At 40.2% G+C, this 134,484-nt stretch overlaps 2 protein-coding genes and 1 long non-coding RNA gene across 5 annotated transcripts in view; 1 reads left to right on the top strand and 2 right to left on the bottom strand.

Moving 5' to 3' along the window:
• Positions 1 to 13,835: 13,835 nt before the first annotated feature.
• APIP (APAF1 interacting protein) lies at positions 13,836 to 38,477 on the bottom strand. The gene is made up of 7 exons (XM_040495468.1): positions 38,194 to 38,477; positions 27,625 to 27,725; positions 21,831 to 21,879; positions 20,630 to 20,747; positions 19,000 to 19,135; positions 15,240 to 15,407; positions 13,836 to 14,155 (listed from the first exon to the last, which is right to left on the bottom strand). Exons 1-7 carry the CDS (start codon positions 38,248 to 38,250, stop codon positions 14,056 to 14,058), a joined length of 729 nt encoding a protein of 242 aa, XP_040351402.1. The 5' UTR covers positions 38,251 to 38,477; the 3' UTR covers positions 13,836 to 14,055.
• Positions 38,478 to 38,547: 70 nt separating this feature from the next.
• On the top strand, positions 38,548 to 112,275 carry PDHX (pyruvate dehydrogenase complex component X). 2 transcript variants are annotated; one of them, XM_040495466.1, is made up of 12 exons: positions 38,548 to 38,788; positions 55,832 to 55,912; positions 68,432 to 68,532; positions 75,447 to 75,646; positions 79,030 to 79,128; positions 87,568 to 87,742; positions 89,781 to 89,928; positions 97,774 to 97,832; positions 101,191 to 101,349; positions 105,649 to 105,713; positions 108,879 to 109,085; positions 110,297 to 112,275. In XM_040495466.1, exons 1-12 carry the CDS (start codon positions 38,629 to 38,631, stop codon positions 110,439 to 110,441), a joined length of 1,599 nt encoding a protein of 532 aa, XP_040351400.1. In that variant the 5' UTR covers positions 38,548 to 38,628; the 3' UTR covers positions 110,442 to 112,275. The 2 variants fall into 2 exon arrangements, with proteins under 2 accessions (XP_040351400.1, XP_040351401.1); XM_040495467.1 differs by lacking the exon at positions 110,297 to 112,275 and having other exon boundaries at positions 38,551 to 38,788; positions 108,879 to 110,012.
• Positions 112,276 to 125,718: 13,443 nt separating this feature from the next.
• Positions 125,719 to 134,484, bottom strand: part of LOC121043553 (uncharacterized) — a 24,777-nt gene continuing 16,011 nt past the window's right edge. For both annotated transcript variants that reach the window (XR_005796902.1, XR_005796903.1), the window contains 2 exons: positions 134,329 to 134,408; positions 125,719 to 126,155 (listed from right to left, as the gene is read on the bottom strand). This is a non-coding gene — a long non-coding RNA (uncharacterized LOC121043553). The remainder of the gene's footprint in view (positions 126,156 to 134,328; positions 134,409 to 134,484) is intronic.

Genomic DNA, 134,484 nt, shown 5'->3' with positions numbered 1-134,484 from the left:
ACACACATACATATATGTGTGTATATACACATACGTATATACACAACATATATGTATGTGTGTGTATATATATATTTTATATATATAATATATATATATATATATATATGGCATATGGGGTCAACAGGGCTGAGGCAGACCACTAAACATGTTAGCATGTTTATGAGACCAGGCAGCAGAATACAAATAAAAACAATAACATCACTAATAAAAAGGCTAGCAGTTAACTCTTTTCCAGTGTTTGCACTGAGCAACACCGTTAATCATGTATTTCCTTAGAATTCCATGGGGTTGCTCTTCCTCTTTTAAGATGTAGTTCTTACAAGGCATTCGCTTCTAAAAGACTCTATTTTCATCAAATTGAAAATCTGATCCAGTCTGAAACCTTCCCCATTAATCCATTATGTTACGTCAGGGGAAATTTCTTCTTTGCGTCTTCATCCACACCTGCCCTGGCTAGCTTAACAGAGTGAAAATACCGATGGCCCGCGAAACAATTCCATTAGCCCCCCCTTTATCCACCCCCTCCCCTCTTCCCTCTGCTTTAAAGAATGAACTTTTGCAGCTTTTTACCCAAGGTTTTCATGCATTTCTAAGACGTTCTCCTTCATTGTGAGAGCTTCCCCTGGCTGCTTGAAAACAACGCGCAGAGAAAACTTGTGCGTGAACCGACACACCTTCCGAGCCACGCCGGTGCACGGGCCTCATTTCTCTTTTTGCCACTTTCTGTATGAAGGAATGTGCCTAGAAGCCTGTAACTCATCGACGTTCGTGTGAGTTAGCCTTTTATCTCACATGGTTGCGTAGCCTCTCCTCTTAGACACGGGATCAGTTAAAATTTTGTTATGAAAGAATACATCTCCAAATAACTGAAGTTTTAAAAAAAGCAAACTTGTTCATCCCTTCTGACTCAAAAGGCTGAAAGTAAAGCCAAAGGCACTGCTGAATCCAGGTACTGAAACTCACTATTTCAGTAGATAGTTCTCTATTAGAACTCCATTTTTTTTTTAATGTTTATTTATTTGTTTTGAGAAAAAGAGAGAGAGAGGGAGACAGAGAATCCCAAGCAGGCTGTGTGCTCTCAGCACAGAGCCCCACACTGGGCTCAGTCTCACAAAGCAGGAGATCATGCCCTGAGCCAGAATCAAAAGTCGGACGCTTGATCGATTGATCCATTCGGGCACCCCAGCACTCTATTTTCATATCTGCTTTTTATGCTGCTCTTTGTGTTGGTTTCGTGCTCTTCAACCAGAGACAGATTTCCTCCGTGTGGCCGGAAAGATGAGACCCAGCAGCTCTCCTTGAGTCAGGAACCTCAAACTTGGAGCGATCCCTGTGGGCAGGGGAGTGGTGTGCCATGACTGGCCAGGCCTGGGTTATGTACTCACGCCTGCGCCCAGAGGGCAGGCAGGACTTGGTGACTGACCGTCGTTCCAGAATATCATGGGGTAGCAGGCAGGGTGGAAGTGAGGAGAATGGGGCAGATTCGAACAACAGCTTACCACTACCTGCAAACCAATACCTGAGTACCGAGGAAGTACTGAGTATGAAAAGAAGGAATAGTTGAGGGGCGCCTGGGTGGCTCAGTCGGTTGGGTGTCCAACTTCAGCTCAGGTCATAATCTCACGGTTCGTGGGTTCGAGCCCCGCGTCAGGCTCTGTGCTGACAGCTTGGAGCCTGGAGCCTGCTTCGGATTCTGTGTCTGCCTCTCTCTCTGTCCCTCCCCCATTCACACTCTGTCTCTCTCTCTCTCTCTTTCTCTCTCTCTCTCTCTCTCTCAGAAATAAAGATTTATTCTTTTTTTAATTTTTTTTTTAACGTTTATTTATTTTTGAGACAGAGAGAGGGCATGAACGGGGCAGGGGCAGAGAGATAGAGGGGGACACAGAATCAGAAGCAGGCTCCAGGCTCTGAGCCATCAGCCCAGAGCCGGATGCGGGGCTCGAACTCACGGACCGCGAGATCGTGACCTGAGCTGAAGTCGAACGCTTAACCGACTGAGCCGCCCAGGCGCCCCAGAAATAAATAAAGATTAAAAAAAACCCACTACGTGTAAAAAGAATAGTTGAAGTTAGTTAAAAGAGCCTTAGGCGATGTCAGCCAAACAGTGGACGCAAGTGCTTCTGCTCAAGGTCAGTGTAAAATATTAAAAGTACTAGCTGCTGAGAGATAAAAATGTCAGGAGAGAAAGTAGTCCAGAGAGAAGCTTAAAGGAATAAAACAAAAATAAAAATACATGTTTAATGAGTAAAAAGGAAGCGAAACAGGAAAAAGCACCCCCCAAAAGGAGGGGGGGATAGAATAAAGCAACACACAAAATCTCCTTTATTAACAATGGGTGGGCAGAAGACATTAAAGAGAAGGAGACCAAGTGGGAAAACCTCATTCTCAGGACGTGAAAGCATTTCGAAAGATTAGAAGTGATAATGCGTACTTTAGTGTATTGTGGATTTGGTTTAAGGGTAAAGTTTTGATTTCACATCGGGACTACAGGCGGTGATTTGTTTCTTAAGTAAATGGGAAAAATGCCTGATGCATATGTGAATGGCATTGAATGATTGAAGATTAACAGCTAGAAGCAGTTAAGGCCTGGGTTAAAAAAAAATCACACTCATGTGTAAGCTTGGTGAGTCAGAATCATTGTAAATGCTACGAGGTAATTCTTGGGAAGTCACCCTGGCCGAAGTAATATCCTTCACAGCAGCGAGCTTTCCCAACAGAGCGAGGTTTTTTAACAGTCACTCTTGGCTGGGAAGGGAAATCAGCAAATGTGATGTAAGAGTTCCGTTTTGCTTCCCAGATAAAAAGAGGCAAAGGGGAAATGACAGCAGGTTCTGGAATGTAGGAGGCTGGAGGAAAGAAGTCTTTTTCAGAGAATTTCTGTAAAAGGCGCACAAGGGTTTGCTGCTGTGACATTGCTGAGTAGGGGCTGGAATGAGTTACTTCATTCCGTTGTGTGATGAAATCGCCGGTCAGAGATGCCATGCGATTAAATGAACTGAGATAATTGTTGAAAATAAGAGCATTTAAAGGGCAGAATTCGACCTGACATGCTGTCAAACGAATGGCTTTGAAAGTGCCATTGGAAAGGGTCACTTAGGTGCAGGGCCCTTAGAAGTTTGAATTTCGAGCAGAATCAACACGTTTCTAAGTTACACGGGACAGAGGTTATCAGGATCTCCGCATCTGCGAAAAACTACTGGAACAGAGGAGAAAGGGCAGAAATGTGCAGACCTACCGGTTAGCGTAAGTTCATTGTTAGCAATTGTAGAGAAAGGAAAATAATTGTTTCTTTAAGAATACCCTAATATTCTAGGGGCGCCTGGGTGGCGCAGTCGGTTAAGCGTCCGACTTCAGCCAGGTCGCGATCTCGCGGTCCGCGAGTTCGAGCCCCGCGTCGGGCTCTGGGCTGATGGCTCGGAGCCTGGAGCCTGTTTCCGATTCTGTGTCTCCCTCTCTCTCTGCCCCTCCCCCGTTCATGCTCTGTCTCTCTCTGTCCCAAAAATAAATAAACGCTGGAAAAAAAAAATTAAAAAAAAAAAAAAGAATACCCTAATATTCTAATACTGTGATGTTAATCACTTCTATGAATATTGTTAAAATATGTATGCAGTTTTACTAAACTGTCAGAGAGAATACACCTGAAATTTAAATAAGGAATAAAAACTTAGCTGTCAACCTAAAAATGTCCCTACCTGAAATTTATATAATAAAAACAGCTGTCGACCTAAAAAAGGTCCCTATGTGCATTTTAAGTCTTGGACAATTTATATAATTAAAAAAAAACCCATTTATTTATTTTTGAGAGAGAGAGGAGGAGGAGGGTCAAAGAGAGGGAGAGAGAGGATCCTAAGCAGGCTCTGCACTGTCAGCACAGAGCCCCAGGTGGGGCTCAACCTCATGGACCACAAGGTCATGATGTGAGCCAACATCAAGAGTTGGACGCTTAACCCACTGAGCCACTCAGGCTCCCCAAGTCTTGAATAATTTAAAAATGTCTAAATCAGGGCACCTGGGTGGCTCAGTCGGTTCAGCGTCCGACTTCGGCTCAGGGCATGATCTCGCAGTCCGTGGGTTCAAGCCCCGCGTCGGGCTCTGTGCTGACAGCTCAGAGCCTGGAGCCTGTTTCAGATTCTGTGTCTCCCTCTTTCTCTGACCCTCCCCTGTTCATGCTCTCTCTCTGTCTCAAAAATAAATAAATGTTAAAAAAAAATGTCTAACTCAAATGCATCTATCTGTATTTACCGAGAGAAATTTGTTCATCCAGGTTGGACAAATGCCACGGAATGTAGAGTGAAAGGCTTAGGACATATTCTTACCGCTGCTACTCATGAGTATTGGGCAAGTTAATCTTTCGAAACCCATGTTTTCATCTGTAATATCAAGGTTTACATTCAAAAAACAAGGATTGCCTGCTACGTGTGGGCACAGCGCTATAGAAATCAGTAGGACAGGGTGCTAGTTCCCTGGAAGCTTCTATGAGTGGGTGGATGGTGGTAACGCTACAATCACAGAGCTGTTGAGAAGCTGACTAGGAGAGTAGAAGTGTTTGCTAAACTACAAGATTTTATGCAATTATTATTATTAAATAAAGTTAATGAACAAAGTGATTCATAGTTTGCTAATGGGAGGACTCAAATTTAAAGACATTTCAATAAGGAGATATTAGATAAGCTTCACTGACTCAAGATTTTATAATCCTAGTCTTTCTAATCCCCGCTTTTGCGATGCAATATATGACTGATTTGTGTGTTTATAACTCCCCCTCCCAATGCTGTCTCAACCAGGGATTTAAGACTTCTCCAGTCCTACTCCATTAACTACCGTGACCAATTATGTCCATAATATAAAAGCTAATAGGGCATTCATCCTTCCTAGACTCATTTCTCTCCCGGTGGAATTGGGAGAAGGAGGTGAGGCAGACATTTCACGTTACTCCTAATTCCCATCTGCTTTAATGTTTATGGGGGAGACGGGGCAAGTGTCATTCATTCAACATCTGTTGACATCTACTTACCATCCTTGGTTTGTAGCCATATCATTTGAAGGGTCAAGATTTCCCACCCAGTGTTGGGCAGGAACATTCAGTACCCTGGGGATGTCTATCTATTTCATTCCTTTGACTGCTGTATCAATCTTGTGGTGTCTTTTAGTTGATGTATGTCAAACTGATAGGCTTACAGATGACCACCAGTATTTCAAGTGAGAAAGCCATGCATTGAGCACCAACAGAACTGCCTGCTTCCAGAGAGAACTTATTACACTAACATACTGGATTTCCTTGGGATAGGCTATTTTGCTTTTTACCCAGTTTTTATAAAATAATAGAAGCGAAAATGAGCAGAAGATTACACATGCACATACACACATTTCACACACACATGCACGCACAATCGCTTTATATTTATAGCATGGGAAAGAAAAGCTTATTAATTGAATAGTTCATCCATACTTGAGGAAAGGGAAGAAATCTTAGCCAGCTAGTAAGTTCCAATTACAGCGGTATTGAATCACGTTCAAATTAACTTAAAGGGCTTGTATACCAGGACAGTATCTCTTTTTTCTTATATTAAAAGTGATGTATGCGATGAAACCTAACACCAATAATGAAGATTTGTGAAACCAATGGAAAAAATTTTTGAGTGACTTTAAAACACATTGTTCAAATAGCAGATAAATGGTTGGTGATAGGCTTGGTCAATATCCTTAAGATGGGAAATAAGTGTGATGAGGGCCATATATAAATACTTACTATTGAAAGAATGAGAAAAAAAAACTAGGCTAAATTCACAAATCACATACATAGTACTATACTTGATGGGTGATTTAAAGAATTTAAAAAAAAAATTTTTTTTAACGTTTATTTATTTTTGAGACAGAGAGAGACAGAGCATGAACGGGGGAGGGGCAGAGAGAGAGGGAGATACAGAATCGGAAGCATGCTCCAGGCTCAGAGCCATCAATCAGCCCAGAGCCCGACGCGGGGCTGGAACTCATGGACCGCAAGATCGTGACCTGAGTCGAAGTTGGACGTTTAACCGACTGAGCCACCCAGGTGTCCCTTAAAGAATTTTTTAAGGTAATTTTGACTACTGGAGATTTTCACTTTATTCATTAACTTTCTTTTTAAAAGTTTTTTAATGTTTGTTTTTGAGAGAGAGAGAAAGAGAGAGAGAGAGAGAGAGTGAGGGAGGGGCAGAGAGAGACACACACACAGAATCTGAAGCAGGCTCTGGGCTCTGAACTGTCAGCACAGAGCCCAACGTGGGGCTCAAACCCATGAACTGTGAGACCATGACCTGAGCCAAAGTCAGATGCTTAACCGACTGAGCCACCCAGGCACCCCTAACTTTCAAACCTAAGATGTAGCTCTACTATATATTGAGAAATGATTCCTTGGTTTTCTTTGCAAAAATGTGGCCCTTATTGCGATAAAATAATATTAAGTAGGAAAGTAAAAGGTATTTAGTAAAAGTATAAGTAAACTAATAGAAGGAATAGAATATGATATTTATATTCAAAAGGATAAAAATTAATCATATAGTTGAATAGTAAGAAACTCAATGCATGATCAATAAATGATCCCCAAAGAAATTTTGGGAAGTATTAAGTCAGTAAAGCTAAAGATGCTTCTTTGCAAACATACGAAAATTCTTAGACTCCTAAGTCCCTAATGCCTATCTCAGAAGCCACATATACTTTAAGAGGCAAACTCCCTTTATACCCAAGGAGCAGTTGGTATTACATTGATGACATAAGGTTAATTAATGGAGGAAAGCGCAGAGGGCTTACTGAGTGATCTTGGTAAATTTTTTATTTGGGTAATTTAACTTCTAAATTTCATTTTCTTCATCTGTAAAATGAGGGGTAATAATACTTTCAAGGGCTATTATAAAAATTGGATATAATGCATTTAAAGGTCCTTACCATATGTACTGCTTAGGCTCCTAAAAAATACAAACTGCTATGATTACTACAATTGTACCTGGCCTTTCTAATTACATGAATAAATTCATTTTATCCTTATAACCTTTACTTGTAAATGGGAAAGTTTCAAGAACAATCATATAGGAGATTAATACAATATTTATAAGAATTGCCTTGCTTATTCTCTGGCTTTTAAAAGTCCAGTAATGAGGGGCGCCCGAGTGATTCAGTCGGTTAAGCGTCCAACTTCAGCTCAGGTCATGATCTCGCGATTCACGAGTTCGAGCCCCGCGTCAGGCTCTGTGCTGACAACTCAGAGCCTGCAACCTGCTTCAGATTCTGTGTCTCCCTCTCTCTGCCCCTCCCTCGCTTGCACTCTGCCTCTCTCTCTCTCAAAAATAAACATTAAAAATTTTTTTTAAGTCCAATAATGAAAAACTTGTAGAATTTTAAACAAGGAGACAGTATTAAAATGAAATCCACAGGCCCCAAATGGTGTCACTTAGGCCAAATCATCAAACTGGGCTTAATACCCAACCTAACTTCAGTTTCAATGGCCCCAGAAATGTAGTCTGAACTATTCAGCCAGGAATGTTCTGATCAGCACGGATGAGGCAATCTGTCACATGGGCCTCCCCATTCCTGGACCTGATAAGACCCCCCCCCCAGCCCCCCCCCCACCCTTCCCCTGAAGGAAAGGTGATCTGGCCTGTAACAATCCTTTATTTTCTTTCATCAATAGCTTCTTGCCTTTTCTTCTCCCTATATAAATCTGCTTTTTTTTTTTTTAACAACTCCTTACAGCTCCCCTCTACTTGCTAGATGGAATGCTGCCCAATTCATAAATCAATTAATAAAGCCAGTTGGATCTTTAAAATTTACTTAGGTGAATTTTTGTAATTTAACAGCAGTAAACGGAGGAAAACTGCATCTATTTTTATTTTAAGTCGTTTATTTTAATTTTCAGAAAATGTACTTTCCAACGACAGAATTACCCAGTTAGGACTGTGACAGAGCCAGGGATGAACATTGTTTATAACGCATAACCACACAAGAGGAACATTTTTTTTTCTGTGATTATCGTCCGAAATGTGTTGATTCGATGATTATTGATGACAGATCAATGACTTAAAAACCAAATTCTCTTTCTCTCGGAGTCCTGTTTTAAAGAATCTTGGAGGGAGAATTTCAATTGCGTCTCGAGATGTGCTCCCAATAGTGAGCCCCACATCTGACCCCCTTGACCAGAACTGCTGATGAGATAAACATTGTCTTCATCACAGGGGAAGTATCGGAACAAACTGAAATACAAGATGAAACTCTGTTTTAGGTTAGGACTTCACCTATGACTTTTTCTGGGGAACTATATCATTTTGAGGTACTTCTCACAAAAGAGAGCTGGGTGGGACAAAACAGCTCTGAAATCAGTTGAGAAAGAATGACATCCTCTTGACTAAAATACTTTAATCCCTCATTCAATCGGAGAGTGAATGGAATGTCCCGCACTTAACGAAATTAACAAATGAACGTGTTTGATCTGGATCTCTTGCCAGTTGAATCATCTCTTGCCAGTTCATTCATAACTGACCTTTCCCCCTCCTTATTTGAAGAAGGAGGAATCATGGAGAGAACAGGTCACAAGGACGTTAGAAGGATGCTTGTTGCCTCCCTGCACAAATACTCTCAGGGCTGTGTCTGTATTCACCTTTGAACCTCGGCTTCTAGCGTAGCGATCCACATCGATCCACATCGTAGGGATCTTAGAAAAACCAACTAGGTGACACAAACTCCCACCAGCTGTTTCTCCACCGCTCAGTCAGGTTTTGCAAATCCTTTCTGCACTTCCGGTGGGAAGAAACATACAATTCGAGAGATGTGCTGCAGTGTCACAGGCTTTCACGGACTTACCTGCATCACAATTACCTGGAGGCTAGCTAAGTGACAGGTGTTTAGGAGAGAAATTTTACAGCATGCTTGGGTGCATTGACAGTTTGAGGCACTGCGGTAAGATGTTTACCTACTTTTTCATAAATTGTACATATTTATTATTCCTATCTGAGTTGCAATTGCCTCATCCTAAAAAAAAAAAAAAGAATGGAACAATAATACCTCCCTCAAAACACTCTCATGAGAATTAAATGGGACTTCTAGAAAGGAGGGTAATTAATATTTATTGAATTATTGAATACCTACTAAAGGTAGGTTTATTTCTTCACATGCTTTATCTCATTCATTAGCTTCATTTTATTTTTAAACATTTTTTAAATTTATTTTTGAGAGAGAGAGAGAGAGAAGGAGACTGAGTGGGGGAGGGGCAGGGGGCGGGGGAGAGAGAGAGAGAGAGAGAGAGAGAGAGAGAATTCCAAGCAGGCTCCCCACTGTCAGCATACAGCCTGACATCAGGCTCAGTCTCTCAAATCATGAGATCATGACCTGAGCCAAAATCAAGAGTTGGACGCATAATCGACTGAGTCACCCAGGTGCCCCCTGCTTCATTTTAAAAATGAGGAAAATGGGGGAGCCTAGGTGGCTCAGATGGTCAAGCGTCAGACTTCAGCTTAGGTCATGATCTCGCGGTTGGTGGGTTCAAACCCCATGTTGGGCTCTGTGCTGACAGCTCAGAGCCTGGAGCCTGCTTCAGATTCTGTGTCTCCCTCTCTGTCTCTGTCTCTCTCTCAAAAATAAATAAGAACATTAAATTTAAAAAAAATTTTTAATGTTTATTTATTTCTCCAGGAGAGAGAGAGAGAGGGAATGGGAGAGAGGCAGAGAGAGAGGGAGACACAGAATCCGAAGCAGGCTCCAGGCTCTGAGCTGTCAGCACAGGGCCCCATGTGGGGCTCAAACTCACAAACCGTGAGATCATGACCTGAGCCAAAGTTGGACGCTCAATGGACTGAGCCACCCAGGCACCCCTAAAAAAAATTTTTTTTTAATGAGGAAATTAAGCTGAAGTAACCAAAGCTAGAACCTAGCACCCAGAAAATAAATACTTAGTGGGTGCTTATAATGTGTCAGGCACTTTTCTTGGTTGTAGTAAATCTCTGTTTCAGAGAGATCTTTAGCATAAGTATCCAGAAAATGTTTGGGGATGAGGGGAGGGTGATGGCTTATAGGGAAGAAAAATCTATAGCACTGTTTTGGGCCATGCTGGGTTTCAGATGCCTGTTAGACATCCAAGGATGAAGAGTAGGAGGTGGAGAGACAAGTCTGGAGTGTAAAGGAGAGGTGGGGGCTGGAGATAGAACACTGAGTCATCACCATATACATAATACTCAACGCTGCCCCACTGACTGGCTTTGCCCGGGGGCCCGCCCAGTAAAGATGGGGCACAGGGTTAAGGGCAGATAGCCCTGAGGCCCTCCAACACTGTGGTATGATAGAGGAGAAATAGTCGAGAAAAGAACCACGGACATGGCCAAAGAGGTGAGTGGAAAATCTCAGGAGTTTGAGGTCATGGAAACCTAGAGAAAAACGGAGGGAATAATCCCTAGTAAAGCTACGATAAAGTCATGTAAAATACAGAGAACTGATCACTAGTTTTGGCAAAAAGTTGGTGTTAACCTTAAAAGTAAGACCTGCCTGTTATTTTACCTGCGAAAGAGTTGATTTGGGAGTAAAAGAGGATTTGCAATCTGGGACAAACTAGCTGTAGCAAAACCCTAGGCAAGTGGGGAGCGGGGGACAAAGGAGAGGCATGCTCAAGGAGAAAAGGGGTAATTTGGCAAGGCTATTGCGGACTAAAAGTCCCCTGGAGTAAACTGGAAGTTCTGAAGCGCGGTGGCTTCTCATTGGCTGAGCTGTTGAGGGAGGGGCGGGGTTAAGGAAAGCCGGTCCTCCTCCAGCAGGCCGCGTAGAGGAGTATCTTGGGCAGGGTCAAGTCAGTCGCTTCCTGTTGGGCCTGCAATTGACTACTGAGTGGTAAGGTGTCAATGCTCCCCCCTGTGGAAACCTCCCGACTTTATTTTAGGGAGGTTCCCCCTTACTAATTTTCACAATAGCATGCTGATTGGTGATAAGCACTTTGCAGAAAACTAAAGCAGGGAGGAAGCGTTCAGGATGAGGTGGGTAGGGCTGGGTGGTGATTAAAATGGGGTGAGCAGGGAGAACCACACAGGTGACTTTTGAAGACCTGAATGAGCAGAGGGCATGAATGAGCTATGCAGGGCCCTGGAGGAAGAGCCCTTAAAGGGGGAGAACACCTGCCAAAGAAATTGCCTGGAAAGTACAAAGACTCACCAGGATACTGGCCTGGCTGGAGCAGAGTAAGTGAGGAAGAGGGTAATCGAGGGGGGGCAAAAGGGGGCATGGGGGAGGCTGTGGGGAGCCTTCACTGTGAGACAGGAAGCCAGGGATTTGAGCAGAGGAGGGACACCGGCTGAGTTCCTTGTTAACAGGCTCATGCAGACTGCTGTGTTGGGAATAGACTCTTGGGGACGGGAGTGGGGTGCTAAGCAAAGGCTGAAGTAGGGAAGTTGGTTAAGAGGCAACTGCAATAGGTTAGGTGAGAAATGGTGTCCCCTGGGCCAGGTGGTCAAAGTGAACCCAGTGAGAAGTTGAGAGACTCTGGATACACCTTGGATCTAAAGCAGATTGGATTTGCTGATCAGCTGGGTGTGTGTGTCTGTAGCATGTGAAAGAAACCACCTAGCGTAACATCGAGATGATGGGCCTGAGCAGTTGGCAGGATGGAGTCGAGGAGGACTTCAGGAAATTCGAGATTCTGTTGTGGATATTGTCCTAAACATGAGAGTGGATAGTGTCCTTAAACATGAGAGGGGGGCGGAGATCTGCTTCAGTGAAGGGGCCAGCCTCCGTGGGGGCGTGGACAGCTCCTCAGCAAAATACAAGCAGAAAGGTGCAACCCCATACAAACTCTTTTTTCCAATTAATTTTTTTTTTAAAAATTGAAGTATAGTTGACATACAATGTTACATGAGCTTCGGCTGTGCAATATAGTGATTCAGCGATTGGACAACTCTATACATTATGCTATGCTCTCTCTGGACGGCTTCTATTTTTTCAATGAAAGAGCGCTCGGGGGTCATCCGTCAGAGTGAATATGCAGGGAGGAAGTGTTGGAAGTTTGAGGAGACAGTTGTTGAGGAGAGTGGGGGAATGAATGGAGGAAGGCAGTAAAATTGGGGGGGGGGGCGGCCGGAAACAGCTCTAAAGGCCCACTTGACCTTAAGGTGGTGATGTGTTTTCCTTCAGGCACCTTAAGGCACACAGGTACAGGTGTGGAGTCAGAAGAGCTGGAATTAGCTGTGGCTGAAGGTTTGCTGAGTACCGTGGAATGAGAGCAGGGGAAAAATATTCAGTGTTCAAGGAATTCACTCACTCCATGCCTAGGGGTACGAGGAAGTGAGAATAACCACCACTTGAGAGCCTCAGGGAAAACTGTGTCTTGGGGGAGAAAAGGGTTTAATTCAAGACAAAGAAGGAAAGAAAGCATTCAAAGAGGCTGAGGAGGTGGGGGGTTTTGTTGCTCTTGGTACATCTCTTTCAGTGGAGTGGTGTGGCCTGCCTGGAGGGAGTCAGGAACAAGTGAGAATAGTTGACAGAAAAGTGGACAATTCTTTCAAAAATTTTTGCTCTAAAGGTGCTGGATGAACTGAAGGCTGGTGTGTGTGTGTGTGTGTGTGTGTGTGTGTGTGTGACTTAAGATAGATGATATTTCAGCATGTTTTTATTCCAACAAAAAAGAGCCAGTTAAGAGAGCAAAAAATTGCCAGTACAAAAGAGAAAAGGGACTGATGTGGGGATCCTTGCGGAAGCAAACTCCTTGAGAAGGCTAGAGGGCATTGGATCCAAGGCCTAAGTGGAAGAATTGGCCTTAGAACCAACTTTGTACAAGAAAAGTGGCAAAGAAGGCTGTAGGCAGGAAGGTTGGTGGAAACGTTAACCGGAAAGATTAGTTCTCTTTGGAATGGATCTATTTTATCTCTGTAAGTATGAGAGGTTGTCATCTGGGGTGTGTGTGTGTGTGTGTGTGTGTGTGTGTGTGTTGGGGAGGGGGGTGAATATTGGAAATTTGATGAAAGGGCCAGGAGAGACAGTCCTGAGGTTGGGAGAATGAATTTACTACGGAATCATAGAAAGTTTGCTTGGCAGTATTGAGGGTCCACCTGACGTGTGTGGTCCTAGATCTGAAGCGGGATCAGTCAACAGAGTTGTGTAATTTTTCCCCACCGGGCCATCCCCATCCCAGGGCGTTGGGATGTTTGCAATGAAATGCTGCAGATATGGGGCCGCCATCTGGGCTTCAAAAGGAGGGAAGCAAGGGCACGAAGGGGGTCCTGGATAACGACAAAGGGTCTGGTCGAGGGCCTGGAGTGAGAGGACTAGGGTCAATGTACTTGAAGGGGAGAGGGCAGTAAACAGAGAGGGGGGTAGATGAGCTTCAGATTGTGCAGATGGGGCCTTATTGATTTTCTCCTCCAACTGAAAAAAGCACTAACCAAGTGAAACCTTTATGATCAAGGTGATGTTGCTTTTGGCTTCCTGAAGGAAAACGCTTTCTGATTATATCACTGGTTTGGTTAGGGTTGGTTTGGCTAGTAGAGTTGGAGTCAGTGGGAATTTCACAGTTGATTCCGGTATGAAATGAGTGCCTTTATGCTTTGTTACAAGGAAGCACTACAGCAAACAGGGGAAACCTGTAAATTGTTTTGACACCAATATGGAGAGATACATTTGGCTTTAACTTTTCACATACGTTTCATGATGCCAATATTAAAATAAGAAAATGCTCATTTCATAATGAATGGAAATTTTCTCACGAATTTGGTATCCTCAGCAACTTTAGAGAATAAAAGGGTTTCTCTGGGAGTGTACGTAAAAAAGGAATTAATTTAAGCGAGGATATTTTGCTGTTAAGGATTTAAAAGTAAGCATAAAAAAAACCCTTCATTATAAAATTTTTTATTCCACCGCCTTGCCATTTAAAATTCCAAGAATATAAGCAAATATCGTCCAACGTCAGAAGTAGATTCAGGGTGACCATCTTCAGTGTTTAGTGACTTAATAGTATCATGGGAAGGTTCAATTCATTAAAAAGAATAATCAAGTTTCATTTGCATAATAATCAAGATAGGCTTGGTGTACAGAATTACATTTTCACTTGGCTTATACAATTCCATTTTCTCCAACCGGAAGCTGTGTAGGATCCAGGCCCACTTTCTTCATGGACACGGCCACGTCAAACAAATAGTCGTAACACTCACACCTAGAAAAGAGAAAGCAAAGAACGGAAGCTCTTAGCTCAAAGAACTTAGAGAGTTCTCCAGCCCTCCCACATGTCTCCTCTCCATCAGGCTAAGCCGGCTCCTAGTGCATTGTTTTTTTCTCAATTCCAGGCCAGATTTTTCTCATTTTGCCCCCAGCATTATTAAAACATGGAAAGGAATCATTTTGAATCATGCAACCATATTACATGCATCTCAGGAAATAAAAGGGAGTTTAAAATATACTACTTACATAAATTTAAATTTTTTACTCCGTGTCACTTTTTGAAATAAATGTAGCAAATCATTATTAACTTGGGTTAGCCTTATTCTCCCTTCTAGCCTTACACTTGGGAGAAAAAGAGCTGTTTCCTTCTCCTTTGTATCAAGTGCACAGTGTCTCGCCAAATAACAGCTTGTCCAATAAATATTTTGTAATAAATGAATACATAATGCAAATCAAGTATCTAGAAATAACAGACTTAAATTTAAAATTTTTTTAATGTTTTTATTCATTTAAAAAAAAAATTTTTTTTTAACGTTTATTTATTTTTGAGACAGAGAGAGACAGAGCATGAACAGGGGAGGGGCAGAGAGAGAGGGAGACACAGAATCTGAAACAGGCTCCAGGCTCTGAGCGGTCAGTACAGAGCCTGACGCGGGGCTCGAACTCACGGACCGTGAGATCATGACCTGAGCTGAAGTCGGACGCTTAACTGACCAAGCCACCCAGGCACCCCTGTTTTTATTCATTTTTGAGACAGAGAGAGAGACAGAGCATGAGCAGGAGAGGGGCAGGGCAAGAGGGAGACAAAGAATCCAAAGCAGGCTCCAGGCTCCGAGCTGTCAGCACAGAGCCCGGCACGGGGCTTGAACTCACGAACCGTGAGATCATGACCTGAGCCGAAGTTGGACGCTTAACCGACTGAGCCACCCAGGCGCCCCCAGATGACTTAAATTTAAACCACTTTGACCAATAACACACAAAAAAGTCGTACTTCCTTTCAAATCATAAAACACACTTCATTCCCTCTTCACATCTGGAGTATAGTGACTTGTCCCAAATGCCCTTTGATGGATATTTACATGGTTTTGGCCTTCTCCCAGGTTTCTCCCCAGACGTACACTCCATGACGCCTGACCAGGACCGCGCAGGAGTCTGGGTATTCATTTATCGCGCGAGCCATTCGTTCTTTGAGGTCTTTCTCCTCAGGTGTATTCTCAATAATGGGTACCACTAACATATCATCATACCTATGGGACAAAACAAGCCATTTTTCACGCTAAAGCAAATAAAGGTATTCATATGTAAAATTTACAATTTTTTTCACAGACCAACTAGACATTCTCTTTGTATCTGAAAGCCACTCCACGTTATGAACAAGATTTTGCATGCTATTCTGTATATCTTGCATAGAGAGCTGTATCAAAAGACGCCTTGGGAATTTGGCAGGTATTATTCTAAGTGGCAGAAATTTGTATAGGATACCAAAACCTAACAAAGAAGTTATCAAGATCATACAAGTATTTCCTTGAGGCAGAGACAATCATAGTATTTTTAGTAGGAGATGAGAAATGATAGATCCGAGAACCAGAAACATAGAAAGGATTAACAATTGAACTACATATTAAGTATGGATTTTCCAAAGATACAAAATCATTTTATTTTATCTCTGCAAGACCTCAAAGTGTCTCAGGCAAATAAATATATACGGGTGTGGTTTATAGTATTGGGTTAGCAAGAGCCTTCTGGAAATAACTATTAAAGGTGTGATAGTCCTTTCAGAACATTCTCAAGTCTGTGGCATTAGAACTTCTTTTACTTCCACCTGTTTTCAGTAAATACATGTGATAAAATCAGAATATGCATTTCCTTTCTGTTCATGTAATAATATTTACGCAAATAACTTAGATACTGGTAAAATTAAGTCTGTCTCTGAGGTCATTTATATCCAGTCAAACTCGGACATGTTTTCCCTTTTACATAAATTTCTCTTCCCTTGTTAAAGGAACATCTCCTTTTTCACTACCTCTATAATGGCCAAACTTAACAACAACAAAAGAAGTTCTAAGTAAAGTTTTACCAAAAATTGCTACTTTAGGGCAGGTATAGGCTAAAGAGCTGTCATGTGATAAACAGCCTGGCCAACCACTACCAGCAGCATTATGGAGATGTTTATTATTTCACTTAAGTGAAATAGAGGTAATTGAAGGATATTCTTTTTTTTTTTTTTTTAATTTTTTTTTTCAACGTTTATTTATTTTTGGGACAGAGAGAGAGAGACAGAGCATGAACGGGCGAGGGGCAGAGAGAGAGGGAGACACAGAATCGGAAACAGGCTCCAGGCTCCGAGCCATCAGCCCAGAGCCCGACGCGGGGCTCGAACTCACGGACCGCGAGATCGTGACCTGGCTGAAGTCGGACACTTAACCGACTGCGCCAGCCAGGCGCCCCTAATTGAAGGATATTCTTAAAATATGGAAAGAATGAATTGCTAGCCCCAAATCTTTCTTTCTTTCTTTCTTTTTTTAATCTTTACTTATTTTTGAGAGAGAGAGACAGAGTGCAAGCAGGGGAGGGGCAGGGAGAGAGGGAGACAGAATCCGAAGCAGGGTCCAGGTTCTGAGCCCCTGACGTGGGGCTCGAACTCACAAAATGCGAGTTGATGGCCTGAGCCGAAGTCAGACGTTTAACGGACTGAGCCAGCCAGACGCCCCCCAGATCTTTCCTAATGTTGGCCAAGAGAATCACAAACATATATTTTCCTCTAGCATACACTGAAAAGTCAGACATCTTTTCCTGAGTCAAATAATATCACAGCAAAATGAGACCTGAAATTCAACCCAAGCCACCCACTTTACAGACTGAACACTATTCCTTCTGAGTCAAATGAGGAACAGAGCGAAGGTGGTCCTCTGACCTCTAAACAGTGTGCTTTTCACTCTGCCACAGGCCACCCGTGTTGCTGCCAGAAGGAAGGACAACCACACTTACATACATACGGTAACCTCCCCTGAGGAGAATTAGGTGTGTATTTGACAGTTTTTGTTTTTCAAGCTGGACTTAAAAAATACAGAGCATCAAAACCCTCCTTTGTTCCTTCGTCCAGCCTTCACTGCCCCTTCTTTTGAAAACTGGACTCTTAGGATTCTCCCCAAATTCTGAAGAGAGATCACTGCCTCCTGAGCTGTGATAATGACCCTGTTACTGACTTCCCAGCCAGGATCAAATAGAATGGCAAAAGACATTTCAAAAAGGTTTGTATTCTTTAAAATCAGAAACGTTTAAAGTGATCTATGAAGCATATATGTTACGATGCATAAAAAGTGGCATGTCTTGATTCGGGCCATTCTTTTTCTCACAGAATTCCAGAAGGCTCTCTGCTGTCCCTCTACCCGCCCTTTCACGCCTCCTTCTCACCTGCTTTTATTTCTTCACCAAAGCAACCAAACGCTGCTGAAATTAATAGCACACACAATGCCTCTCCTTGGAGACCCAGAAGGGAAAGGCAATGTGGGGCTATCCTTTCCTTAGTATGTACACTTTCATAATTTAAACATTTCACTTTTGTAAATAGATACTCTGCAGTGCTGAGTAATGCTGTAGGCATACAATAAATAGTAACTAAAATCAAGTCATATTAAGTTCCCAGCACACTAGTTTAAACATGTACTTGGATTCTACTACGTGGATTAACAATAAGATACTGCTGTTAAGAACACTTTAGAAAAACTGGCACCCGTTTCCTCTAAGCAAGGTAAGGTAGGATCAGGCCCTTTGGCAAATTAAGCAGCTCAGGAATAAGAATGCCAGTACATTCAAATGAAATGCTTAGCTTGTACCTGAACACTGAGAACGCATTTCTTCCCATCCCTGTATTCTAGATTGGCGAACATTTTGGTGGGCTGGCGGATTTGGTTGATTTTATCTAGAAGGCCTCCATTCTATACCATCTATGCCACTTTCCATACTGAAAAATTATAAAAATACATAGATCTACTTAACTGAAATAATCATAAATATGAGAATATTCTAGAAATACTAAATTTGAAAAAATTAAAAATGTTTTAGTTTATTATTTTTTTTTTTATTTTTGAGAGCACGAGAGAGAGACAGAGCATGAGCAGGGGAGAGGCAGAGAGAGAGGGAGACACATGTCCAAAGCAGGCTCCAGGCTCTGAGCTGTCGGCACAGAGCCCGATGTGGGGCTTGAACTCATTTATTTAATGTTAAATAAATTTTAACATTTATTTATTTTTGAGAGAGAGAGAGACAGAGTGCGAGCAGGGGAGGGGCAGAGAGAGAGGGAGACATAGACTCTGAAGCAGGCTCCAGGCTCTGGGCTGACAGCCCAGAGCCCGACACGGGTCTTGAACTCACGAATTGCAAGATCATGACCTGAGCTCAAGTCAGATGTTTAACCGACACAGGCTCCCCTAGACATACTAAATTAAATCAAGATGAAGCTTCAGTCAGGGCTGAAGCTTCCTGGAGACAAAATGAAGGTGAGGGGACCACGCTCTCAGGGTGCTTCCATACAGGAACATAATCTTTCCATCTCTATAGAAAGCTCAGCCAAGGGTTTCCCACTTAACTCTGACAAACGGTTTCATTATTCATGTTGCTAATAATTTACCAAGGCTGGGGTGGTGGTGGGGAGGAGGAAGGGTGGCGTCTGATTTGTGTCACTGAGAACAGATCTGGAAGTGTAATATTAAGTGGGGTATTACTTAACATAGATCCCACAACATCTCATTAAAGGCATAAAAAAGATCAGTAGCCTCTTTATCAAAAGACAGAAAAAATACTTTGGAAATTACTTAAGCAAAAATAGAAAAAAAATACCTGTAATACCCTCCCGAAGTACATTTCCTTATTCCTTTTATCATCTCTTGATGTGTAATTTTAAACTCTCGTCCTGGAAAGAGAAGGGTGGCCATGACAGCTGCTTTTGAGTGGGTATGAATCACTGCACCTGCTCCTGGAGGAGGGAGAAGAAAGTCACATACTCAGGGAACACAAAATGATACCTTTAAAAATATATATATGATATGTGACATATAGTATATACATAACATATATATTATATGTCACATATCATATATATATTATATATCACATACACTTATTTGTATATGATGATGACCTTGTTTTTCTTGGCATGGAATAATAAGTTGGCAGTAGACAGGAGGGGAGGGATGGAGGTAGGAAGAGAGAAATACTAACAGAAGCTGCAAAGCTGCAAAAAGCATTTAAACTTTATCAGCATCAGGGCAATGCACAATACACATGCTTAAGAAATAGCTTTTAGATGGTCTGAAGTGTAACTAGAATAATCATGGAGATCATAGTCCAATATTCCCATTTAATTAGGAGTTCCTCTGTGCCAGGCACTGGGCAAATCCCCATTATGTGTGATCTCTTGATCTTGAGTCCCCCACAACCACAGAGATGTCAATTCTATCTCCCTGACTTAATGGTCAAGGAAACGGGGGTTCAGAGATGTTAAATCACTTGTCTGCGGTTCGCAGATAGCAGTGGTGGCACTTGGGTTTAAACCGCGGTCATGGTGACCCTTAATCATGGAGTTAGGCTTCAGAGTGCGGGCCATGTCTCGGTGGCATCGGGGTTGCAGGGTTTTAAGGTACAGTGTAACGGATTTACCTAAAAAAGGATTTGTATGCTATAAAATTCAGTAATGGCTATTTTTGCAATTGGAAGTTTATTTCGCTTTATGCTGGGAGAGATGTTTCATGCTGTTAGCATCTGTTCCTGAGATTTTACGCTGTCGGGAGCAGCTGACAGTGTCCGGGAACAGAACACAGCATGAGACCATGCTCAGAACAGATTTCATTCAGGGGCTATAAAAAGCATGGCTGTAATGACTTTATTGCTCTGGTGTTTCAGGTATAATTTTCTATTTTCACACCGTCCTCTAGGCTCAACCTTTCCAGACTGGTTTGCTATCACAAATTCTGGGAATTGAAATAAGACTCCTACTTTTATCATATGGTACACTAAAAAAAAAGAGAGAGAGAGAGAGAGAGAGAAAGAGACAGCACTATTCCCCCTAAAAGTAAAGGCCACAATTTTCCCTCACTTGTAATCTTACTTACCTTCTACAAGTTCCCAGAGGTAGACCTCTACCCTAGAAGTAGGCATGTGATTGTAAATATAGTGTTGTCAGTCAACCTGACAATCTAGTGGAGTCATACTAGGTTGGAATTGTGGCCCCAGTACTCACTAGCTATTTATTTCAGGAAAATCTCCCAGAGCCTCTGTCCTGTCGTGTATAAAATGGAGTCACAGTGGACCTTCCACGTGGGCTGATGTGAGCACTGAAAGTGTTAACATAATTAAAGTTCTTGCACACAGCAGGTGTTCGAGAAATGTTAACTACAACAATACTTACAATTATTTAGAAAACCTACTCTGTAGCAAATAGCTCTTTATGGTGAATACATTTTCTGCCCACCTCTCATTGTGTAAGCATTCATGAAAAGAGGAGTGCACTGGCTTTTTTTAAGATTCTTATGCGGCAGAGGTCCACTTATGTCCTGTTCATTGATGTCACAAACAAACATGTCTTCAGGCTGTTTGTAGAGGGGGGCAGAGAAGAAAAAAAAGGCTTATACGATATCAATTAGAAGTGTCCCCTTTCTGGTGTGTGTGTGCTAAGATGTATGTATGCATATTTAACCCATCTTTTAAATATTCATATAATTGTTTCTCTTCCAAAATGTTTTAGCCATTTTGAGAAATAAAAACTGTTTTCTACTGATAAAAATATTCTCAAGAGAGCTGCAATTCTTCCTTTAGAATTTGAAGAAACAATTGATATGGAAAATTTCATATGCATGTAATGATACTTCATCAACTTAGCTTCTTGGCTTTCCCCTGTCATTTCACAACTATATTTCAGAGAAACTCTACAGAGATATCATCATTCTAAGATGGGGGTTACAGTTTTTTCTTCATATGTCATCATAGGAGGAAAAATATAGAGTAGAATTTTCTTATCTCCTGAGAAAGGGAACTCGTACTCAGACATGTTAATCTCAGTAAGGTATATTATTCTTAAAGTTGAAGTAATTAAGCAGATCCACAGATTTTTCCTAGTAGTGCATGCATACTTCCGACTTGTGACTTTCATTTGCCAGGGTTTATTATAAACTACAATATAAATGTCTTATTAATGAAGGATTATGCCTTAGGAGTTAAGTGTTATGTTTAAATTTTCAGCACTCCAGCATTAATATGGAATGAGACTTCTCAAAAATCTGAAATAAAGTTTTATAACTTAGATTGGAATAGCTTTGCTATTGTTTAATATGAGCCAGTTTGGTCCACCATCAACGTGATCACCCTACCAGCCTGATAAAGACAGTGTTACAATGCTGCAAAATTATAATCACTTTGTAGTAGGACTTAAGATTGTGCCATTCACTTGTGCCCTCTAGAGGATGAATGACAATTCAAAAATATTAGTTGCATGGAGGTTCACCTTAAAAAAAAATTTAATAGTTACTTAAGAAATGTTTATTGATTATTCATTTAAATTATCAATATAACCCCCCCCTCAAAACGTCTTTTAAAATTAATTCCATTTCACAAAACAATAATAGTCAAGTAGAGAAGAAAAGAGCTTTGGGGTCAAGAAGGAACCTTTAACATACCTGAATCCGTTCCTTTTGCACTCCTGAAGGAGCAATGTAGATCTCATCGCTGGTAACACAAAATGTAGAAATTGGTATGTATTTAACTCTACTGTTCTGCTTTTGAACAAAGGCAAGTGTATTCTTACAGTCCAATCATCAATATTCTTTATAAATCAAATCACACAGAAAGCTGCTTGAATTAATTAATGATGTGTGCTGTATAGAAAGAATAACAAATTACTAATGCACTGTAATTACATTACAAACGTAATGCTGGTGATGCAGTAAAATGTTGGCAGTTTTCATATATATTTCTTTATTTCTGTTTACAGTGCAAAATCAATGGTAACCAGATTTTTATCTGGTTATGGGAAATAAAACAAGTCTTTGGCATCTTTAAGCATGAGATTGCAGTTTATCTCATTAAATGTAGAACAGTTATTACAAAATCCAATCAGGGGAAGATATGCTCATGAGCAGATGATCTCTGTCTCGCAAGGGATCAAGTTTAATTTTGGTGCTTGAAATGCTCTGCTTATAAAACATGAAGTTCAGGGACCCCTGCTGGACACCTTATTAAATTACAGCATTAACACTAAGCTACTTTTTGGGTGGAATATATGCTTCCTATTTGAAAAGCACATCTTTCTTGTGAAACTATTTGGTAATAAAGCTGAAACAACTGTGGAAAGTTAAAAATACGGATAAAAGGCACGGTTCCATCTGGAGATGTGTCTGTTACAGAATGTTGTGCTAGGGGAGATGCTATAATGTACCATTTGTCACAAAGTACTCTCAAATTTGATTGGGAAATTAATTTCAAAATCTTCTCTAAATTCTCTCCAGCCTCAACAAAGGTCCTTTGTCTCCTTTGTCAGTTTCAGTGGCTCCCAGAAGGTAGTAAAGAGCTGCCACATACATGCGATTGAAAGAAATACCAGCACCTGAATGCTCCAGCTTCTGCCGCTGAGACATGGATGTAGGGACACTGGTTCCTGGTGAAAAATGAGGATGATGGCCTATATTGAGTCAGGCCATCAATCCAGTTATTAATAAACCCATAGACTTGTAACTGACAAAAATGAAAGTTCCTTTAAGGGTCCACTGGTAAACTAAGATCTGGAAAAGAAACGTCTGGTAATGGGAGTGAAATCCAAACCACAGTAAGCTACATTCAGTTGTTTTCATGAAATAGCTCGCTTTAGAGCTTTGTTGCATAAAAAAACCCACGACATAAGAAAACAGAGTGGCACTCCTCTGGAACCAGTGGAATCAGAGGGATCATACAGTTAGAAAGAGTTCTTTGCAAATACCGGGGATCCAAATCTCCTTTCCTTATGTAACATGGAAGAAATTCTAGACTCATGTGTGATATATAGTCAGTGGACTTGTAGGGTAAGTCTTCTTGTGTGGGGAGAAATGTATGCAGTCCTGGGAACAGACCCAAATAAAGTCTAAAAGAGCCTGTTAGTAAATACACTCCATCTACAAAGTGGGAAAATCCAGGGTATTGTTTATTCAAGTGATTTCGTAATCTGAATCTGTTTTTATTGCTCCCTTTGTGAAAACAAAACTGATCAACTTTGGGTAATTAAAAGATTAGCTAAATATGTTTTAGAACAAATATATATTTACATCTACAAAGAAGGAGGTACCTGGATAAAAATGTAAAGATGATAGAAACTCTATTTTATTTTTGAGAGAGAGCGTGGGGGAGGGGGAGAGGGAGAGAGAACCTTAAGCAGGTTCCATGCCCAGCACAGAGCCTGATCTCAGGACCCTGAGGTCATGACCTGAGCCAAAATCCAGAGTTGGACACTTAACTGATGAGCCGTCCAGGCGCCCCGAGAGCCTTTATTTTAGGAGGGAAATGTGCCAAAGACTAAAAGGGAAGTATTTACTTGGTGCCGTAAGCCACAAACAAAAAGCATTTTGCATCTGAAGTATTAAGTTTTGAAATTTATTTCTCGGTACTGCCTGCTCTTTCACTATTCCATAAGGAGGGAAACAAAATTCAAGAGTTCAAAATACATCTATGTTCAGTTGTGTCTATTTTTATTTACTGCCTAGCTATTTAAAAAAATTTAAATCTAGGGGCACCTGGGCGGATCAGTTGCACGTCCAACTTTGGCTCAGGTCATGATCTCGTGGTTCCTGAGTTCAAGCCTCCCATTGGGCTCACTGCTGCAGCTCAGAGCCTGTAGCTCAGATCCCTCAGGGGATCCTCTGTCCCCCTCTGTCTGCCCCTCCTGTTTGTGGTCTCTCAAAAAAATTTGTTTTTAAAAATTTAAATCATAATATACCTCACATATCTTGTCTACACTACAGGTTTATCAAATTTAATTTTAATAGCATGAATAGGACTGGTGTCTCTGACACGTTTCAGTATCACACCATGAAAACAGGAAATGCGGGGCACCTGGGTGGCTCAGTCGGTTGAGCGTCCAACTCCAGCTCAGGTCATGATCTCACACTCTGTGAGTTCGAGCCCCGCGTCGGGCTCTGTGCTGTCAGCTCAGAGCCTGGAGCCTGCTTCAGATTCTGTGTCTCCCTCTCTCTCTGTCCCTCCCTTACTCATGCTCTGTCTCTCTCTGTCTCAAAAATAAATTAATAAAAACATTAAAAAAAATTAAAAAACAAAAAACAAAAAACAGGAAATGCTAAATGTGAATGGTGGTGCCCCAACCTAAATACAATGGCTGTTGAGTGTCTTGGAATTGCTTCGATTACTGTCATTTTCTTGCTCTTCTATTTCCTCCTTCTGATTTAACTCTCGTATGTATCTTAAGCTGTCTTTTATACACATCTTTTGGTACCACACACAAGTAGTATAATCTAAAATGGTATCAGCCAAACCTTGGAATCAGTAAATAATTTTGTATCTCCAAACATAATCTATTGGGTTTGTCCTTCATTCCAAATTTATTTGCTTTAAGCATCAAAGAAAACCTAACTTTCACCTATAACATGAGAATAACATAGCAGATAGTTAATGATGTGGGTTTATGAAGTCATTTAAATCCTAGGAAAAAAATTCAACATTTTACTACAAATTACCCATCTTATTTTGCAAAGCACACGTTTAATAACATTCCAAACAATGCCATAAAATTGGGGCTGTTTCCACCCGTGACCTCCAGGAGGAGCTCCTCACCCATTAAGAACCTAACCAAGGACCAAACATTTTCACTTATGACGCAATGTCCCCATAAATTGATTGTAGTGCTGTAAAAACCATTTAATTTTAAAAGGTGCCCCGTGAGTGTTTTAGGGTGACCACACACATTTTCAGTGCATGGGTTAGTAAACTTCTTCTAGAAAGAACATAGTCTTTTACGTCTTTATGATAAATAAATTTACTTTTGAGATTTGCATTCCATTTTCACTTTGCCATTTTTTTTAATGTTTCTTTGTTTTGAGACAAAGAGTGAGGGAGAGAGAGCAAGCCAGCAGGGGAGGGGCAGAGGGAGAGGGGGAAAGGGAATCCCAAGCAGGCTCCACACTGACAGCATGGATCTCACGAACCATGAGATCATGACCTGAGCCAAAATTCGAGAGTCAAATACAACTGACAGAGCCACCCAGGTGCCCCATCACTGCCATTTATTTAAAGAGCCACTTCAAAAATGGTTATTTGAACTCAGTTTGATAGAAGTATTTTGTACATATTTGTACATACATAAATTTCTGCATATGCAAATAAAAAGCAGTTAACTAAAGGCAATGTTTAGAATAGGATTTATTATAAATATAGCTGAGAAACCAAATTATTGGGAACTCAACTAAATGGATAAATGAAACAACAGTGACAAATGTCATCATCTTAGTGACAAATGTCATTATCTTAGGCCTTTGCTCTGAACAGTCAACTTGAAAGCTTTGGCAAAATAATCTGAAAACCTGCCAAATGCTGAATTGGATTGATGGAGCACTGGGTTGACAGTCAGAGAGGAGGCACGGATGGATGTGCGATGCACCATGAGGCACATGACCTTTCCAGACTGCGTGCATCCCTATACATGGAACTGTGACAGCTGGGTCCCTACTGACGTTGCCCACAGTTCAATTACTATTCCATGAGTTACTCGGTAATTTGAAGTAGATGAAATTTCACTGGCATCATCCTGTAGTATACCGAAAAAATCTCTTTTGTTCTAAGCATACTGATTAAATTTTCCATTCCATTCCTTTCTACGAAATGCAGCCCCCTTGGCGGTATTACTATATAGGTTCGATATTATATAAATGTTATATTAATTCAATTTTGTTAAAGAAAGTGAATTAGGATAAAGAAAGAAATCAAGTTATTCAGTTTAACATTCAGCCTCCAGATAGTACTATTCCTAAAACAGTTCAGGAGAAAAAAAACATTCATCCTATTCCAGAAACACTTGAAAGAATGAGTTTCTACAACTTGTATTTTCATTACTAATAGTCACTTGTTTCTTTAACTTCTTGGAGGAAAGACACTGAACATACCTAATGAACAAGTAAAATTCTTTCTGTTTCAACCAGTGTTTCTTGTTTTATTGTCTGAGCAACAAAGACCAGCAGGTGCTATCCATGAATGATGATACATGATGCACTTGGAAAGGCATAATGTCGTCTTTTGACTTAATAAAATGTAATTTTTAGTACTTTTGATGGTTCGTAATCTGTGTTTAAGTGACTTTAAAATATGTATCTGAACCCTTGAAACAAATCCTGCTTACCTAGAAAGGACCCTTTTTTTTAAAATTTTATTTAAAATTTTTTTTAAATTTACATCCAAATTAGTATATATATAGTGCAACAATGATTTCAGGAGTAGATTCCTTAGTTCCCCTTACCCATTACCCCATCCCCCCTCCCACAATCCCTCCAGTAACCCTCTGTTTGTTCTCCATATTTATGAGTCTCTTATGTTTTGTCCTCCTCCCTGTTTTTATATTATTTTTGTTTCCCTTCCCTTATGTTCATCTGTTTTGTCTCTTAAAGTCCTCCTATGAGTGAAGTCATATGATATATGTCTTTCTCGGACTGACTAATTTCACTTAGCATAATACCCTCCAGTTCCATCCACGTAGTTGCAAATGGCAAGATTTCATTCTTTTTGATTGCTGAGTAATACTCTATTTTGTGTATATGTGTGTGTATGTATATATATATATATATACATATATATATACATATATATATACATACACACACATATACACACACAAAATATATATATATATATACACACACACAATATATATATATATATACACACACCACATTTTCTTTATCCATTCATCCATCGATGGACATTTGGGCTCTTTCCATACTTTGGCTATTGTTGATAGTGCTGCTATAAACTTGGGGGTGCATGTGTCCCTTCGAAACACCACACCTGTATCCCTTGGATAAATGCCTCGTAGTGCAATTCCTGGGTCGTAGGGTAGTTCTAGTTTTAGTTTTTTGAGGAACCTCCATACTGTTTTCCAGAGTGGCTGCACCAGCTTGCATTCCCAAGAAGGGACCATTTCTAATTCCAGACATAGAAACATACTGGCAGTGTGCAATTTAACTTTGGGACTCCAAAGACCAAGTCCCAAATTATTCTGTTTAGAAATTGTGATTCTTAAATCCTTAGGTATTTATTGTATGTACAACTTCTACACACTTGTCATTCAGTTACGCAAATACTCATTTCTCCACTTAGAAACTAGATACTTTCACTATCACATAAAACTGAGTACCAGTTCTTCTTTGTACATAACACATATTAGGCTCTTCATGGGCTACTTACGTGGAGAATTCACAGAAATGACATCAGGCAGAAACTTACCCATGTTTCAGGCTAATTCCTCCTCCAGTCCCAGTGACCCAGCCCAAGTGGTAAAACTGTTTGCAAAGCTCTGGGATCAGGTATCTTGGATGTTCCTTGTCCTTAAAAAGAAGATAAGGATTTTTCAAACAGACATTATATTATTGGGTGACTTTTCTAGCTGACATCTTTGCTAAGAAGCCAAGAAAATCTACTATAGAGAGGGTACCACGAGGGAGAAAACTATTACAAAACATACTTTGTTTTTTAAAGTTTTTATAAAACTTTTTTTTTAATGTTTATTTTTGAAGGAGAGAGAGAGACAGAGTGTGAGCTGGGGAGGGGCAGAAGAGAGGGAGACACAGAATCCAAAGCAGGCTCCATGCTCTGAGCTGTCAGCACGGAGCCCGATGTGGGGCTCGAACCCACGAGTTATGAGGTCATGACGTGAGCTGAAGTCAGACACTTAACTGACTGAGCCACTCAGGTGCCCCCATAATTTGTTTTTGATGTTTAGAAAGTGGATCTATGTTATTTGGCAACCTGGAATTATTCAGGATAGGGCCATATAGTCCAACACTATGGAATAGGCCATAAGAACAAGGTGGGGAAATGCCCAGTATATAATGCAAAGCATCTACTGCAATGGCTGAAATAAAATAGAATTTAGTGCTGAAAGGAACATGTTTTGGTCTGTCCAGCAAATTTCATTACACAAAACATCTTATTCAGTTAAGTCATGATATACATATATATGACAGCTATTTGTTCATATTCTGTGTTGGTCTGATTTTATTTTTATTCTAAAATGTCTTTTCTCCATAGTGATTACATTGTTTTTGCTTTTTACAAAATCAATATATATTCACTATGGAATATAAAGTCAAGAAAAAACCATAGAAAGGACTCACTCAGAAGCAATCACAAGTAATACTTTCTGGGCCCATTTGTATGAAGATATGTTTGTATAGGAACAAATGTATATATGCTGGGATGAACATAGAGCTTTTATTCATGTATTTTTATTGAAGTATAATTGACATACAACATTATATTAGTTTCAAGTGGATAACATAAAGAGTAGGTATCTGTATATATTGTAAGTGATCAGCACAATAAATCTAGTTAAAGTAAGAGCTTATTTTTATTAAGTCTAATGATTACTTCTTTAGGAATAAAAAAAAATACGATGTTTCCCCATTTTTTAAAGTTAAAGTTAATAAAACCCAAAACAATAATGAAATGCAATGAATTCCATTTCTGGCAGTATGAAATCTAACTTTTACCTTGAAAACAACAGAAAATGTTGAGTAATTTTTTTTTCCTGAATAAAGTTTAAAACAAAATTTCAAATTAAATTGCTGAGCTAGCAAAAAAGTAAAGAAGGCTTCACAGTGGCCATAAAAGAAACCAGGGTGGGGGCTCCTGGGTGGCTCAGTCAGTTAAGCATCCAACTCTTGATTTCGGCTCAGGTCACGATCTCATGATTCGTGAAATTGAGCCCAACATTCGGCTGTGTACTGCCAGCGGGGAGCCTGCCTGGGATTCTCTCTCCCCTCTCTGCCCCTCTCCTGCTTGTGCAAGCTCACTCTCTCTCTCAAAATAAATAAACATCAAAAAAAAAAAAAATAGTTGTTAAAAAAAAAAGAAACCAGAGTGAGTCTACCCCGGAGGGAAGCTCTGAAGCCATTTCCCTGAAGGTATTTGCGGATCTCTGGTGAGCTTGACCTTCAATTTTGATAGCTATGCAAGCTGTCAGAAACACGAAATAAACCCTAGGGTGTGCTCAGAATGGGGTACCTAATAGAAAATCCCTCCATAGGCTTGAAACCAGATAAGAGGTTATACCCCCCAGGTAAGGGTAAACAAGAAATAGACCCTCTGTGCACAAAAGCACAGCTGGGAAGCTTGCCTGTACAAATCTTGGCACTGGATAAAGGGGAGAAATACCTTTGGGTCCAGAGAGGGCTGACTCTTGAGCACACCAAATTTTTAGCTACTTCACTGGCTTTCTGAAATTATAGTGTTTTCCCCGATTCACTGTTAATATTTTACATACACTTTGTATTTTATCATAAATAATAGTTTGATGGAGTAGACTTCAAAATGTAAAATTAAGAACACGGGAATGTTAAAATTTTTTAAAGTTCTGACTCAACACAGGCTTAGGAGTTAACGGACATAAAGTCAAACCTTCGTTACACTATTTATTGCTTATGTGACTATGGGTTTCGGTTTACTAATCTACAAAATGAGAATATTATGAGGAGTAAAAAGAGATACAGTGCTACAGGCTTCCAGGTAAAGAGTGAATAAGTTTTTTTAAAAATGAGAAAAAATGGAGATAAAGCATCCAGGACAATGTGTGACAATGTTAGTTTCCCTCCCATTTTTTTCGATGTTATGTTAGTTTTTTCAATGTACAATAAACTCTGACAATTCCACATATTAGGCAATGCTCGCCACAGTAAATGCAGTTACCATCTGTCACCATACAGTGTTATTACATTATTGACTATATTCCCTATGCTGTACTTTTCATCCCTATGACTTATTTATTTTATAATTGGAAGTTTTACCTCCCTCCCATTTAAAGTGCTAAAAATTCTGGAATTGAAACTAAGAATAAAGCTGTGTTGGTTTTCCTTATATCTGTCCCTACAAAATCTAGCCAGAATTATCCATGCCTTGTATAATTTGCCATTTTATTTTTTAGTGATACAAATGATATTTTAATTATATATTAAAGAACAGATAAGGAGAAAACTCCTACAGTTTTCCAATCCTTAAAACCATCCATTTGCACAGAAAGTTGCAAACATTATAGAAAATAGTCTGTTATGGGTCTCCCCCTTCCCTTTTGTCTTCCAGTCCTGAGTTATTGTAGCAACTAGCCAGCTTCATACTACAGTGATAACCATGATAAGGCCGTTCCTGTTAATAAAGTTTCATTCATTTGTTCATACCCACAAAATTTCAATTTTAGGAAATTGTAGCAGTGGGAACTAACATATATTTGGTAAAAATGCAATCATCTAAATTGTTCAGGATGGTAAGAAAGTAAGTATCAGAATGTATATTTCACTAAGAATTGACAAGAAGCTTAGTTAATATTTACTTCTCCCCTGAATGTCAATAATATTACTTATCTGTTACTATTATGTCTGGGTTTGTAAGAATTTTGAAACACATAACTGAAGATAGATTGCAATCAACTTCTGACAGTAGAGGTCCTATAGTGTGAGGGAGAAACATTTAACGGTATTTTGTATATAGCAAAAACATTAAAGCCTAAAAAGTTTTTGAAGCAAGACTTAATTTTTCCGATTTTTCAGTCCCGTTATTTTATGGAAATCAGTTTCACTGTCACTGAAATACTTGCTCACAGCCAACAAGGATTCTACTCCCCTCCCCCACCTTTTCTTTCAATTGAAGCATAAGAGAGGTACTGCTTGGACAGAGGTTTGCCTGGGGGACTCTCAAAACAAATATAAAATAAACACGTGTCAAATATATTATTTAACCCATCAGCTAGTGAGGGAACCAGAAACATGAGACTGCTGTGTCCAAAGAGAAGGCAAAACATCACCCATATAAGTAATTAGGAATTCTGGATTTATAAATGAGGAAAAACTGGACAGTGTCCACCAGGCAGCAACGAACTGAATGTGCAGAATGCAGCCTGCATTTCTAGGGTCAGTAATCATCTGCATTACTGTCAGATTCTACAATTACAGAGTTGCACAATAGCTCAAAGATAGCCCGTGACACCTAGTGATCTTTTCTGCTCATTTCAGTCTTTCAGAATTCTTGACACTGGCCCAAGGGAGGGACTGGATTCAGACACGGCCAAGTTGTCGGCATTTTTTCAGTCTCTGGGCTTTGTTTCTCTCTGCACATCTCCTTCTCCTCTCCGTGCGTACTGGCTTTCTTTGCAACTTTACCTCCACTGACCCTATTTCTCCCTTCCACTTTCACCACACTTACAAACTCTTTTTCACGCCAGTTAGGCACTGACTGGAAGAAATGAGAAGGCGTGGAGGCTTGCTTCAGCTTTGACCCCCAACTAGCTGAATGCCCTAAGGCAAGTCCGTAACCCTTTCTGGGTATCAGTTTCCTTATGCTAATAATCTGGATCAGTGATTTCCAGACTTCTGATTTTCTTTTTTTTTTTTTTTTTTTCCAACGTTTATTTATTTTTGGGACAGAGAGAGACAGAGCATGAACGGGCGAGGGGCAGAGAGAGAGGGAGACACAGAATCGGAAACAGGCTCCAGGCTCTGAGCCATCAGCCCAGAGCCTGACGCGGGGCTGGAACTCGGGGACCGCGAGATGGTGACCTGGCTGAAGTCGGACGCTTAACCGACTGCGCCACCCAGGCGCCCCTGACTTCTGATTTTCAAAACCAGAGTCTGTAGGGGCGCCTGGGTGGCTCAGTTGGTTGAGAGTCCGACTTCGGCTCCGGTCACGATCTCACCGTTTGTGGGTTAGAGCCTCACATCAGGCTCTGTGCTGACAGCTCAGAGCCTGGAGCCCGATTTGGATTGTGTCTCCCTTTCTCTCTGTCACTCCCTGACTCACGCCCTGTCTTCCTCTGTCTCTCAAAAATAAATAAACATTAAAAAAACATTTTTTTTAAACCAGGGTTTGTTGTTGCTGTTGTAGTTTAAATTTTAGGGACTGACATGAGGTTGCTAAGTTATAAAGGTAATTACATTTAACCATCTACTATCACCTTTTTCAAAAAAGAAAGTACATTTTAAATTTTTATTTAATTTTTTTTTAAGTTTATTTATTTTGAGAGAGACAGAGAGTGTGAGTGGAGGAGGGGGAGAGAGAGAATCCCAAGCAGGCTCCGCAATGCCAGCACAGAGCCCGACGCAGTGCTTGAACTCACGAAACCAAGAGATCATAACCTGAGCCGAAACCAAGAGTTGGACACTTAACCAACTGGGCCCCCCAGGCGACGCCCAAAAAGTACATTTTTAACATAAAGAAAAGAGTAGGAAGGTTCATCTCAAAATAAAAGGCTGTCCTTTAAACCGAATGTGTTAATTTTGTGAAATTCACTTTTTGATTGTCCTTATTTTCTTATTTTGCAACAGTTGAGTAAAAACTCTTTCAAGGACTCATTTGCGGAGGAATAAGGTTATCTGTCCCTATTTGGTCTCCTTGCCTACAATTTCTCCTTTCTCTCCCTCTTCTCTAGCTTACCCTCCTCTCTCCCACGAGCACTAAAAGAATATACTGCTTTGATCACTGCACGCCATCCCTCCAATCACTTAATGCTCAGGTGCACCTCCTTGGTCTGTTATTTAAGTCCTTCTGCTTTCTTGCCCCAATTTTACTTTTCGCCCATTTTCTTTCAGTCCATTTTGATACAAATCTCTCCGTTCTATTCAACTTAATTGTAGTCAGCTTCCAGGATGGCTCTTTGTGATCTCTGCCTCCTGGTATTCACACCCCCGCGGTGTAGGCCCTTCTCACATTGTACTAGGGCTGCGTGGCCAACGGACTACAGTAGTACAGGGGAAGTGACAGCGTGTCACTTCTGAGATTAGGATATAAGACACAACGGCTTCGGTCTTGGTTGCTCTCTGGGGGAGCAAGCCAGCGGCTACATGGAGAGGGTACTCAGCCTACACAGAAGGCCGTGTGGTGAAGAATTGGAGGTGTATGGACAATAATCAGTGAGAAATGGAGGCCCGCCAACGATACTGTGGCATGCCTGCAGCTCCAGATGCCATCAGGCCTCGAGATGACAGTAGCTCCAGGGGACAGTTTGTCTGCCACCTTAGGAGAGACCCTGAGCCAGAACCTTGAGCCAAACTCCCCTAGACTCCTAATCCTCAAACTCTGCGAGACAGTCAGTGTTTGGGTTTTAAGCCCAAGTTTTGAGGTACTTGCTATGGAGAGCACTAGTTAACTAAGACATATTTTCTTTATAACCAAGTGCATCTTTTTTTTTTGCACTGTTATTGCTCGTGGTGGATTTTCAATTATTGCGACTCTGTCAGGCTCCTGCTTATCAGCGTTAACACCAGGCCCCCTATCGCTTCCCCTGTGATTCCTTCTGCCATCATCCCAGCAGGAAGCGATTGCTCCTTCCTCTAATCCCATGCCACAGCATTTGCTCTGTGTACCTGTCCTTTCTTTTTTTATTATAGAGCCTTCTCATTCATTCATTTGGCAAACTTCTGCAGGCCCTGAAGAAATGAATAGGAGGAAGATAAAACCCTTGCCCTCAAGAAGCTTACAATCTAGTATAGAAGTTATAAAAGGACAAAGCAATACATAATACAGGGCAGTCCAAGGAAGCCACTTACCGGTGGGAGGAAGAAGCTAGCAGTGGGAGGGAGCAGGAGTCGGGCAAAGCTTCACAGAGGAGAGAAGGGTGAGTCAGGTCTCAGTGAAGGATGGTGGGAGTATGCCAAGCATTTCCTGGCAATTCAGCCACTAACACTTGACAAAGTCCCTGCCCTAAAGAAATTTACATTCTGGGGGTAGTTTTAAAAGAGCAAAGAGAGGAATAAATTATAATAAGTAGGAAGAAGGAGGGGCGCCTGGGTGGCTCAGTCTTGTTGAGCGTCCAACTTTGGCTCAGGTCGGGATCCCCACTCTGAGTTCAAGCCCCGCGTCGGGCTCTGTGCTGACAGCTCAGAGCCTGGAGCCTGCTTCAGATTCTAGGTCTCTCTCTCTCTGCCCCTCCCCCGCTCATGCTCTCTGTCAAAAATATATAAACATTAAAAAAAAATTTTTTTTTAAATAAGTAGGAAGAAGGAAACAAGGAACTTAAGAGAAACATAGCAGAGATTGATTTTGAATAAGGTGGTTAAGGAAAGCCTCTCTGAGCACTTGACAATCTAAAGGCCACAGAATGTGAAAAACAAACCAACAAACCAGTGTGTAATAAATGAATGTGCTTGCACACACAAGGTTTGTCTGAGGTGCGGCAAGCACTCCAGGCAGAGAAGACAGCAGATGTAAAGGCCCTGGAGTGAGACAGTGCTTAACACATTTGATGGAAAGAAGGCCAGGTGGCCGGAGCAGAGTGCTGACAAGGAAAGTGCCGAGAGAGGCAGATGAACTTGTAGGGGCCAGGTCACGCAGGGCCTTGGAAGCCATGCTGATGAGAACAGTCTGGCCGAGAGGGGGCTGATTCACAGTAAGAGAGGCAGGGAGAGGGACAGGAACAACTTCTGAATGTGAGAGGGGAGGCAGATCCTGTGCACAAGAGGAGAGATTGGGCTTCCGCCATCTTGAAAAATGAGAAGATGGGTTCCCGTTTCAGCAGGTCGCTAGGTTTTGTGGTAGGAAGGCAAGTTAAGTTCGTATCCGGTGTCTTCTACTTTCTTACGTATAAACAAAGCCATCAGCTGAGGAACGATGTGGGGACGGGGTATGAGAGGCTTGAAAAGATAATAGAAGGTATAAACTAGTCCTCTCAGGGAGTGGGACAGTAAAGTACCGGGGAAACATGAGATGGTTGTTGGGCAGTGTTAAGGGTCAATTTGGGGTTGAAATCTTGAATATGAAGTGAGGCCGCTCAGTGCAGTTATGTAAGTTTCTCTAGGAATGCAGCTCGGCGCGATCACAAAAACGATGGGTTCACTTTGGGTTTTTGCTAGGCCAACTATCTTTGTAAATTAGGTCAACCTTAAGTACGAATTGTTTTAATAGGTTGGGTGTGGAAGCCAGATCTTAGTGGGTTAAGAAGTGAATACAACTTAGAGGCAGAGAATTCTGAAGACTCTTTCAATAGTGTGGCTCTGAAGGGCCAGATAGGGAAACCAAAGGGAGAACTGGTTAATAACAGAGTTTTAGCATGTAAAGGAAACTCTGAAATAACCAGTTTTCCTTTCATGCTAAAAGGTAAAATTAGGGAAGGGGGAGAGATTAGCACCACAGGAAAGCAAAAGCCTAATAGGTCAATCTTTGTGGAGACAGAGCAGCTGGAATTAGACCAGGGAAATATTTATCTTAGGAGGAAGAAGAAAAGTAAGGAAGATATGTAATAATACGATTAATAACAAAAATAGTTAATATTTATTGAATACTTATTTTATGCCAGGTAGTATACTAAAAGCTTATATATAAACTTAATCCTTATAATAGCTATATTATGCTAAGAAAGATTGAGGCACTTGGGTGGCTCAGTTGGTTGGAGGTCCAATTCTTGATTTTGACTCAGGTCATGATGCCAGGTTTGTGGGATTCAGTCCCCGTGGAGCCTGCTTCATATTCTGTCTCCCTCTCTCTGTCTGTCCCTCCCCCATTCACTTGCTCTCTCTCTCTTAAAAAAAAAAAAAAAAAAAAAAAGAAAGTAAAAAAAAGATTAATGCATCCAAAACTGCCCACGTGGCAACTGGCAGAACCAAGATTTTCGCTGGCAGTCAAATTCTAGATGTCTTGTTCTTAATCTTAACATTATAACGTAGGCGGGAACAGGAAGAAATTGAAGTTAAGATGTTCACAACTAACAGCTTCATTTTCTTTGTGTTTCTGGAGGCGAAGTCACCTTCAAAGCAGGTTTGGGGGAAAGAATGAGGAGAGATGGTGAGGTCTGAGGATAGTCACTTCAGGTAATGTGGAGGTGTCCAGGAGCCGGCTGCAGTAGGACACAATAATATTTGTAGAGACACAAATGTGTGTAGTTGAGGGACACTCCCTCAAACCCCATCCCTTGGGGGTCTGCGTGGGAGGCATTTAAGTAAAGGCAATTAATTATTTGTAATCCAGTGTGATAGATCCTATGATGGGGGCTACACAGAGAGAAGTGTCGGAGTAAAAAAAGAAAAGTCCTTCACCCCAAAAAGGTGTGAGGTGAAGGGGCAGTGGTGGAGCAGGGAAGGGTATGGCCATGGGAATGCGTTGCTAGAGTGGAGGGGAGGGGTAAAGATGTACAGAACTGATGAGGTCAAGGGAAGGGTATTGAAAGGCCTTGTGTTATAATAACAGCAAAGAACAAGTATTTATTCAGGGTTGACATATATAGGACACTATGACATGTAAGGTAAAATTAAAAAATAGAAGTAGTTCTTGGTTTATTTCCCAGCTAAGCTTAGCTGCCTACAAAGTAGGGAACATGCTCTTGATATATACCTACCAGATAGTGCTTTGCCCAATAAACACTGTGAATTAAGATCACATCTCCTACATTAAGAAAAGTCCTATATCAGAGCTTACGAACTGGTGGCTCACGGACCGAATGAAGCTTACTGGAAGTGGTTTATTTAAGTGCATATGCAAATCTGTTGTGCGTAGGGGAGCTCTGTAGCCTGGCAAGCACATTTAGGCGGTACTCACTAGTCAGCTCAACCCAGATCCCATGAAGGAATACAAGCTCCATGCCATCAGATGTACCAAAGTTTTAACAGAAGCCTAAAGTGCTCTGCATTTTGAAAGGTTGGCTAATATTTCTTATGAACAGTAAGTGAAGCAAACACAGCTGTTGGCCCAGCTGTCTGTTGGCCACGTTTGGTTTGAGAGGTCTTGTTTATTCTCAGATCCCTTGATAAAGGCTCTCTTTGATGCTCCTTTAGATAATATTTCACCAAGATTCACTTACTGGTGGCATGAACACACATGCTATCGAAACATCTTAGCAGAGATTCTATTAACAGGTTGCTTTCTGCAGTTTCCACGCACGCCTGCCTAGCCATCTGACCTGTATCCAACATCTTCCCCCTTTCTATCCAAGTTTTCCTGTCCACCATTCCATCCTCACAGTTGTCTTTGCTAAGCTGTCTTTGCTTAGCTTTTGCTAAGCTGTGGGAGTATTCCCACAAGACTGACAAGTATTTCGCAATAAGATCTCCCACGTTACGACTTTTTTGACTGGGGCCTTCAGTCAGTCCTAAGAAAGAACAGGAGGAATAGGGGGCTAATTTTAGGGGGCTATCCCTGCCTCTTAAGCAGGGGTTCTCTCACTGTATTGTAATTGTTTACTCCTCTAGTTTTCCTCCAGATCGCAGGCCATTTGTCTTAATCCTCGCTGTATCCCTGGGCACACAAGTATTCCATAAAGCTGTTGGGGTGTATACCCAGTGAATGAAAAGCAGATGCAGCCCGAGGGTGGATTTTCCTTTGACTTCTGCTCAAGGATGACCATCCCATAATCACTCTAAACTGAGGCAGGCCGAGAGGGAAAGTGGGGGCTACTGAAGCACAGCCTCGGTTTGGCCACCGTCTCCCGAGCGCCTACTGCCTGCCAAACGTCGGGCTGATGGCCAGGGCGCAGAAAATAAGCTCGAGGGCAGTCTTAGCTCCATTTCCACTCCAGTGCCTCCTGTTGCCTCGTTTGCCCTGTACTCCCGGTAAGTTGTCTCAAAACACACTCAAGATGCGCAGCGCTCTCCTCCGTTATTTTCCCTTTTTCAGCGTTTGGCGCCCAGCGCCCGTCATCGGAGCCCAGCCTCGGGAACAGCGACTGCCGTGGCCTCGAATCGGCCTGCGGAGCCAGGGCGGCGGGTAGCGGGGGTGGCGTCCACACCGGTCCCAGGCCCCCCAGGTCGGCGCCCCGCTCCCGCCGCCGCACGCCACCTGTGCCTCAAGTCCGGGCAAACAGGGCACCCGCGGCCCCGCCCCTACCTTAGCGCCGCAGCGCTGCGAGCAGCAGTCTCCCTCCGGAGCGTGACAGCCCGACATGGCCCTGATGAGGGGAACCCACGGCCTCCTATCTTTGAGCGGCTTCGGGACCGAGGTGGGTCTGGGCGAAGAGCAGTCTGTGGCGTGACCACCGCTGCAATCGGGCGGCGCTGAGGGCAGCTCGGGGGCGGGTCCAAAAGGCGGAAGGCGGGTCTTGGAGGACCTCGCGGACCGTAGATCCAGAGGCGCGGCCTCCTGGCTGAGGGGCGGGGCCAACGAGGTTGGAGGCGGGACTAAGAGAACCTCTTGATTCCGAGACTCACGCGCACCTCTGGAGCCAGGGGGTGTGGCCAACGTGACAAGAGGCGGGGCCTGGGAGGGTCTTGATGACTGGGCGATCAGGCGGTGCTGCGGGCAGCCCGCGACAAGGCCGGGAAGATGGCGGCCTCCTGGAGGCTGGGCTGTGACCCTCGGGTGCTACGCTACCTCTTGGGCTCCGGCGGCTGCCGAAGACTGGGGCTGGTGAGGGGCGCTTCCGGATGGTCTTTCGGTTGCGGAGCTAGTTGGAGATGGCTTCACAGCACGCAGTGGCTGCGGGGTGAGTGGTCGGGGCTCGCTCAGCTTCTCCGTGTAGCTGAGTAATGGGCCTGGGTCAGGGGCTTTTGGATTCAAGGCCCATCTGGGTGTGGAAGTGCCCGCGGCTCCCGGTTCCTAAGGCCTTTTCTCGGGGAGAGGTCCGCTGACTTGGCCTAGTGCATGCATGCCGCGAAGGGTTTTTCTTGGGAGTTGGGAGAACTTGACTCCATTCCTGGGCCCCTGGTTAGTGTGGCTTCTCTGTGACCTTGCCTTGGAATTTGGGTTATTTGTGACGCGCGGAGAGAGGTCCTAAACGCCTTTCTTTCAAGCCACTTCCCAGTCTCAGGTTCCCCTAAAGCTGTCATGGTGTCGAAGCTTGCTGAGATTCAAAAGCCACTGGTAGCCATTCTTATTCATTCTCTTGGCCCCTCTCTATTGGGAGATCTTTTCTTCCAAGCCTCTCGGGTTGCCCCGCGCGACGATAAGCAAGAGACTTAATTTGTAAATACCTATGACATCACAGACATAGGTCGAGAAGAATGTTTTAAGCAAAACATGCGCTTGAAAGAGTGGAATATTAGGAGGGGAATCATACCAAGAAGTTATTACAGAAAGTAGGCATTAAGTAATGACATTAACAGAATTAACATAATTCTTTTAGTATTTAACAGGAGGTAATATAGTATGCTGGGCATTATTTTTCTTTACATGAGGGTGGGGGGATATGGCTAACATTTTTTGAGTGTGCTGTATTACCTGCCAATCATCTGGCACTTCACAGTCTGAATTTTGATATAAAAAATTAGGGGTAGTAGGCATTGCTTACATATTCTGAGCTACCTGAGACTCAGAAAAAAAAAAAGTTACACAGAGTCACACGGTAAGATGAGTACACTGAGATTTTAAGCTTTGGTAATGGGAACAATTTATTTCAGTTTCTTCAGTTGAATATTTCATAAAATACCTCTTGGTGTAGTGGGTTTTTTTTAACTGTGTATAGAATTCCCTGTTTTCCCTTTCTCCATTTTGTGAAATATTGAACTTTCCTGTAGCTCCCAGATATTCTGTCTGGGATGGAGCTCAAGTTTTGATATTTTATGGTGGTGTTTGCTGGGCTACACTTTAAGACTCACTACCTTAGAAAATCATGACATAGTAAAAGCTCAGTGTTGCAAACAATTGAGGAAGGTATCCTTTTGTTTTCTTTCAAATTTTTATTTAAATTCTAGTTAGTTAATATAAAGTGTAAAACTGGTTTCAGGCATAGAATTTCATGATTTATCACTTATATGTAATACCCAGTGCTCCTCATAACAAGTGTCCTCCTTGATGCCCATCACCCGTTTTGCTCATCCCCCACCCTCCTCCCTCCATCAATCCTCAGTTTGTTCTGTATAGTTAAGAGTCTTTTATGATATGCTTCCCTCTCTCCCTTTTTTTTCTTCCCATGTGTTCATCTGTTTTGATTCTTAAATTCCACATGAATGAAATCTTACGGTATTTGTCTTTCTCTGACTGACTCATTTCGCTTAACATAATACTCTCTCGCTCTATCCATGTTGTTGCAAATGGCAAGATTTTATTCTTTTTGAGGGCCGAGTAATATTTCAGTGTGTGTGTGTGTGTGTGTGTGTGTGTGTGTGTGTGTGTGTGTGTACACTTTATCCATTCATCAGTTGATGGACATTTGGGCTCTTTCCATAATTTGGCTATTGCTGATAATGCTGTGATAAACATAAGGGTGCATATGCCCCTCCAGATCTGTATTTTTGTATCCTTTCGGTAAATACTTAGTAGTGCAGTTGCTGGATTGTGGGGTAGTTCTATTTTTAACTTTTTGAGGAAACTCCATACTGTTTCTTAACCTTGTTTGGAAAACATTCTTTTTGTTTGTTTGTTTTTTAATGTTTATTTATTTATTTTTGAGAGAGAGAGATAAAGAGCAAGGTTGGGTCAAGAGAGAGGGAGACAGAATCCCAAGCAGGCTGTGTGCTGTCAGCACAGAGTCTGATGCGGGGCTTGAACTCACAAACTGTGAGATCATGACTTGAGCCGAAACCAAGAATTAGACGTTTAACCGACTGAGCCAACCAGGCGCCCCGGAAAACAGATTCTTTAGAGAATCTTTGAATGCTTTAGACTCTCTACAGAAAAAGGAACATAGGTGGTTACAGACAGAAAGGTGCATGCAGTTTCAGGGGTTTTCTTTAGAACCAGTTTAAGGACTTCTGCCTCTGGAAACTCACTTAGGCAGTCCTTATCTGATGCATCATGACATTTTTTTTTAAATTTTTTTTAACATTTATTTATTTTTGAGACAGAAAGAGAGAGAGCGTGAACAGGGGAGGGTCAGAGAAAGAGGGAGACACAGAATCTGAAACAGGCTCCAGGCTCTGAGCTGTCACCACAGAGCCCGACGCCGGGCTCGAACCCACGGACCTCGAGATCATGCATGACCTGAGCCGAAGTCGGACGCTTGACCGACCGAGCCACCCAGGCGCCCCAGATGCATCATGACATTTTACGTACTCCCCTGCACACCATGAACAACTTGGCTCACTCGGCCTGGACATCATCTGTAAGAGGGAGATCACTATATCTCATGGAAGCTAAGTTTCCCAGCTCCTCCCTCCTTCATGTATAAGGACTCTGGTGATTATATTGGGCCCCCAGGATTCTTTCCCCATCTCAACATGAGCTGTTTAACAACCTTAATTCCTTCTTCAAGCTTAATGCTCCCTTGCCATGTAACAATGTATTCGCAGGTTCTGGATGTTAGGATGTGGGACATCTTGGAGGAGTGGGGGGTGGGAGGCAGGGTTGTTATTCTGCCTACCTCAGTAGCTGACAGTGTTGTTGGGTAGCTTTAAGTTATTTGGAAATCTTTTTTTTTTTTTATTTTCTAATATACGGAGCTAAAATTTGTCTCGTAACTTTCCACATACAGGTTTTTGTCGTGGTAAATACAGGTGGTGGTCCTTGAACTATTTATTTTACAAAGCATGAATTACATGGTGTTGGCTTGTTTTTCTCTGAGCTTGTTAGAAATTGTAATTTCATAAAACTAAACAGCTATTTGGTAACCTATAGACTATAGGAATTAAGTACACTTACTGAATAATTTCTCTTTTCATACATCTAATCCAGGATCTTCAACTCTGTCCATGGGAGTCATACTTGGAGTATTGGTTTCCTTAAATGGTGTTTGTTGGCAGCATTTTTATGAGCAATGACATGTGTCCCATGCTTAGTGCCATCTATGAATTAGGAAGTGGACCCTCATCAGCCACCATACCACATCTGCCAGCATCATGATCTTGCACTTCCAGCCTCCAGAACTGTGAGAAATAAATGTTGTTTATAAGCCATCCACCTCAGGTATTTTATGACAGCTGTCCAAATGGACTAACACACTGGGCAATGAGGTCACTAACTCGGAGCACATGTTCACAAGAAAGGTACACGATTGAACAAAATTGGGTCTCTTCCAGCAAGAAAGGAGTCGGGGAAGTGGGTTTGAGAAGAACAAGTAGCACTGAGAGCTTACTATGTACCATGCACCCTTCTCAGCACTTTACATGACTTAATTCACTTAATACTCTCAGTGGCTAATGCTGTGCTCTGGTGATAGAACTCCCAATTTCAACCCGGCTCTGCCTGACACCAGAACCTGTTTCCTTAACCACAGTCTACTTCAGTGTCAGGTGGTGGCCTGGCCGTAGCCATCAACAGAACAATGTCAGCATGCTGAAGCTGTGTTCACCATGTTTATATTCTGTGTGAACACCTCCACTTTTTTTTTTTTTTTTAAGTGAAGTGAGAGCTATTTTAGTAATATCTACATTGTGAAATAGTATTTCAGTGATAGTCATGATATCATTTTTTTAGAACAGTTTAACAGTTACAATTCTAGACTGACTGTATAAAGGGTGGCAGAACCCTTTAAGAGTTAGAGTATATGTTAATGTCCTCCTATCTGCAAGTTTCTAATTGATATACAGTTGCCCCTGGAACAACATGGAGGTTAGAAGCATTGACCCCTCCCAACAACGCAGTGGACAATCCATGTATAATTTTGATTGCCCCAAAACTTAAGTACTAATAGCCTGCTGTTGACCAGAAGCCTTACCAATAACATAAACAGTCAATGAATGCATATTTTGTGTGTTATACGTATCATCAACTGTATTCTTATATACATAACTTTTTCTTAAATGTTTTGGTACTTCTAGGCTATGTGGTTTGTGAGTTCTTTCAAATTGTTGCAGATCTCCAAAAATTTTCCCAATATATTTATTTTTTAAAAATCTGCATGTAAGTGGACCTGTAAATTTCAAACTCATGTGTTCACGGGTCAACTGTCCTCCTGAGTGTGCCTAATTGTTAATGTCTTGACCTTCATTTGCCTTTTGCAGCCAATGTGTAAATCCCCAAACTTAGGCATGTGTCCATTTTTTTTGCTAGACTCTTAAGTAATGATTTCTTTTTGTCCTGTTCCAAGATTGCAAAATAAATGGATTTAGGTAGAATTTTAATTTTATAATTTAATAGCAAGAAGACCAGTATTGCAAGCTGAAACCTCTTCTGTCGTGTTCAGTTTCTCCCACTCAGAGGAAGTATTTCCATAGCCATAGAGTACCTACAATTCTGGCCAGCTTCCTTAGAGATGCACCATTGGATACTAAGTATATGAAAGAATTAGCAGATTCTGTAAACAAAATGGAGGGAATGGTGATTATTTTATTTTATTTTATTTTATTTTATTTTATTATTTTTGTACTCGGTAAGCAGTACATTTACTATAGCTAGTGATCTTCTCAATACTTTGCTGCAATCAACGGCTTTCTTGTATTACATGAAAAATTTTAGGGAAGAATTAAGGTTGGCACATTTCAGGAGAACTTCCTTGGGATTGTACTAGTGCTAGGTTTTAGGGGAGACACAAGTCTGTTTGAAAACTGATAAAAGTTATACCACTTCTTCAGAAAAATGTGTACGTGCAAAATTTTCTATGTAGTTTCAGGAAACTTGTGGATCTCCCTGTAATTTATCTATAAACACCAGTTAGTCTCCAGCCTATTTCCATAAAATGTCTGTCATTTCCTACAGAAAATAGTGCTATTTTGCAAGGATATTTACCATATCTGAGAACAAGAAGTGAATGTTTTTGTGTAGGGGTTCCCATTATAAGTAAATGGCTAGCGAATACATTTATATAAAGCCAGTTATTTGGAAATCTTGGTTCGAACTATTTCTTCAAATAGAGTGACCTCTTCTGTGGGTTGAAATTTTTCTAATTACTTAAATGCTATTCTCCTAAATCTTCTGTAGAGTCCTGCAGGGAATAGATGGCACTGTAAAAATGGGTAATTTGAGGAGAGTTTACTAGGTGACTACTTCTTGTGAATTCCGGGCGTAGAGGTGGTGCTGTGCTGCGGGGCTATTTAGAGCAAGGTGCTGAGTGGCATCGTGAAGAGGCATGGGAAGGGGGCAGTTGCTAGAGCTGGAAAGGAGGGAGCCTGGGGGGAGGATCCTGTGATGGAGGTGTGTCCTTCAGTTGAAGGATCTAACCAGCTCAGGTGGCTACACGGGGAGGGAGCTGGGGAAGTAAATACCTTGACCACCCCCCGTCTCCGCTCTCCCTTCATCTCCTGCTTCTACTGCCCTGTGGCTGAACCCCTGTGGGTTCAAGGCACAAGGAAGCGTGTTGTTGAGGCACACACAGTGGTCTGGGGAAAGTCGAGGGGTAGATTTAGAAGGGCAGACAGGAGATCTCTCCCATCCCCTCCTGCCTCACACTCTTCAGTCCTCTCACTTTGTACTTTAGGTGAGCACTGAAATACCAAGTACTGTATTGTTTATAAATATGGTGGCTCTCATGCTAAGAGAGGGGAAAAGAGCAAGTATAAGTTCTCTGGATTGTGTCCTGAGGCCAGTGCCTTGCACAAGAGTAAGCACAGGGTCTGTGTAACTGACCTGATGTTTAATGGGATTTCTCTGTATACGTTTGAACAACTGGATAGGAATAGAGTCTATATAGCTTATAAGGCTCTTTGGGCGCTTTATACAGGTAGAAAGATTTTGTTTTTGGAGCTGTGGCATCTAATTTTGATTTTTGTTATTTCACTTGTATCACAATTAGAGTCATCCCTGACTCCTTTCGTATGGCACATCTAGTCTGTCAGAAATTTCTCTTGGCTCTACCTTTGAGATGTAATCTGACCACTCCTCACCAACTAGCATGGTCTAAGCTACCATGATCTCTGCTCTAGATTATTGCGAGTGTCCCAGTAGGTATCCCTAGCATTACCCTTGGCCCAGTACACTGTTCTCCATGCAGCTTTCACAGTGCTTTTAAATTATAAATTAGATCATACCAGTTCTCTGCTGCAAACCCTCCAAGGCTTCTTATTAAACTCAGTCTGAGATCTGAAGTTCTGACTGTGGTTTACAAGGCCCCCTATGGTAGGATCCCTCCGCTCCCTGACTTCAGCGGACCGCATACTTCCTCACTTTCTCACTCCACTCCCATGCGCTGGCTTTCTCTGTGTGTTTGGAACATAGCAACAAGCATACTCTCTGCTCATTCTTTGTGCTTGCTGTTTCCTCTGTTTAGAAGGCTCTTCCATCAGATATTTGCATGGCTTCTTCCATTCAGCTCTGCTCATTTTATCAAAGGAGGCCTCCGACCAACTGATAAAATAGTTCTTCCACTGTCACTGTATTCCCTTACCTGCCTTTCTTTTCTTATTTCTTATCACCACCAGACACATCATGTTTATTTTCTGTCTCCCCTCTTTAGAATGAAAACTCCATGAAAGCAGGAATTTTTGTCTGTTTTCACTTTTGATATCTCCAGCCCCTAGAAGAACACCTAATGCTTGGTAGGCTCTGAATAAATATTTGTTGAATAAACAAGTGAATGAACAAACAGGTGTCCTTGTCTTTCTCCTTTCTTCACTCCACTCCTCTGCCATGAAATGATCTTCCAGAAATGCCTCCCATTTCTCTCTACCACTGTTAGAATGAAGGCCAGACATTTGAAGATTTAATGGAAGGTCCTAGGTGCCTTTTCAGTCTCTCAGGCCAAGCGGTCTCAGTGAGTAAAGGAGAACAGGTAACACATTCATGGGTAGCTTTTTTGGTACTTGAAGCCCCTCTATTTTTAAAAAAAAATTTTTTTTTTCAACGTTTATTTATTTTTTGGGACAGAGAGAGACAGGGCATGAATGGGGGAGGGGCAGAGAGAGAGGGAGACACAGAATCAGAAACAGGCTCCAGGCTCTGAGCCATCAGCCCAGAGCCTGACGCGGGGCTCGAACTCACGGACCGTGAGATCGTGACCTGGCTGAAGTCGGACGCTTAACTGACTGCGCCACCCAGGCGCCCTGAAGCCCCTCTATTTTAATTTTTCTGCAAGGTTTATAGTTGCGACCCTGTCAAAGCAACTGTGCAGTGTTATTTTTTTCTGTAAATTGCAGATTTGTGAAGGTCCGCTGTTTATGTGGAACTGCAAACAAGTTCAGTTTTTAGTTGTGGTATTTGTCTTGCTCAAAAATTCTTTCATAGTTTTCCATTGCAATTTAAATAATGTCAAACTCATTAACGAGCTATTCAAGTTAAGCTATAATAGTGCTGTAACATACGGTTTTAACTTACATGCCCACTTTTTATGTTCATTCTATTCCACTCTCCAGGCACTCTGAACTGTAATTCCCACCTCCTTCTATGGATGTGATGCTCTCCTCACCTGGAATGTCTGCTCATTTTCTCACTTTGTTTTTTTTACCTAGCACAAAGTTTTTAAATTTAAAAAAAAAATTGTAGTAAAATATACATAAAATTCACCATGTTAATTATTTTTATGTGTTCAGTTTCATGGCATTAAATACGTCCACATTGTTGTGCAACCATCGCCACAGTCTTTAGCTCTAGAATTTTTTTCATCTTCCCAAACTGAAACCCTGTGTCCCCTAAACAAAATCTCCCCTTTCCTTTCTTTCCCCAGCCTCAGGTGACCACCTTCTTTCTATCACTATGAATGTGCCTGTTCAGAGTATCTCATGCAACTGGAATCCTACATCGTTTGTCTTTTTGTATCTAGCTAATAGCATAGTGGCTTCAGGTTTCATCTGTCCTGTTGCCTGTATTCCAATTTCATTCTTTTTTTAAGGTTGATCATATTTCATTGTAGTTCTATAGCACATTTTGTTTATCCATTCATCTGTCGATGTACATTTGGGTTGTTTTCACCTTTTGGCTGCTGCGAATATTGCTCCTGTGAATATGGGTGTACAATATCTGTTCCAGCCCCTGCTCTCCGTTCTTTTGGGTGTATACCCAAACATAGGAGGCCTGGAGAAAATGGTAATACTTCTGTTTAATTTTTTGAGGAATCCTATGGGTTTCCATAACAGCTGCGCTATTTTACTTTCTCCCCAACAGTGCACAAGGATTCTAATTTCTCCACATCTTGCTAACACTTGTTTTCTGCGGGTTTTATTTGTTAGGATGGGGTTTTTGTTTGTTTGTTTGGTTGGTTGGTTGGTTTTGTTTTTGATTTTTTTGATAATAGCCATAGCAGGTTTTTTTTTCCTTTCTTGATCAGCCCAAGTCTCAGCTTTCATTGCTCTTTAGTACTCTTACAGCATTTTTATCTACTACCCTCTAGTACTTGTGTATATATCTTGACTTCCCATTTAAACTGTAATCCTTTGGAGGTCAAGATTCTGGTCTTATATTGGTCTAGGACTAGCATAATGGGAGCTCAGGAGGCATTTACTGAGAGCCTGATTTGCTCCTTAGCTTTGGTAGTGAATGTTACGACAGCACCACTGAAGATCGAACATTTGCTGATGATTTTTAAAAAATGGTCATTTATTTATTTTGAGAGAGAGAGCACAATCCGGGGAGAGGGGCAGAGAAAAGGAGAGAGACAATCCCAAGCAAGCTCTGCACTGTCAGCACAGAGCTGGACACGGGGGTCAAACCCACAAACCATGAGATCGTGACCTGAGCAGAGATCAAGAGCTTAACCGACTGAGCCACCCAGGTGCCCCCACGTTTACTATTGATTTTAATGAGAATTTGGTTTTCAAACGTACACTACAGTTAAAATAGAGATCAAGAGCTAGTGTATTGTAGCTGTGAGAATGAGGCCAGGTTAGGTGAAGGAGAGAGTAGAAAGGAAACCTTCGTGTTTAGGGTTGAGATGTGAAAGGAACAGTGAATCTATTTTTCCATTACTTGAGGAAGGAATTGTAATGCACGATATGGTAATACATATAGCCAACTCCGGATGTGTGCGAGTTCACCCTCTTAACCGTTTCTGTGCTACCTGTCACTAATAATTAGCTAACGTTTTTGAGACTGACTGGCTGTTTGACAGCCCCACCCCCACCCATGAAGACTTTGCAAAGTGTTAACCTTATTTAGTCCTTACAAACTGTTCTACAGAAGAGGCAACTGAGGCACAGAAGGAGGAGGTGACTTGTAAGTGGTGGATCTATACTAAACCTAGGCGGTTTGGTTCCAGCGCCTGTGCTCTAAATCACTATGGTATGCTGCTGCCGCTTGTTAGGATTTTTATAAAATTAACTAAACATGTTTATTAAATAATAAAATATTTACTTTAACACAGTAATACATGCATGTAGTTTAAACAGTCAGATAGTACTGAAAGGTTATGACAATGCAGCAGATCTCCCCATCTCTCCCTGCTTTCCCAGTCTTCTTTCTTATAAGCAATAGGTTTTGTCTCTTAACTTTGTTCCAGCGTTTGTTCGTCTCCCTATTTCTGTTTTACATATTATCTGTGGATGAGTGCTGGTCAGTGCCATCCCCTAGGTTTTCCCTCTCTTGTTCCTCCAGTGTAGTGACTTTGCAATTCTTGGTTAAATCCGCACTCAGTGTTTACACTGAATACATCTTGAGATTGTCCTGTATTGTCCCAAATTATCGTTGTTACCTTTCTTACTGTTGGCTTTTCCTGTATTGTTGCCTTGAAATTTTTTCTTTAGTTTTCTCTGATAACTATTGCTGATTCATCCCGCAGTATCTAATAGCTTCTCAGCACAGCTTGCTGTATTGTCAGTCACATCAGATTACCTGCTAATTTCTTTATACACTTCCTGTCTACCCCCACATGTGTAAGTTGATCCTTCATTCTAAAGGTCTTCTCTTCTGCCTTCTCCAGAGAAACAGTCTCCAGTGTCCCAGTCTTCTGTTGAATGGGGATGGGTTGTTACCCAGCACTGGACTGCAGAAGGGGATCCAGTTAGCATTCAGATAGCATTCCCCAGTTCCAAAGGTCCTCGTACAGCTGGTTCCTGGGCGTTGGGGCAATTCTGTTGCATGAACGGGTGATTATCTCAGCTTTCCCCACTGCTGGCTTAGGATTCAGCTTACCGGAATCTCTTTGGACAATAGTTACTCATCTCTTTACTTTTCTGCCTCCAAATTTGTGCGCTGTTACTCCTCCTTTTTGCCCTGTCCTTGTGGGGTTTATCTAAAAATAACCAAACAAAAGTACTTTTTTTGTTTGTTTGTTTTGTTTTCTCAGTGTTAGATAAGTTTTGGGCACAGAGTGAAATTGGGTAAACTTACTAGAGAAAACTATTAAAATGTAGATTATAAGAAACAAATAAAAAGCACGTATATACCATCACCAGCCAGAGAACCACTGGTGCCATTTTGGAGCACATCCTTCAGTCCGTGTGTGTACAAGCAAAGCAGGTGGGAAGTGGATGATGCCGCATATACTGTTTGTGGGCCATCTTTTACCACGGCAGGACCTGTAAATGCCATTTTCACAAACTATTACGCATACATTTTCTGTTGTCCATTGACATTTTCAATTTATTCTTACACTGGTACTACACCTAAATCACTGTTTGAGTAAAGAAGACTTCTACGACAAGTACTCATTTTTTTTTTTTTTTTTTTAATTTTTTTTTTAACGTTTATTATTTTTGGGACAGAGAGAGACAGAGCATGAACGGGGGAGGGGCAGAGAGAGAGGGAGACACAGAATCGGAAACAGGCTCCAGGCTCCGAGCCATCAGCCCAGAGCCCGATGCGGGGCTCGAACTCACGGACCGCGAGATCGTGACCTGGCTGAAGTCGGACGCCCAACCGACTGCGCCACCCAGGCGCCCCCGACAAGTACTCATTTTTAAGAAAATTTGCTTTAGTTACTTCATTCTGTGTTATCTCATCCAGCCTGCAGGTGGCACAATTGTTTTATTTTTAACAGAAATTCTAAAGGTTAATTATATGTAATGAGCTCTTGCATTGGAAAGAGAGGTGCTTAAATGAGCAACATCTCTTCCTATTAGAGAAGAAGCAAATTAGTGTTAAGAACAGGGAGGCACACTAAGAAAGTATTGAATTATTTATTTCTTCATTTGGTCTATCTTCACGATTTTTTGTGTATTTGCATAATAGTCCCTTAAATGGACCAGAGCCTGATGCTCAAGCAATATTCATATGTAAACTGCTGAATTTCCTTAATTTCTTTCATCAGAGTGATAGGGCTTAGATCTGCTTCATATTAACCACAAAGCAATCTGTTCTGCTTTTATATTTTAAGAGTTTGCATGTATTATTACTTTTTTTTTTTAATCTGGAGATCTTTTAGAGTTGATGTATATATCATCAATTTAAAGCTTTGATATAATTACTGAAGTATGAATGTTTTGTTCTTAGGATAAAAGAAGTTCTTTAGGGAACCAGAAGTAGAAGTAGATTAGTGTACCTTATTTGAAGTTGAAGACAATTATTCTGCAGAAAGATTGAAAGACCAGATTTGAAGAAATATAGGAATTACTTAGAGAAACTGCTGTAAAATTCAGTGATTGATAGATTGCTGTGTGCCTGATAACGACATGGAAGGCAGCAATATACTAAACAAAAAAGGTTGATTGTGTCATTCTATTAAAGAAAACAAAAGATTAGAATAGTTCTAGTGAGGGGCACCTGGGTGGCTCAGTCGGTTAAGCGTCTGACTTCGGCTCAGGTCATGATCTCGTGGTTCGTGGGCTCGAGCCGCGTCGGGCTCTGTGCTGACGGCTCAGAGCCTGGAGCCTGCTTTAGATTCTGTCTCCCCCTCTCTTGGCCCCTCCCATGCTCACTCTCTGTCTCTCAATAATAAATAAACATTAAAAAAAATAGTTCTAGTGATTTTTGAGGCTCCACTTTTTAAAATCATTATGTTTTAAATATAAACTGGAAATGTACATTGCCACGATCCTCTTTTTTTTAATTACAGAAGGACTTCACAAACCATTAGCTATAATTTGTTAGTTTGATACAAAGGAATAAAATGCTAACACTAAAATGACTACCAGAGAGTTAAACTCTAACTAAAATTTGTGTGTATTTTTGAGTATTAATTGAAATAACTGGTAGGACCAGTGGAGAATAAAACACGTTTCCTTTATTCTTATTCATAGTTGTGCCCAGTTATTAGGAAATGTAATTGGTTCTCATTTCGAGGCCTCCTCCGTTCGACAGGAAAAAGGTAGAACAGACTGCTTACTGGAATGGAAAGAGAAACTATATTTAATTTCTAATGAAAGTAAAAATATTAGGTATAGGCCAAAATTCCAAGAAGTCTAGAAAAGCCCATACTATCTGAATAGAATTGATGACACCCATAAAGGGCAGGTATTAATTATGTGCAGCCTGTCAGTCAAAGATGATATGATTGCATACTTGCTTCATCACTGGAAAAATACATATGGAAAAGGTATGTATAATGTTCCAGTCGAAAGAGGATACACTAGAATGAAATACGTACCATTATTAGTAAATTAATGTTTATGTTTTGATGTAATTTTCTGGCATGAGAATCTGAGGGTATATTGGCTAGATTAATCAGAAAATACATTGCACATTTTACTTTCTTTAGTAAGCTGGTGTAATCAATCAAGAGATAGTACCAAATATGAGACATGTCCAAAATGTCTTTCTTTGTCTTTTATCACCTTCACTTCAGAGCAAAGGTAGTGATCTATTATAGAATTGTTATATTTTATTGTCATTATTCAGAGAAGCATCCTTCATCCTTGAAGGGTGGCTGTATGAGGAATGATTATGTTCTTTTTATTTTTAAAATATGAAAATTTTTGAGTTCTTGATGTGGTAATTTGGAAAATAATACTTAATAAATACAAAAGTTTCGTAATATAGTCCTTAACATCAGGAATAATGGAAATGTGAAGGTCTCGTAGGTGAGAGATTATGATAGGAGTTAGAATCATAAAATAAATATGAATTGTAACATGGTAACTAGAACAAAGGTATAAAAATATTGAAGTGAGATTTTGTTTTGGAAGACTTGATTTAGGGTTTGTCATAAATTAGAATCTGGACGTAGCATCACTGAAGTCCATTTATATTGCTGCTCTGAAGTGGAATCTATTTGCTATAAATTTAATATATATGTGATTATGAATCATTCTGTCTCATAACACCAGCCTTCTTCTTGATGGAAGCAATGTATTAGGACTTTTTTTTTAAGCTGTGTTTTTCAAGAAGAGGCTGACCTCTTATCGTCATGCTATTAGAAGGTAATTTTTTTTTTTTCAACCCCCCTTTGTCACTATGAACTTAAAAAAATTAAATGCTGAGGCTTGGACTTGCTTAACTTTGTGAAGACAAATGTTTTTGTTTTCTAAATCAAGCCATGAAAAATATGCAAAAGGCATACACAACATAATATAGGGAATTAGAAAGCTCATTTTATTGTTTCCAAATGTGGTTAGTTTGTCGAGCGTTGAGCACTTTTTAAGAATTCTTCCAATTAAGCATAGGCTTGTTAAGGGTTCGGGTGTCGAGGTGCATCACTAATGTTCAGTTTGCCTGTGTGTGTTGTGCTTTCCCTAAATGCACTTCCCCGAATTCTAATTTACTTCAGAATCTAGTACTCTGATGTTTATAGACAACAGTGCACCGGGGTTGTACATAGTAGTTTGCTTTCTTTTCTACCCATTCAGTATCTTAATGTGCCTTTTTTAGTCCATGAGGACTTATTTCACTACAGAAAAAATGCAAAGATTTTTGTAAGCTGTGTTACATTCATGGTTTGCATTTCAACTAAACCTAGCTTGGAAGTTAAATGAAACCGTTTTTCAGTGAAAGTTCTCGAAAGACATAATGCACAGGAGTTGATGGCTTGTGTTTGTTCACCAGTCTCTTCTGAGATAACTGTGTTTTAACAATAAATCAGGTGTTAATAAGAAATAAGTGACTTAGGGGCGCCTGGGTGGCGCAGTCGGTTAAGCGTCCGACTTCAGCCAGGTCACGATCTCGCGGTCCGTGAGTTCGAGCCCCGCGTCGGGCTCTGGGCTGATGGCTCAGAGCCTGGAGCCTGTTTCCAATTCTGTGTCTCCCTCTCTCTCTGCCCCTCGCCCGTTCATGCTCTGTCTTTCTCTGTCCCAAAAATAAATAAACGTTGGAAAAATAAATAAATAAAAAATAAAAGATTATTAATAAGTGACTTAATAAGTCAATTATTAATAAATAATAAATGAGGATTTATCAGGAGTTAGGAAAGTCATTGTGGCTATTTTTACTCCGTTATTTTCAAGATACAATGCACTTAATGATTACTTGTTTTCTGCTATATTCAGAATATTCATTGTCGGTACGAAAAGTGGTTTCTCAATGCCCGAATTCTTTAAGCCTAAGGTAGGGAAAGGGCTTATTGGGATATTTGACTGAAGATATGAAAAATGTTCACATGGACTTGCAGTGTCTGATTTGCTGTGTTTGAATTTCTGGGCGAAGAGACAGTGATTAATTAATGGTCTATATTTGTGAGGATCATCAATTAATGATGAGAGGTAGTACCATGTAGTAGAGGATAGCCTTGAGGTTTAGGCAGAAAGAATTCGAATCCCTTAATCAATGGCTTGTAGTTTTCTCATTGATGAAATGGGCATATTGACTTAGAGTTTGGTTTGGACTCCACCATTGTTGGGGTATAAGGAGTGATAATTCTACTTTTCTGTCCTTAGAGTTTGGTGCCCATTGAGAGAGAGGCAAAAAAGTCAGATGGGGATCAAAGTAACAGTTTTAATGCTGGCGGTTTTGTTGTATTGGAGAATGTGACTTAGATCTGTGGCCCTCTACAGTTAGGCTTCTCAATATCACCCCATATTTTTTCTTAAATTTTTTTGATGTTTTATTTACTTTTGAGACAGAGAGAGACAGAGCGTGAGCAGGGGAGGGGCAGAGAGAGAGGGAGACACAGAATCCGAAGCAGGCTCCAGGCTCTGAGCTGTCAGCACAGAGCCCGACGCCGAAGTCGGAAGCTTAACCTACTGAGCCACCCAGTCGCCCCAGTATCACCCCATATTTAGACTTTGGGCTTTCGTTTGAGGAGAGTTCAAACACACAAACACACATACCTGAATTGCTTCCTCACACCCAGTGGACCCTGATGGCAGAAACAGAGGTAGGCCTGCTCTCTGTCTTTGAAAGGCATGTGCATTTATGCCTAGCACAGGAAGCACTGAAAGAAAAATGCAAGTTCCCCTAAGGAAGGCAATTCTTAGATAAAATGAGGAAGAAGCTGAGGCAGGTATGTGGGCTTGGTGGAGAGAGGACAGAAACTTCCCTCCAAATGGTTCAGAGATGGAACTCCTTTACCATGAAGCTATAGGAACTTTCCCCTTGAATTCACAGTAAATTATTAGTTTCCCAAAGGATATATTTAATATTTAACCTCCTTTAACATTAGTGTTCAGTTCCCTTGCTTTTAACCCTAAAACATCAATGTGGGGGGGGGGTGAAAAAAGAAGGAGCCCTTTTCTGTGCTCTTCCTGATTTGAAATATTACATGTGCTATATAGTGTTTTGCTTTTTGGGGTCAGAAAGTTGAATAATCTGAGGATAGAATAGGTTCTGTGGAAGGTTTCAGGGAATGTAATTTCTTACCATGGCTACTGCTGATAGCTGGAATATGCTGTTAACTGTTTTATTAGTATAAACTTTATGTGAACTTAATGTGTTGACTGTGTGCTCTTTGAGTGTGGTCCTGGACACTGGACAACTATTGGGAAAGCACATCTGGACAAATGTAGAGACTGTGAAACTGTGTCCCTTTTAGACTGTGAAGCTGTGCTTCACTGAATGGTGTACCTTTTGGGGTCCCTAGTTAAGTTGTGGTGGGGAACACAATCTGAGGTCGATTTAACCATGGAGGTTTGCTTGCCTGGTCATCTTTGACAAGGCAAATCTTGACTTTAGTGCTTACCAGTAAGAACCTTTGATTCTTGAATAGTGTGATAGGAGAGGGAACTAAAAAAGACAGTTTCTTAAAGTCTAATCTTGATTACTTTGTTGTAGGTTATGAGAACCCTAGTTTTTTTTTTCTTTTTTCTTTTTTTTGTTATTTATCTTTTCCTTTGATCATTTTACTTGTAAATATACATACATATATATGTACATGTGTATGTACATACATATATATATATATATGTTGCGGTAACAAACATGAAGGAGAAGGAGATGGAACATAAATCAACTTTTTTTTTTTGTTTTAATCTTATAAGCATCTGGTTTGAAAATACACAGAGAGGACTGGGGAACTATGAAAAACGAGTTGAAATATTCTGTAAGAGTGTTATTTAAAAAAATACATAAGAATTTTATGTTTCCATGCCATTTACTGGACCCTGAATTTGACCACTTGGGAGTCTTAAGTTTTGGAATATTTTCCTTCTCAAATTGAATTTGATTTTAGAGTATTTGGCCTTTTTATTGATGCCTCGTGAGGGTGCATTCTTTTTTTGTGACTAATCTTTTTTTTTTTTAATTTTTCAAAATGTTTATTTATTTTTGAGAGAGGGAGAGGCAGAGCATGAGTGGGGGAGGAGCAGAGAGAGAGAGAGGGAGACACAGAATCTGAAATAGGCTCCAGGCTCTGAGCTGCCAGCACAGAGCCTGACGCAGGGCTTGAACTCGGGAACAGCCAGATCATGATCTGAGCCGAAGTCAAACGCTTAACTTACTGAGCCACCCAGGCACCCCATCTAATATTTCTGTTTTTAAATTCCAGTTGATCCCATTAAGATACTGATGCCATCACTGTCTCCTACAATGGAAGAAGGAAATATTGTGAAATGGCTAAAAAAGGAAGGTAAGCAAGTACTCCACTAATGCCTTGTGTTATTTCATCATTTGGGGTTCTTTTCCAATCAGTTGTATTATACAATACATGAATTAAATCATGTCCTCCGCTCATTAACCTAAGTGTTTTTAGATAAAATTTTCCCATGGCAATATAATGTAGCAAAGGTTTTCTGATTCAGCCTGTATCTTTTCACAAGCAGAGAATGGCAAAATATTTTGGGGTTTTTGTTGTGTTTCAGTCCTTATACTTAGCTTTTAGTTTCAGCATCATAAATTTGTTGATCTCCTTATGTTAATCTGTGGCTTTATGATGATTCTGTGTGTGTGTGTGTGTGTGTGTGTGTGTGTGTGTGTTTTTCCTGAAGCTAAGCAAGTTGATTAAGAATGTCATTGGCAAGAACAAATAAGTAAGGATAATAAAGAAAGCTCCCAAAAGAAGAGAGTGGAGAAGGAGTCTAGCCCTGCTAGATAGTAAGTGTGTTATTATGCCTCTGTCATGCAGGGACATGGGGACAATTACTGTGAAGGCATCTGGAGAAGGAGACTTTATTTTTCTGGTGGCTGCTTTCTTTTCCTTTTTTTGCCCCTCTGGCCGCTGCCATGTGCGATGGTAGAAAACCTGCACCCACGCGGGTATTGACTGGGGGACAGCTTCTTTCAGCCATCTTTCCCTGTGCTTTACTTGGTCTGCAATACGTTAAAGTTTTGTGGAGGAAAGAGGATGTGTCTCCAGTCCCTATTAGAGGTTGTTAGACAGAGAAATGGACCAGATGAGTTCCCCGTAGCCATTACTATGCTTCAGCTTGAGAAATAGTGAACCAAATGTTAAAAACAGAAAGAGGGGAGCAGAATGGATGACATGGCTTGGGATGCTATGTCTGATTCCAGAGACCGGCCCTGGCAAGGACTTCTAGGATGTCTGTATGTGACTCAGTGGGCACAGATGTCATCCAGGCAAATGCTGGTATTGAGTGGTCTAGTCTGGTGCTTATATAAAATGGAACTGAGAGAATTTAGGTGATAGGCAGGAATTCAGAGTGTGACAGTTATGCTATGATTCCAGGACACTCCTGGTGTCACTTTTGTAAGTGATGACAGTTACGGGGATTGGGAAGAAGGCTACAAGTATTCACTTCTGAAACATAGCCAAATTGGCTTGAGAGTTTTGAGAGAAAACCCCCTTTCTTTGAGGGAGACTAGGAGTGCTAGGAAAGGCAATAAGATAGGTTACAGAATGGACCTCACGGCAGGAGCTTGGGACTATGGTTTGGGCCAATATGGAGGCTAGGAGGTATGGTACATTGAGGCTACCCAGATGACCATGACTGGTCTTGGCCGCGCTAGAGACCATGCTTGGTTGGAAGCATTACTTAATTCCGTTCCTTAGTGGGGAATATGTCTGCATTTTGATACTTCTCCTTCCCCCGTTATGACTAGCAGAGTAATTGGAACACACCTGCCAGTACGGTAAGTGGTTGATCAGTAAGTGTATTAGCAGAGGGAAGAGTAAGCTAAAAGCAGGCGGTGTGTCAGGGATCTAAGAGAGCTTTGCAGATGAGGTACTATTTGCCTTGGTCCTTGTAGAATACTGGGGTTTTATTTAAAAAAGACAGAAATAGGGGCGCCCTGTGGCTCAGTCGGTTGAGTGCCCGACTTCGGCTGAGGTCATGATCTCACGGTTCGTGGGTTCGGGCCCCATGTCAGGCTCTGTGGTGTCTGTTCGGAGCCTGGAGCCTGCTTCAGATTCTGTGTCTCCCTCTGTCTCTGCCCCTCCCCTGCTCATGCTCTGTCTCTCTCTGTCTCAAAAAAATAAATAAAAACACTAAAAAATAATAATAATAAAGAAATTTAAAAAACAGAAATAAACACAAAAGTGAGCAAGGACGTGGGTAATGTAAATGATTTGGCAAGACCTTGGAAGTGAGATATCACGACATATATTTTGGCAACAGCAGGTAGCTCAGGCTGCATTAAGGGTGCCGCGTGTGTGCGGTCAGATAGGTTATAGGAAGGAACATCGATACCAATCGTCAGTGTGGCAGTCTGGGAGGGTCCCTATCCTAAAGCCAAGGTATCCACACTTAGGGTTATTTTATAGGAAGTGGTTTCTGTATGCTTTTTTGAGCCTTGTTAGTAGCATTACACTGAACGGAGCGGGTCCTCACAGCGCTCTGGTATCAAGAGCAAACTATAGGTGATTTAAGAGCCCTCTTTGCCTGCTCACACTTGAAAAGTCAACCCTGAGGACTTTCGGTCAGTATGACTATCTAAAGAGATGGGGTAGGGCCTCTGCTCACTACTGGATGAAAAACTATAAGACAAATTTCTTAATGGTAAGTAGCGCTTAAATACAAGAAAAGGGAGTCATCAAATGCCCGCAGCATCCATAGTGGTCGGTGGGAGTTGAAGCCATGTGCCCCACTTGGCCTGAGCTGGAAGAAGAGTAAATGAGAGTGGGAACAGGTGTTTTTGAGCGGGGAGGAGGGAAGGAAGAGAAATCAAGAATTAGGTTTAGGCTTCGACGTGGTAAATTTGAGATGCTTATTAGACATTCAAGCAAAGATGTTGAATGGACAACTGGTTGTACGATTTGAAGTTCATGAGTGAAGTCATCAGCATATGGATGGAATTTAATGCCATATGATAACAGGCAAATTCATTTGTTTGACTTGATATGGAATAAGAATGCCTACTCCCTTGAAAATTTGCTCTCATAGGCATGTCCTCATGAGGCTTTGAGGTTCACATTTATAGTACTTGCATTTTCTGGAACTCACAGGCAGAGGTAAAGTGGTTCTGGGCTGATAATCTTCCTGGGTTACCTGGCAGAAGCCGTTATTCTGGAAGGACACAGCCTCCAATCCAAGCCATACAAGATTCCCAGATAAAGTCCCACTTACGAAGAGTTCACAGTCTCAAATTTAATATTGTACATGGAAGCAGTCTTTTCGGAGCAAGGGTCATGAGGCATAACAAGTCTCAGGACTAGATCTCCAAGGACTTAATTGGAATTATTAGATACATAGAGATGTGTGTTTGAAATGACTAAACATGTAAGAGAAGGAGTTGAAAATATGAAAAGAGACACTCTGCAGAATGTCTAGGCAGATCTGGAAAGGACAAACAGAACTTCTAAGAATGAAAAATATTGTCTCTAAAATTAGAAGAGAAAAACTCAAGGTTGGGTTGAAGTGTGACTGAGCAAAGAATTAGTGAACAGAAGTCTATCCTGAGAAGATTAGCTTACATGCAGCCCAGAGACATAAAGCAGTAGAAAATATGAACAAGACATTGAGACATGGGGAATAAGATGAAAATCATCCGGTAATCCAATAGCAGGAATTCTAGAAGGAGAAAAGAGAGAATGTAGTTTTCAAGGCAAAAGTAGCAGAGAATTTTCTAGAATTTGAGAAGGACATATATCACTAAATGAAAGAGCCAGTGCTTCATTAAGAAGCACTCTGAGCAATTGGCTCTGTGTGGCTGCTGTCTTTTAAAATAATTATCAGTATCTAAGAAAGATTCACCTTTATAAATAATGGAATCAATTGGCATCTATTTTTAGGTTTCTTGTTCCTGATGAATTACAGAGCTTTGGCTATTTCCACATTCAATATGACAGAGTGTTGGTGTCATTACATAATGATTCAGACACAGAACAGCCTTTTAGGGTTATTATAAAAAGATTAAATTTCTTCACATTTTGAGGCAACTAGATAAGAAGGATTCTTTGGAGCACATTTGTCTTTCAGACTTCTAGCTCACTGGCAATCTGGTAAGTTGTTCACATCCATTAGAGTATGGAGAGTGTGATGAAGAGCCAGGAGACATATGGTCTCATCATTCTGTTCTTTTTTCCTTTTGATTTTACAATGTGCCGTTTTCACATAGGAAGAGCCAGGATATGCTTTAAGCCCCTGGAGCATGTTTCCCTGAAGATTGCTCTTAAAATTGTGTTCCACCAACTGAAGAGAAATGTTTGTTTACTGATAGACTATAAATAATTGAGAGTAATCTTAATCTTTGGTCCAAAGATTCAGTAATTCGCTGTCTTCTTTTTCTAAGTTCCATGTTTATGATTTTTCTTTTAATTTTTTTTTTTAACGTTTATTATTTTTGGGACAGAGAGAGACAGAGCATGAACGGGGGAGGGGCAGAGAGAGAGGGAGACACAGAATCGGAAACAGGCTCCAGGCTCTGAGCCATCAGCCCAGAGCCCGACGCGGGGCTCGAACTCCCGGACCCCGAGATCGTGACCTGGCTGAAGTCGGACGCTTAACCGACTGCGCCACCCAGGCGCCCCTCCATGTTTATGATTTAATTGTGATCTTTTGAGTGTAACTTAAAACTTCATTAATGTTTATGTACTGTACACATGTGACTGTATTTCTAAGTATGTTTGGTGCTCGATACATTTATGATCACTTGGTTCAGTCATTCTGTATTAAAAACATATTCATGCATAAAACTTTATACCATTTTTTCTTATTAGCTGTGTTTTAAAAAAATTATCTTGAGATCTTTTTAATGCATGATCAGTGTTATTTAAAACAATGAGTTTAGACCTTCAGACATGAAGAGGACTGAATGTTTTTTCATACAAAAGAATAGTGTTTTGTCTAATTATAAATCTAGTTTATTTTTAAGCAAAGACTAATGATCTGATGACCTTTAATGGATAGTAGTTTGGTCTTACAAACCTATAATGTTTCTCTGAGACTAATTCACAACTATTATTACTAATGTCGTGGGGGTGTGTGAAGGGTGTGTGGGGTGTGTTTAAGCTAAGGCAGTGGAAAGAACTCTGGTCTGGGAATCACAGTTTGTCCTTTGGGGTTCCCACTCTGGCATGAAAATATCTGGGGGCGAGTTGAAGTAGTTGAAATCTAAGGAGTATCTCTAGCTTTAGAATTCTGTAATTCAATTTCATTTCGTTTTGTTGATGGATGTCTTGGAAATACTCAATAGCACATACATTTTTCCCATTGTTGATTGTTAGCTAGCCAAGCGGTTTCATAATGAGTATTAGAGTACTTAGTTTTAGTCTGGGATTATGTAAAGAGTATGCACTATAAAATTGGTAGAGAAGACACTTCAAAAGTGACAGGTAACACGTACAACGTCAGAATCTCTTGAAAGGTGAACTGAGCTGTAATTCCCCATCTATTTTACAGGTTTGTTACTTAGAAAAATGTGCTTCAGATATTTTCAGTTTAATTAACATGGATATAACTTATTTTTTGATCAGTTGAAATCAAATCTGTTAGAATAACAAAACCAAGAAAATATTCTCATCCCCCCCCCCTTTTGTGAGAGCATATTTGAGGGTGTGAAAGACATTGTTTTCTTTCTTGAGATATTTCAGAGTATGAACTGTCTCACAAAACACTGTGGAACAAAACTCGGTTGAGGTAGTAACAGGAAGTACTTCCTGAGCCACAGTGTCTGGAACATAGCGTGTGCCTCATCAGGGATGTCTCCTGCTGCCCCTCTTCATGTTATCCCTCAGAGACTGGCATTTCATGTGGACATTCCAGGGGATTATGACTATCTCAAATAGCTTTTATCTCACTAATGCAGAATATAAAATTCCAAAGTGAAACTGTTTTTGAAGGGGTTGATGACTGTTTGAAGTGTTATCACTAGGGCCCATTGCAGAGTTACACGGGTCCCTGGCTTCCGTACGAGAGCTCTGGTGTCTGTCATTTTTGGGGATTTGTATCCATGTTTGTGGTGCTAAAATGAAAAACTTTTGAAACATGCATTTCACAGATAGCTTCACCATTTTTTTCCAGGATACGACTATGTTAACAGCTTCATTGAGGCGTGATTTACACACCATAGATTTCACCTATTTCAAGTGCACAGTTCCATAATTTTTACTAAGTAGAAAGACGTGTGTGACCTCGCCAAAATCCAGTTTCAGAACATTTTTGTCACCCAAAAGATCCCTGGTGCCTGACTGCGTCCACTTCTTGCTTCCATCACTAGTGTGATCTGCTTTCTGGCTCTAAAATTTTGCCTTTCCTGAGCATTTCCTGTAGTAGAATCCTGTAATGTGTCGTCTGTCTTTTGTGACTGGTTTCTTCCATTTAGCATGATTTTGAGGTTCGTTCATGTTGTAGGCTGTTCCTTCCTTTTATTGCCGAACAGCATTCCGTCAGCACGCTTTTTTCATTTATTGTTAATATTTCTGTTATGTCGGAATTTTAGAATTGGGGGGTGCCCTTACTGATTACCGCTTTATTTAATAGAATTTTCTGTGGTGATGGAAATGTTATGTATCTGCACTGCCCCATATAGTGAGTGACCTCTAGGCACATGTGTGTTGAGCACTTGAAATCGGCCGTGTAATAAAATGTAAGAGGTCAGAAGGATGTGAAGGTTAATTTTGCCCAGACGTTTCCTTCTCTAACTGCTACTCACGCCTTTAGCCTTCAGGGCAGGACCTCCTCTGTTGGCCTAGGAGCCCAGTTGCCTGGGGTCTTTGGTCCTACAAATGTCTTTTTGGGTGTAACGAAGTGGAAAGGGTTGGCCAACTCTTGAGTAGGGCCCCCTCCTCTGTCTTCACACGCTGCTGGAAACACTGAGTGGATGGGATTGGCAAGGCCTGCTTGTTTGTACTCTTCAGTCAAATTAGGAACTTCTCGAAGCAGGTCTGTCTCATTTTATTATTATTATTTTTTACCATACTGTCTTGTATGTCATTTACATAGGGGCAGCTCGTAAGTATTTGTCGTGTAAACAATTGAATTATTTTGTTTCTAATCAGAGCTGCCATTCTGTTTCAGCTTAGCACTAAAAAGAGGGGTTTTTCTTTAATGTCCATATAGGTGTGATTTACTTGGTCTTACAGATAAAATCTAACTCTCCCCCACCACTACCACTATATACCCCTTTTAAATAAAGACTTGTGTTGCTAATTTGTGGCAGGACAGAATTCTTTTGTTAAAGCCAGAGGATGTGTTTAGTTCATAAACATCACCGTCGTGTTTGATCAAGACTCTACTTTATGCCCAGAATTTAAAAAGAGAAAGGGAGCCTCTCTATTCTGCAGTCCTCCGCTCCGGCAGCCGCCCATCTGGACAAAGGAACGGACGATGATGCTGGCTTCGGTGCTGGGGAGCGGCCCCCGGGCGGGCCTCTGCTCTGGCCCCTCCTGGGGCCCGCACTCTCGCTCCGGGCCCGCTCCACCTCGGCTGCTGACGTGCACCACAAGGAGATGGGGCAGGGACACACAGGAACACTGCAGAGCCACCATCTCCTGCAACCTGGCTGCTGAGGAGCTGTCTGTCACCTCACGCCATCCATGATGCTCTGTCCTGGCCTCTCAGCCTTCCCCTCTAGGATACAAGCTCTTTGTGGACAGAACCATGTCTTATTGTTGCGTTTCTACCCAGTGCTTAGTATAATGCCTTGTATACTGATGTTTGTTGAATGATCTGTTTGGAATGACAGAGCATAGGATAGGGAGTGAGGAGGAGTCCAGGTTCTTAATGGTTCTCAATAACATACCTAACGTTTTTATCTAAACGTGTCGTGAAGTGTTATTTGAAGATGTATTTGAAGCGTTAACCTAACATTTCCAGTTCCATGATCTTTTTTTTAAAGCAGCTACATATTCAAAACAAAACCGTTCTGAGAGTCAGAGAGATTAAGTAGTTTGGTCAAGATTACTCATTAAGTGTCAGAGCTTGGAATCAAACCTGTGTCTGAGTTGGAAAACTTCCTTGTAACTACTCTGCTTTGCAGCTTTTCTCAATTGTAGCACTAAATTGTTGATCAGGGCCCAAACGGAGGATACTTCGAATCATCATGGCTCGTTATTAGTCTCAAAATATTTTTCTGGCATTTACATTATGTTTGATTATTGATAACTCAAAGCTTAGCTTCATAAAATGAGGGGTAATGTGCCCTCATGTAATAATATGATGTTTTAAACTTTGCTGTGGTTTCTGAGGAAAGTTCGCCACATAGCGAATCGATCTTTTTCTGTTTCTTTCTATTTTGTCTCTCTTGGCATTCTCGTATAGCTAATATATATGTCTATGTTACGTGAATAGGTGTACATAAAATTAGAACACCGTAAAAAGGAAATAGGCTACCTGAGATGTTAAATGTTAGAAGCATGCTACAAATCAAATATTAGAACCAAATGAAATGTGAATGATAGTTTGATGTATACCTTATGATGACATGAGAACTTGTGAAATTATTGGAGTTTTGTCCTCAAGTATTTTAATCTCAAACTCATTATGTGTGAAGCACTAGCTGGAGTCCAGGGTAATGAAGTAGAATGTAAAACATTTAAGATGTGTCCTGTTCCTATCGTGAAGAAGCTCATAGTCTGGTAAATAGAGGAAAACCCGATCGAAAAAGAAAACAGTAGCAACATAACATTTTATGATGCAATTTGTGATGCATTTCAAATTAATTACAGCTGCTGTAGGAATTCAGGAATAGGAAGAAAGACATCTGAGTTGATCGATGGTTGATCTGTGGTTTTTAAAGGAATTTGCAATAGGTGAACGCAAGTAATAACATATCATTTTACTATTTTCCTATGGGCAGAATTTCTAGATGTCCAGAAGTATTTAATGGCCAGGTTGCCTAGTTCAACTGTTTTTTCCATGGTTACAGCAGAAACATACAAGGGTGTGATTTTTTTTTTTTTTCCTTTTGAAATACAATCTGTTTTAACTATGGAAACATCTGTCATTATAAAGAAGTGTGTAAGGTGATATAATCTGCTTTGTCTGTATGACATACAAGGTTCCTTTTTGGTCTGATTTCTGCTTACCTCACCAGCCTAATCTCTCATTGCTTCTCTCAGGTACTATTAGCCAGCTCCTCCAAAGTTTCCTGTTCTCTTTTGCCTCCTGGGCTTTGGGTATGTTGTGCCTTCTTGGATCACTGCCTCATTACTTGATTGTCTTCTCCTCATCTTTTCAGGCTTAGATTATATATATATATATATATATATATATATATATATATATATATACACATACACACACCTACAAACATGTATATAGTATACATAATGCACATGAATAATATACATAGTAATGTAAATCTGTATATATCTCCTTGGTTTAGGAAGCCTTTCACTTGCAAAAACTGAATTTGATACCCCTCCTGAATGTTCCTATAGCATTCTGACTTTACCTAATCCCCACCATAATTTCCAATTTGTCACTAGGTAGTAAGCAAGCTTCCTGAGCTCAGAAATCTTAACTGTTTTTCCCCACTGCTGTATCCTCAATGCCCTCATGCATTTGCAATAAATATTTGTTGAGTAGAAAAATCTCCTTAGGGTTAGGCCAGTCACCTTTCAGGTGTTTCATAAATACCATCTAACAGATATGTTTATTTCATTAAAAAAGTTGTATTGATGGTTCTGGACTGTTTTAACTGAAGATAATATAACCATCTATGTGAACATCTTGGAATACAGTGAAGTAGTGTCTGTACAGTGAACATATTCATCTTAGGGTTTTAGATTTTCCTTCATGTTCTTTTATGGAGTGTGCCTATTGATACTGCTATACCAGCTATTTTTGGTTTATGTGTGAGGGAATGTAGTTGTATGTTACATGCTTTTCTATACCTGTATTTTTATTGTGTTTTTGTTTTTAGGTCTGTCTCTTGTAAGCCACATTTCTCCAGGTTTTATTTTACTTTTATTCATTTTGATAATTTCTGCTGCTTTTAGTAGGTTGTTTTGATCCATTTACATTTATTACAATTACTGATATATTTGGACTTATTTCTACAATTTTTGTGTGTTGTTTTTTTCTTTTCATGTGTCTGCCTTCAATTGGATGAAGTTTTTACTTAATTTTTCCTCTGCTTTTTTAAATGCTGTAGATTATATTTCTGTATATTTTTTTGGTGTACACTATTAGGTATTTTGGGTACATATTTAATTAAATTTTGCCAATAAAGTCTAGAGTTAGTTAGCCTTTTTTTTTTTTTTTTGGCCTATTTAGGTCCGAGTTCTTAGCATGCTTTAACTATCAATGAAACATTCCCTTATCCAGCTTATTGTTTTTTAGAAGTTGAGTTTTACATTTTTTAAACCCTCAGAAATTAGCTTTTAAATGATTAATAGTTACCATTCTGTCAGTCTCTAGTAATTTGCTTTGTGTAGCCCATGGGTCCCCTCTGTGTCTATTTTTCTTCTTGATGAACTGCATTTTCTAATAGCTCATCAATAGGTGGTAAATATTCTTAGCCTTTATATGTCTAAAGAATCCTTTTCTTTTATTCGTGAATGATGGTTTGGCTGCATATAAAATTCTACAGTTCTTTTTCCCCAGCTTTTTGAAGATACTACTTTTTTGTCTTCTGACCTTTATTACAGCTTCTGAGAAGTGGGCTGTCATTCCATTGAAGTAATCCGTTTTTGGTTTTTTTGTCTTTTTTCTCTGATAGCTTTTAAGATTGTTTTTGGGGTACCTGGGTGGCTCTGTTGGTTGAGTGTCTGACTCTTGATTTCGACTCAGGTTATGATCTCATGATTCGTGAGATCAAGCCCTGCATGGGGCTCTATGCTGGCAGCATGGAGCCTATTTGGAATTCTCTCTCCCTCTCTCTCTGCCCCTCCCACCCTTTCTCTCTCTTTCTCTCACTCTCAAAATAAACTAAAAAAAAAAAAAAAAAAAAAAAAAAAGATTGTTTTTGTGTAGAATTTCATGACAGTGTATCTCATGTGGATTCATGTTTATATACAGTCTAATGCTCTTTTTCTGTTTGAATTTTTTTTTAGTGAGGCATAAATTGCATAAAGTATAAGCTCATTTAATTTTTACATACACATATATACCAGGTTACCGCTGCCTAGTCAAGATTCATAATATTTCTAGCAAGCTACAAGGCTCCCGGTGCCCCCTCCTAGTCCATACACCATAGGCTAAAATTACTCTATATTCGTTCAGAGCTCTTTCGTGTTGAGGATACATATTTCCTTTCCGTTGTAGGAAATTCTCAGCAATTGTCTTTTCATGTATTGCTTCTATACTCTTCCATTGGAAAATCCATTAGACGGACATTGCAGCCTCAATCTGTGTTGTGTCTCTTAAGTGCTCTCTTCTATTTTTAATCTTTTTCTCTGTCTGTATTAAGTTCCAAGTAGTTCCTTAATGCTACCTTTAATTCACTAATTCACTTCACTATGTCCAGTCTAGAGTACATCCCATTGATTGTTTCTATTTCAATGACTGTATTTTCATTTCCAAGATTTCTAATTAGTTCTTTCCTTCCTATGTGATATTACTTTGTTTCATTTCTGTACACTGTTTTTTATCTCTTGTTCTTGTGATGGGCCTTTTACCTTCATTTGTATTTCTGAGCATCCTCAAAATACTTATTTAAAAATCTTTGGCAGGCTGCACTAAATGAGTTGCATCTGAAATATTTTTTTTCAGTGATTGATTTTGTGGTTTTCTTTCTTAGCATTAAATTTCTTCAAATGTTTTGGAATTGCATTTTGTAATTTACTTTTCAGTGGAAGGCTTTTTGTTTGTGTTTCAATGTCTTCCTGCCCTCCCTTTCCCCACTCCCAGTCTAGGGATTTTGCTGCTGATATTGGAGATATTGGTAGGATGCAGTGATGGAGACAGAGGGGCGCTTGGCTCAGATCCTGGTACTAAGGCAGTGTTTTGTACCCCACCTCCTAGACTACTGCAGTTCTTTGTAAAGCCATAGTCCTAGTCAACATGTCTTCATTGCCCACTTAATCAGCCCCCTATTTTGAGTAAAGGCACTGATCCAGCCCTGGCTTTAAGGGGAGATTCTGATTTGCAAATCACTTCAGCAAATCACTTTTAGTTCTCTTTACTCCAAAGAAAACCACTGCATTCTCCCCGCTGATCACCCCCTCCACACAACACACACACCTGCTTCTGGGTCCAGAAACAGCAAGGCAGGTACTGCTCAACATTTTTGAGTTTCCATACTTTCTGTTGCACAGACGTGTTTCTTATTTGACCTCAGTTGTGTCTATGACATTGTCTCATTTTGTTTAATATACTTTATTTATGCTCTGCAGTGCCAACAGGGTTTCTGAACTCACCCTACAGTGTTAACCCAGAAGCGCTATTAATTGTAAAACTTTTCTCTTCATGGAATGATAGTCAAAATATATTAAAAAGAAAGGAATGGGTCTGGAATTGATTTGTTTGGAGGAGAACATGCATTCGTTACTATTGTCTCTAAAATGTAAACTTCATTTTTTAACATTTGCTCAGTAATCTTTTGTAATTGTCTTTTATTATAACAGATACAGTTTATGTCCATTATAGAGCTTTTGGAAAATACAGCAAACCATACATTTATACACACGTGCAAACACACACACACATATACAGTGAGAATTACTTGTAATTCTATAGCCCAGAGGTAGCTACCGAATATTTTGGTATTTATTATTTATGTTTTACTTAAGCACACTCCAGCCCACATACTAATATTCATATATTTAAAAAAAAAAAAAAAACAAAACAAACCCAGTCTTGTTTTGTAGGTGAAGCTGTGAGTGCTGGAGATGCCTTATGTGAAATAGAGACTGACAAAGCTGTGGTTACCTTAGATGCAAGTGATGATGGCATCTTGGCCAAAATAGTGGTAAGTTTATATTTTGATGTCTTCGACAGGATGAAGATCTCTTAAATGGGAAGTTCCTTGAATTAGAGTCACCCTTTATTTTTACCACTGTATTTACAGTGTTGTGTTATCTGTATGTACATAATACATTTTTAATTCAGATGTTTAAAATAGTTGAGTTTTAAGGTCTGATAATAGCCAGTGATGATCAGACAACATGGAAATATTTCAACCATGACAGTGGTACTCAGTGTTTTGGGTTTCTTCATAGAGAATGAGAAGCATTCTGGCCTGAGAAGAGAGAAGGCTCTTTGAGGTGGAATTTGAAGACAAAGCAATAGGTTAAAACTCAGCCCTCGCAGTTTCCTAGTTTGTAGTCAGTTAAACCAGAAAGAAGGAACGTGTTACTGTATCACACGAAATCAGGAAATCCTTTCTTCATCTGTCCCCAGGACTCCCAGGATTGGAAGTATGTAAAGTGACCATCTGTTCAGCTCCTGTTCTCCAGACAAGAATATCTTAAGTTGTCCAGTGCAGATTCTTGTCTATAGGTTTCATAGCCTCACTCAGTGGCCTGGTCCAACTCTGACTCATCCTTACAGTTTGGACATTTTTGCAATCATTTAAAAATATCTATGTAAAAAGATACATATGTGGTCTTTTTCACATACTTAAATATAGTTGAGTTGACAGTCTTGTCTATTGATAGTATATTTTCTGTTTCATGAGCTTTTTAATGATATATATATACTTGTGGGTTTAGCAAAACTGAAGTCATTTCCTTTGAGATCCCAATTTAAATAGATGCAGTAATTTTGAATATTCCTCTCTGGGCAATCTTTGCTTTATCGCTAATTTAAAGTATGGAGCTATGCCTTGAATACTGTAATGCTATTACTGGAAGTGGAAGCTATTAGTACAGACGTTCAATCAAAGTGTCTAGCAATAAAAGAAAGGTTAGTTAACAGAAGAAAACGTGGAATATCATGTAGCCATTAAAAATTGTTTCTAGAAAAAAATGTAATTTCTTTACATGTTATACATTAATAAAAATTTTTAAATTTTTTTGAAAAAACGCTTTTAAAATTGTATATGGGCAGGGGCGCCTGAGTGCCTCAGTTGGTTGAGCGTCTGACTTTGGCTCAGGTCATGATCTTGTGGTTCATGAGTTCGAGCCCAGCCGTCGGCCTTTCTGCTGTGAGCGCAGAGCCTGCTTCAGATCTTCTGTCTGCCTGTCTCTCTGCCCCTCCCCTGCTCCTGCTCTCTCTCTCAAAAATAAAACATTTTAAAAAATTTAAAAATTGTATATGGGCAGTGATTATAATCTTGTAGGACTTAAAAAAAATTTTTTTAAATGTTTATTTATTTTTGGGAGAGAGAAGGAGACAGGGATCCGAAATGGGCTCTGCACTGACAGTAGAGAGCCCAGTTGTGGAGCTCAAACCCACAAACCTTGAGATCGTGATCTGAGTTGAAGTCCGCCGCTTAACCGACTGAGCCACCCAGGTGCCCCAATCTTATAGGACTTTAAAGAAAAACATGCATGGAAAAGATTAAAGTGTTGTAAAAATGTCAGTCGTTTTTGGGGGATGGAACTAAGATCCTCCTACCCCATATTTTCTATTTTTCTTTATTGTCTAAATTTTCTATAATAGCTATATTGTTTTTATAATGAAATAGTAGCATTTTTGTGAAAATTAAAATAAAATGCTTAAAGCCTACTTAGGGTTACATGATATATTCACTGATGGAGTGTGTTTGTTTCTTCTAGAACATGTAATGATATGTTGTAACAGCTAAGAGTGTAGGCTCTGGAGTTAAACTGCTGCCTGATTCATATAGCTAATAAATTCTGCTAGTTATTAGTTATGTAATAGTTGGCAAATTCTTTAACCTCTCTGTGCCTTTTTCCTCGTAATGAGGATAATGACAATACTATCTACATTATGGATAGTAGTAGAGATTGAGATAATACATATATACTCATTACAAGACCTATTGCCCACCAAGTGTCAATATATATTGCTGTCTTCATCATTATTACAATTACTCACCCAGCTCTTGGTGACCATTAGCTCGCATGTCAGTCTGTTTTTTTACCTAATAATTTGTATTCGTTGTTCGCGACTGAATGGTTAGTATTCATTTGGGCCTCTGTAGTTTGGTACAGAGATGCCGCACATCTATTAGTAGTCCATTGTTGATGGGTTTTCAGTTCTGAGACACCAGCTCACCTCTGTTTTGGGCATGGATAGAACACCTTCCTTTGTACATTTTATCCAGAGGCTACACTTGGGAATGTTACAGTCTATTTAGATGTAGATCTATGTATAGTTTTCCATTCGTGTTTTCTACTAGAAACCTTTCCCCTTTTTTCTAGTCATTTATATGTTGCTTTTTACATTCTGATTATCAAACTTTCTTTACTTGTCATCTACAATATTAACAGCCACGTTAAAACACATTGTTGAAAATACTTCCTTGGAGGAAATATGAATGGAAAACTAAAATTTCTATACCTTCATAATAAGGAAAATATAAATATTCATACCAAAAGCATCCGACTTCGGCTCAGGTCATGATCTCATGGTCCGTGGGTTCGAGCTCCGTGTTGGGCTCTGTGCTGACAGCTCAGCGCCTGGAGCCCGCTTCAGATTCTGTCTCCCTCTCTCTGCCCCTCCCCCGTTCATGCTCGTGCTCTCTCTCTCTTTCTCTCTCTCTCTCTGTCTCTCTCAAAATAATAAATAAACATTAAAAAAATTAAAAAAAATAGTTTCTAACTAATTTATGCAGAGTTTGAAAAAGGAAAAAATTGCTTGAATTACAATATGTAACAAACCCGGCTACGTTTTATTGTGTATGCTTTTGGCAAGCTGTGTTCTTAGTCCTAGCTCTGGGTCCTTTGACTGTGAAAGTCTTTCAGAATTGATAGCTTTTCCCACTTAGCTGCTTTGTAATGCATTTCACATTGCTAACAGTGTTATAGGTCGGTAGTGCCTATGCATCTGGCCCCTAATGCTCCGAAAAGGTAGGGGGCCTAGTGGGAGTATGTGATTGATAAGGGCTTTAGCAGCACAAATGGCTACTTCCTTGCCAAAGAAAAGATTGTATGTATATTTTAGGGCCTTGTGGCTTTATTATTATTCCACATGCGTTTTGGGTAATAGGAATGGGAGTATATTCATGTCCTAATGTTCACAGTTTTCTGGTGAAAAAAATCAAGGTGATGTTACTGGGGATTTTTAGTCTTTCACCCTACTCCACCCTCAGCCCTCCCACCCTCCTGCCAGTTACACCTGTCTTTCACTGTGGAATAATTCTCATATGAGCAAATAATAAAATGATTTTAATAAGAATACATATAAGAGATCTTTACTTTCAGAGTCAAGGAGTTGGATGATTGATCTCATCAAAAGGCAAGTGATGACAGAAAGCTCTAGTTTTTAGTTTGCCCACGTTTTTGAAACAATTAGAAATTATTGTCTGTTTTGCTCTTCGTGGAGGTTTGTTTGCATAGTCTTTGAGAGGTTTTTGTATTCTTCTCCTCCCCTGCCCAATTTCATTCTCTTCTCATTCATAATTTTTGCATCTGATTTCCATTTTAGATATAAACTAATAATTATTGCATTTTAATTAGAACCAGAAAAAAGCTTAGAAGCTCTTAATAATGTGAATAAAGAGCAATTGCTGTCAGTGTAGATAATTTTAGGATTCATTTCCAGTTTAGTTCAGTCAATGAGGGAGTTGTTAAAAAGTCTTATGTAATCACTGGTAAATTGCTGTGCGGAAAACCTTAAAATTTTTACACACATGCCAGTTCATAAGCTGAGTCTTAAATTTATCTGACAAATTGGACAGCACGTGTTTTAAGTGATAAATTAATAAAATAGCATATTAGGATGACATAGTTGGAGAATTTATTAAAGATCGTCTGGTTTGGCTTCTTATGTGATTTGTTACAAACCAGGATACTTTTGAGGGTGTAAAGGGTGGGGATGTGAAGATTATTTGAACTTCTATAATTTTTTGAAATTTTAATTTATTGACTAGCAAAACATTCACTGATAGATTTTATAATATTGGTAGACCATTACTATTCAAAACAATTTTCAAGAATAGATTTTTTTTTCTGAAATCCATGGATATTAAAGCAAAATTGTAAAACGTACTTGCTTTAGGGACACCTGGCTGGCTTAGTCGGTGGAGCAGGTGACTCTTGATCTCGGGGTCGTGAGTTGAAGCTCCACGTTGGACAGGGCTTACATGATCATCCGAAAATTAAAAAACAAAGATTCATTATCTTTGGTACTTATTTGTGTTCTCCAATCAATTTCTTAGCTGCATCTCACGCTAATACTGTGTCACTGGTGTTTTTTTAAAGACTGTAGTTTTTCAACATAATTTTTATTGTTAGGTCCCTTTCCTCCCTTACTGAGCAAGTTATTTAACCTTTCTGTGCTTCAGTTTCCTCATCTGTACATGAATAATAATAGCACTTACCTTGTAATGTTGTTAGGAGAATTAAATGAGTTGACACAGTGCTAGAACAGTGCCTGGCAATTGAATGCCAAACTGTTACTCAAAGACTTAATGAGTGTTTTTTTTCTCCCCGCTGTGCATTTTTAGCTTGCCATTGATTTGATGTCAGTGTCAGTATTTCTTATGTGTCTTCCTTTAAAAAAAATTTTTTTTAACATTTATGCATCTTTGAGACAGAGAAAGACAGAGCTGAGTGGGGGAGGAGCAGAGAGAGAGGGAGACACAGAATCCGAAGCAGGCTCCAGGCTCCGAGCTGTCAGCCCAGAGCCCGATGCGGGGCTCAAACTCACTGACTGCGAGATCGTGACCTGAGCCGAAGTCGGACGCTTAACCGACTGAACCACCCGGGCGCCTCTGTGTGCCTTCCTTTTAGACCAAAGTTCATTGTGCACATGAGTTAAAGTGTGTATATTAAAGAATACAGTTTAAAGCTGTATAATGGTTTGAACCATGATAGAAAATTGTTACTAAGTTTTCAAACCAAGTCAGCCATGCGACTCGGCTCAACGCCACTGACCGCAGTGCATGCTCCTTCTGTGCTCAGCAGCTCTCACACTCTCCTATTTTACAGAAGAAAATATTTAAATAATTGCTTAACTTATTATTTTTTACCATCACAATCAAAATACAGTTTTTCCCAGCACCTTGAGTGGAGTGAACCCCCTCAAATAATTTCTCTGTTGGGAAATTCTGCTGACTTCAGCATCTCCTATTAGCGGATACACTGAGGAAGCTCCGGTGGGCAGTGTGGAGCACATTTGCCCGTGATTCATTTCAGCCTATGGGAATGTCTCTTGTAAAGAAAGAGGCCCCATCCCTGGGGTCTGTGTCTGGGGGTGGAGTTCAGCAGCCTGTGTGTGGTCCGGTGGAGAAATAGGTTTGCCCCAGGCCTTCCTGCCTATTTTTGCTTTTGTTGCTGTCCTGCCGTCCACTGTCCGCTCCCCAGTCCTGCCAGCCTCCTGCTGGCCCTTCAAGCGCAACGTTCCAACCCTTACCAATGGGGCACTCCTCTCCTGTCCACTCTTGATCCATGTTGAGTGTATTTTTTTGTTTTAAAACAAAAATTTTATTTGAAATAATATTAATTTATCCTTTTGACATAATAGTAAAAAAAAAAAAAAATGAGTAGTCCACAGAACTAAAACTTCAGTATGTGACAGACAGCTAAACAAATTGTTCTTGGGTTGTTTTGTGTTTTTTTCACAGGTTGCACTTCATGAAATGTCCTTATCTTATGTACCTGTGTCTTATATATGTATTTAGCTTCATCCAAGTGTTATTTCTGTTCTTCTCCATCAGTAATTAGTAAACTTTGAAAGCTTCCTAACTTCCAGAACTTATGCCTTATTTATTTTTAGACTAGCGCATATACTGATAATCATCAAAATTAATGTTAGTCAGAAATGTCATACCCCTTTTAGGAGTTAAGCTCTTATAATTACTCTATTAATGCACATCTTTCAGCCTCGCATTCTATTATTCACTACATTACATCGGTAATGAACTTTATTTAATGTAATTGAAAGAGAATAATACAAATTTTAAAGGAATGACATTTTCTTCCAGTACTGACTGAACTTAAAAACATTGTCATCTGAAGGTTCTCTAGGGACTTATCTTACTAACTAAATAAAAAGCAACTCTTCCTTTATAAATGAATGCTGCTGAAATGTTTAAAATACATTAAGTTTTTTTTTTAACTTCAATCTTATTCTTTTAATTGACATTTTCTATGAAAAATTGTTTGATTAGCTGAGTCACCAGTGTGTTTCTGTTGTACTTGTAAAAATTCATGGGCTTTTATTTTATTTCTCAGGTTTTGTAAATAGATACATAGGGAAAAAACTAAATATAGGGAAAGACAGAAACCAACATTAACCAGAGTAGTTAACCAATTCTGTTTAGACGATGGGATATTCTTTTCTCCAGAGACTGTTCACTGAACATATCTTATGTTAACAGTAGTCAGTAGGACTCACTTAGGAGAGTTAATTCCTTGTGAGCTCCTGGAATTCCTAAGCCATTGTGTAGAAACTGTCTGGGAAAGACAAGCAGTTGAAGGATAAAACCATAGTCTCCTGTTTGGATTTGTACGATTGACATCAAAAGGAAGATGGTATGATCACTCTTACATATTTGAAAGCTGTCAGAGAAGAGATTCTGGATTTTTTTTTCAGGCCGTCTCATGAATAACTGGGAGAGGGAGAATGGTGAAGGAAGGCATACATGGGGGAAGGCAGGAAAGGATGGTGGTGGGTGGAAGGAGGAGGCAGGCTGACTTGGGAGCAGATTTTAGCTCAAATTAAGGTCTTTCTAATCAGTACAGAATTATGTAAACTACTTGGTGAGGTCATGAGCCTTTCCATCTCTGCAGTTATTTTCTTTTTGAAATATAGGTTGAAGAAGGATCTAAAAATATACGGCTAGGTGCACTAATTGGTTTGCTAGTTGAAGAAGGAGAAGATTGGAAACATGTTGAAATCCCCAAAGATGTAGGTCCTCCATCACCAGCTTCAAAACCATCAGTGCCTCGCCCCTCGCCAGAACCACAGATTTCTACTCCTGTCGAAAAGGAACATAGACCGGGAAAACTGCAGTGAGTATGTTTATTTGGATGCTGATGTAAAAAAACAAAACGAAACCGAAAGTGATGGCAACTCCTAGGGTATCTTAATCATTGTCAAACATCTTTGTACCTTATATATGAAGTGGCTGATCTTCCTTTTTTTCTCTTAGGTAACTGACGCCTAGGAATGATTATTTTGTGTCATTGTTCATTCAACAAACAAATAGTTCTTGAATACCTGCCCTGTTCCAGGTAGTAGGAAAGCTCTGCTCACCTGGTGGAGAACAAAGCAGTCTGTGTTGTCCATGTTGAACTTGAATTAGGTTTTAGCCTTCTGGGATGGAATTTAATATACCAAATTTCAGATCGTGTTTTCATCCATGGAATTCTAGTTACCATAATGTGAATTCCAGTTTTAAATGTATAACTGATGTAAAATGGAATGAGCAGGAGTGCCTGGGTGGCTCAGTCAGTTAAGCCTCCGACTTCGGCTCAGGTCATGATCTCACAGTTCCTGAGTTCAAGCCCCATGTCGAGGTCTGTGCTGACAGCTCAGGGCCTGGAGTCTGCTTCAGATTCTATATCTCCCTCTCTATCTGCCCCTCCCCCACTCATTCATTTTCTCTCTCTCTCTCTCTCTCTCTCTGTCTCTCCCTCTCTCTCTGTATCTCTCAAAAAATAAACATTAAAAAAAAATTTTTTTTTAAGTAAAATGGAATTAGCATCTTAACATGCATTTCTTTGCAACTATTCTGCATGTGAGTGTCTGACACAGATTAGAGCTCAATTTTATCCCTGTATAACACACTTAGTAAACACCATTTCATTTCAGCTTTGCATAGCTTAAATGGATGGACTCAGAAAATTCTAACAAGTTCATTTATTTATTTTAACATTCTCTATAATTATACAAAATTACTTTATAAGAAAAAGCTCTTCATCGAGAAGGGTCCTCTTATGAACCACTTTCAAACTTAAATAAAAGTGCAGAATTTTTCCTTTTTAAAATTTTTTTCCTTCAGCTTACCAATGTCAGCTTTTGTCAGAAAAAAATCCACAGTGATTTTGAAGTGCTGAGTTGTAAATTCCCGTCACTGTTTACACAGCACTTCTGACTGCATTGCTTTAACTTCCCTTCATTTACCATGAAAATCAGAGGCAGGCTCCTGGCTGTGTTCACTGCTCTTCTCCTGTTGCAGAGACCACAGTGTGTACCTGTCATTCTGTGACGATCCATCACTCAGACTTAATGAGTCTGAGACCCGGGGGTGTAGCAGCAGACCTGTGAACCGCACAGTGTTGGCCCACACGGTGATTTTCTTAAATAAAAGTTTTGAATTGGTTATAGTTAATCTTACCAAAAATCTAAAATTTCAGTTTCTTCTGAAAAATCTAAAGATTTGATAGCACTGAGTCCATAGCGCCTAGAGCTGTTTCCCTAAAATGGAGCAAGTACCACGTTCCTTCCTCTCCATTTTTTAGTTACACACTTCTGGACCCAGCCCCTTTTATTCAGTTTTCAGTTTTCACATCTTTATCAAACTGTATAGTTATTTGTATCTGCTGCTTTGCCTAAAGGTCATAATCGAAGAGTGGACACTCAGTAGTTGTGTGGCCTTTTGGTATGTCTCAGTTTCCATGTCTAATAATCAACGTAAGTGCTTTGCCTCTTAACTCTTTGGAGTAAATCTAAAATACTGCTTTCATGTAAATACTAATGTCTTTTAAAAATATATAAAGGATACAATTCAACAACAACAAAACAAACAATTCAATTAAAATAGGCAAAGTAGGGGTGCCTGGGTGGCTCAGTTGGTTAAGCGTCCGACTTCGGCTCAGGTCATGATCTCCCTGTTTGCAGGTTCGGGCCCCGCGTCGGGCTCTGTGCTGACAGCTCAGAGCCTGGAGCCTGCTTCGGATTCTGGGTTCTCCCTCTCTCTGCCCCTCCCTGACCGGTGCTCTGTGTCTCTGTCTCTCAAAAATAAATAAACATTAGAAAATTTTTTTAAAAAATAGGCCAAGTACTCAAATATATATTTTGTCCAAAGAAGATGTATGAATGGCCAATAAACATGTGAAAAGATGCTCAGTGTCCCTAATCATTAGGGAATTGCCAGTCAATGCCACAGCGAGCTACCATTTCACATTCATTGGATTGGCTATTGTTAAAAAAAAATAATGATAATAATGTGTTGACAGAGAAATTACGACAGTTGTGCGCTGTTGGTAGGAATGTAAAATGGTGCAATCACTGGAAAACAGCATGGCAGTTCCTAAAAAATTAAAAATAGAATTACCATATGATCCTTTTCTCGGTATGTACTCAAGCAATTCCTTTTCTCGGTGTATACTCAAAAAAGGTGAAAGCAGGAACTCAGAGATATTTGTATAACCATGTATAGCAGTGTTACTCACAGTAGCCAAAAGATGGGAACAACTCATGTGTCCAAAATGTGCCATATACATACAATGAAATGTTATTCAGCTTTGGAAAGGATGGAAACACTGACACATATACCATGACATGGATGAACCTTGAAGACATTATGCTAAGTAAAATAAGCCAACCACAAAAAGACAGATGTAATATGATTCCACTTACGTGAATTACCCAGAGTAGTCAAATTGGTAAAGAGAGTAGAAAGCTGTCTGCTGGGAGCTAGGGGAGTGGGGAGTTAGTGTTTAATGGGGACAGGGTTTCAGTTTGGGAGAATGAAAGTTCTGGAGATGGCTGGTGTAACTGTACTTTATGCCACTCAATTGTACACCTAAAAATGTTTTAAATTGTAAATTTTGTGTATTTTTACCACACACAGAAAAAATGAAGGAATGATTTATCTAGTTCCGTATTGATGTGTTTGATTAGGAACCATTTGAAAAATTATTACTTGAAATAGGAGCTCTCCTCTTTTGAATATTTACTTTTTTTTTTTTTTTGAAAGAGAGAGTGAGAGCAGGGGAGGTGGGCAGAGGGGGAGAGACAGACAGAGAGACAGAGAGAGAGAGAGAGAGAATGAGAATCTTAAGCAGGCTCAGCGCGGAGCCCAACGCAGGGCTCAATCCTTGACAATCCTCATGACACAGGGTCATGACCCTGGAATCATGACCTGAGCTGAAATTAAGAGTTGGACACTCAACCGATTGAGCCACCCAGGCACCCTGTGTATTTACTCTTATTGAAAGAGTATTTTGAAATAGTAACTAAGTAACTTTGTATGAAATGTTTTGGTAGTAAAGTAAACCAGATTCGTACAGATTAATTTATTTTACCGTGACTATCTGTGGGAATCATTTCAATTTCATTGTAAGTTTTTATTTTTCTAAGTTTCAGCAAAATTGTTGACGTTTATGTACATTCGATTCAAATTTAAGTGTTTATTGGTTTCCTTAATCTCTTCATGTTTTCTTCTTAGGTTCCGTTTAAGTCCAGCTGCCCGTAATATTCTGGAAAAACACTCCCTGGATGCTAGCCAGGGCACAGCCACTGGCCCTCGGGGGATATTCACTAAAGAGTATGTTTGTGCTTTTTTTTTTTTTAATTAAAAAAAATTTTTTTAAGTTTATTTATTTATTTAGAGAGAGACAGAGAGGGTGGGCAAGCGGGGGGGGGGGGGGGACAGAAAGAGAGTCCCAAGCAGGCTCTGCACTGTCAACGCAAAGCCCGACACGGGGCTCAAACTCCCAAAACTGTGAGATCATGACCTGAGCTGAAATCAAGAGTCAGACGTTTAACCAACCAAGCCACCCAGGTGCCCCTGTTTGTGCTTTTTGTAACAACCAATTCCATTATTTATCATGATCATCCTTTTCTGAAAGTATTTTAAGAAGAGCTTATTCAGTGTTAAGATTTAAAAGGATGTATACTGTTCTTTTGTATTTTTAATTGCTTTGGCAGTGTAAATTATATTCTGTGCAAGGGTTGTTTCTGAATAATTACAGCATTAGTGAAGAACAGTTCTAATTTGGTAACAAAGCCAGATCCTTAGAAATGGTGATAAATGCAGAAAATTAGAGTGCAGAGTGGTGAACCTTTGTATTGTTTTACATTTACTTGAAATAAGTTAGCGATCACATTTAAATTTTTAAAACCTAGATATATACTTTTAAAAATACTTTCATTCTTATCTGTTTGGAATTTAGTCAATGATATGACCAAAGAGATTTCCATATGCAGTTGGCCCTCTTAGGTCTTCTGTTGCACTGATCTCACTGTCCATGAGTTAGTACCTCACTTGCTTAGTACCACACTCTTAATTATAAATATTCTCAAGTAAGATTTAAAATTTGATAGAGTTATCCTTGCTCTTCTTTTTCAATAGACCAGTTTTCTTGGTTTATTCTTATTTTATTATTCTTCCAAATGAATTTTAAACCATTCATTTGCCCTGCTGACGGGACTCCGCAGGGGGATGATGGTGTTTTTATTGGGATTGTATCGCATTGTAAGTTACGTTGGGGAAGAAGTGATATCTTGATGATCCTGAGTCTTCCTGTTCAAGAACACTGATATGTTTTACCAATTTGTTTAAATTTTGTTTCTTTCAGGAGTGTATGAGAACAGATAGCGCCTGCTCTATTCAAACTTGGTCTATTGGGAAGACAAAGGTTAATCCTTTAGGCATATGAACTAATGTAAAATTGCAGTAGTGTTATCTGTTATATTTCTATGGCAGTAATATTAAATTCTTCAAATTGAGTTAATGTCTTAAAACAATATGCTTATTCCCTGTTCATATAATATTGATAAAAAGTGATCGGTGATACTGGCTTAAAAGTTTTTAAGTTGCGATGGGGCAAGGGTTATGAAACTATTAAGTGGCAGTGCTGGACCAAGGGACCTTTTTTTTTTTTTTTTTCCCCATTGGTTATTTTAGTCTTCATTAAAGCATTAGTTTATGTTTGTGTATTATTTTTATGGGGAGCGGTATCTCCTTAATTCTTAGATAGTCTCATTTATCTGTATTATAGCCTTATTGATTTGCTCATCAAACATGTGTCTGTGGTTCTCTTAAACACATCCTGTGAAGTTCTGCCATACTACATGAGCAGGAAATCAGCTGTCCTGACTCCTGACTGAAAAAGAGCATCCTAGGCTGTGAATTTTTAGTTAAAGGACCTAAAAACGTAGCCATAAAAAATTAAAATTAAGTATCTCGATAGCCAGTTAAGCCTAGTTTTTCTCCCACATTAATCCCTATTTCGTATCTACCATTCATACCTTAATTTTATTAATCTACCAGTCTATGCTTCAGTAAACTCCCTGTAAAAATGGGATAAAGCATCTTTCTTCATAACCAGGGATACTCACCTATATTTCTGAGGGATGGGACAAAGAGTCTATATTTAATTCATTAATCATCGAGTAAGATTTGGTGAAATGTAAAATAATCATAGCTGTACCTTAGAAGGATTAATTTTGCAAATTTCCATAAGATAAATTGGAGTAGGAAAATACTTGAGGTAAGGAGATAAATTAATAGGCTTATAAAGTAATTCAGGTAAAAGATAAAAAATGCTTGAATGTGTGTGGAAGAAGTAAAAGAGAGATTTCTGACGCAGACAGTGTTCTACGGACAGAATCCAGAAGCCTTCGTAAAGGACTGAATGTGGAACAATAGACCAGGATAGCAACCAGTCAAGGACTGAAGTTGGAATTCTGATCCGGGTCATGAAATTTTGGCTCCATAAATACAATAAGGGCTTTGAGAAAGTATTTGTCTCAGTGGCGTGAGTGATGGGGTAGCTCTGAAGCTTATTATCAGTGCTGACGAGCCGCGCAGGCATCAGGGTCCGAGAGGTGAATGTTATTTGCAGGAAACACTTTGGAACTAGAGAGGGAGGTTTGGTAGGTAGTAGAGCAGTAGTTACAATTGAGATAATCAGGAGGTAAACTTTCAGAAGGCTGAAATTCCTGTTTTGGAGGATATCTAGGAACTGGATAAAAAGTTAAGAATGTGTGATCTGAGAAAAGTCTTTGAAGTTGGTGATCAGGTGACATTTTAGAAGGCAGTTCATTGGTGTGACAGCAGAGGAATGAAATAGTGCTTTCTTCATTTCTCCCTTCTCTTTCCATGTGTGCTTAATACATATGTGATGAACAAATACCTTTTTTTTATTTTTATTTAAAAAAAAAATTTTTTTTAACGTTTATTTATTTTTGAGACAGAGAGAGACAGAGCATGAACGGGGGAGGGGCAGAGAGAGGGAGACACAGAATCGGAAACGGACTCCAGGCTCTGAGCTGTCAGCACAGAGCCCGACATGGGCTCGAACTCACGGACCGCGAGATCATGACCTGAGCTGAAGTCGTTCGCTCAACCGACTGAGCCACCCAGGCGTCCCCAAATACCTTTTTTTTTAAACCTCAGTTGAAGTTATAACAGTAATGTAACATTTATTAAAGAGAACAAGATGGTATTGTCTTGCTGTATACCCAAAGGCAGCACTGTTAAAATAGAGTTACATGTTTAATGTTTTTGCTATCTTCCTCCTCCTCATATCCAGTTCTCTTTCCTGTCCTTATTCTTTAACTCTGCATCATAAGGGAGTCAACCTTTGGTCTTCAAACTTTGACACATTACAAAAGATTTCGTGGGAAGATCCTTGAAAGCATGCATTATTCAGGATTTTTGCTTTGTATGCTACTAAAGATGCCTGTGTTTTAAGTTTAACGTTAAGGTGGACTTTGGGAAAAACTTTGACTTGCTGTCATCTCCAAAAATGGCATATTCTGATAAGATTGAAAAACTGCAGCCTTTGACATAAGCTTCCCCCCAAATCCCTTAGCACACATTCTTGGAATTTGGAGGGACATCCTTCCTTTTTCCACTGTTAACTAAAAATGCAAGTAGAATAGAAAAATCAGTTCCAACTGCTGAAGAAGTGCCTCTGATGCATTGTATTTATGAAGTAGATCCTAAGTGTTAGGGTTGCTATTTTAATGTTGCTCAAACATATCACTCAGAATATATGTTGCGCAAAAGCATATGGACTTTGTTTTGCCTGTGTATGTAGTATTTTAGGAAAACGAGCGCTGGGGCCACCTTTCGAGAGAATATATTTAAGTTCTTTGCCTGTAACGTAACATCTTTGGTATATCTGTGTCTTAAATCATAGTTGTAGTTAATGTTTGTATTCATATCACAGCATCAAAAATCTGACCAGTGTGACAGGCCAAGTGTCTGGCATTCTTGTAATAGTATTTCTTTTGAAAACTAAGTCATTGCCCACCCAAATGAATTACTCTCTAAGGGATCCTGGTAGAGAAGATTCTACCCTGAGTGAACCACCAAGGTGCCTTCTGCCGTTTCTGCAGAAGTGTGTGGTGTATTTGTTTTTCTCCTAATGTTTAGAGCTTTTAATGCCTACTTAATTCTTCAGTCTAGTCTGATTAATTATTTCATGGACAGAATCATTAAAGTCATTCTCTGCATTATAGAAACTAAATTGTTGGCTGTTATTAAACAATAGTTAACATTTATACTTTACGAGGTATGTAAGTGTGAAATTAGCAATAAAAGCTGACTGTGAAGCAGTGGCCAGAATTGATTTTCTGTTTTCTTGTTTATGATTAATGACTTCTTGCTTTTATTCTTTACTAAGAGCTGTTCTACCCAAGAATCTTAATTACTACAAGAATGAAACTAAACTATTTTTTTTTCTTGATAAAATAGTAATACCTATGCTGATAGTGTCAGTTTAGGGGCATCTGGTGGCTCAGTCGGTTGAGCGCCCGACTGCGGCTCAGGTCATGATCTCACGGCTCTTGGGTTTGAGCCCCACGTCCGGCTCTGTGCTGACAGGTCAACCTGGAGCCTGCTTTGGATTCCGTGTCTCCCTCTCTCTCTGCCCCTCCCCCGCTCGCTCTTGCACGCGCTCTCTCTCAAAAATAAATAAACATTAAAAAAAAATTAAAAAAAAAATAAAGATGTGTCAGTTTAGTGTGACCAGTCTTTTTTTTTTTTTTTTAATTTTCTTTTTTCAACGTTTATTTATTTTTGGGACAGAGAGAGACAGAGCACGAACGGGGGAGGGGCAGAGAGAGAGGGAGACACAGAATCGGAAACAGGCTCCAGGCTCCGAGCCATCAGCCCAGAGCCCAACGCGGGGCTCGAACTCACGGACCGCGAGATCGTGACCTGCTGAAGTCGGACGCTTAACCGACTGCGCCACCCAGGCGCCCCTAGTGTGACCAGTCTTAAATCAGTGTATTCAGGCATTTTAGATTCTTTAGTCTCTTTACCTGTTATTTTTATCTGCTTATTTTTAACTGATAACTGAGAGTAAACTAGTGATCCCCATATAAAGAAAATAAAATGTATTTTAGATATGCCACTCTGATACTAAACTGTAATTTGACTTAAAACCCAGATTAGTAATAGGTTTTGTGAGAGAGATGTATTTTATATAATGGGAAGAGACTAGTAACGTTCAGCTGTGATTTGTAAGAGCCTTTAAAAGCTAAGTATCTTCTATTGAAGGCATTTTTCTGAATCAACAGAGAGGCCTTATATATCCATGCTCATATTTTTATTTATCTGGCTAGGGTTTTGGCTCATGGCATAAATCCCCAGAAATGATGCTGCCAGTCATTTACTTCATATGTAAATGTTATCATAATTAACTGGAAACTGGTGCTTTTGGTTCTAAATCTAAATTAAAAATTAATTTCCAAACAGAAGTAAGCTTGTTCTTCAAGGCCTTAACGGTACACAAGGTCATTCCCTAGGCCGCATATCTCCTCCTCTCCCCGGTCCTTTCTGTTCCCGTCACCGTGTTGTTGCCCATGCCCTGAAAACCAGCACTGCCTACGTTTAGCTTTGGATTACATAGATTGCATTTTTTCGTTCAGTCCCAGACTTGCTGTTAATCCTAGATGTGCTGAATTCTATTCTGATGTGTTCATGTGAGAAAAAATTATTCTGACTCTGATGTGGTTTATATTTGCATACTATGTGCATAGAGGTGTTAGAAAAGTGGTAGAACGTGCATAGGCTTTGAAGTTGGCCATACCTGGGTTTGATGCCAGCCCTGGCGGCTGCTTGCTGCCCACCTCTCCAGCTTCATCTTTTAACCCCCTCCCCTTGTTCACTGCTCTCTTCATGCCGACCTGCCTTCTGTCCTTAAGAGAGGCCTTTTCCCTGGCTGCTCTCCCTGCCTGGAAACATGCTTCTCCGGGCTCTTCTCGAGGCTTGCTCCTTCATCTTTCCACGTGAATACCGCCTCCTCAGGCATTCCCTGACCATCTGCCCTATTCTATTTATTTTTTTAAGTTTATGTATTTTGAGAGAGAGAGAGAGAGCGCGCGCGCGCAAGCAGTGGTGGGGAGGGTGCAGAGAGAGATGGAGAGAGAGAATCCACGCTGACAGCATGGAGCCCGATGCAGGGCTCGGTCTCGTGAACTGTGAGATCCTGACCTGAGCCGAAATCAAGAGTCAGACACTTACCCTACTGAGCCACCCAGGCGCCCCCCCCCATCCTCACCCATCACTCATCCTGTTATTCTGCTTTATTTTTTTCATAGTACATCACTATCTGTCATTTGTTTGCCTGATTAACATAACAGAGAGTAAAGCTGTTTGATGGGAAGTGTCTTGTTTAACACTGTATCCTTGACACGTGGAACAGAGTAGGTGATTGAGAAATTCTGACTTAGACTTGGAATTTAACCTCCCTGAGCCTACTTACTCATCTTTGAATTGGGAATGATAATACCTCCCTCACAGGCCTGGTATGAAATTATGTAATTAGCATAAACACAATACATACATAAGAGGCTAATTTTTCCATTTTTACTCCGACTTAAAATTTTTTTTTAATGTTTATTTTTGAGAGAGAGAGAGAGAGAGAGAGAGACAGAGACAGAGACAGAGACAGAGCACAAGCAGGGGAGGGGCAGAGAGAGAGGAAGACACAGAATCCTAAGCAGCCTCCGGCCTCCGAGCTGTCAGCACAGAGCCCGACGTGGGGCTTGAACCCACGACTGCGAGATCATGACCTGAGCTGAGGTTGGATGCTTAAGCGCCTGAGCCACCTAGGTGCCCCTTTTACTCCCACTTTGAATGCTTAGTTGGGGATCCAAGATGATAAAACATTTAAGGTTTCTTCGTCAGCTGACCTCTCATATTAAATGTCAGCTCTTTAACTTTGAAGTAAGTAAGTTATATTTGGTGTTAACTCCATGCACCCCTTTCTGGACCTGGTATAAAGCACGGACCCTCCTTCCTAAAAATGCTATTAGGACCCATTGAGGGATTCCTCTAATAATGTGCCCCAGGTTGGAGCATTCCTGCCTGGGTCAATTTTCTGTTGCTGCATAACATTACAACAAGCTTAGTAACTTAAAACATTTATTTATCATCTAACAATTCTGTAGGTCAGAAGCCAGGGCCCAGCATGGCTGGGTTCTCAGCTTATAGTCACAAGGTTGAAATCAAGGTGTTGGCCCAGGGCTTGGGCTTCATCTGAAGGTTGGAGTCCTCTTCCAGGCTCACATGGTTGTTGGCTGAATTCAGTTCCTTGGGGCTGTTGGACTCTAGCCCCTCACTGGGTCTTAGCCAAGGACTGACTGGTCTTAGCTCCTCGAGACCTCCTTCAGGTCCTTGCCACATGGTCATCTCCCCAGGCTGTTCACAAGTGCCTGTTTGCTTCTCCGGTGCCCGCAGGAGAGTCTCTCTCCATTCAAATCTCTTCTTGAAAGACTTTCTGGTTCCTTTTAAAGGGCTTATCTGATGTGTCTGATCCTGCCAGGGTAATTTTCCTTTTGCTTTTTGATTAACTTCATGTCAGCTGATTTGGGACCTGAATTGTGTGTACAAAATCCGTCACGTTTGTCACATAATGTAACCTAATCAGGGGAGCGGCATCCATCATACTCACAGGCCTACACAAGGGATTATGCAGGGTGTGTAACCAGGTAATAATTCTGTGTATACAAGAATGTTGGGGTCATCCGTCTCAGAATTCTGCCTACCATGTTGCCATATTAAGTAAAAAGGTTTTGTTCGGGGAAGGATAATTTCAGACATGCCCGGCAGATGCTAGGTTTTTCCCCTCAGCAATTCTTTCAGTAAACAATAACGAATAATTAACCGTGTTTGAGAAATTTAAAGGATGTAAATTGCCTTTAAATTAGTGTCACCCTGAAGTTGTTTTTAGATCACATAAAACCTTTTTGAAAAAGTTTTTAGCTTAAAACATTTTTTTTACTATAAAATTCTGTTTTTGAAAAGAGTTCTTTTAAATTGTCAGGTATTATAATTTTCGAGAAGGCATTTTGTTTAAGAAAATGTACTATTTCATACCCACTATAACTTAGCATAAATTGAAAGCTTGGTGTATTTAGTCATCCACTTACATCCTTTTAAAAAACAAAGATACCTTTAATGCAGGGTAAGTCTGTTACTAGTTTAGTTATCTTTCATTCTGAATGATGCTGTGGGGTAGGTTTATTTCATGAGATGATGCTGTTAACATTTTGAGCAATATTTAAAATGGTATGAGTTTCTGACCATAACAGGGTTATTTACACTAGAAAATCCAGTAATTTAGTAAATATACTAATAAAAGTCATCAGAAACTTGACATTTTCTGAATGCCATGTGAAAATTATTTGACAAGTATAAAGAATGAGAGTATGGTTTAAGAATTGTTCGTCTACCAAATGACACCCCCCCTCCAAGAAAAGGACTAATTTCCTTTTTAAAGATATCTACGCCCAAAACTTTGATATAATTCAAATTGTTTGGTTTTTGAAAATGTCCAAATATTGTAGCCATTGGGTGAATAATATGAATCAGCAGACCAGATAAGATTTGCTTGTGTAACTCAAGTAATTCATTTTGCATCACAGCCCTGACATCTCTCTATTTCAGTACCTTCCCTCCGTATCTCCATTTTCTAAATGTTCTCTTCTATTCCTTGTTGCTAATCGTGGTTATCTCTCTCTTCAGGGATGCTCTCAAACTGGTCCAGTTGAAAGAAACGGGCAAGATTACTGAATCCAGACCCACCCCAGCCCCTCTAGCTACTCCCGCAGTGCCTCTGCCCCCACAGGCCATGGCCACGCCACCATACGCACGGCCGATGATCCCAGCGGTCTCAACTCCTGGACAACCGAATGTAGTGGTAATATCATTTGAATAGATTTGTATGTTTTCGGACTTAAGTGAGAACTAGGAACCCAATAAGAACCGTTACTGTCTGTTTTTTGGGTTTTTTTTTAATTAGTTTATTTATTTTGAGAGAGAGAGAGAGAGAGAGAGAGAGAGACATCATGAGTGGGGGAGGGGCAGAGAGAGAGAGAGAGAGAGAGAGAGAGAGAGAGAGAGAGAAGCCCAAGCAGGCTCTGCACCGTCAGCCCAGAGCCCAACTTGGGGCTCATACTCAGGAAACTGCGAGATCATGACTTGAGCCAAAATTAAGAGTCAGACACTTAACTCACTGAACCACCCAGGCGCCCCAGCTGTCTGTTTTACGTGTAATTCTACCAATCCATTTTAGTAGTAGCTAACAGTGATAAAGAAAAAATTCTCCAGATACTTCATGTCGTGCAGACTCCTAGCACAAACCCAGTTTGTGTGGTGCTAACTTTCAAGGCCAGTGCCATATAAGTAGGCTCTTTAATCATGCTGCTTTTCACGTAGCTTTTCTCTGGTGTGGTACTAATGGTTGGTAGCCACCACTAGCCCTCATCTGTGGCTGTTTTATTTTAATGTTTATTTTTATTTTTGAGAGAGAAAGAGCATGAGCGGGAGATTGGCAGAGAGATGGGGGGACAGAGGATCCAAAGCAGGCTTTACAGTGTCAGCTGGAACCTGATGTGGGGCCTGAACTCACGGACCATTAGATGGTGACCTGACCCGAAGTCGGACGCTCAACAGGCTGAGCCTCCCAGGCGCCCCTTGACTGAGGGAATTGATACTCTGACTGTGAAGAACTATAGAGACTGTATAGCTAGTCATTCTTTCTCAGATGGAGGCAGTAACAGCCCTTTTTTGTTGTCAGAATATTCCATTTTGCCTCTTTTTACCTCCCTTTCTTAGTATCTTTCATGTCATTTGTTTCCCATCAGAAGAAATGCAGGATAATCAGGTTCATGTAAAACTGAAAGGGAAAAAAAAAAACAAAACTGGGCACTTAAAAAATAAACAAACCTATCTTGCTCTTTCTGATGGAGAAATATATTCCAGTATAGTATTTTAAAGAATTTGCAAACGGTACAAATTTCATGGGAAACAATTTTTAATGTAAATTCATGATTCGTGACTTCATATACAAAAAATTTATGTGTAATCAAATCTTATGTTTTTAAGAAGTAGGTTATTCAAATTAGGAAGGTAAACCTTACTTTCAAATTTTTATGGTATACAGAGAGCATTCATTCTATCTGAACAAATACTTTACTAACAAAGTGTTTAGTTTCCTAAGGACTCAGGTATATTTTTAGCTGCTTGATTAGAAGTGACTGTGATCTAGTCCCAGAGTGGAGTGAAGGACAAGAAAGGAATCACAGGTAGTTTTATGTCCATCCTGCTTTTTGTTAGAGTTTCAAAGAACAGAGTGGAAAAGCTATAGTAAGTTATAGGAAGATTTTATTATCTCACTTAGACTTTTTATTATGAATTTTTAGGAAATATGATACTCATGTGATTTCTTTTTAAATTACAAACCAAAATAGAAATAGTTTGGCAGATTATCCAGTACATTATCTTTTTCTACTGCACACCATTTTTATAAGTAGGAATTGTCTGTTGTTGGTTTGTTGATGTGTTGGATGCTTTGAGTTTTATTAAGTGATATTTGTAACAAGCTGCTTACAGTGGTATGTGTGTGTCTGTCTGTCTCTGTCCCATACACACACCCATGGGAGAATTATTCATGACCTGGTAGATTTCTTTTTGATCATCTTATACAAAGTAACATAAGATTCTCATTTATAACTAAGACATGGATTTTACCAATTTTTTCTACAGTTGTATACTATAAAATTAAAGCTCTCTGGATTTCTTATATTCCTCCTTATACTAAGAATTTTTAATAGTATTTTTCCTCTGTTAATCTTTAATTACCAAGAGTTAAGTTACTGAGACTAGATTATAGTATTAGAATTTGCTTTTTCCACTTCCATTTATGGTTTAATGGACAGATTGCAATTTCTTTGCAGGGCACATTCACTGAAATCCCTGCTAGCAATATTCGAAGAGTTATTGCCAAGAGGTTAACTGAATCTAAAAGTACTGTACCACATGCATATGCTACTACTGACTGTGACCTTGGAGCTGTTTTAAAAGCTAGACAAAGTCTGGTCAGAGGTTAGTAAAGTTAAATTTACTTAATACAGTACATGTGCTAACTATTGTGAAATCCTTTACTTACAAAGGCACATTGTGCAGCTTTTTATTTTGGTTTCATCATCTGGGTGTATTTTAGTACTAAATAAAAGAATTGGTTCACTTTTCTTATAAGAAACAAACCGATTCCATTGTATTGAGTAAATCATGTTTTTGGTATGATATCTGAACAAAGCAATCCTTAACATTTTATTTTTTTTTTTTTTTAATTTTTTTTTCAACGTTTATTTATTTTTGGGACAGAGAGAGACAGAGCATGAACGGGCGAGGGGCAGAGAGAGAGGGAGACACAGAATCGGAAACAGGCTCCAGGCTCTGAGCCATCAGCCCAGAGCCCGACGTGGGGCTCGAACTCACGGACTGTGAGATTGTGACCTGGTTGAAGTCGGACGCTTAACCGACTGCGCCACCCAGGCGCCCCAACAATCCTTAACATTTTAGAAAGTAAAAACTCCAAAATGATTGAAAAATGTTTTAGATTTTACATACATCTTAGATATCACTCTTCTTTATACAAGTTTTAATTTTTTATATCTTTTTCAAAATGAACTTTCAGGTTATGAAATTTGTAATGTACCTCCCAGCAAATTAGTTAAAACTAAGGTTGCTGGGAGACTTCGGAATTTTTAGCATGAACTGATGTTTCCTTTTCTTTTCTTTTCTTTTCTTTTCTTTTCTTTTCTTTTCTTTCTTTCTTTCTTTCTTTCTTTCTTTCTTTCTTTCTTTCTTTCTTTCTTTCTTTCTTTCTTTCTTTCTATCTGTATGGCTTTGATTTCATTTTCTTGCTTTTTTGAATTGGCTAAGACCTCTGTCTTAACCTGCAATGATGAGTATAAATGGCAAAAGCAGACATTTTTGCCTCGTTCTTGGTCTTAGGAGAAAACATTCAGTCTTTAATGTTAGTTGTAGGTTTTTTGTAGATTCCTTAAGTTGAGGAAATTCATATTCCTAATTTGCTGAGAGTTTTAGGCATAAACGGATGTTGAATTTTGTCAAATACTTTTGTGTGTCTTTTGAGATAATCTTTCCTTTTTCATTCTGTTATTTTGATGAATTATTTTGGTTGATTTCCAGATGTTGAATAAACTTGTATTCCTTGTATAAAACTCATCAATCATTAATTTTCTTATATATTTCTTGATCCCATTTTCTAAAATTTTGCTAAGAATTGTTATACCTGTGCACATGAATAATAACTACCCTGTGGTTTTCTTAAAGATGTTTGTTTGTTTTTTTCTTGGGTTTGTTACCAGATTTCACAGAATAAATTAGGAAATGTTTCCTTCTCCTTTATTTTCTGAAAGGTTTGGGTAGAATTGATTTTATTTCCTTTTTAATTATTTGGTAGAATTCACCAATGAGACTGTCTATCTAGGCCTTTGATTTTCTTTGTGGGAAGACTTTTAACTACAAATTCAGTTTTTAAAAATAGATGTATCGGTTTCTTCTGGAATGAGCTTGAGTAGTTTGTGTCTTTCAAGGAATTTGTTCATGTCATCTAGGTGATAAAATTTTCAGTAGTCCCCCCTCATCCACAGGGAATACATTCCAGGACCCCCAGTGGATGCCTGCAACCATTGATGGTACCAAACCCTGTATATACTGTGTTTTCTCCTGTGCATACGTACCTATGATAAAGCTTAACTTAAAAATTAGACATAGAGATTAACAACAATCATAATAAAATAGAACACTGTAGTAGAATACTGTAATAAAAGTTAAGTGAATGTGGTCTCTCTGTCTCTTAAGTATCTTACTGTGCTGTACTCGCCCCTCTCGTTATGATGTGAGGTGATAACATGCCAACGTGGTGAGATGACGCACGGTGAATGATGTAGGCATTGGGACATAGTGTTAGGGTATTGATGACCCTCTAACAGTATGTCAGAAGGAGGATCATCTGCCTCTGGGCTGCTGTTGGCTGTGGGTAACTGAAACTGTGAAAAGCAGAACTATGGATAAAGGGGTCGTTGGCATAAAGTTGTTTATAGTATTACCTTACTATATAGTACTTCTAACATTATATAATCTGAAGTGATGTCTCCATTTTCAGTATTAGTAATTTGTGTCTTTTGACTTTCTTGATCAATCTGGCTGGGGATTTATAAATTTTATTGATCTCTTCAAACAGTCACCTAATTTCATACAATTTCTTCATTGTTTTTCTAATTTTCTTTTCATTGGTTTCTGCTGCCTTTATTCCTTTTTTTTTTTTTTTTTTCTGTTTGCTTTGGGTTTAATTTGCTCCTTAGTTTCCTAGTTTCCTAAGGTGAAAGCTGAGATCAATGTCATATAATAAACTTTGATGCTAACATAAGCATATAATGCTTTTAAGGTCCCTTTCAGCAGTGCTTTAGATGAATTCCACAGAATTTGATGTGTTTTATTTTTCTTTCTATTTAAGATGTTTTCTAATTTTCCTTGTGATGTGTCTTTTGATCCATGAATCATTTGCAAGTGTAAATATAATTTCCAAATATTTAGGGCTTTTCAGCCTTTCTTTTATGATTTCTTGCTTAACTCCATTGTGCTTAGAGAACATGCTTTGTATGATGTAAATCTTAACTTTTGTTGAGATTTTAGAGTCGTAATATGGTCTATCTTGATGAATGTTTCATGTGTATTTGAAAAGAATGTGTGTTCTACCTCTGAGGAGTGTTCTATAAATGTCAGGTGAAGTTGGCTGGGAGTAGTGTTCATGTCTTCATATCCTTTCTGATTTCCTACGTGTTCTGTCCATTCTTGAAAGAAGAGTGTTGAGATCCCTGGTTACGATTAGGATTTGTCTGTTTTCCCTTTGAGTACTGTTGGTATTATATCATCTTGAAGATGTGTTATTAGGCACAGAACACATTTAGGATTTTATGTGTTCCTGATGAATTGATGCGTCATGAAATGTCTCTGTTCATTCCTGGCATAATATTTCTTACTCTGAAGCCTTCCTTATCTGATATTGATACAGTCAGTCCAAATTTCTTTGATTGATGTTTTTATATCTTTTTACTTCTAATATATCTGTCTTTATATTTTTTAATTTTTAAAAAAATTTATTATTTATTTTTTTTTTTTGAGGGAGAGAGAGAGAGAGAGAGACAGAGCAATAGAGGGGGAGGGGCAGAGAGAGGGAGACACAGAATCCGAAGCAGGCTCCAGGCTCTGAGCTGTCAGCACATGGGGCTCACATGGGGCTCGAACTCACAAACCGTGAGATCGGGACCTGAGCCGAAGTCAGACGCTTAACCGACTGAGCCACTGAGGTGTCCCTGTCTTTATATTTAAACTGACTTCTTGCAGACAGCAAATAATTTTCTTATTTTTTAATCTAATCCATACTCTGTCTTTTAATTAAGGTGTTTGGACCATTCACATTTAGTAATTTTGTCCTTTGTTTTTTCTTACTTTTTTTTTTTTTTTTTGGATTGGTTGCTTTTTAATTTTTTAATTCCATTTTATTTCTGTTTTACCTTTCTCTTTCTACGTGGTGGTTTCCTTAAGGTTTACGATATAATTCTTTAACTCATCACAGTCTACCTTCAAATTTGTATCACACCCCTTCGTGTGTAATGTAAGAACTTTACTACAACATACTCGATTTTCTCCCTTCTATCCTTTGTGCCTTTGTTGTCATGTTTTATTACCACATGTGGTATAAGCACCAGCATATATGTCTGATATGTTTTTGCTTTAGCAAATCAATTATGTTTAAAACATAAACTTTAAAAGAGTTTTAAAAATGTGGGGAAAAAAAGTCTTTTTGCATTTGCCCATTTTCTTTTTACCATTTTTTGGCCTTCTTCATTTCTCTATGTAGATACAAAATGCTTGTCTGGTATTTACTTCTGCCTAAAGAATTTCCTTTAATTGTGTCTTGTAATACAGGTTGGCTGGCAATAAATTCTCAGCTTTTATCTGAAAAAGTCTATTTCTCCTTCATGTATTTCCCTTTGTTTAATTATTAATTATGGCAAAATATGTGTAACATAAAATTTACCATCTTAAACATGTTTAAGTGCACAGCTTAGGGATAATAATCCTTTCGCATTGCTGTGCAACCACAGCAATTTATCCACAAAAGTCTTCATTGTGCAGAACTGAAATTCTATACCCACTAAAATGATAGCTTCCTATTTTCCTCTCCTCCCAGCCTTTGTCTAGCAGCCAGCATTCTGCTTTCTGTCCCTATGGATTTGACTATTCTTAAGTACCTCATATGAGTGGAATCATATAGGGCTTGTCTTTTTGTGACTGGCTTATTTCACTTAGTGTATTGTCTGAAGGTTCATCCATGTTGTAGTATATGTCAGAATTTCCATCCTTTTTAAGACTGAATAATATTCTATTGTATGTATTTACCATGTTTTGTTTGTTTATATGTCAGTGGACACTTGGATTGCTTCCACCTTTTGACTATTGTCAATAATGCTGCTGTGAACATGGGGGTATATGTAGCTCTCTGTGTCCTTGCTTTCATATCTCTTGGGTCTATCCCAGAAGTATTGCTGGAACATATGGTAATTCTATTTGTAATATTTTGAGGAGCTGCCATGCTGTGTTCCATTGTGACTGTACCATTTTGCATTCCTATCAGGTGTGCCCAAGGGTTCCAGTTTCTCCACATCCTTGCCAACACTTGTTGGCAAGCATCCTGATGGGTGTGTCTCCTTCGTTTTTGGTATTTCTGCTGGGTATAGAGTTTTGAGTAAAAAGATTTTTGGTTTTACTACTTGAAATAAAGATCCCATTCCATTATGTTCTGACTTGCCAAATATCTGCTGCCGTTCTTAATATCTCTGTTCCCCTCTATAATGATGTCTCCCCTCCAGTGCTGTTGTCTTCAAGATTTTCTCCATTAGCAGTTTGATTATTATATGCTTTAGCATTTTTTTTATACTGTATTTTATCCTGCTGGGGTTTCCTCTCAGCTTCTTGGATTTGTGGTTTGTTGTCTTTCATTAATTTCGGAAAACTCCTAGCCATTGTATTCCACTTGTGTTCTGCTTGATGTGTTTTCTCTTTGGAACTCTGATTATAAATACTCAATTGTTTGAATTGTCTAAAGCTCTTAGATCCCCTATTCTTTTTATTCTTTTTTTTTTTTTTTTTTTTTACCTTTTTTTTTCCTCTTTGTGTTTCCATTTGGATAATTTTTGTTGATCCAGCTTCAATGTCACTGACTCTTTTCTTGGCTATGTTTAGTCTGTGAATCTTAACAAAAAGAATCTTTATCTTTGATAGCATGTTTTTTTTTTTCCCTGAGGTGTCCATTCGAATGCTGTTTTATAGTTTCCATCTGTCTGCTGATACCCCCTTTGTTCACGCGCATTGTCCCATACTTTGTCCTGTACTTTCCCATATTCCGACAGCGGTTAATCATTTTGTGTGCTCGTCCTTCCTCAGAGGGGAGCCATCACCCTTGACGTTCAGTTCACTTGTTTGCCTTGTAACCTTGGCTCCCTAATGGACTCAAGAAAAGTTGTGATTTTGTAACTTCTGCTTTTCTTCTGCTCCATTAGGGTGGGAAAAACATTCTCTTCTGGGTTTCTACATGCTAAGTGACAACAGAACTGATATTTCAATTTAGATACACACTTTGAAGAATTCATACAAAGACAGCCTGACAGCTTTTAAAAGTTCAAGGAAATAAATGGAAAGCTACTTCAAAGAAAATTCTCTGTATTCAAAAAGTTAACCTTGGAATCTCTCTTTATAGATATTAAGTGTACTTGCTTAGTCATGATATAGAGATCATTAGGGGAATAATTTTCCTTGTTTCTTCCTTTCATGAGGCAGGAAACAGTACTATTTCAGTGGAGGGATGGATTAGTCTAGTATCTTTTCATGGTCCCAAGTTTGGTATGTCTTTGCAATTAGGAATTTTCGGGGAGGAGGGGCTCTTAGAGCCCCCATTATTTATCTCCAGTCCTCTTTCTTGTATAGTTATAATATAGTATTCTATAAGCCTGTCTGCACTGTTTTGTAATGATAGGCAAATGAAAATGTTTGATATTCCCTCACAAACTATTTCTTATTCTCAGTCAATGTCACCAACGGTCTCCTTTCTATATATTTGAAAATTTCCGTAATAAAGAGTTAAAAATAAAATAACTTGAAAAAATCTCCTTTGCACTTTTTTGGTTTTCAATGCCTAAGAGAAATGTCATGTGAGAAATTGGACATATAATAAGCCTGAAGCTCCTGATGCATGGGGATTAGAGGCAGCATTTGAAGGAATCATCAGCATATGAATGGTATCAAAGTCATGGAACCGAAAGTTCTTGCCTGGGAAGATTCCACCCTTGAGAGAAAGGGATAGAAAATGAGTAAGTGGTAAAGAGTGGAAGACAACAATGGAGAATATAGTGACACAGAAGCCAGTAAGAGACAGTGTTTTGAGGTGAAGAAAGTGATCAACTCAACAGTACTAAATGTTGGAGTACAATGAAGGCAGAGAATTTAGGTGAGCACTGTGGACTCAGGCAGTAGATTGGGAATCATCAGCCGGTGGATGGTTTGGGAAGTCTTCACTGTGGATACCTATGGATAGTAGATAAAGTGAGAAGGAGGTTGAGGGAGCCTTGAAGAGTAAGCATAAGGAGTTCCTAATATCTGTCCACCTATTGGAATGTATGTAGACAAAGTCTTTTATATTGGTTATCATTAAAATTCTCTAAGCACTGGAAACCCACTCACATTTCTACTCATAAAGAGGTTTAAAACAAGCAAACAAAAATATTTATGTCTCTGGAAATCTGAATTAAAAGAGCACTGATTTGGATGAGCAGGTGAGTCTTACCGTGACAGTTTGGCAGTATTTGGGTTTATGGCAATTCATCTAGTGTCTTTCTGAAATCTCCAGCATGCCTTGGGAATGAGCCATTGTTCATATAAAATTCCATGATACTATAGTAACGGGATTTGTTTATCTTGCCACATACCATTGACGAGATCTTTATCTTAAACGCTTTGTCTAGAAGCCATTGCAATGGAGAATCAAGTGTAGTTTACATTTTTCAATACTTTCCTACCCACCTGGAAAAGCAAAAGTATAAATCAAATGCTTAAGTTATGATCAGCTCTGTGGGAAGGGAGGGGACCTCAGCTTTACCTTGAAATCATTATGTATACTGGAAGGAAATTGATTTAATGGAATCACCATAAAACTAGGCAGAAAACCTCATTTTGTTCGTTGCACCAGGACGTGTGCCAACATTGCTTCATCTTTGGCCTTTGCTATATCCTGTTTTGTTAAGTTAAAAAGCAGCTCATTGGTCTTAAATTTTTTTGGTGTCCACTCCATTAGTAAGAAATTTCTTTCTAGATGGATGAATGGATGGATGGATAGATAGATAGATAGATATAGATATCTTTAAAGTGACTGTGTTACCACTGTTCTAGTATAATCAATATATTATAAAGCTCATGCAGAATGAAGACATTTGAAAAGGATGAGAGAAAAAAACGAATCATCTGAATCTATATAGAGAGACCATTTGTGTTTTTAGAGAGATAGGGGTTGGTTCTTTCTAATTACGATTATAATGTATCCTTCAAGTTCTTGTATATGATATCTAAGCTTTAAAAGAATTATAATCAAGTTCCAGAAGTAATTGTCTACATGTATGGCTAATATTATTTATCCAGGGCCTCATATAAGTTTTTCTAATCAGGGAAATTTTGCTAAGCGATTAAACAAAAACTTACAATATTTTTCATTATGGTTTGTTAATGAGTAAGTTTGCAATCATAATGGTCAATGTTAAAGTTTCATTATGAACCCTAATTTTGATATGCTTATTTTTCTTTCAGATGACATTAAAGTATCAGTAAACGATTTTATTATCAAGGCAGCAGCTGTTACCCTTAAAGTAAGTAGCAGACCCCAAATAATTTTGGCTTCTTTTAGTCTCATGTTGGGGCGGCTGGGTGGCTCAGTTGGTTGTGCGTCCGACTTTGGCTCAGGTCATGATCTCATGGCTTCTGAGTTTGAGCCCCGTGTCGGGCTCTGTGCTGACCGCTCAGAGCCTGGAGCCTGCTTCAGATTAGAAGTGTCTCTCTCTCTGTCTCTGTCTCTGTCTCTGTCTCTGTCTCTCTCTCTCTCTGCCTCTCCCTCAGTTGTGCTCTCTGTCTCTCAAAAATTAATAAACATTAAAAAAAATTTTTAAATAGTCTCATGTCTTGGGATTTTTTTGATAAATGGAACTCTGATTTTTAAGTCCCCAAAATTTTATAACATTATTGCTAAAAATATATCATGTAGTCTCACCCCCTCAGTAATACAAATGAAACTGAGAATCAGTGGGGCGTACGACTAATTATAGCAGAACAGAGACCATTCAGCAAATACAAATTGATCCCCGGTGTTGTGCTGAGTACTTTGTAGGCATTAGAGGTACAATAGTGAACGAACGCCTACGTGTTTTCCGCTCTCCTGGGGCTTACACTCTGGATGGAAGAGACCGGTATTTGTCAGATAGTGAAAGTATTGAGGAGCAAGAGAAAGCGGAGTAGGGGTGTCGTTGTGCACAGTTAGGCAAGGAAGGCCTCTTTGCCAAGGTGATAACTGAGCCAAGGCCCAAAAAAGAGGGTGTGAGCCACAGACACAGCTGGTAGAAGAGTGCTCCAGGCAGAGGGAACTGCAGACGCAACGGCTGGGAGGGGCAAGTGCTGCCTTTGAGACATGGCCCCAGGGACAAAGTGTGCCTTGAAGAGAGAAGGTAGGAGAGGAGATTGAACAGATGATATTAAAAGAGGGAATGTGGAGAGGGCCCTGAAGTAGGTGAAGCCTTGGTGGCCATGGAAAGGACTAGGGATTTTATAATGAAGGGGAAGGAAGCCTTTGGAGGGGATTGAAAGAGGACTGAGGGTCTACTTCACCTTTACAAAGAAAAAGGAGTGACTGTTCTGGTGGTTTGAGGAATGCAGCCTGTAGAGAGGCCAGGGGGCAGCAGTGCTCTCCTGGGAGGCTGTGGACCCTGACAGTTGTGTGGACTCAGGTGGCAGCTAGGAGGGTGGCTAGGGTGAAGGTGAGATTTTGGGTATGTTTCAAAGTAGAGCCAACAAAATTGACTGATGGATTGGATGTGGAGTGTGAGAGAAAGGACAAGGGCTTTAGCCCAAGCATTGGGAGGAATGGAGCTTTCCACGTGCAGAGATTGGGAATGTGAGAGAGGAGCAGGTTCGAGGTAGGAGTTCTAGAGTTGGATTTGGACATAACTCAGTTCGAGAAGCCAAATGGTGTCCCATTGGAGGGGCCAGGAAGGCAGGTGAGCAGTGGGTGTCTGGCTGGACACGTAGATTGGAAACCCAGGCTTCCTGCCTTCCTGCTCTGCACCATTTTCTGTCCTGCCTTTCTTTCTATAACCAGGCTATTTTTCTGGATCACTGCGTATTAAGTGCTATATTTAAAGTATGCTTATAAGGAATTTGTTTTTATTTCTTGGACAATACAGTAATGGAGAATTTTAAAGTCATGCCTTTTCTTAGCCATTCGTATCTAAGGGTTCATATGCTTTTGTGTTTTGACCAAATAATATTTTGAATTGTATTAGTGATTTTCTAATTATGAATCACTCTTGCCCTCCTTAAGTGAATCTCCAGTGGCCATTACATTTCATTTCATAATTTTGTATTAGGAACTGTGATTGTAATTTAAATTTTGTGCTAGTTTTATCAGGTTTTTTTTTTAAATCAGTGGTTTCTTAAAATGAATTTGGATCCTTTTTCTCTTTCCTTTCTCTGCACTTTTTTTCTTTATTATAAAGATTTTTATTTCTTGAAGTTTATAGAATTCACCAATAAAAATATCTCAGCCTAGTTCTATTTTGAGGAGGTAGACTTGATGACTTTCTCATTTTCCCCCATAATTATTGAGCTGTTTCATTTTCAGCATTTTCTTGAATCACTTTTGGAAACTTCTATATTCCCAGAAAATCATTTCATTCTGGATTCCCAAGCTTAACTAGCCTAACGTTATTTAAATGTTTCTTCTAATATCGTAATGTCCTCAAGGCTGGCATTATTCTAGACCCTGTCTCGCTGTTATTAATGTATATTTGTGTGCTCAGTCTTTTATATTGTTTATGTATTCCTTCCGTCATTTCCTTAGCTGCAGAGTAGAATTAGATTAGACTTCGGTTGAAAATATTTTATTAGAAAATGTGAAATAATGATTATAAATACGAATAAGAAAGTTTAAGGGTATGAATTTTCCTTTGCCTACAACTGAGACCATGTCCCCTGGGCTTTTGTTGCATGGCTGCGTAATTACACTTCTTTTGCCAGATATTCCTTACTTGGGAGGGGCTTTTCTTCCCCCTCTTTTACTTTAGCGTCGTCTGTAGGAATTTAAAATCTTCAGGGGGTTTGCGACTTCGCCGTGTCTGATTTTGACAAATGAGCTTTGATGACTTCGAATGAACGAGCAGCAGGAGTGAACATAACAGGCCGGGGAGGAGCACAGTGGGAAAGGCCTCTTCGGGGAGGGCTCAGAAGTACACTTAGGTAGGCTGTTACCCAAGCGAAGAGTGGGAAGAGAAGTTCGTCTGTGTTTGCGGTTTTTCACCATCACTTTCTCCGATACTTGACAACAGTGTCAGTATACACGGTCTCCAGGCGTTTAGCCATTTCCTCTGCTCTTTTCGTCTTCCGCGTAGTTGTACGTATATTAAACACATGCATGCTCATACACGGTATCTGTCATATGTTGGTGAAGCCTGGGAAATCTCTCTTAAATACAGAAGTCACTTATTAGGGGCCGGATGATATCCGCCAGGGCTGCGCTAGATAATTACGCCGTCTACATGCCTCAGGAATTATGTGGCCGAATGTTGCTACCCGCTCCCCTCCCTTCTTCTCTTCTCCTTAAGGCCATGTTGGTCACTGTATGAGGCAGGAAGTATGGCAAATGTTAAATGCTTTTTAGTAATCAGATTTAACAAAGGGAGACCTTTTTTTAGCCATGATTTAGTATACAGCGATCAAAACAGGTCCATCAGTGTTTCCTGAAGCTTGCTTCAAAGAAGTTGGTATGTTTATTCTTCCCAAACATAGACGACATTTAACACTGAGATCCAAATCATTGTTTCAAACCAGATCTTCATTTGTTTGCTCTGTCCACCTATATTCACTTTCAAAAATGCAGAATAATTTTAGTTATTTTTCTGTAACCGCCTTGCTCTACAGCTGCTTCTTTAGTGACATGTTTTTTCTATTTCTGTTTCATAGCAAATGCCAGATGTTAATGTAAGCTGGGACGGAGAGGGCCCAAAGCAACTGCCCTTTATTGACATTTCAGTGGCTGTGGCAACAGATAAAGGTTTAATTACGCCAATCATAAAAGATGCTGCCGCTAAGGGTATACGGGAAATTGCTGACTCTGTAAAGGTATGTCTTAGGAAATACTGTGCTTTCAAAATGTTAGTATTTACTCTCTGGTAAAGTCTTGACATGATCTAGTCATATTGTGATAGAGATATTTATGTATTAGTATTTTCAAGTGATTGTCAATTGTGTATGAAAGTTTTTAAGGTTTTATCTAGGTAGGAACCATTTTAAGAAAATTTAATATTCAAAAATTCAGAAATAACATACAGATAGATTAGGATCTACTGTATTCAAGTTACAGGTGAATGCTTTATTTCCCAAAGTCTAGAATTCCACTCTAAAGATGATATTTTAGATAGTTTTAAAGTTAAAGCTGAAACTGTATTTCTGTGAAGGTGGTGAGTAGATCTCACTGTTCACAGTGTTTTATTCTTCAAAACTAATTTTATTCATTTCCTCTCTAGAATTGAGACCACTAAAAGTCCTTCATTTTCCAGAAGCAAAAGTACTGGATTTTTCCTGAGTTTCTTTAAAAGCAGTTTTTCTAGCTCCAATATGGAGGAGTGGGATTTCCCCCAGAATATCCCATTGAACCGCATGGGAACACGGGCAATAGATTGGCTCTGACAGCCTGTATAATTTCCAGAGGTATTTTTTGACGGAAGTGTCACCTCTCTTACAGCGTTAGAATTGAATATTGCAGACTCATTTAGATAAATGATTCTTCTCTTTTTTTTATTTACCAAAGACCAGTTGTATATACATAGTGGACGAGCAAGTATACTTTTAAAAGTAGAAGATAAGATTTCTTTGGGGAGCTGACAGTGTACACGACGTAGATGTACTTGCCCAAAATACACGAACACAAGTTAATCCGCTTTTAAAAGCATACTCTTAGAATCTTCGAGTTAGATACAGTTAATGCTGGCCTTAGTGGAATGGACATTGTTAGCTCTTTCTTTGCTCCTCTTTGAAAAGATTAGCAGAATGTGTTTTTATAGATAAAAATGCAACTGTTTTTCTTAATTGAGTGGTGACTTAGTTCGACCAATTCAGAAGTCAAAGTAAGATACGTTGGTTTACTAAGATAGTTGTGTGCCTTTTAGTCATCAAAAGTTTTCAACAACAGTGAGAATACATGTATTATTAGTGTTTTTGTGAAATCCAAATGAGGTTAAATTTCACTATAAAGTTAGAATTTTCTTATGTATTTTTATATCTTTCTTATTTTTAATATTTATGTGTTTCTTATATATTAAATTTTTAAAATTAAGCATCATAGGAAAGTCTCTTTGCTTTTGACCAGTTTACTAATTTTACTATGATAATACATAGTTCTTAAATTAGCAGTGTTAGCGTTCCCATTTTCTTATATCCTGAAAGAAGCTAAGTTGAGGTGTAAGGAAGCAGGGTGAGCAGCCTCTCCGCAATGGGAAGGGTAGCCTTGACCCTTTGGAATGTTCTAGGGCCTCTGTGACAGTCCTTGAGGTTTTCCTGTAATTCCTGGCAACCCTTAAGTTTCAGTGTGCGCTGGCTGCTCCTCTATGCTTCTTATTCTCCCTGCTTCTCTCTCCCACCCTCTCCCACCCTGCCACCTGTGACCAACACCCCACTCTCTCTTCTTAGCATGTGTGAGACACCAGGCTAAGCAGTGTATTTAATCAGCCCAGTATCATAGTTGAAACTTTAATTCCCCCATTTTGAAATGGAGGAAATGGAGTTTTAGTGCCGTTAAGAAATCTGCCCACGGTGATGCATCTAGAAAGCAGTAGAGGTGAGGTTTTATTTAAATCGGGGCATTTCACAATTCATGAGCCATTTTCTCAGGGCTCCTGTGGCTTCCATTGCTGAAGTAGCTTCCTGACGTTATCCTGTGTTATTGTGTTCCTGCAGTTGATCATTCTCTGAGATCACCTCATTTCTTTATTTGTTGATCCTTCTCTGTTCCTTCCTGTCTGATGTTGACGGTCTTGCTCTTGCCATATATCCAATTCTAGAAGAAAGAGTGCATGGAGATAGTAGGTGCTCCGTGAATTTATTTGTTTAATTTTCAATAAAAACTTGTATTGAAATGAACTTTTCAAGGAGTTTGTGGGTCTCTGGAGCTCCATCTGTGGACCAGGTTAATACCTGCACTAAGTTTTTACTTCTTGACCCTCACTAACCTTAAGGATGTCATTGTGTGGTGCTAAAGGCATGCCTTAGCTAAGTTCAAGTTTTTATTCCCTAAATAAAGTAATATAGTAACAAGCCTTAGATCCCATGCTTCATTAGTTATAACATTTTAAAAGACAGAGGCAAAGTTTTCCTCGATGTACCCGGTATGTTTTTTAAATGAGTTAGTAAGGAATGTGACATATTTTAGAAATATTTCCTAGTCATCTTGTATTACATCCTTTCGGCACGAGGCTTCAGGTAACATGTGTTTTGATTTTAAGTTTACATTACTGGGAAATCCCAGTGAGAATTAGGAATTTGTAAAACCAGTGATGCTCCTCAGAATTATTCTTATGCCAGGCTTTTAGCATTCATTGATAGGAGTATCCTGCTGATATGTTTACAGTCTACAGAGAGATGTTTTTTTTAAGTGTATTATGTGGGCTTGCAGTCCAGTTTTTAAAATGAACATGTGTTTTATTTGTTTTAGCCTAGTAATTCATCAGGATTGTTGTGATCATCTGCCTTTAAAGAACTGCCTTTCAATCAATCAATCAATCGATACCTTTCAAAGTTCATGATACATGCCTGTTTAAATCATGTGAACAGCTACATCGCTTAAGGCAGAAAAAACACATTTGTAGTTTGTCCTATTTCTGATATTTCTGATAGTCCAAGGACCATACAAGTCTAAGTTCACCTTTTCAGTATTCATTTTGGATCCAAGTAGTTTTGTAAATAACTGTATCCAACTAGTATCGATAAATATGTAGTCATCTCAGTTGTCAGTAAGTCACAGTGATATGTTAACGTTTTATTTTTCAAAAATTAAATCATCGATGGTGACTATGTTAGCTCTATAATACAGAAAATTAAGTAAGCCTCAGATTTATTTTACCTCCCCAGGTAACAGTGGCTTCATTTTTCTCTTTCTTCCCCTCCTAAATTAGTTCCTTATTAATTTTTCATACGTAATGACTCCACCTCCATTTCTTTGTCTTTAAAGCATTAAAACAAAAAATTAACACGAGGGTAGTCAATTGCAAGCGCAAGTCAAGGAATATTTAATGACTTCCTTTTTTTTAATGTTTATTTTGAGAGAAAGAAAAAGAAAGGGAGGGGCAGAGAGGGGGAGAGAGAGAATCCCAAGCAGGTTTGTCTGTCAACACAGAGCCCGACACGGGGCTCGAACCCACACACCTTGAGATCATGACCTGAACCAAAATCGAGAGTTGGATGCTCAGCAGATTTAGCCCTCCGGGCGCCCCTGAACTACTTTTCTTAATGTCATTCTCAGAGTGTCATCTGTCTTTTCCTCTGTCAGTTTTTAGAAATCAATTTTGCTGAGAGTGGTATGAAGTTAATATATTCTTACAGTCCTCGTGGCAGGTGTAAAACTAGCTCATTCAGGAATTGCTTCAGCTGTAGATCAAGAACCCAAAAAATGTGTATGTCCTAGAGCTTTGTAATTGCACCTCTGAAGATTTTTATGAAGTAATTGAAACCAGTGGACCAAATTAAAACACTGGGGGCATGACTGAATTGTGGCAGATGTAGTCTTTAGAATGTTAAGCAGACATTTAAAAATCATTTATAAAGACTAACAGCACAGAAGATGCTTATAATATTGAGAGTGAAATATACAATTCTGCTTTTTTTTGCAGCTGTCTGAAGTGATAGATATGATGTGTATGTTTCGGTTTTATAAAAAAGAAGGAAACATTGAAAGATGAAAACTATTATGTTGGTTGTGTGATGGTTGTCATTAGACAAAATTTATTTAAAAGCTACTGGGTCGACAAGAGTGTTCTTCTAATTGTCTCACAAAAAAATCTTTATAGGCAGAATAATTTCATTGTATCTATAGAAAACATGCTGCATAGTTATGGTATATGGGGTAATTCTAATACTGGAAGAATTTTTAAAGGGAAGTAATTTTTGTAGAGTTTCAGTTCACATCTTTAGGTTCTTAGATGATCTGTGCTCTAACTTGTTCATTTTTGAATTGTATTAGAGAAAATGACGTGTGTGTGTGTGTGTGTGTGTATGTATGTATGTGTGTGTAGATATATATATGTCCTATAGAGTCAGTGAGGGCACATCAGCGATGAGTGTGTACCGCAGACAAGTATTACAAGGGGCAAAATCAGCTGCATAACATGGTGCTGGTTGTCATGCTCAACGTGTATTTTTCTTTCTCAGGCTCTATCAAAGAAAGCGAGAGATGGAAAACTGTTACCTGAAGAATACCAAGGCGGATCTTTTAGGTAAAATTTAAACTCTGAATTATCAGTAACGTCAGACAGACGACCATGGGGTACCTGGGTGGCTCAGTCGGTTGGGCATTTGACTTCAGCTCAGGTCACAATCTCATAGTTTGTGGGTTCCAGCCCCGCGTCGGGCTCTGTGCTGACAGCTCGGAGCCTGAAGCCTGCTTAGGATTCTGTGTCTGCCTCTCTCTCTCTCTCTGCCCCTCCCCCACTTTCTCTCTCTCTCTCTCTCTCTCTCTCTCTCTCTCAAAAATAAATAAACATTAAAAAAATTAAAAACAAACAAGTGAAACCAGACGACCCGATCTAGAAGTCAGTCCTTTTCATCTATGTTCTGAAACACTTTTGTTTTACTGTAAGCGAAGTATCGAGGCTGGTAGGAGCCTGCTAGTGTTAGCTAGTTAACCTATTCATGTGCTCTCAGAATGACATGCAGGTTCTGAAGCTTTAAAAAAGTATATTTATAGGGGCACCTGAGTGGCTCAGTTGGTTAAGCGTCCAACTTCAGCCCAGGTCATGATCACACAGTAAGGGGGTTCGAACCCCGCGTCAGGCTCTGTGCTGACAGCTCAGAGCCTGGAGCCTGTTTCAGATTCTGTGTCTCCCTCTCTCTCTGCTCCTCCCCTGCTCATGCTCTGTCTCTCTGTCTCTCAAAAATAAATAAACATTAAAAAATATATTATAAATATAATACATTTATAAACTTCTACTTTTGTTTTCTACTTGCAATCTCTTTTATTTTAAGATAATTCAGGGGAAAATATTAACATTTGGATCCTTTAGGTATGATCAGCTCTGTTTTTAAGTGTCTCCTTCATACAGTGTATGTAGTACACTGTGTACTGAGTGTAGCGTGAATGTTTCAAAAAATGGAAGAACACAGGTTCCAGTGTAACCGACCAAAGCAAGTTATAGACTGTTACCAGCATCCCAGAAGCTTCCCTTTACCCCTTCCTAATTATCCCCCTGGCAAAGGTAACTACCTTTCCAAAAATTATCACCACGGATTTGTTTTGCTACCTTTGGTCTTTATGTAAATAATATATATCCCTTAGCGTCTGACTTCTTTCACTCAACATTAATGTCTGTGAGATTGCCATGTTGCCATATGAAGTAGTTATTTACTTTTGCAGTATATAGTATTTTGTAGCATATCGTATGAATACGCCAGCGTCTGCTTTTACCCTTGGGCATATGTTGTTGTTTACAGTTTGGTGCTGTTACCAATAACGGTGCCGTGAACATTCTCATCGGTGTCTTACGGTGAATGTATTTGTTGTATAGACCTGAAAGTGGAACTCCTGAATTAAAAGCTTTAATGGATACTGCCAGTTTTCCAAAACGGTCATACAACTTTATACTTCCAGTAACAGCGCATGAGAATTCTCGTTGCTTCATATTCTCACCAACGCTTAGTAACATTAGGTTTTAAATTGTAACAGTTCTTAAGGTATGTAGTGGTACTCTTTGGGGTCAGGCAAATTAATGCTATTGAATACTATTTTCATTATCTTTCAGCCTTTACGGTATCTGGTAACTTACCAGATAAAGTACCTGTTGATATCTTATGTCCATTTTTAAAAATGGTATGCGGAAGGCTCTTAGCTCCAGACACACAGTTCTTTATAGGATACATATTATTTCACGTATCCTTTCCCACTGCGTCCCTTGCCTTTGGAACTTTCTTCATGGATTTTTAATGAACACAAGTTGTGAATTTTAATGAAATTCTGTTTTTTAGGGGGTTTTTTTTGTTTGTTTTTTTACAGCTTGTACTGTTTGTTTTCTGTTTAGAATTCTTGCCTCTCCCAGAATTATGAAGTTATTTTTCTATGTTATTTTCTAGAAGTTTTACAACTTTTCACATGTAGATCACAATCCATCTAAAATTGGATTGTATCTGGTACGAAGATAAAGGTCAAGATTCTGTAACTGCCCCCCCCTTATGGATATTAATTACATTGACCCAACATCACCTATTGAAAGGCTGCCTCCTTCTCCATAGCACTGAGAAAGTGACCATGTGTGTGTTTGGTCTGTTCTGTGTTGTCTCTTCAGTTGGCCTGTGTGTTCATCCCTTTTGCTCGGTATCACCAAGGTGTAACCTTTGATACCTGGTAAGGGAGGTCTTTAATTTTGTTCACCCTTAAAACTGTCTTTCTTGGCTCTTTATATTTGCAAATACATTTCAGAGTCAACTTACCACTTTTCATATACAGACACATAGATGCAAACCTTGCTGGGGTTTTGATTGGGATTGCATTCAGTCTTTTAATCAGCGTGAGAAGAATTCACATCTTTACAGTAACAGTATTGAATCTTCCAGGCAGTGAACACGGTATACGCCATTGTTTATTCAGTTCTTTGGTTTCATTCAGTTCTGTTTTATAATCTTCTACATAGAGGTCTTATTAGATGTATTTCTTTTATTGATTTTTTGCTACTGTTATAAATGGTAGTGTTTTTAAATTTCATTTTTAACTACAGCAACCTGTATATAGATATAAAATGAAGTTTTACATTGGCCTTTTTATCTGGTGACTTAGCTAAATTCACTTACGTATCCGATTTTATCTGTAGAGTCTTAGATTTTCTGTGTACACAGTCAATTCATCTATGAATAATGACTATTTTCTTGTTTTTTCTGTTTTTTTTTTTTTAAGTTTATTTTGAAAGAGAGAGAGTGTGTGAGTGAGTGAGGGGCAGAGAGAGAGGGAGAGAGAGAGAATCTCAAGCAGTCTCTATGCTCCCAGCACAGAGCCCAATGTGGGGCTCGATCCCACACACCGTGAGCTCATGACCTGAGCTGAAACCAAGAGTCAGACGCTTAACTGACTGAGCCACCCAGGCGTCCCGTGACCGTTTTCTTTCTTTTTCCCAGTCCTTCTCGTACCTTATCGTTTCTTTTTCTTGTCATATTCTACTGCCGAGGTCTTCCAGTTCAACGCTGAATGAATGTTATATTAGACACACTACTTATATGTGTGTCGGTACTTGCTTTTGATACTGTTGCGAATGGTATGTTTGTCTTTGTCTTTGGTCTTTGAATAACTCGGTATAAGGTTCTGTATCAGTTTTTTAGTGAAGGAAAAACGTAGGCTTCCGGGAAAGGGTTCTTTGACTGAGGATGCGCCACCTTCAGAGTGTTCTGTTTTCCCCTAGTATTTCCAACTTGGGCATGTTTGGCATCGACGAGTTTACTGCAGTGATCAACCCTCCTCAGGCCTGCATTCTGGCCGTCGGGAGATTCCGGCCTGTGCTCAAGCTCACGCGGGACGAAGAGGGGAATGCCCAGCTGCAGCGGCACCAGCTCATAACGGTCACCATGTCAAGTGACAGCCGGGTGGTGGACGACGAACTGGCTACCAGGTTTCTTGAAAGTTTTAAAGCAAACCTGGAGAACCCCATCCGACTGGCCTAGCCTCCAACATGAGAAGTTGGTCTCTGGCTTAGTTAATTGAGTAGCTGGTACTAGAACCTACACTGTAAGAAAACAATTAGGTATACAAGCGCGAAGTGGATGAGTTGTTTATTTATTTAGGGTGAACGAGTTTGTCCTCCGAGTTGTCCTCATTTTCAGCTTGAGTTTAATGTTACAGAAATAAATAACAAACCGTAACTAGTAAAAGAAAGAGAACATTTGGTTCGTCAGATTCATTTTTAACCTCTGGTGCTGTTCTAAAGTGAAATGTAAATTAAATTGTTTGGCTCACGTGAGCATTTTAGACTATTTGAGAATGTATGATAAATTGTAAAATGGGAAAAATTGTGAGAACTAATTATGTTGAAATTAGAAGTGAGCGTCAAAGAGAAGCCCATTAATTTAAGCAGTGGGACCTCACTTTTCATAAGCACTGCTCTAGATATACTTGAACAATTTAGTATGTACAGAAGTGTATTCTGGATAATAGTAAGTAAATAAGGATCACATTGTATTAGGGGTTGTGGCAACATTATTGAATTTTTTATGTATATAAAGCCATAGGTTTTAGAGTGGTTTCTATCAGTCTTATTTTTCACTTCTATGACACTGTGAACTTATAAAGAGGAAGAATTAAAAAGTCAAAAATAAGAGAGAGAGACCAAAACATTTGTTTCAGTAATAAACTATAGTGAAAATATCTAAACTTTCTGAAATAAACTGTTCACCTTCATATTAAGTTGGAATATATTAAAATAAAGTATGCTATTTCCTACCAAACATTTTGAATTAGTGTTAACTTAAACACAAAATGTTGGTTTTAGTGCATTTGAATCAAGTTTGTATTGTGCAATAAAATGTGAGAAAATACAAAAGCTTCTATTGTATTTTAAATGTTAGGACACAAGTTTAGCAAATCCTTGAAGTTGGTTAGTAGTTTGCCTGGGACAGCGTATAAGGAAGTCTGCAAGAGGAAAGGAAGAATTTAAAGTTGATCTAACATTAGGAAAACAACGGATGTGGAGTGTAAAACTTTGAAAGAGAGTAGAAGGGAAACTTTATGAAGTAGGCAGGAACTCTCCTTTTTATTCCATCAATAGTATGAACTTTTCACTAATTATTGTAAAAGTTAGAAGAGGCTGTTTCTCTCTTTTAACAGCTTTACCACGATCGGCACGTCAACTGGCCTGAAATTGGGTGCTGATTTAAATACCCAGTCACAGAAAGGCTTGTGTTGGTGTCTGCGACCCGGAATGCCCAGAAAGCAGACCACGTGGTATGACAGCACGCTTCCTACGCTCTAACCGAAGAGCTTCTAAAACCACCGGGAGCCCCAGTATATCAGCTGTTAAGAATATGCTTAATCCAATTACTCTTTACAAACTGTTTTTTTTTCAAAGCAGTCTTAAAAACCTTTGTCATATTAACAGTTACACTAAAAATTGTCCCCAAATGCTCTTTTCAAAGTAACTCTTGCAAGTTATGTTCCTCTCAGTTTTAACTGAAATTACTTGTTTTCTCATAATTTTTATATCTGAGGAATAGAACTTGAGACAGCCATAAGCATTGGTGTGGAGCTCTGTTTTCCACAGACGGACATGCGTACATGGCAATGCACCTGTTTCCCCAGCAGGGAGCTGGGCGCTCGTAGCCACCACTGCCTGCCTTGGAAAGTCGGGAACTGCACAGCAGAAATACCGTGTATGCTTGAGGCATTTTGATTTTTCATGGGCTCATCTCACAGCTTTTGGTACAAATTCATTCTGACTAGAAGCGTTTTCTCTAATACTTACACTGATTATGTAAGTGTAATACATACACTTGGCCGTAGCACTGATCTGAGTAACGTGGTTTGGGTTATTCTAGAGAACGAGCTCTATGCTGTTTGGGCAGGCTCCCTCCTCCAGTTTTTATAGATACATATATATATATATGTTTATTTCTTTTTATATGTATTATTTATATCTTATTTTATTGTATGTGTGTAATAGATACTCGTTTTTGTAGTACTGAGAGGTATCACACTGAGAGGATATAAAAATTAAATTTGATATCTGGTCATCTTTTTCCTCATTTAAACAGGGAAAATGAGTAAAATGTTGGGAAGACTTCTAAGGAAAAGGCAGCACACATTTCTTTTATCACTTGGGCATGAAAAGAAATATCAATGACTGTTTATAAGTCAAATGGCCCTGCTTCTCCCCTTGCAATTTCCAGGTGACCCTTACAGAGTTTGTTCACTGTTTTGTGGCATCAATATATTGCTGGCCCGCCTCCTTTGTTTGCAACAATACTAAGCGATTTATATGTGCTAGTGCAGCTATCTTATGTGTAATGTCAAATGGAACTTTTATTTTTAGATTTTTTTTTTCTTCTTCTTTGCGTTGCGGATTTAATTTCATGCTAAATCATACAGGCCAGCCATTCAGACATTCTGTTAAAAGCAAGCCTAGTTTTCTAACCTTTTAATTGAAAGATAGGGGGTGCTGTGAGTTAATGGATTATAGTTAGAGTGTGGAAGAAAAAGTAAAATGGCATTTAGATCTTCGTGTTCAAGGGAAACGTATCCTCATTACACAACTCACAACTCACAACTCATGACGGACTTTGTCTCAGGTGACGTGAAGAAGTAAAAGAACCAAATATGCTGCAGGTAACAATTAACTGTTAATTTAGATACGGCCTTATTCATGAGAAACTTCTGTTGATTTTTCAGCCACCAGAAGTAACGGCGTAGAATTGCTATAAGGTTAGGCTGGCCATGATATGCAAGGCAGGTCAAAATGAGAGGACAGCAGTCGGCAGGAACCATCTGGAAGCTTTTGCCTTAATGAAAGAGTGAGTTAACTAGACTCTGCACTAGGTTAGGGGAGGTTAAAGAAGGGGGGGAGGTGAAGAATAGTGTACATGTTAATATGTTGTGGTGTATTACAGATATTCGGAGTGCGGGCGTGTGCGGTCAGATAATGCAGCAACAGTAATGTAATTTCCCGGCCCAAAACACAGCCCTCCTCGGCCCACATCACCGGCATCCAAAAAATTAAGTCATGTACAGCAAATGATATATTTCAGAAGACATTTAAGCTTTCTGTAAATGGAAAAAGCAGCAGTCTTCCAATAAAATAATGTTAAATAGTTTTGTGGACTTTTAAATTTTACTTCCTAGTGTTTCCATTGGTTGCAGCAGATGGGGACAGGTGCTGGGTTGGAGGAAAGGTGTGGTTTGTCTAGACTTGTAATATTGAATGAAATTATAAGGCATAAAGATGTGTTTGGAAAAATGATTAGCCTCTGTTAGTAGCAGTCTTTTATTTTTTTGATCTATGAAAAGCTTACCTTCACATTTTATCACTCATCTGTATTTTTTGCAACAAGTTCGAGCAGCCTTTTCTTCCTAGGAAAGCGGATACTTTTAAACCTCTCACCTAACCTCTACTGCACATGATATATACAATGAAAGGAAACGGGCTTTTATTCAAAGTTGAGAAATTATTCACAAAATCATTAATTAGTCATGATTTGCCTTTATTCACACCAAAAACGATTTACGTTTTCTGAAATTCCTTCAGTTGTGAAATTCTTTACTACCCCATCACTTAAAAATAGATCTTTTAGGGGCGCCTGGGTGGCGCAGTCGGTTAAGTGTCCGACTTCAGCCAGGTCACGATCTCACGGTCCGTGAGTTCGAGCCCCGCGTCGGGCTCTGGGCTGATGGCTCAGAGCCTGGAGCCTGTTTCCGATTCTGTGTCTCCCTCTCTCTCTGCCCCTCCCCCGTTCATGCTCTGTCTCTCTCTGTCCCAAAAATAAAATAAACGTTGAAAAAAAAAATTTTTTTTTAAAAATAGATCTTTTAAAGATGAGGCTGTTGTGATCAAATGAGATATTCTATTAGTCAAACACTTGATAAAGCATAAAGTATTACACGTAAGTTGCAAAATGATAATCACATAAATTGCACTTTTTCTGCTTCTTTCCAGTGGCTCATCAACAGCCCGTTTGGTAAAGAATGGCATTGGGTCAGGGAACTAACTATAGGAGAGCACTCAATAAGTTACTGTCCTTCGCGACAGAACTATTGCCCTTTAGTACGTACTTTGTGCTCCAAGTATTAAGAGTATTTTCGCCTGGGTTTAGCTTTATCTATATTGTGCTCTTGGTAAAAACTTTTATTTTTCTGTGCCTCAATGTGCTTACCTATGAAAAATGAGGAAACAGGAGGGAAAATTAACCGTGGTGGTGGTGGTTGCTAGTCTTGTTTAATCTCAATTCTATAAAGCGGGTCCAGCCTATTTTAACATCATCATTGCAAGGGAGGGTAATGAAACTCAAGAGATTATGTAATTTGCCCAGTGGCGCATGGTTCAGGCATCGCAACTGGGATTTGAACCCGGATCCGTGCAGCACCCAACTTCAAGCTCGCCACAGTGCAGGTGGTACCGTTGCTGAGATAGTTGGGTATTAACACACCGCACCTTCCCCCGAGAGTAACTGAGGGGCCTGTTCCTCAGTAGTAACACTGATGTGTTTGCTACATGGCCACTCTTAAATCAGTTCATATTTTTTTCTGTAATAGTTCTCTTTGTGTCTTTCGGGTAATTGCGTGCAGAGAATGCTGAGGGATTTTTGTTTTCATTATGGACACCCCCTGTTAACTTGAAATGCTGACTTTAAGTAATATAACTGCTCCCTCTGAATGGAAGACTTGGAAAAATATCAACTTAAACTAGGGGCTTAGTTTCTCTATGGATAAAAATATGACACATTTCACACTTAACAAATACCTGAGAATCTGGTCCAAGTTCAGAAGCAAAAGTAGTGACTCCCAATTTTTCCTTTGGAGGCTCCAGACTTCTGTGTGGACAACCAGTATCAGTCAAGGTCTAATCTTGTATATTGACTTTATTAGTCAGGGACCACTGGTTGCGGTTCACCGTCTGGCAGAGGTCATTGGGTCGTTGAGGCCAGATCTGTCCACATTCACCACGGGAAACCGGAAGCAGCTCTCCAGGGCACAGGTGAGCCTCAGCCACTGGGCTGGTGCACTTGAAAGGGCTCAGGGTGCCCCGGTGGATGGGAGGCCTGGAGCACACGGTACCTACACTGAGAGGGCCATGGGGACATAGCGTTAGGAGGGCCATTCCGGACATATGGCAAGAACGAAGACACCTGCTTATTCCGTCACGCGCCTTCCGAGAGAGCTTAACAGGTCGTTCTTGCTGTACGTTTCCTAAGATATGCTTCAGAGAATTGCATTCATTATTTTACAACAGGCATTAAAGGGTAAATTTGAAGTTGAGAGACAATAAATCAGTAACTGGCACAATAAGCCCAACCAGGAAGGCTGGGGAGTAAAGTATGATGTCATTATTTGGAATAACACCAAATAATAAGAAATCTTAGAAAAGCATAGCAGTCTACATTAGACCTGCTTTGTGGGGAAAAACCTATCGAAAATACCGAAAATATGGTCACTTCATCTCAAATAATTTCCCCTATTTCCTAGGTGGGACGTCCATTAAAGTGTGAAACGAAAGTAAAATGGGAAATAGAGTATTCATTCAACAGTGCTGAGCATCTCCTGTGCATCAGCACTGCGGATTCATAGCTAATGGCCCTTGCCCTCACTCAGCGCAAACTCCAGAGGAGTGATACGCAATTCAGCGACTTCTGTAATCAAAGTATGTGCCTGGGCCTGGGTCGAGAGGTAGGCTTCCTAGAGGAGATAACATTTGAAGCAGGTTTTTTACTGGTTTTAACCACCTCCCTTTTGGTTCTGGCTTCTCTAATTTCAGTAGCCAAATATTTAACACCTTATACACACCTAATGTACAAGTATCAGCAGTCCATCTTTTTTAACCTTGACTCAGTACCTGTGCATACCACTAGTAACTTAAACGCCAACAGTGCTTAGAAACTGAGTTGGAAGGGAAGGTACTCAGTGGGCAGTTGCATGGGCAGAGAGAGCTTTACACCCTGTTACCTGCAAGAAAATGTTCTTGCCAAAGTCGTCATGCCTAAAGAAAGTCATGTTCGTTTAGGAATAAGCGCTCGTGCCCTGTTTAATTGAAACACATTTTAATAATACCTCTATTCCCTACCCTCTTCCCCAGCCTCTGCTTTTTTGAAGATGCCTTGTGTGCGCAGATGCATTCTGTTAATGGAGTAAGTCATCTGCCAGGACAGATACTTCTTTGGGTATCTTCACGCCCATTGTTTCACATCTCAAGGGACCATCTGTTTAATTTATTTTCAGAGTCGTGATCATCTTTGGGCTCTCCAGCTAACCAAGCAAAACTATAGGAGCAAGTGAAAATCAAGTTCTATTTTGAGCACTCAGTATCTTTAATGCTAAATATCAGCTTAGTAGGTTCGGAGACCAACTTCATTCACCCGCTTAGCACCATGCAACCCTTACAGTTAACTTGATTTCTTTACTTAATACATTATGCAATCTGTGGGCATTTTCATTTTGACACCAAGTCATCTGTTCATTATTGATACATTAATAACAATGTATTTTATCTCAACTTGTTAATGAAATTAATCAGAATGTAAGTTTCCAGATATTCTACTTTTAATGCTTTGATACAACTTGAGAAGAATGAAACTATATGGTAAGTTTTATAGATCTATCTGTTCCTGACAGTAGACCCTAATCCTCCTTCAAAAAATTTCAGTTTGGTCCCTTTTTTCAGAAGCCATGATTCCTTTGAGCTGAGAGTACATGAGCCTGTGAATTGGGCAAAATGGAAACTCCATAGTCATTGGAGGATAGGGCTTTTATATGTGTTTCCTCATTTCCTAAGGGAGTCTTCCCAATGTTGGGGAATATTGGAAGAAATCACTTCTTAAAATTGTTTTAAAAATGGAAAAACTGATAAAATGCATAAACATACATTAAGCGCAAAATATTCTTTTACTTGGGCAGTCCTCTACAGGACTTTTATTTTTCCAGGCAGATATTCAATATAATTTTTCTAGTTCTTAGTTCTTCATAAGTAGATGCAGAGCTTTTCTTTTCTTCAAACTACACATACGCTGACCATGAAAATATAATACTAATTGAATAATGTAATGTGTTCCAAACATTCTTCTGAATGCTCTGTATGTATTATTAACTCATTAAATCCTCACAAGCCCCCAGGATAGGTATTTGTATGATCGGAACTTCGCTTGTCTGAGATCCCACAGCTAGCAAGTAGGACAAGAATCAAGATAGGCAGGCTGGCCCCAGAACCTCACAAAAAGATTTCTCTTTTCAAAAATGCCAATCTGTTAGGAAATTCTGGAGCTTAGCACGTGAAAAAGACATTAGTTGAGGAAATGCCTCTCTGTTAATATAGTGTTAACAGCTTGTTGAACTCAGTAGCACCTCCTACAGGAATATCATAGAAATGAGTCTTGCTAAAGCCACAGTAATATGACATTTATTGTCCTCTAGTCTTTTATATTAATGAGTGACGTGTTCCTTTAATCTTCTGATTCCTGAAGGGGGTGGTAGTTGATGTGGTTTAAAAATTGAGGGTCAGACAGGAAGACACCTTGACCTTATTTACAGGGCAAATTTTTGGGTGATGACCTGAGTTCTTTAATTTTTGTCTGAGATAACAAGTTATGGAAAAAGAAGTGTCTAATAATTTTTTTAAGAAGCATAGTAAGTGTCTTTGTGCTTGAAAGTATATGTTTTTTCTGTGCAGATACCAGATAAGTTACTGATAACAGGTAAGTAGAGACATCTTGCTTTTTCCCGGATTGTTTTGCAAGTTTCTTGGGTATGTTTTTGTTTGAAGCATTATCACTTCACCCCTCATCCTCTATTACCATCACAGCTATTAATTCAAAATATAGAACATAAGACTCATACCTGGTAGGATTCCAGACTGGGTCCCTCCCGTCTTCCCCCCTTCCCAATCCCCTGATGTGTCAGTCTGACCTTCACCAAACACTTCCTTTTTTAAGGGCCTGGGGAATCTTGTTGGAGCAGTTCTGTGCCTAGGTTTCAAGAACATACTGATCAAGTAAGAATGTTACCATTTATCAAGACTGACCCATAACATGACGCTTTCCGTAAGATGAGTTCTATGGCCAATTTCCCGTATATGGTGGGTAGATATATGAACATTTTCGGCTGGTAGCAGAATCCTCTCTTACTTGAAGGTCAAGGAAGTCTTGTGTGTTTATGTTTGCAATACCTTATATAAGACATTCCAAAGCAACTTGCCTTTTGAATGATGAAGTCTCCTTATCTGCATCAATTGTGTGTGTGGTTTTTTTTCATAATTGAAAGACTACAGTCTCTGTAAATGGAGGATGACTCTTTAGAAAAGGTTTCTAGCTCACGATACTCAGATAATAACAGATATTTGGTGGACTTTTGCCTCCTTCGCTTTTGAAGAGAAAAATCATTAAAGAGAAGATGAGGTGGGAGGAATAAGACACAAATGGAAAAAGATTCATGGTATTAAATAGGCACCTAGACAAGGACTCAGGGTTAACATGGACAGTCAGTAATTTGACTTGATTAGAGACAGGACAGGCTTTTTTTTCTTTTTCCTTTTCTTTTTAAGAAAACTTTAAAGTTTCATTGCAATCTATTTTTCCAGCACGAAAGTAAACTCCTTAGTGATCGGTGTTGGCTGTTGGCCTAAAGTTACCAAACAAAACTAGGAAGTAACAGAATTTTTAACATTTCTGTACATCTTGGTTTCGTAACTGCATTTTATGTCACCTTTAGACAGACATTCTTTAAATCACAAGCAACGACAATTTAAAAATAAACATGTAAGAAGCCATGGTGTGCGTGGGTACTCTGCTGGGTGAAAAGTGGAAATCCTTACTGGTCTTTTTGTTAGGTACCCCAAACATGTACCAGAATTGACAGGAAGATTCAAACTCCTTTTGTTCCCTACTTCAACACTTTCATATCCCCCTCTTCTCTGCTCCCAGGAACCATCTGATGTGGATTCAGGCGGGAGGATATTTATTGGGCAGTGGCGGCCAAACTGCCATCTGTTAGGGTTCTTTCTTTCTTTCCACATGGCAGGTGTGGTCAGATCAGCCCAAAGCTGTCCCCGCTTGGAAGGCAACCTTCTTAGAAAGGGCTGGATTAGGCAGATTAAATTATCTGCTTCGGGTCTTTAGGAAAATCTCTTTTCCCTTTGATTCACGTTCTTGTACAATTCTTTGTATTTTTCTTGACAGGAGAATGGTAAACTTAATGGCTGAGATAAGGGTGTGGACCTATAGGATAGAAGCCAAGGAAGCTGTTCAACCTGTTTTTGTTCTTGGCTTAGGCAGTGGCCTGCTGGTAAATGTTTAACAGCTGGCTCTCGGGGGGGGGGATGTATAGGTGCCTATAATCAAATGTAAGTCTGTTATAAATGTTACTGATAAATAATAAAATACATAAATAACAAGTTGGAAAGGATATGCCATAAAATACAATAGTGTATAAATACATTAATAATACAATGCAATACAATATACAATTCACAAATAGTACTAGAACATACAGCGCTCTTAATTGTCAATTTTATAGAGCTCATTGATTCTCACAGAATGCATTCATTGATTTTATGGAACTCTTCTATCGGTAGCCAAACTATGGTTGCAGTTGATGAGTAAGTAGGATTCCCAGCATGAATGTTGGTTGATATTTTACTTCACACGAGAGAGTAAGATGGAAGTTAAAACAAAGACGTATGTTGGAATTTCGCTTATTTGTCAATGAAGAGAGTCACTTATTTACTGAAATCAGACCATTTTCACATACTGGAAGCACATTTCCTCAAATTTTGTGCCATTCACAACGTGCCAGCTATCGATGCGACGTATTTTTAAGTTTCATCTGCATTATTTACACTTTTCCGGCACTTCCTTAAGCCTGGAGATAATCAACAATAAGCCAAGCCCTGATTTTTAGCTTTTGCCTATTATATCAATGCTCTGACCTCAGGCTACCAATGTGATGCCACTGAATAGAGAGTTGGGAAGAGGCACGTGGCCCGCGCACCGTTAGATAAATTTTGTGCCATTAGTACAGATACAATAGATGTGAAAAACATCACGCACATGGATCACAGTACATGAGAAGGAGGTCAGGAGTGCTGGGCATTATTTGGGGTTTTGATAATTATTTAATAGTAAGCTTATGTAACAACTTTTAACAAAGGCTTGCAAAATTTCCTGAAACCATCTACTTCCCTTAACAGTACAGCAGTACAGGCCGGGTACCGCTTGCCCAAGCTGGTGTCAGGCAGCCTCAGCGCACCACTGGCTCTTCACCCTCCAACTCCGACCGGTGCTTCCTTAATGCCCGTGGCTTGGGGGACGGGGGAGACACGTGCCAATGTGCCTTTTAAAATACAGAATCCAGGGCCCTACCCCTGGAGATCAGTCTGAGGCGAGAGGCCGGGCTGCAAAACCCAGAGCTCCCCAGGCGATTACGATGGGCAAGGAGACTCAGGAACCTTTCCTTTGGCGAGAGTGCTCATCGTCCACGCCAGTCCCCCAGGACCCACTACTCCCGAGTTCGAAGCGGGGTCCCACTAACAAGCTGTCTTTCTCACCTGGCCTCCTTTCTCCCCTCATACACGGTGTCCCTTTGGAACCCCACGGGGCAGAGGTGAGTGTGGGGGGCCTCAGGTGGGCAAGCGTTGATGCGCTGGAGATCCTGAAACCCCTGGGCTCTGGCGGCTAGCACCACTGCTGTTCTACAGAAGTCAGGACCAACCCGATCTTTCAGTTCCTAACCAGAAATTCGACTCTTAAGAGACCACTGAAAAAGCAGAACTGGATATGAAAGGCTGTGGGCTCGTTAGTTGGAACCGTGAGATCTTTTGCTGGGGGTGGCTACTGACTCACGGGGAAGTTTTCGGTTTCGGTAGTCCACGGCGCCAAATGTCACCGTTTGGTAACGCTGAAGAGCAAAGCGCGATTGGCTCTTGGGTTGGTGCGGAGCCGGCTCGGCAAAGGAAAGAGAATGGGGGCCTCCGTCAGTGTTTGAGCTTAGGTCACGAAAACCGGAAATCAGAACCGGAATCACGAAGCATAGATGGATACTTTTCCAAAGGGCCTTTTGTTTTTTGGAAAGATCCACAGAAAGGTCCCTGGAAAATACCCTTCAGATCGTTTTTAAATGGTGCTTACAAAAATCCTTATTTGTGTAAAAATTTTGTAAAAAAATTTTTTTTTAAATATCTTGTAGAAACACACCGATTGCATTAAACACAGGAAACTTACATTCATCGTACAGCATCCAGAATCGGTCTTTTTCCCCTTGTGAAATAGGAAATGTGACCCAAATGAGAGGAACTAGGGGGTCACATACGAGCACATAGGGTATGTTTGAGGACAGTAACGACACAACTTTTTCTTCTTTGTTACGCTGAGAGTCACTACGCCAGCAGTTTTGAAATTGCTTTTTGTCCCTGTAACACATTCTGGCCAATGAACTTACTAATGAACATTGAGGAACCTCGGCTTTGGTGAAAATCTAAAGTCCTGAAAAATCCATCGTAAGACATTTATGGGAAGGGAAAAAAAATCATGGGTTGATGTGGAGCGGAGAGGCTGGTATTCACGGAACCAGATAAATTCTGATCACTCATCAGATTCTGGTATGTATTAATTAGCTGTGCCCATAATTTCTCAAGGAAAATTTAGAAAGTCAGTGTCCAGGGAAAAACATGAAAATAATTTTTCAGGGATCATTAGGCATCAAATTGTTCTCCTGAGCAGTTTCCCGGGTCTCTGATGAGCCTTAAGTACATTAGTGCACCGTGGGCCATGCTACAGATCGGAACAATAATAGGAGATGATTAGGACATTACATGAGCCTTTTTTTTTTTTTTTAAAGTAATGACATTTCCACTTACAAGCCTCCTTCAGCTCTGCGAAGGCATGATTTCCAAGGGAGAATGTTTAACCTGATGTGACAGGAAGGCTCCTTTGGGCATGGAGACCAGAGATTGGAAAAAAGAAGCAAGCAAACCCAAGTGCTTTGTTTTCTTAATTTTCTACTGCTTTGCCGTGTGGGCTGAGACCATTTACTCTATCTCTTGGTACCCTGGCTTCTAGGTGGAAATGTGTAAGATTCCGTGCAGCAACACTCTCATGGAAGAGAACCAGCGAATTTTCTTTTTTTCCCCCCCTCTTCCCCTACCTCCCTTTATTTGAGATGTCACACGTGGGGCTTGCTGTCTCTGCACACGCTGTCTCTTCCCATCTCCGAGTGCCATTTACATGGCTCTCCACCATCTAGATTCCTTATTTCATGACCTTATGCAATGAGAGCGTGTTCCAGAAGGCTTCTGGGATGATCACTGTACAGAGCAGAATACTGAACAAGCATAACCCTCTCAGAGTTTGAAGAAGGTCATTGCCGTAAGTCTCCTGGAGAGGTAGGCTGGCACCATGAACTGGCGCTAAGCCCGGACTAGTCTCCACATGCTCTGTAAGCCATGCCTGGGGCCAAAAGGCAGTGTCAGATGAAGCAAATGGGGACGTAGAATCTCACTAACTTCTGTGAACTTAGCAGAGATCTCATTCTTTCATACGTGATACCCGTCTATATTCCAATTCTGCTGTCTCTCCCCTTTGGTGCTTCCTCTCTTTTTAAAGAGAAAAGTTCAAATTTCTTAGCCCACGGGACAAAGGCCTTCATGAACCGACCATGACTCCAGCCACTCCCTTGGTTATGTCCCTCTGTCTGCTGCAACCACATCAATCCACTTGTTTTTTGGACTCTTCCAGAAGGCCTGCTATTTGTCCTTTAAAGTTCAGGTCAAGCATCATTTCTTGGCTTTTGGATGGATTTTCTGGGATCTGCACACCTACAGAGGCCTTACAGACCTTTTCTCGGAGCACGTATTGCTTTTCTAATCATGACCTTATCTTGCTCACCGTATTGTGAGCGTCCTGAGAGCAGACCATGTTTCTTCATCTCTGGGTCCCCAACAAAGAATGGTTACTCTTCAACTAGTGCTGGAATGAATAAATGATCTGTTGCATCACTCAGAATCACTGAATTCTATTCATTAGAAATTAAAACTAATGAATAAGAAGAGAAGTGGGTTAAAGGTAAGAGATTGTCTCTGAGTTCTGTTCCTAAGGAATTCAGAATTTTAGCACTGTTCAGAAAGAAAAGGAAAGATGCCCGCCCCCCTGCCCGTATTTGATGAAGGCGGGAAATCTGACAGTTGACTCAGTTGACTAGGAGTATAAAGCCTTGAGAAAGGACAAGCATACTACTCAGGAAGAGCTTAAAAGAAAAATTATCATTAAACAAACACTGAGGGAGAGGTGCCTTCGGCAAGAAATAATGCCCTAAGAATGCATCAGGCTTCAGAACAAATAAATCTCGATAAAGAAGAGATTGTATCAAAAGGAACACGTTTTGTTAGCTGAAAAGTTAGGACGGATGATTCATAGTTTTGGGTTACAAAGTACAGTAGATAAGTCAGTGACATGGTGGCAAAGAATCTGTAACTTCTTCTTATGGTGTGCTGTTAGCTCCGGGGGAAGAAAGGTATTGCACTCAGTATGATAGGATGTATGCCACATAGCTATTCAGTTGATAAGGTCAAAGAAAGTGTCGATGCGTGGCATTCCTTCCAAGTTGGCCATAACACCTGTCATCAAACAGCACTGATGTGTTAGATTCCCCCAAAAGGTGGTGTTGACTTGCGGCTGTGCTGGTTCGCCCAAGGATAACTGCAACCTGAGTTGTTATACTAGTTCCCGGCTCAGCCCCACCCTGCTCCAAGAGGACTGAAGATGGAAGAGACCTGAAGGGCACAGAACGAAACAACATCTAACACCCCATAATGTTTTAGCGTTGAAAAGAGGCCCCATTCAAGACCTTGGGCCCTAATGGCCATGAGCTTAGACTCAAGATAGCTTTCTACATTTTCATCACTGCCTCTCTGTAGTGAGGTGGCAAGAACTTTCCTCGTAGAGTCTTGTTGAGTTTGGGGTTCTTAATGGGCCTGTTTTAGAAATGAGTGAGCATGATGTCTTTCCTGTGCAAAGATCTCCCTGGGCTAGGATTGGCTTCCATGAAAGGCACTAAAGGCACTTGCTCTTGAGGGGAACAGCCAGGACATCAGAATAGGGCGGTCAGGACCTCAGGGTGGCTATGTTTTCAAGACCCCTGGAGACACAGCTTATTTCTTGAAATCGGTCTTGGGAGTGGCTCTCTTTGGCAGGTTTCTTGTGTTCCCTCATTCAGTATCACATGAACATTTCTTACCCCAAACAACATCCATACGCTGACAGGTCGGTAGGTGGTAAAGAGATCCCAAGCTGGTCGTTTTATCTTCGTGATTCTAGGCTTTGCCTTCCAGAATCATCCTGATTCACACCACTGCCACACAGTGCTTGTGCTTATCCATGGTAATAGGTGTCCCAAATAACGCGGGAGAACCAAGCAGGTGGTAGAGAGGGCACCGGCTGGTTCTCGTCTTGGTTCCTGCTAACCGCTATTGACTGGCAGATAAACTGTGATTCTCACCTAAGCACAATATCGTCAAGGGAGCTCAGTCCTCAGATCAGCCTATTATCCTGTATCTCTCCTGGTCTACCTAGCTTACAGCCAGAATGTCTGAGTTCAAATCCCTTTGCACCACCTACTGCATGACAGTTTAAGCTGCTCGACCTCCGTGTGCCATTCTCCTCACCCAGCAAATAGGAGTCACAATTACAATACTCACTCATAGGATTCTAAAGAGGATTAAATGCCTTAATACATGGAGAGTGCATGTTAGGTACTATTATTTTTAAGTCCTTCTGGAGCGTGCGGTTCTGATCTTCAACATTTCAGTTACAAAGCTCAGAACGTACAGCAGAGGGGCGCCTGGGTGGTTCAGTCGGTTGAGCGTCTGACTCGCTTTCGGCTCGGGTCACGATTCCAGGGTTGTGGGATGGAGCCCTGCTGAGCGCGGAGCCTGCTTAAGATTCTCTCTCTGTCCCTCTGTTCCCCCACCCTGCTTGAGCGCTCTCTCAAGTTAAAAAAAAAAAAAAGAGAGAACGTGCGGGTGAAAGAAATATGACTGACTGCCCAGCCAGCTTCTCATTTGTAAAGAGGAGAAAACTAAAATCTAGAGAAAAGACAGGTCTTTCCCCAAAGTCAAATGGCTATTAGGGACAGAGTGAAACCTAGCTGTCCGTGGATACTGGACAATGAGAGGAACAAATTTCCGTGGAGTCAATTGGCCATTGCCTAGATGCATTAGTCTTGCCTGCTTAGTTAGGTCTTCTGACTGGCCGTGAAGTGAAGGGCTTTACAGTTGAAGAATATGATGCCAAAATCCAAGTGTGTGAGCTCAGGAGACATAAGGGTTTCAGGGGGCAACATTACAAATACCAAGTGGCCAGAGGTCCCATACTTTGAGGGCCATGGGACTTTGCTTTGGAGGTAATTGATGGCCAGGGAGGGATCGGGAGAGGAGGAGCTACAAGAGTATTTGCCAGGAAGAGCTAAGAAAAGACCTGCAGTCCATATTCATATGTGGCAGTCGAGCAGTGAAATTGGCTTCACCAGCCAGGCGGTAAAACGGGCGCCTTCAATCTTTGGTCCTGTCTCACATATCTACACTAAATCCCCCCCAGCCCACCCCAAGATCATGACTATCCTTGTCGACCAAAGTAGGCCTTCTGACCCCTCTTTACCGCCTCTTCCCCCATTCGTGGTTCCTTGACGATGCTCAGAGTTCATTTCCGTGTGATCAAACCTGGATATAAAGATTTGAGATGGGGCACAGCATGGAACAGCCATGGCAGGAAGAGAAGAATTTAAAATCACCCTTAGTGGGGCGCCTGGGTGGCGCAGTCGGTTAAGCGTCCGACTTCAGCCAGGTCACGATCTCGCGGTCCGTGAGTTCGAGCCCCGCGTCGGGCTCTGGGCTCATGGCTCAGAGCCTGGAGCCTGTTTCCGATTCTGTGTCTCCCTCTCTCTCTGCCCCTCCCCCGTTCATGCTCTGTCTCTCTCTGTCCCAAAAATAAATAAACGTTGAAAAAAAAAATAAAATAAATAAAAATAAAAAAAAATAAAATCACCCTTAGACTAAAAACAGTCCACAGATCCGAGCGGTAAGCAGAGCAAGCATTATGCCTTTTCTTTTCTTTTTTTTTTTTTTTTAAGCAACTGTCAATTTTGCTGGCTGGGTGGTCTCTGAGAGCCAGGGACCCAGGGGCACCCTCAAAACAAGAGAAGAGGTCCTCTCCAAATCTGCAGAGCACATCACTCCTTTATTTTTATTATTTTTTTTAATGTTTTAATTTATTTTTGAGGCAGAGAGACAGAGCATGAGCGGGGGAGGGGCAGAGAGAGAGGGAGACACAGAATCGGAAGCAGGCTCCAGGCTCCGAGCGGTCAGCACAGAGCCCGACGCGGGGCTCGAACTCACGAACCGTGAGATCATGACCCGAGCCGAAGTCGGACGCTCAACCGACTGAGCCACCCAGGCGCCCCACTCCTTTATTTTTATGGATCAAGATAGTCTCTAAACGCTCGCGAAGGTTCAGGATCCCTTTTACGGTTTCTCTTTGAAGTTCTCAGGAACTGGCAATTACCAAATCTTGTCAGTTAATTTACTTCATTTATTCTTTATGCCCCACTGAGCCCCAGCACGTTGGGAAGTAAATGGTATTTTCTTCTAGAATTGAGCCTGCAGACATGTTGCAATAGCCTAGGGTAGCCCTGGTGTTGACGACAGGGGGGCTCTCCCTCTGAGGTCAGGACAACCTCCGGTTGACCTGCCTCCCCCTTTCCTCCAAACTCCAGCTTCCTTGCAGCTGAAGATGAAGCGGGGTAAGAAAATGAATAGCCTGAGAAAGCCTAGCAGGATGTGAGTAAATTAAAGAATTGGGTTTTTTCCCTTGGGTTTTTAGGCAAAGGGGAACCTAGCTACTATAAAAACTTAAATAAAAAGTACCAACATGAATGAATGTAGGGGCAAGCCCAACGCTGAGATACCATTTTTGCTCTAAGGCAAAATATCCACTGAGGGAATTTCCTCCTGTAAAAAAGAAGAAGAAAAGAAGGGTTAGAAACCGCTGCTTTCACCATTCTATCTATGCCTAATTTTCCACTCTTCTAAGATAGGGCTGTGGAGGCTGATCAAGGAGAAGAATGATGGGGCACCTGGGTGGCTCAGCTGGTTAAGCATCTGACTTTGGCTCAGGTCATGATCTCTCGGTTCATGAATTTGAGCCCCGCGTCGGGCTCTGTGCTGACAGCTCAGAGCCTGGAGCCTGCTTTGGATTCTGTGTCTCCCTCTCTCTCTGCCCCTCCCCCTCTTGCTCACTCTCTCTCTCGCTCTCTCTCTTGCTCTCTCTCTCAAAAATGAACATTTTTGTCATTGTGTTGGGTGGTGAAGAAACTAATGATTTGATGCTTGAAACGAATGATTTGAGCAGACTGACATGAACCAGGCACTTGAATGTGAGGCAGAGGTCACCCATAAGGATGGGGCGGGAGTATGACCCCTATGTTACCAACGAGTAACATAGCGATGACCTTGGTTGCTCCGAGGAAGAGGGATCTGGCTTTGGACTCGCCTGCCTGAAGCACTACACAAGCCAACTATCTCGGGGATTTTACCTGCTGACTTTATCTTAAGGGGTAGAGCTGGCTAAACATCTCAGTAGCCCAATTTCGAGGTCCCTGTGTTTTGAAAGAAGGCAGCCAACATCCTGACCCTACTCAGGTTCCTGATTACCTTGAATCAGGTGGCCAGGAAAGCCCCAGAGATTTCACCGTCTGATTTCTGGGAGTCAATTGCAAGAGAAGGTTAACAGCAGAAAACCCAAAGCAAACACAAAAGCTAGTACCTTCCGGGAGTAGCTTCTTGGTCTCCGGAGTTAGTGTCTACATGTAGCCAGCACCATTTCAAATGATGTCCCTTGGTTTGGGGAAAGGCACGTAGGGCAGCGTAACCTTTGCTTTCCCTCGGAGGTTTGCCTTCTTGAGGGCGATGTTGCTTCTTTTCGTGTTGTTGCTTTGAAACACAATCGTCTTTTATTTTGCTCTTGCCACGGAAACTCATAAATAAAGGGAAGCGTGATTTCTTAACGGCCTCCATCTTCAGACATCCTTCTCAGCCCAATTAGCTGGGAGAGCACACTGCTATTTGGAATAAAGAAAAGGAGGAGGGAATGTGAATATTGGAAGTACTGGTGAGTAGACGTCTGGGCTTCATGTCTGGAAAATAATGTACCCTTGTGTCGCTTTCGGACATTTGGTGTCCTTTTATTTGCAAAAGATACAGTATATGCATTATGCTTTTAATTTTTTTAGAAAATGGAGTTAAATCCATTTTTTGGTGTGTGTTTTGGCCATCCTTCATGTAGCTTTTTTTTTTTGGGGGGGGGCGCTGTGCACAATTACTTTGACGTGGTGTCACATAGGCTCATTCCAGTGGAATCCACTTAGACAGTCCTGATGCTTTTGGTCCAGCTGTGGACATGTGGTTTGATTTACATGGCGCTTGGATGGACCATGTGTATGCTACATTCCTGTGGAAGACATAATTGGCAACAGAAGGCTTGGGATAGCAGCATCCTGCTTTGCAAAATTATTTAAGAAAAAGAAGAAAAAAAAAAGACTTGCTGGTTAATTCCAAAATCTTCAACTGCCCTTCAGATAGGTACCACTTCAAGAGGTTAACCCAGTGTGATTCTCAACCCTGGGTCTCTAAGAGCCTCCCCTGGCTGGAACATTGATCCCTTCCACGTGTTCCAGGAGATGAAGATTTCAGTCCCAGAGATTCCCAGCATGTCTTGGATGGGGGCCTTGGAATGGATGGATGGATGGATGGACAGATGGATAGATTTTTTTTTTTTAAACACAGATGATTTTGCGGCCCAGCCATGGTTGAGAACAACTATGTTAAACCATGTGGTCTTTTAAAGGCAATTTGCTTTAATGATAAATAATACACACATCTAAGGACATGATGAGAAGGAGATGCTCACCGAAATAACAATCAAATAATGCCCATGGTCACCAGGGGGCTTGCTTCATGGTTATAACCAACCGCGCCCTTATCTCATGGGCTAATTCGGCTTTACATAAAGGTAAGTGCTACAAAACTCTATTACATTTCATTGTGTTTTGGAGATCACACACACGGGGCAAACTCACCTTTAGCTGCTAAAAAGTAAATAAAAAGACCACCATTTTCCTGGCTAAACCTGGCCTCATGTGCAAAGCTGACAAGGATTAGTCCATAATTAAGAGTTGTTAATTATCTGGATAGTGGTTGGCTGGTTCCCGGTAAATACAGCATCGGTTAGAGATGGACCCAAGCTTTATGGGGTTGCTCGGCACATACAAAAGATATACAAGCTGATAACGGCCACTTACCCTGTGCTAGGTACCCTTCCAATGCTTTACTAACATCACCTCCCAACGTCTCTACGAGGAAGGTAGTATTGTTCCCATAATATGAATGGGAAACTAGGTACAGGCAATTGCCCACCACTGAGCTGGGATTTCTGGGATTGGAAAGCAGATCTGCATGGCCCCAAAGCCATGCTACAACCACTACACCGTCTGGTCTCATCCCTGCCCTGCGGAGTGGGCCATACTGGAACAACAAAGACCACGGGGCCGACAGCCAGGTAAGCACTTCAGAGAAATATGTCGAACTTACACACAAGGATGTGCTCATACCACCCGTCACAGCAAAAGGAAAAATATTCTTGTAAATACAGCAGTGATGACTAGAGAGCAATATTACACTGGGCATATATGGTGGAGTACTGCTAAAGCCGGGTGATTTTATTTACCTAGTTCTCTGTATGTTTGAAATATTTCATTGCTAATCATTCTTGGGCAAAGGGAAATGGAGACAAGCCGATAAGCTCATCTGCATTATGAATTATTCAGATAGTTTTGCATAAGTTGGGGCAGATAGTTGCTGGTACAACCTCAAAGAAGAGAGAAGGTGGCGAAAGGAATGTTTGCGAATTAACTACCAAAGGAAAGAGACATGAGACAAATGTGAGAAATAATTAAATCACTTGCTCTCTGTGCCGCTCCCAGCCTTCTCCCCACGTGGCTCTTCGAGCTTAACAGCTGAGAGCAATTAGCCAACAATACATTCTAGTAGAAAAGGGATCTTGTTAAGTTTTGAGCTTGACCCCAGTTCTGGGTGTACTGCTTTCACAAATTACCTTAGTGCTTGTGGACTGGAATCGCAGTGCTTTAAATCCTCAAAAATTATGAGGCCAGCTGTTCCGGGTGGCCGTTCAGCCTTTGGCGTGAACCTCAAAGTCAATCCTTCGCTCGGGGAGGAGTCTTCCAGATTCCAGCAGCTTTTGTTCCATGCAGAGCACATCTTATTGACACTTCCCTCCAAGTTCACTGTGACCCTGGAGGTTGTGCTTTGATTTTTGACTCGGTCTGTGAAAATCATAAATGAAGTTTCACTGTCTCGTCTCGTACCCCAGAGCAGCTGGCACATCTCAGCAAATGTTGTTGCACGTGCGGTATATAAGGAGTAGCCACTTGCTGTGGTCACATTCTTCTTTGAATTCCACCTGGGGTCACATAGATGCTGATGCTTCTTCAGCAACGGATTCGAATCCTCTGGTTTCCAACTGGTTGGCCATTTTGCCGTGACACTCTTCATGGATAGCAAATGCCAAGCACGTTTCGTGCGCCATCATCAAGTGTCATAAGACACAGAAGTTTAGTATTTAATTTTCCACTAAACATACCCTTTTAGTTGAGTTAAAAATATATGGGTTTTTATTGCCTAAAGGGTTTATTGCAAAATTGTCAAACAAATAGTCGTAGAGTTAAACTGTATGATTAATGACAAAAGGCTATTCTGACTACTCCCTAGAAATTCGCTAGTAGAATTGGGCAGTCGCTATTTCTTGCACATAATTCATAAACACCTAACCTATGATTTCCATTCTCCTCTGACTCCCGTGAATGGTGGCCTGGCATGTTCATCCATCTCATAGACCGTGGCAAGTCCCGTTGCTACATCAAGTGGCTCACAGGGACGGCAGCCGCATCAAATGGGTGTTCCACCATCACTGGAGACCAGAAGGAATCAAATTGTCCCTAAGCCCCTCTAGCTGAGCTCTTGAATAAGCCATGCTAATTATGTGGAGTAGAAACCTGATTCCACTTGCATGAAACTCTGCAACAGGTGAAACTAACCTATGGTGGAAAAAAATCCGTACGTGTGTTGCCTCTGGAGAGCGAGGGCAGAAGTGACTGGGAAAGGGCAGGAGGGAACTTTCTCAGGTGATGGTCATGTACTAGAGCTTGGGAGGGTTGGATTACACAGCTGCATGCATTTGTCAAACCTCAGTGGATGTGCAAGATTTGCACATTCCATTGTACACAAATGATGTCAAAACAGAAGTTAATGTGCATGATGAAGTATTGGGGGTGATATGTATTGACCCCTACAAGTTTACAAAAAAAAAAGCAGATAGATGAATGGAAAGAAGAATAGATATATATGTGATAAAAGAAGCATAATGAAAATGTTAATGGTTGAATGTAGGTGGTGGATATAGACTGCTCACTATGAAATTATTTCAACTTCTTGTTTGTTTGAAAACGTTCATAATAAGGGGCACCTGGGTGGCTCAGTCGGTTAAGCATCTGACTCTTGATCTCATTCCAGGTCCTTATCTCAGGGTCATGAGTTCAAGCCCTGCGTTGGGCTCTGCACTGGGCACGAAGCCTACTTTAAAAAAGGAAAGACAAGAAAATGTCCATAATAAAATGTTTGGGGGATTAAGCAGCTTTCGTGTATATAATGGTCCAGAGGGTAGAAAGGACCACCCTTGTCTGTTCAGCCCCATCTATACCCACAGATAACAATTCTCGTTGGTATATTTTACATACACATGCATATCTACAACATATTTAAAGGATATACACCAAAACGTCTTTTATTGAAAAGACTGTCCTTTCCCCGTTGAATAGTCTGAGCACTCTTGTCAAAAATCTTTTGGCCTTATATGTGAGTGTTTCTGGACTCCCCGTTCTAGTCCACTATTGTCTGTCTTTATGCCCACCCTACACTGTTTTGTTTATTATAGCTTTGTAATCAGTTTTGAAATTAGAAAGTGTGAGACTTGTAGCGTGGTCCTTCTTTTTCAAGATGGTTTTGACTCTTTGGGGTTCCTTCGGATTTTATATGAATTTTATGGATTTTTCTATTTCTGGAAAACACATCCTTGGGATATCCAGAGGGATTCAATGGAACATCGAATCTATAGATCACCATGAATGGTATTAACAACAATCTGTCTTTTTTTTTTTTTTTAATGTTCATTTATTTTTGAGAGAGACAGAGACAGAATGCGAGTAGGTTAGGGGCGGAGAGAGTGGGAGACACCGAATCCGAAGCAGGCTCCAGGCTATGAGCTGTCAGTACAGAGCCCAACGTGGGGCTCAAACTCACAAGCTGTGAGATCATGACCTGATCCGAAGTTGGACGCTCAGCTGACTGAGCCACTTGGGCGCCCCAACAACATTCTGTCTTCTAATCCATAAACAATGGATGTCTTTCCACTTATTAGTGTCTTGTCTAATTTCTTTCAGCAACATTTTATCGTTTTTGGTGTAGAAGTCTTTTGCCTCCCAGGTTAAGTTTATTACTAAGTATTTTACTCTTTTTGATACTATTGTGAGTGGAATTATTTTCCTAATTTCCTTTGAAATTGTTCGTTGTCGGTGTATAGAAATGCAACCGATTTTTGTGTGTTGATTTGTATCCTGCAACTTTGCTGAATTTGTTTGTAGGTTCCAACAGTTGTGTGGGTATGCGTGTGTAACGTTTAGGGTTTCTACGTGAAAGGTCATATCATCTGCAAATAAAGATGGTTTTACTTCTTCCTTTCCAATCTGGATGCCTTTTATTTCTTTTTCTTGTCTAATGGCTCTGGCTAGGCCTTCTCCTATTGTGTTGACTCGTAGTGGCAAAAGTGAGCATCCCTGTCTCATTGCTGACCTTGGAGAAGAACCTTTCAGTCTTTCGCCACGGCATATGATACTAGCTGTGGGATCTTCATATATGCCCCTTATTATGTTGAGGTCATTCCCTTCTATTCCTGCTTTGTTGAGAGCTTTTTCATTACCATGAAACGGTGTTAAATTTTGTCAGAGGCTTTTTCTGTATTATTTGTGAAGATCATGTGGGTTTTTCACCCTGCCTTCTGTTAGTGTAGTGGAGTATGCTGATTGTTTTTCATATATCGAACCATCCTTGCACTTCAGAAGTAAATCCTAATCGGCCATAGCGTGAAATACTATAATATGCCGTTAGATTCTGTTTCCTAGTAGTCTCTGAAAATGTTCACACCGATATACAATACTGGTCTCTAGTTTTCTTGTGTTTTGTCTAGTTTTTGTATCAGAATAATGCTGGCCTCATAGAATTAATTGGGAAATGTTTCCTGCTTTTCCATTTTATTTGGAAGAGCTTGAAGAAGATTAGTGTTGACGCTTCTTCCGGCGTTCGGTAGAATCGAACAGTGAAGCCATCTGGCCCTGGGCTTTTCTTTGTTGAAAGGTTTCTCTGGTCACTACTTCATCCTGTTTTCTAGTTATGGTTCTGTTCGCGTTTTCTATTTCTTCATGACTCAGCCTGGGTAGATTTTGTGCTTCAGGAATTTGCCCATTAAACGCAAATTTTAAAGGGATAATCAAGGACATAAGTGGCGAGAACTTCTGCTCTCGCAACCCCATCTATTCAGTTCCTCCCTTCCCCCACAGGTAGCCAAGTGTATCCATTTGGGGGGTAGACTTCCACTGTTTTATATGCTGTTACTGTAACCTGAAGATATTTGCATGTTTGCCCTCCTTTTTAACACTAAGGGTTTTTTTTGTTTGTTTGTTTGCTTCGTTGTCTTGTTTTGTTTGTTTCACCTAAGAATGTATTAAAATGCTCTCTCCATTGTGTGCTTCCACTGTGTGAATGAGCCATACTTTATGGTGGGACGAAAATGTTCCCGGGTTTAGAATTTTTAAATGATGGGACTGCCACCTTGGCATTTTAAAGATTTGATTTCCTTTTTCCTGGAATGCCATGTCGCTGATAAAAAGCCAGGGATCCCAAGCCAGGTGTTTTGCATACACTGCTACTGTCTTCTCATCATCGTAGAAACCACACTTTACACATAAGGGAACTAAGGTTTAGAAAGTTTGACGGGTTTTCTCAGAGCCACACAGCCGTAATCCCAATTGCTCATTACTTTTCAGGCAGTCTCTTTTATTTCTGGTTGTTTTTCATCGTCTTTGACAGTTTCCTCACAAATTGTTTAGGCGAGCATTTATTCTTACTGATCCTGACCAGGACTCTTGGGTACATTTTCTGAGATCTGAAAACGTGCGTCTTTCTGCCATTTTGGATGTTTCTAATCTATTATCTTTTTTTTTTTTTTTTTTTTAATGACCACTTTAGCCTCATCTTCTCTATTCTCTCCTGTTGGAGTTCTTATCAAATAAGGGTTGATACATCGTAAAAATCCAAAACCCACCATTTATATTGGGTTCCCAATGAGTGGGATAGACTTTAGAATTGTGCATCATGGCAGCCTGATTTTATATCTGCTGGATTTTCTCAATCTAGCTTTCATATTTTCTATCCGGCCATTTGTATTTGCCATCTGCTTTCTGTGATACAGTCTAGAGAGCTTCCTCAGTTCTGTCTTCCAGTTCACCAATTTTCTCAGCAGCTCTACTATCCTGTTAATTCGTTATTTTATTGGCTGCATTTTCTTTCGATTCTTTTGCAAATCTGTCTTTTCTTTTGCTGTACTTTCCTCTGCTCTCACTATAGATCTTATTTCCTCCTTTTTAAAAAATTTATTTATTTTGGAGAGGGAGAGAGAGAGAAAAGAGAGGGAGAGAGAGTAAGCAGGGGAGGGGCACAAAGAGAGGGAGAGGGAGAATGTTAAACAGGCTCCGCGCTCAGCATCGAGTGTGGTCCCATGACTGCAAGATCCTGACCTGAGCGGATATCAAGAGTCAGACATTTAACCAACTGAGCCACCAAGGCGCCCCTCCTTCCTCCATTCTTAAAACTCCTTAGTTACTTGAAACATGATGATTTTGTTGTCTCTTCTAGATTGTTCTATCAAGTTCAGCACCTCGGGTGCTAAACTTTGTTTATGGTACCTGATGATTCTCTCTAATGGCATTTACTTACTCACATAGTTTATCATTTTCTCTCCTTTGATGTTGTGAGCTTATCTTCAGCAGAAGGCCCATGTCCTCTGGACTGGGGAAGAGCCTGTAAAGAAATGTTTTGTTGTAGTTTCTGCTTCCAGGGCTTTCAATGGTTCTACAGCAGTTTTATGTTAATTCCT

The sequence above is a fragment of the Herpailurus yagouaroundi genome, unplaced genomic scaffold (assembly GCF_014898765.1).
Source record: "Herpailurus yagouaroundi ecotype Mexico unplaced genomic scaffold, PumYag 187, whole genome shotgun sequence".
NCBI classification, from domain to species: domain Eukaryota; kingdom Metazoa; phylum Chordata; class Mammalia; order Carnivora; family Felidae; genus Herpailurus; species Herpailurus yagouaroundi.
Note: the sequence above shows the minus strand (reverse complement) of the source record. Positions and strands in the feature narration are given on the sequence as shown.

What these genes read in the sequence shown, in the direction of transcription:
- APIP (XM_040495468.1), bottom strand. Translation starts at nt 38,250, where the DNA reads ATGTCGGGCTGTCACGCTCCGGAGGGAGACTGCTGCTCGCAGCGCTGC. An exon ending in GGAATTAGCCTGAAACATGG is followed by an intron (nt 21,880 to 27,624) that starts GTAAGTTTCTGC and finishes TTGTGTTACCAG; the next exon opens with CGATGAGATCTACATTGCTC. An exon ending in TGGGAGAAGGCCAAAACCAT is followed by an intron (nt 14,156 to 15,239) that starts GTAAATATCCAT and finishes TCTCTTTTCTAG; the next exon opens with GTGTGAGTGTTACGACTATT.
- PDHX (XM_040495466.1), top strand. Translation starts at nt 38,629, where the DNA reads ATGGCGGCCTCCTGGAGGCTGGGCTGTGACCCTCGGGTGCTACGCTAC. An exon ending in CATAGACCGGGAAAACTGCA is followed by an intron (nt 75,647 to 79,029) that starts GTGAGTATGTTT and finishes TTTTCTTCTTAG; the next exon opens with GTTCCGTTTAAGTCCAGCTG. An exon ending in GACGACGAACTGGCTACCAG is followed by an intron (nt 109,086 to 110,296) that starts GTTTCTTGAAAG and finishes CTCTTTTAACAG; the next exon opens with CTTTACCACGATCGGCACGT.